We start from the raw sequence: 129,148 nt of genomic DNA, 5'->3' as shown, positions 1-129,148 counted from the left end.
GAAGAGTATAAAAAGAGAAAGTAGCATCCAGAAAAAAGAATAGTGAGTTTGGTGAACCAACAGAGATAAAACCCCTGATCATTTCTACCTGAACTGCAACAAACTCTCTCATTTGCTGCTTTCTGCAATTTTTCACTTAGAAAAAATGCCTGAAAAGCCTGGGTAGCTTTTGCAAAATGTGCTTTATGCTGTGTTTGTTTGCTTGTGTTCAAAATTGAAAGCCTCATTGCTCCTCCAGACATGAGGTTTATGGTGTGAGTCAAGAGTGGATGGAACAAACCCTGCTCTCATCATGTTGCTGCCGATCCAGCACGTGACCCAGAACACACACGGACATTGAACGGTGCTAGTTGCGGAATTCATCCTCCACACTCCTCCGGGCAAATCCATGTTTTGGCTATTTTAGTGAGGTGAGGGAAAACTTTTCCTGCCAGAATGAGTGTGGGCACATTTCCAACCAAGGTAACGCAGATGTAAATGCTAGTATGCTAAGTAATGCTGTATGGAAGATGAATAAAACAGTATTTCTATCACATAGGGAAATGGCCTGTACTTGCAAAAACTTTTCCATTAGACCAGCTTTACGTCACAGAGGAGAAGGTAGCAATAACTGGTAGCCTTCTTTAAAGTCTGGTTTTGAATCTCCATGTCATTGAACAAAAATAAGGAAAAATCAGCCCATTGAAGCCACATCTTCCATTTTAATAGCAACTTAGGTCTGAAAGAATGAAGACGTTTGAAAAATTTAAACTTTATCACATGACCACATGTAATGGGGAAAGAGGAAGAAGTCTCATGAATTTCAGTTTAGAGATGGATAAATTAAGGCGCAGGGAGGGCATTCAGGCCCAAAGTAGAATTGTGAATAAAACACAGAATGCCTGAATCGTAACCCTATGCTTTTCACTATTATTATTGGAACATTTGGTGGAACTATTTTTGGAGTCTTATCAGGAAAAACGATTCTTGCGTTTTAACTATAGGTTTGTCAGGGCCACAAAGTTTGTTTGACTTTTGGGCCATTAATTTTCAGATGAAAATGTATCTTGTATTTTTATTTTCTGATTTCTAAGTTCAAGTTTGGCATCTCTGCTGTCTTCTAACTAGGGATGAACATGTTGTACTATTTTTAATTGCACTCTGGATCCGTCCCTGGCTTGCTTCTAAAGATAAACGAAACCACATGTCAGTCCTTACATAAGTTGGTAAGGCCATTTCTGTTTTTTTGTTTCTTCCGCTTAGTATTAAGTTACATTTATAAGAACCTTCAGAAAACCTAGAAGCATTGTTTATTTTATATGCAACAGCAGAATCTGCCTATTGAGCAGTTTGTTTGCAGAATCAGTCTTAAGGTCAAAGTGGACAATTGTAAACTAACATGGTTGGAGGGGAAATGCCTTTTTTATCCTTGTCATTTAATAGTTAATAGACAATTTATATTCTTTATTCATTTGTATCTTCCTTGATTAGGCTGTGTTCTGTGTAGTCATATAGAGGTTGGTTTTGGTTTTTTTTGACATGATAAAGAATTTGCCATTCTTATGAGTTCTACAGGTTGTGTATAGATATCTGCTCTGTATAAAAGGAATTTCTTTCAATTTATATTTTTTTTGCATTCAAGCCAAGACTTTTAATTAAAGAATACAGAACTTCAACCAGCACTCACTTTTTAGACTTTAGCTCTTATTTCTGATGCTGATTTAGTATGTTGGCAAGTCTGACAGAGGAAAGGACTACGAAGTATTTTGAGGTTTTGATGCTGCAATAGATTTGTTGGGTGATTTGAGCACATCATTTGAGTCATTCCAAGACACATAGGAAAGAAGCAACATATGTGTTATAGATAGTTTGGTAAGGCTTTTGAAATTCTCTCCTGTGACATCTCATAAAAAAGGAAGGGCCACACTACCTAGCATAAACTACTGCAAAAGCTGTAGAAGACTGACATGGAACTCATGCTCAAACCATGATTTTGGATGGCTAATTGTTAAATTAGAGCATCTCATCTCAGAGGATCATTCTGGTTCTTATAACATGCAACACTTTAATTAATGACTCGGCTGATGGAATAGGGAGTGCACTTATCAGATTTGCAGGATGTGAAGGGCCATTTTTTTTTTCAGAACAAGATTTTTATCAGAACAAGAATCAATGGACATAGAAGAAAGTTTATGAGTGAAGTCACACACAAATTGGAGAAAGACTGGTTAAGCAGCATTCTGCTGCTGTATGAAAAAAAGCAAGGGATTTTTTGCTGAGATGTGATAAGCAGGTGTGTGGTATGTTAAACCAGTGCTGTTCAGACCTCAGCTGGAGTGCTGTGCCCAGTCTTGAGCACTGTTCTTTTTCAAAGATGAGGATCCACAGGAAGAAGTCTAAACAGAATAATAAAAACAACTGGAGGTCTAAAACCCATCACCGATAAGAAAAGATTAAAATAAGTGTATACTTATTCTTTTAGAAAATGGAGGGGATAGATGATGCCATCAAATACCCTAAAGATTGTTGCTTCCTGCATCCACTGAGATAAGCTCATTACCTCTTGTCCTACACTGCAGCAAAGGAGATTAGGTTAGACTTTGGAAAATATTTCTAACTCCAAGGCTAGTTTGGCACTGGAATGCACTGCTTAGGGAGGCTGTGCTGTCTTCCACCACTTGAAGTTTTGAGAAAGAGCTTCCAGAGTAGTTAGCACCAATCCTGCCTATTTGCTGTTATTTTGGTTTTTTTGGTGGGTAAAGCTGAAGAAAAATACAGACCTTACTGGATTTAATGTTGTATCAGTTGAAAAAGCACCAAAAAGATAAGAGTTTTAGGACTCCCGTAAGCTGGATGTTTATTTATGCCAATGAACCAATTAGATTTACTTTCCAAATGCTCAGCTAATCATTGAAGAAATAGGCCTGAGTAGGGAATTCTTGTCTATACTATGGTTCTCAAGACTGCTAGCACTGGTTCAGTTGAGCTAGTAGAAGAAAAAAAAAGTCCTCTAAAGTAGATAAGATTTACAGTCTCTGTACCTTTTTAGTACATAGCGGATCATTCTTTGTTTCTTTTCACTATGCTATGGGGTTGCAATGCATGTGTGACTTCTGTTAATAGATTTTTCCTTTGGTTTGCTTGAGTTCATTGTTTTATAACATCTTCACTGAAAGGGGGGTAATAATTACAGTTTATTCAATAGAAAAAAAAATAATGAGGAAGAAGCACAGGCAAGTAGAAAATGAGATTTCAAAGTTTATCTGCTTTATTTATCTGTGAAATTGTTGAGACATCCTCCCCTACCACACACTCAAACTTCTTCTATTAAAAGAACAACCATCTCATTCTTTTATTCCTCCAACCTGTAGGAGGAAAAATTTGATTAGCTGGCATTTGTGTTTGTACGTACAGATGAGAAACTTTAATTAAAGTCAGATCAAAGGAAAACGCTGCACTTGTCTTCTTTAAAGTCCTGCAGCCATTCTTGCTTTCAACAGAGAAGCCTGCCATGGTCTGGGGCTACCTTCTGCAAAACACCTTTGTCTTCGGTGCTTTTCTCTCCCTCAACTAGATTTCTTAGGTCCAGTGGATTGTCCTATTAGTGAAGGAAACAGCCGCATTTGAAGCCACAGTCTCTCAGAGGGATGGTTCAAACGCGATAGAAGACCTGGACAGACAGAGATGCATTGTCGGGGGGTTCTGTGCTGTGTGGGAGCTGATTGCAATGATGTTTAGCACATTTTGCACCAGTATGACTGGAGCGAAGCTGCGCAAGTGAGACTGTCAGTTGTGAGTATATAGATTGCTGTGCGCCGTGTCTTGTCTGCCAAGATACCTGTCCAGCTTTCTATCTAGCTGCAGGATGAGAATTTCTGATTTGGGGCATTTAACCTCACTGAGGAGTTCAAAAGGTACAGATGAAGTGATTTAACAAGCCAAGTGAATAGATTTGATGGGAGCAGCAAGCATTCATTACAAACAACACAGTTTCAGCAAAGCCCTTCCTCCAGATTCTGTACATTGTGCAGTTTAGTTGAATGGTCCTGTCAGATTACATCTATTTAATCAGAAACAGCACCCATGGCATACGTTATTCCACCAAAGCTGCAAACCATACATCACTTTCCACAGGCAACAGTGACTGTGCTTATTTAGAACAATAGTGATGCATAGTTTTGTTTCTAAAAGGACTTCCAGTATTCCTGGTTGCTAGGGATCCAAGGGCACTAAAAGGCCTTAATTGCCCTGATCAGCCTCATCTGGGACCCCTACTCAGCCATCTTCTTCCTATAGTGGTAAGGGTCTCTGGGGCTCCATTTAAACTGGGGCCCAGGCCACAAGGGTTTGCCTGTGCTGTGTCTTGGGTGAGCCTGTCTTGATTGCTCCCTCCATGGATGACACTCAGACCTATGTTATAGCTGTAGATCTATATATAAATCTCTAGTTCTGTCTCTTGCTTTTCCTGACAAGATTTCCTTGATGCATCCTGGACTTGGTGTGACATCTCACCTTGTGTGATGGTCACTAGGTGTATGACAAAGCCTCTTGCCATCACCCTGCTCTTGACTGTGCCCTCATTGGTGAGACTACCCTTGGCTCAATGCCTGGAGGAGTAGCCCTGCTCTGACGTGCAGCTCACGAAGCGAGCAAAGGTTGGATAAAGTAATCTTTAAAATATATATCTTTCCCTCCCCCAAAAAGCTTACTTTTCTTATTTATGTCTCTGGATTAAATCCAAATTGTTTCAACTTTTAATTTTAACCATGTAAGTTATATTTTCTGCGGTTTGGTGCTGCCTGACTTTAAAAGTACTACATACAGCAAAATACAGGAGTACTTTAAGAAAATAAATCTGTTGGTGACTAATTTTAGCACAGTCAAATGTCTTTGGAACTGTATTGCTTTTATTTCTTGAAATGCAAGATGTCTAATCTGGTTAAGACAGCAGACTGTCATGCCAAGTACAGTCATTGTACAGGATTAAGAACTATAGGATTACAGATCCTAATTATAGACTCTTGTCAGTTTACTATGTCTTAATACATTGTTTTCAACTTCTGATTCCACTTGTCATGTCTCTTTTGCAATCGTGTTTTAATGAACTTCCTGATGTGTCTTCTAATTTGGCAAACCTGTATTCTGATAACGCTGCCTGAGTTCCATTGCATGTCAATAGTAGCAAATTAAATAATTTTAAAGGTCAGAGCTCTTAAAACTGAACATCTTTGTTCTATGAGGCTTTTCACAACAAACTCTAAATTATACTGGTATTTGAATGCTCCACTTCTTGTACTGATTGATTTCTTGGCTTTCAGATTGCTTCCAGAAAAGCTGTGGATGATGATTTTATGTAGATATTGTTGCTGCTTGAGCCCCTCTGTAGTCAGCGTAGATTTACATCCTGAAAAGGAATTTAGAAGATATTACTATAGGTAATATCTTTACTTTACAATGAATGGCATTGATACATTTATCCTTTGACATCCTCTTTGTCATACTTATTTGCCCTCAATGAACTCCTTGCTTGGTGTATGCTACCTAGGGTGAAGGTTCCACAGAGAACATTATTTGTCTGTGGCTATGTCCTGAAGGACTGGCCAAACAGGATTCTTTCCCATTCAGTGGAAAGCTGTCAAGATAATTAAGGTTTCAATTATTGACTGGAATGTGGCCTAGATTCCTTAACTGATGACTGGGACAAGATCTTGTTTACATTAGTTTTTTGCTAAAGTTCCTCACCGGTACAGCATGTGGTTCAGTTCAACTGCACTAACAATGATGAAAATACATCATCCAGCCAATACTGCTGTCATTTCAAGCATATTTTTTGGCAACTTAACTGGACCAGTGGTAAAATGGAGTCTTGTTTATAGTAGCTTTCCAACATTTTGCCTACTGCTTTTAAAGACATAGAAAACATTACACACCAGGACTTCAAATGGAAAAAAAAAAAGTGAAGGTTGCATGTAAACCTCTGAAAAGCTTTAAATTGCCTGAACTACCCTGGTTGTGTCACGGTGGTAGTAGTGATGGCTTAAGGACATAGACAAGCCGAGATGAGAAGTAGTAGTAGTATCTCTTTATCGGACAAACTAGCAGAACTGGAAAACCACACCTTTTTAGCAGGTGAGCCCTATTTTAGCTCTATATGTGGCCTTATTTCTCAAGTCTTATGCATATCATGTAAGCTAGGTCTTTAATTATTACATACACCTGGTGGGCTCAGCACCTGATTTGGAGTAGTGCATGCCCTGTGTGTGAAAATCACTGCGTAATGACCTGGTGTAAGTTCATTTTCTCATTCTTAATTGTGTAATCCTGTGCCTTTGTTACTGTACACCATTAAATATAGAATTATTAACTTCCTGGTGTTTTTCAGGGTAGCAAAGCATTCAGACTTTAATAGCCCTGTCCTCGTGTGCCCTTGAACAGAAGGTTTTAACCCTCTCTTCCAGGTGATGAGCGGAGGCACAGCAATGTGGGCTGATCTCTCCTGAAGCCATGAGTGTTCGCATCCTCCCCTTCTCACAAAACGTGGCGCCTGACAGAACTTGTGCCCGACACCGTGTCAGGCGTGAGCCTGCGGTACTTTTCCAGCCAGGCCTGAAGGAAACGATCGGACAGCATTTTGTACTCGGAGTGTTCACCATGAGCCCACCTGCTGCTGCCTGTAGTGGAGGGATGGAGGCTGCTCCTGACCCACCACCCTGGCGGTGCAGCACGTCTGCCTTCCTTCAGCCTCAGGCCTCTTCTTGCCAGACCTTTTGGGCCCTGAAACCTGGCTGCCTGCTGACATTGTGCTGACTATTGGCAGCGTGGAGGAAAAGTCTTCCTGAGATCTTCCCTCATCCCCCTGTAGCGGGCATGGGTGAGGCCCCACCTCGAGTGCTGTGTCCAGTTTTGGGCCCCTCGCTACAGGAAAGACATCGAGGTGCTGGAGCAGGTCCAGAGAAGGGCAACGAAGCTGGTGAGGGGTCTGGAGCACAAGCGTTATGAGGAGAGGCTGAGGGAGCTGGGTTGTTCAGCCTGGAGAAAAGGAGGCTGAGGAGAGACCTTATCGCTCTCTACAACTGTGAGAACGTGAAAGCAGGTTGTAGTGAGCTGGGGGTCTGTCTCTTCTCCCAAGCTACCAGTGATAGGGCGAGACAGCCCCAAGTTGCGCTGGGGCGATTTAGGTTGAATATTAGGAAAAATTTCATCACCAAAAGGGTTGTCAAGCATCGGCACAGGCTGACCGGGGAAGTGGTGGAATCACTATCTCTGGAGGTATTTGATCTTTTGATGGGTAGACGTGGTGCTGAGGGACATGTTTTACTGCTGGCTTTTGTCAGTGTCAGGTTGATGGTTGGACTCTATGATGTTAAAGGTCCCTTCCAAGCTAGACAGCTCTATGATTCTAAGTATTTTGCCTTCGAGGGCACGGGCGCAGCCGGGTCACCACCGCGGACAGGAGGCCACCATGGCAGCCCCGCCCCCTGGCTCCCCCCCGCCCCGGGCCCTGTCCGCCAGAGGCGCACAGCCCCGCCGGCCCGCGGTGCGGGGGGCGTTCCTCAGACCCCCGCTAGGGGGCGGCGGGGGTCGCGCACACCTGCCCCCCACCCCTCCCGCGGGCTGTGCGTCGACGGAGCGCATGCGCGGCGGCCGCCCGGCGCCCCGCCCCCCCTCACTCCCCCCCCCGCAGGTTGGCTGAGGGGACGCGGTGCGGTAGCGGTGGCGGCCGCTCTCGCTGTGCTCGGCAGGTACGTGGCGGCGGGGTTGCGCGGCCGCGGTACCGCTGACCGGAGGGAGGAGAAGGGAAGGGAAGGAAGGGGTAGCCGTACCTGCCCGGCGCCGCGCTCTCGGGAGCCTGTGCCCGGGCGGGCGGAGCCGGCGCCTCCTGGGAGGGCTGCCCCTTGCTGGGGCGCGGTGACTGGGCTTCCCCGCGCCGGACCCGCCGCCGGCCCGCTGTGGGGGGGTCCCATCTCATCCCCGGAGGAGCGCGGGGGTAGGTGGCGGCCCGGGCTGCGCCGCTGTGGCCGTCTGCGGCGGGAAGGCGCCGTTGGCCCGGGCGCCCCCGGTTCGCTCCGTCGGGGTGTGCGTGGGTGCGGGGTGGCGGAGCAGCCGGCGGCAGGGATGGCCCCAAAGCCAGCGGCGGTCGAAGGCAAAACTGGGCAAAAGTAGTTGTGGGGAATGAGCCCGGAAAGCGTCGGGTGCACCTGCCGCGGGGAGAGGGCGGACAAAGAGCCGGCAGCTCGGGGCAGCCGTCCTTCCCCTCAGGGCTGTCGGCGCGGCGGCCCTTCCCAGGCGTCGTAGGGCTGGGGGGGACCGGCGTCGGGGCAGGAATGAGTGAAAGGAGCTGGGTTGCGAGAAGAGGCTGGGCTGAAGTCTTCTCCCCGGACAGACCCGTGGGGCGGTGGGGGGAGCGCCGAGGGAGGCGGCGGGGGAGGGCAGGGCCGCTGGGTGGGTTCACGGGCATCGCCCCCCACCGCCTGGGCCCGGGTCGGGGGTGCCGGGGGGTGCCCTGGGGACCGGGAGGGAGTTCCGCTTCCTTGGGACCCTTTGTGGAGCTGCGCTCGCCTGTAGCGTTTCTGGTCGCTTTGAGGTCTTGGAGCAATATTGAGGTTAATACTCGGTCGCCCGTAAGTACTCCTGTAAGCTGTAGTAGTTAAGTAGCAGGGATTTCAGTTAACCCTAATTTTGCAATGCAGTTACGTTAGACGGTAAGGTGCAGAAAGGAAATCCTGGTTGCAAGTTGATTGCAAGTGATGAACTGTGCAGAAATTTGTGCTGCCTAAGTGCTGATGCTCCACTAGTTAGTTTCTTGAGAGTCGCAGGGCTCTTGGAAGCAGGAGAACACCGAATGGCCAAATCCTTAATGATGCCCTCAGTGCTCCTCTTGCTGACAAAAGCATCAGTGTTTTCATCGGCTTGAGAGTGCTGTCTGTTTTGTTTGCAGATAGTGTACTAAGGTTTACATTTCTTGATTTGTTCACCATGTTCACTTGTAAGTCTTCTTAGGAAGTATCAAAAACAGTGATAGCTAAAATAATTAATCTTCCACAGACTTGCCGTAACTGTGAAATTATCAGCTTCTCTTTTGAAGCAGATGTAAGGTTATTCAGTCTAGAAGCATGTATTGGCAGCTACCATCTGTTCAAATATTTGTATTCCTCAATAAAATATAGGGCAAAACCTGAGGTCTTGTCGCTTTAATATTTTTATTGTTGTTTTTATTATAGATCTGTTTAATGAGTTCTAGGGAGGGTTAAAGTCAGGCCTTCTGTGCTCGTGTCTTGGCAGTCATTCTTCTGCTGTGCTTGGTTAACGTTACCTAGTGAGCAAAGGAGGATAAATAATTTATGATTCTCATTATGCTTTTAATAAATAACAAATGGGAGTGCACCTCACAGCTCGACTGAAATATCAGTCTTGTGACACTACATTTAAACGGGGAATTTTTTTCTGTAGGAAAACAGTCGCAATAAGCCTTTTGATTATAGACTGCAGCTATCTTCATAGCTTTTATTGACTTGATTTAAAATTCATGTAAAATGCCAAATGAGCTGGTCTCTCACTGTTCCATTTACGTTTATGGATTTTCCCAGAAAAGAAATGTGTACTTTAGATTTTTATGCTTAAAACCCTTTTTAATACGGCATTTAAAATCTTGTCTTACTGTAACGTGACTAACACTTTTATTCAACACTTCGATTATGCTTAATAGTATGCTAACTTTTTTTTTTTCAGGAATTAAGAAAATGTTTCGTTAAATGCATTTGCACATATATTTAGGAAGATTTACATATTATGAAAATTGTGATAATTTTTACTTAAGTTTACTAATTGAATATTTGAGTATTAACTGAAAATGAGAGGGTCTTTAAGTTCAAGTCTTGGCAAGAATGACATTGCAATCATAGTCACTGCGATCAGGCTTAAACCTGAGATGGGTTTGTGAAGTTGTTTCCAAGATAAGCCAGAACAGTGCTCTGTCTTGAAAAGAACAGTGTCTGCAAAGATAATCATATTTGCAGTTAAATTAACTTGGTTTAGAGAGTCTTTGTGAACCAAACAGCATTGTTTGGATGTTTGTTTACAATAAAAGTTTGCAGTATTCTACTTTGTAAAGCACTGATTTTTCTCTCTAGTAAGAGGTGTACTATCTAGGAGACTACACCATGTTTATATATAAGTTTCACAGGCATTTCCTAAATATAGGTTGTTGAACCTTGTGCGCTACTTTTTTCTGTGAGAGAGACACTTACTGTCTGCACCTGTATTTTTCTAGTTGAAGTTATCCTTATAATAAAATTTTCAAAAGAGACTTTTTTTTAAATTATCAGTTCAGCAAAACAAACATTTTTTTTTAAACTTTATAAAATCTTGCTATTGAATTCACTACATGTGAAATAGTGCTTTGGATGCCTAACATGAGAGTGAAGAACAGAAAAAGACCCCCATCGTAGCATTAAATGACAACACTAGTGGGAATGCAATAGGAAAGTCTCATGTTGAACCAAGCATGGTTTTGTTAGCTCTTAAATTCTATAGACTTGTGTAACTTACAATTAACCTTCTATTTACCTTCTTACCTAATTTGCTATATGTTGGTAAATATGTAGTGCAAGGTCACTCACAAAGAAAAGTAGAATATGGAGTATTTCAGTGCTTTTTTTTCTCTCATCTCTTACTGCCTCCAAAAAAAAAAAAAAATTACTGCGCATTTGGGCTCCTGAAGTAGTAATTTCTATCATAATTGCAAAGGTGGGATTTGGTTTTTGCAAACCTTAAGGGAATTTCTGTGCCAAATCTTGATGTCAGTTCATTGCACAAAGACAACTCAATAACAGTGTTAAAAGTTGCTCTGCTTTACATTTAAGCTTAGGAAAAAAGAATATCCACCAAACTTCTTTGTCTTGTGCCAACATCTGATGAATATCTCATACTGGATAAATGTCATTGAGTTTTGAACTTTAATGTCCGTATGCCTTATAACAATTTTACTTTTTAAACTCCTTGCTTGTATTTGATAGGTATAGGTATGGAGTAGCAGTACTTAATTGAACTTTTTCTTTATGAGGTATTTATTAGTTCACTGCTCTAATTCCCTGCTGAGTTCTTTAGAGCTTAAAGCATATTACATTCCAGACTGTATAATGCCAAATACTTCAATTTTTTTTTTTTAACCCACTGAGAAGAATGCAAGCCCTGTGGTAGGCTAATGCCAGTCCTTTTGAGGAACTACTACAAAAAAATCCACTTTCCTATCCCCTCACAAATTAAATGAAACTGACGTTGAAGTCTAATAAATTAAGTCCTTGAGACTTTATTATATTTTGAAGGCCTGCTGTGTGAAGATTAAAACACTGTAGCTAATAAGTACCTTTTTTTCGGTAAATGCTAACCAGCATTTGCTTTCACCAACATGTTTAGAAACAGTAACTTCTTTTTCCTTATGTGACTTTTTTTTTTTTTTTTTTAACTTGATCACGTAACTGTTCTGTTGTGCTGGTGCTCTTTACTATTAAAGCTAAAAGTGAAGTTTTTTTTGATCTGTGAATTATTTGGTGCTGGCATTGCTTTTAAATGGGCTATAACAATTAGGAGACTGTTCAAAGTTGTCCTCTTCAGCCTGTCTTGTGTGTAAAAGCGATCTGTGAAAAACTCCAGAGTTTGTAGTAGGCAGTTTTCAAAGATACCTTTTTCTTCTTTTTTTGAAGAAAACAAACCACAGTAAGTTACTGCTTTTCAGGGAGCTTTTTAGTATGTAGTTATTGACTGCTTTGATTCAGACAACTAGCTGAGCTAGATTAATTTAGAGTAATAACAGGAAAATTGATTTGACTGCTGTTGGAAATGTTCACCATTAGAAGCTATAGAAAAGTGTTAAACTGTTGTGAAACTAATTTCTTTGTAGCATGTTTCTGTTTAGTGTTAGATAAAATAACAGATTTGAACTTCTTTTGTCATGAAGTTATGTGGGTCAGCGGTGCAAGTGTGGCAGTGGAGGTTAATAAAAAGCTGCAACGTTTTGACAGCTTCCACCAAATTTGCATTATTTCCAGATGAAAGAATAAGGAAATGAATTTATTTTGTTGTTTCATCCTGATTTATTCCTGTACTTAAATTTTGTACATCATCCAAATTGCATACTATCAACTAAGATAAAAATAATCACGTATTTTGTAGGCACTAACGCTACTGCAAGGTTTCACCATATATTAATGTGGTAGAAAAAGTATTACGAAAATTCGTGATTTTGTTTAATAAATGTGCTGCCCTGAAATGTTAGAATATCAGCTTTTGTTCACAGTATCAGAATTACAACTAAAGAGTGCTGTGTCAACACTGGTTTTTTACACACTGTCAGCTTGGCTCCCAGTAAAGCTCTCCGCTTACCATGTGCTTCATGTTCCTTCACAGCAAGGCTGTTCATTGCTGCTTAGTCAATAATAAACCCCCCTCCCAAGCCTTAACCAAGCTTGTATTCCTCAGTGACACTGACATTTAATGTGGGGTTTTTTTCCCCCTCCTTTTCTTTACCATTACTTTGAAGAGTTATTTCCCAAAAGAGAGCTTTTATTTTTAGGACTGCCTAGCTTTTTGCACGTCCGTTTGGTTTCACTAGCGCATAACGTGTTCATCTGACGCCTTGATACCAAGGTCATGGTGCTGGTGAGTCTTGAAACTGAGATACTTAATATGGGCTTCTTTGTCTTGTATGGGTGGTGTGCCCAGCTTCTGCCTGCTCACTGCTAAGTGAGAAGTAACCCTGGGAAAGAAAAAAGTTGTGAATGGGAAGTGTTTTACACAGATGGTGTGCTTACGAGTGCCCATTTAACAGGCTATGGGAAAAGTTTAGCTGAGGAACTTCTATTTTCAGCTCTTCCAGGAATAACTTGTACAACTTTTTTACTTACTGCATTAGAAAAAACTTTTTTGTTTGATCACTGAGAAGACATGCATGGTTTTATTTACTCATAAATCTCTCTTGTGTGTTTAGGCTGAGATTGATATTTAACATATAAGGAGAGGGATAGTCTTGTACATTAAATTTCATAATATTTTTGGGTGGTTTTTTTGTCTATTAAAAACTCTGCAGGATATAGGCAAGTTAGGTGGAAAAGCTGTGGGACGGGAGTTGTGGAATATTTCTTGTAGGAGCATGTAGATAGGATAGATTTACTTAAATTTTTTTTTGGTGATGGTCCAGAGGAGGAATTAGAAAAACATTTGAACATTTTGAAGATAATAAGCAGGCTTCTAATCATTTTTCTCCGTGAGCCAGTGTGACTCTGCGCTTCATAACGTAGCTGAATTTGAGTAAATTATCTTAAAGATACAAAATGGCACATCTTTGAGCCTGTTGCTTGCTTGAGGTACTTAAAGGATTTGCTCCAAAGGGATAGCCCTAGGATTTGTACAGAAATAGTAAGATACATTAAAAAGTGACAAATAAGTTTTTCCTGGGCCTTTTTTTCTTGTAAATGACTAAATAGAATTTTTTAAAAAATCTGTTTGGGGGAAAAAAGCTTTCATAGAAAATTTCAATCCAATGGAATATGCAACTGAAAACAAGCAGTGGTACTGGGGATGTGAAGTGCTATGGTACCACTATTGAACATCAAGTTAGCTTGTGAGTTTTCAGTGGGACTATGAACATGTCTTTCAAACTTGAAATGGAGACTAGTCAACAGAAGGGAAGGTGTGGCAGCAAAGTTGTTCGTGTTTTGCTCTTGGCTACGTTCCCAGTCTTTGCTTTTGTTGGGTGGGTTTTGGTGCACTTTCCTAGGTGCTGCAGGCATAGAAAAGGCAAGGCATTCCAGCAGCCTCTCTGCATCCCTGTTCAGAAGCCTGCATCTTTTGTTAATTGTGAAGACTGGAATTCAAAGAATTGGGAATGTAAAGATGCATCTTGGTGGTGTTGCCAGTATAGTAATATTGGTTGTCGCTGGCTTGATGGTCAAAAAAAGAGGAGGTGTTGGGACCAATGAAGGTGAATGTGTTTCTGTAGATGTGAGCCTGACTTTGAGACTGGGAGATGGACGTTTTTCAGCTGTGGTGATGAACTTCAAAGCCTGTTTCTGAAATTTTATTTTTTCAAGATGGCAGTATTTTAGCTTATTAAATGTAAAATGGATGTGTAATAGTTGCACTGTAGAGGTGAAAACACTTTTCAAGTTTAACCTTGAAAAAATGTCCTGTAGCTCTGGCAGTTCTTCTGTTTTAATTTGTTGACTCAACAGGCTTTATTGTCCTGTAGAGCACGTAATTAGAATGCTTATAATAGTTAAGAAAAACTATAGGGAAAACAAAGAAGAATATTTTCGAACTCACTTAAACTCAAAAATAAGCTGTTCATCTCTGTGTTAATGTAGAAGAGCTCCAAAGCACAAAACTGTGACCGTGTTTTTCTGTGTAAATCTTGTTTGTGCAACTGCTGCTGATAGTTCAAAGTAAAACAAATTTCTGCATAAAACAGGATAAAAATCCGAAATTGCACATTTTTATTCACGTAAGGTCTTTTTTGTTCCTTAAGTCTGGACAGTTTCTTAGGGGTGGTTGTTTTTTTTTTTTTTTGTGGGAGCAATTAACAGCAACAGAGAAAAATTAAGAACATGTTATTGCTGTCTGAACAAATTAATTTCTTCCACATGTACCTGATAATGGGGTAAAACAGTGTGTTTAAGACAGATGTATACACGCTCAGTGCAATACTTGAGACGCAAACCAGTTTTGAACAGTGTTCTTTGAGTTTAAAATGACCAAAAAGTGTTGGTGTAACTAAAACCATTACTTCATATGCGAGTCTGGGGATTGCATTTTTGGTATTTTCAGTGTGTTTTATGAAGTAGCTAATGAACTGGATATATTTCTAAGTAGCATCATCTCTTCATGGTTATGGCTGTCGTCTTTCTAGATTTTCTCTCTGCCATATCTTTTCTGTTGTAAGATTCCAAGCAATCTATTATTTCATTTAGATGCAAAAGTTCTTTTTTTGCGTGTTAAGTACCTTTGTGAAACCTTATTTCTCTCTCTTCTTTATTTATATAACATGGAAAATGTTTTTTTGGAGTGAATAATCACTGCTAAGTAATTCCTTCACAAATTTCTTCATCCTGCTTCTAATTTATAGTTTTGAATCATGCAAAGATTTTTGTGATCTCTGATAAGAAAGTGCTGGAAAATAGGAGCTTTCTACTGGGGCTGTAAAATTCATGTGTTGTACTTGTTTTCTGTGAATGTTATGAAAAACATATGGAATTAAAAAAAAATAAATTAAAAAAAATGCTGGCAGTTAAATTGCAATTTCAGAGTACAGTTTTACCTATAGTTTTGGTATGATACTTATTGATAATTGTCACCATCACTTCATCATATGATGTATTAAATACACATCATCATACTGATGAGAATTTTTATCAGCTAGTTCTATCATTCCAGTGAATTGTTAAAAGATTGGATGTATAATTTAACCAAAACTGCTATGGACTGTAATTTATTTAAAGGTTCACTGATTTCTGTCTCTAGATTAGTTGCTTTGATAAAGGTGGAAGGTTTAAATTTTAAAGGTGGTGTGGTTTTTTTCCTTACTGGTTCTCAGGTCTCCTCCTCTTTCATGAATGTCATATATTTGTGTTCTGATACAAAACAGCTCTAGACTATATTAAAGATGACTTTGTTTTATGATATAGAGCATGTTTTTGATTTCATCGCCCGATTTAGATGCGGAGTCCACTATTAGATCGTGTTGACTTAACAGTCCAAAGTCCATTTTTGGTGGTTGAAGTTGATACTTTTGCAAGATCAGTCAATAGTTTTCATTATATCATGAAGTATTCGGAAAGTTTGTCTGGGTGTTTTTTTTAATTCAAATAGTTGTCAGATACAATTAAATATTTCCATTTTTGTGTTCTGATAATGTGATAATTTAATTCAGGGTTTCATATGATGAGGCTTTTATTATGGCCAGTGACCCCTTGGAAGGCTTTCATGAAGTGAACCTCGCTTCGCCTACTACACCAGATCTTCTTGGAGTAAATGAGCCAGGAACTCAGGAGCAAACTACCTCACCCAGTGTTATCTACCGACCACATCCTTCTGTTGTGTCCTCCACACCAATACAACCCAACGCATTAAATGTTTCTGACCTTCCCACACAACCTGTTTATTCATCTCCCAGACAACTGAATTGTGGAGAAGCATCAGGTGTCAGGTAAGTTCTGTGTGTCTTTCTATTTAAATTGCTGATGTCTGTTGCATATAAACTGCTTGCTTTAGTAAAGATATGATTTTAATATTATTTAAAGTGTTGTAATATTAAATTGTGTCCATAATGGTACATTCAACACTACTACTGCCATTTCTAAAGTATTTTTTTCCTCAATATATTATATAAGTAAACACTATATTGCTCTCTTTACAGCATCAATGTTACCGACGCAGTACTTTGTTCTACCTCTGGACCCCAGGGTGGGTCATTCCATCACAATAATTCCAGAAAGGAGAGCAATAACGCAGAGAGAGAGTTTTTGCAGGGTGCTACAGTAGCAGATGTTGCTGAAGGAAATGAAGATATTTTTGGGTTGAGTACAGACAGTTTATCTCACTTACGGAGCCCATCTGTACTGGAAGTAAGGGAAAAGGGCTATGAGAGATTGAAAGAAGAACTTGCAAAAGCTCAGAGGGTAAGGCTTGTTGTCTTTTCTTCTCCTGCTTTTTCTCTCTTCAGAGTGGTTCTAATATTGCAGAATGATAGATGGGCCAGAAGGTTCAGGCTGAGTCTACTCATTTCATACAGAATTATGATGTAATTATTTTATGTAACGTTACTCTGAATGCGTACGGTGCTAATGTCTTAGAATTATTCCTTGATAGTATGTTTTTTTTCCTCTAGTGTCTCTGCTATTTAAGCATGGGAAGTTTTGGCTGGTTAAACAAGCTTTTTCTTTGAAATGTAGATCCTTCATTCTGACATTTGAGAATAAGATTAATTTTCTGTCATTCTATTGTTACTGTATAAGTATTTATAGATGCTGATTGTATACCTCTTGAGTCTTCTTTCTCCTAGAGTATAGAAGTGTAGCATGTGTCATGGAATACAGAAGTGCTTTAAAACAGGGGTGCTTGTGATGGTTAATAGGGGATGCCTGTGTAGGAAAGAAGAAATAAAGATGTCACTGGTGTTCTATAAAGTACTGTTACACCACACTTCAAATTGAATATGGATACCTTTGAAGACACAGTGGCTCAATTCGTTAATATTTGTAAAGCGCTTTGTCTTGTTTGGATGGATGGTGCTATATAAATGCAAAGCCATTATTTATCATTTTAACATCCCTCTGTGCTTAAACTTTCAAGTAGGTTTCGTGCTATTTGTATCTATGCCCTTTCCTCTCCCCTACATGATTCCATTCTTGTTTAAATTTAAGCTCATCTTATCTTGTGTTTGGACTGGTTTTCCTCTGTTTGTTACCTCATCTTGTTGATTGTAGTCATAATTTCTGTCATAGTTGTATTTGCCCTTGTTAATGTGAATCTTAAGTATGGATTCTGACATCACTTCTTTTGTTGATTGTTTTATTGCTGAGTAGTTGCTTCCTTTGCTAATGTGTTCATTTGCTTAGCATTTTGACCACTGAAAGGAAACATTAACCTGAGCTAAGTTTGAGGACCTTGCATGTGAATATGTAATCCTAGCAGTTAAGCTTGGAACCTTAGAAAGTAAGAACAAATTAAAGTTTAAACTTTAGAAAAGCTCTTCCAGCTCCAGACACTATACCAAAGTCCAGGTAATGTACTTGAAAATCACAACTCAGATCTGCTACTGTTACCCTGGAATTATCTGAAAATCTTATTCTAGTTTGTTTCTTAAAGATTTAAAAGTTTCCTATTTAATTCCAAAATTTAAGGTCATTTTTAAAGAAATGGCATTAAGGCTGCTAGAACATACTAACTGCATGTTATGTATTTGCAAGCCCTTTGGGTCGTCTTAACAAAAGCGATGCAGCGCTAACCTAGAGACTGTTGATGTCAAAGTTCTTGCTAATTCTCAACCCATTCGGTTGATTCTTGCCAGTGTTATAATGGATGGATAACTTATTTTGCCTGCCTGTCTTCCCGAACTTGCATTGTTTCAGAACTGCTCAGTAACACAGCAGTCATAGCAGGAATCTTTACAAACTCTACAACAATAAACTCTATTCCTTCCATAATATCTACTTTCTTCCACTTCCTGTATGAGAACTAGATTTTTCTATCCATAAATCATCTCTGGTTGCTTTCTTCCAAAAGTCAAGGCTTCTTCACGTAGGGCTGTGTCCACTCTGCAATATTCAGTATGCACTTTCATTTCCAAGCATATTCACTTCAGTCTATGAGTACTCAGTTTAAAAATCTGTAGTGATATAATTAATAGGTAGTGCCTGTGTATAGCTGGTTGCTTTTTGCGTATTGGTTTAAAATTCTGTGTAAGTCTCTGGGCTGTTTATTAGGAACTGTGAGAAAAATGAGAATTACGATTTGCACTTGAATTTTTTCAGCTCACTGAGCCTGGAAGCCTTACAGGCTACAGGCCTTCAGGAGTGAACACAGTAAACACAAACTTGCTGTCTTGCATTTTTCATTTGTTCCAAATTTTTTACCCAAGCTGTATGCTATTGTAATATGCCTTAAAGATTGATTTGAATTTGTTGCAGTTATGATCAAAAAGGGAACTAAAAAGGAAATAGGAATTTTGAACCTTAGGAATCCCCTATCATTTTTTTTTTTTCATGTCTCTGCTTGGAGTGTGACTTCTTTCTTAATATGCTCTCAGTTTTTTGTATTAGAGAATATATGTATGGCACGTAATTGTAAGACACTTATGTATGGTTTGGAAGGAGTTATTAAGATTTATTCTTTTTTTTTAGTCTTCTTTGTATATGCCTTGTATTTCTTAAGACTATAAGCTTCACTTCTAAAAATGAAAAACATTGGCAAAATTGTTAAAAAAGTCTTTCAAAAATTTGTTTCTTGATGAGAGGAAATACTTTCTACTTCAATCTAAGCTGCTGGTTGCAGCACCAAATCATGTCATAAGATGGGGAAAAGGTTGAGTCAGAGGTAGCAGCAGGGCAGCATTCTATACTAATGGAGTATATAAGATTTGTCATACTTTTACTTCCTTAAAATGCCTCTTTAATTAAAATTACATAGATTTTTCACTATTTGTTGAGACCAGGTAATTTTTGCTGCTTATTTCACTGAAGACTCAATTTCTGACTGTATTTTGTGAAGTGGAGCTGAGGAGCCCTTGCTTTAGATGTCCTGAATCTTTCTCCTTGCTTTGCTACCCTTTTAAAGCAGCGTCAGGAAAATGGAGAAGGTCTTAAAAGGCATAGTGATTCAATACCTGGGACTCTATCTCCTCATGTCTCTATGAATCTGCATTTTTTTTTCTGCCATGCTAGGATTGAGCTGTGTCACTGTGGTTACTGAAGATAGATCAACCTCATGCACCTGAGAGAATGGTGATGGTATTTTGATATATGATATTTCTGGATGTGCAAGTTTGGTGGAGTCCTTGCAAAGGAATACCTTTTGTTTGCTTTTCATCTTGATTAATCAGCATGTTGCTTATATTTTGGGTAGCTCACTTGTAGTTTCTGAGCTGTGGCAGTTCGTAGTCATGTTTTCCTTGAGTTTTGGGGTGATTTGGCCCTGAAGTTATTTCCTCATCAATCAGACTGTCAGTGTAATGATGTCATCCATGGCTGCAGAGGGAAACTTAGGTTTCAGTGTTGATATATTTTCTCTTGCAGTGTTGAAATAATCTCATGGTTTGCCCTCCTCTCTGATGAGGAAAGAGCAGTCTACCAGAGGTGTTGGTTGCAAATATTTGGTTTGAGAATCAATTCCATGCTTCCTACAGTCTTCAGAGTAAAATCTGTAGGTTTGCTGATAACAAGTAAAACCATGTTTGGCTTTTTGTAGTAGAAGTCACAATTACTGATATTTCCCAAGTAGAGTGAAATTGAGAGCTTTTTCCACATTGATACAATGGCTCTTTTGAAAGAGGTGACAGTATAGAATGTGGTGTTGAAAATTTCAACATAGTTTAAGAACTGGATCCTCAGATCTAGATTTTTCTTTCAAATGCTTCAATTTCTGTAGGCATTCTTTGCCTCAGAAATGGAGTGTTGCAGTTTGATCTCGTGTCTCTAGGTCTTGTGTGTTGATACAGGACTTGAAGTCAATTTTTTTTCCATTGTTCTGCCTGTATTGTCAAAGAATCTAACGTAACAGAGGCTATTACCATTATTAGAGTGTTTCGATGCAGGCTAACAGTGATGGTTAAATCTCTCTATTTTTCCACAGTAAAACATGACATTTTAAAACTCTATGTGAATTAATGAATAAATAGATTCATCATAACTATCCAGGTGTTCCAGTAGTACTGTACGGTATATTCAGCATTTTTAAATTTCTGTTCTCATTTGCTTATAAGTTAATGAACAATAGAAATGAGGATAATATACCATCTCAGAGTTCCACTGAAGAGTTCTGCTTTCAGGCTTATTTAAAATGAATTGCAGCTGAATTGTAAGGGCACTGGCTTGTGATTGTTAAAGATGGGGTGTTCTCTGAGAGTGTTCTAGCAGTTCCTTATGGTCTTTGAGTGATCAAAGTTTTCAGTTTCTACACCTCTGATGCTGTTGTAGGCATAGACATTTTCTTGCAAGTAGAAGACTACATGCAAGCACAACAGAAGCATCTTCACCCACGCCATAAGATGATAATTCAATAGTGTGTGAAATGCTTTTATCTCTGAAAAGATATTCTGATCCTTCTCTCGCGTTACATACCTTTGTAAATGCGATTGCAGTGGACTAATCTTTATGTAGCTTGTTTAACTTGAGTGCTAAGTGAAGACCAGTCAAGTAGGAACATATTCTAATACAAACATTTTTGACAATTTCAGAATTCAGCAATATCCCACGCTTCTGATTTTAGGTGGTATCTGCAGAAAATGTTTGCTCTTCCCTTTATCTTCTGCATCTAGTTCTGACTTCGTTAAATTACTGAACTAGATGCAGGATGATTTTCTTTCTAGAATTTAAAGTATGAATACTTTTGAAGCAGAAATTTGCATTCTTTATCTCACTGGTTCTTTCCAAAGTCCCACCTTGTTTGTTTGTGAAGATCAAAGTGAAATAATATGACTCTTTGATATAGGATTTTTACTGTCTTTTTTTAACTAAGGGAATTTTTTTTCCATGCATGTTGGTTTTTTTTTTTAATTATCTACTTAAGTAACTGTGTGTGCTTTATAATAGGCTCATCTTAATGTAGTTATTTTTTCAGAACATTAATGTGATAAGGACTGCAGCATGGATGGTTGGTTAGTCTAGCACGTGTAGTTGTCTTTTCTGCTTCTGTATTGTGTATGGCTGGGAAGCCTCTAGTAATGCCTTTTAAGACACAGGCAGCAGTAATGTTTCTAATAACTGCTAAGCTTTTTGCTTTGGGCATTCTTTATTTCTGCCCTGCTTAAAAACCCCAATCGATTCAACTTGCTTGGCAAAATAATGTGCTATATTATGCTCCTTCTGAGTCATGTCATGGAAGCTTGCCTAGTGTTTGACAAATCTAGCTAAGCAGCCATGTGTAGCAGACTGCCTGGTGCTGTCTCCTTTTTGTTTTCATTAAGTAGCTTTACTTGTCTGCCTAAATTTTAATCTAAACCCTGCTGATCTTTCCAGTTGCAGGCAAAACTGTAACCATCTCACTTAAAATAGTGTATTGATAGTGGTAGCCCAAAAGTGAACTTGGGATAGTTCCGTCTTCATTGTGCTGATCAGAATATTAATATAACCTCCTTTTAAGATATATTGATGTGTATGTAGCATTTTCCTTACAAATCAATGAAGTAAACTGAAGGACATGTATTTTGTATTCTCTGCAATATAGGAACGCATGAAACTTGAGCTTAAGTATTTTGCATCAAAATCTTCCATTTCCTTGTTAAGAACCATACTTTATATAGAAAATACTTTAAACTTACACAAAATTAATTAATAAAATGTTGTTTTCCCTTTAACTCTTTTTTTCTAGTATTTTTTTTCTCTTTGGCTTTTTGTATTTCTTTTTCCTTCATCTGTAGCTATCTACCTGCCTTTTTTGTTGTTGTTGTTTTGTTGAGATAGGTCACTGTGTAGAACAGTAGCTAGTAAGTAAGAGTTGAGTACCCTCAGAAATACCATGTTTGGAAAAAGACCAATCATTTAAATCGTACCTTTCAAAATAGTTAAAAGGTTGCATATGGAAAGCAAAAAATCAAAATGGCAAACAGACTGGATATTTGGATTTATTTTTAGTCTAAAGTTAAAACCAAATAAAATAAGCCTTTTATACTAAATGAGTCTGGAACAGTCCTTAAACACTTGTTGAATTTAGGACTGAAATCAGAGGACCCTTCATCTTAGAGAAAAATCTGTTACCAGTTTCACTGCTAACATTGAGAGCAAGACCTAATACCAGCATGCTAGGTGTAGTGTCCCACAGTGGTGTGTACAACTCTAGTCAATCATGAAGACTTTGGGAGAGATACTAACCACCTCCCAGAAGCACAAGGGAAATCTGCCTTTTTAGCCTTTTTATGACTCTGCAGTGACTGAACTCCCACAGTTTTCTGAGGGGAGCTGTTTTCTGTACTAGTTCCTGGAGTTTTTCAAAGCAAATCATTGCTAGATTGTATTTAGTGTTCCTTAACATGTCAGTGGCAGGCTTGGGTCCCGCGTTTCAGGAGGGATGGGTAGTGTAATAGCTTGGCAGGGGGGAAAGAAGAGGAGGAACTAAATGGGGATTGGAGGGGAGTTGAGGCCAAAAAAGAAAAAAAGCTTGAAAGGTCAGAGTAGAGCCTGCTGCTTTTCTTTCCCTTACTTTTTCTCTCCATCCTTCTCTTTCTCACAAGAGATTCCAGGGCTTAATGGTTGGGAGAGGAACCCTTTTTTCAAATTCCTTTTTGAACTTTAGGATTTCGCTGCAAATTACCCAGCTTTTCCCTCAGACTTGGGACAATACAGGCGAGATTGGGCATGTGTAACCCTTATACTGCCAAATCTTCCTGTAAAACTGGTACGGTCAGGCCTTCTTCACTAAAATGTTAGTGCTGTAGACAAATAACATTTTGAATTTTGTTAAGTTGCTGTAATTTAATGTATATATTTGTATAAACAAGAGCAAGGATATAATTACAGTATGATTTTGGAATTGTATTAGTTGTAAGGAGATATGCAGGAGACAGTATTTATAGTAAAATATGTTTTAAGATTCTTTTAGAATTGGAGATTGTCTTGAGACAAAGTTGGTTTTTTTATTAAAGCTTTACTTTCTTTAAGTATCTGCTAAGGAATGGACAAACAGAACTAGTATTCTATCTGTCCCAATAATTAACTTGATCTGTGTTTTAAGTGACTTAAGGTCTTTTTACTTCAGAGTATTTTGGAAATGCTGTTGTCTAGGTTAGAGATTTAGATTGGCCTGGTGTATTGCTGTATAGCAGGAGGAATAGCTATATATATGTACAGCTTTAATTTAATTGCTTCTAGTATTAAGATTAATATTTTGAAAGGCTTTGTTTGGCAAAGGTTTTCTGTTCCTCTGATATTTTTTTTCTTTTTCTCCCCCCTCTCTGTGGTATTAGCTTTAAATGGCCAAATTACTACTCTAAGTCAGAATAAATAACTTTCAATTTTCCATAGGAGCTGAAGTTAAAAGATGAAGAATGTGAAAGGCTTTCTAAAGTGCGAGATCAACTTGGACAGGAATTGGAAGAACTTACAGCTAGTCTGTTTGAGGTTTGTTGGAGTCTTCGATGTGATATACTTAAAGGAAGCAGAGCCAGATGTTTTATGTAGAATCAGTATATATTGTATGCTGACTTTTTCTGCAATAAGCTTATAAAGGGATTTGTGTCCTGAAGACGTGGGTGTCTTGTAGTAGAGGCTTAAGAGCAAGCAGTGGACTTATTTTTTCACTTAGATGAAAGAGACCTTGTTGAGCTTGTCAGTCTGCCTAGACATAAAATGAAGAAAATAAGGAAAATATATCAGAAAACTTAAAACTACTTAGGCTTATTTTTTGGCATAACTATTTTGAGACAGCTTCTCTGTCTGACAATAAGGCTATCTAGACGAGAGCTAAATTTGGGGTTGCCATGGTGACTAAATAAAAAAATAACTTATTTCCAGATCAATGGAGGTAGCAAGTATGTAACTTAACCATGCTTTCTGCTTTTGAATTTTGGATCTGGCAGCATGCTACTCCCACAAACTTGAAAAGAAACATTAATACTGGGTGATGCACCAGGGGAACCTAGTTACCAAGTGAGAAGCCTGAACTATAAGTGGGACATTTTCATTCAAAAAGGCGGTGGTAGTGCCAGCAAAGATTATGAGCTTGTATTACACACACACACAAAATCTTAATACCATACTTGAAGCAGGATCAGTTCTCATTTTGTCATAGGAATATATGTAGGAATGCCTAGAGGCTAAGTTGTGATACCCATAGCTGTCAGAATAAATGTTATAATTCAAAGATGACTTATATGTTTACCAAATTGTAAGTATTGGTTTTCAGCATATGCATAAAGATACAATGTCAGGTATGTTCTAGAAACAGTATTTAAACCTATGATAATGTATTGGTATAAAAGTGCTATTAAAACCTTGAAAATACAGACATTCAAAAATCAAATTACAAACTGCTCTGTGGGTTGGCAGTGTATTTTATTACATCATCCATGTAGGACAAAGTTACTTAAAATATTAAGTAGCTCCTGTGTATAGAGAATGAATGGGAGACTGGAAAAGTACATTCTAGCATAAATACTTGTATATGTTGGAAGGGAGGAAAATCTTAGGCAGGTATTTTAACTGTACAGGAATAAAAATAAAATTGTCAGTGAAATTTTAGGTTAATGACACTTCATAACTTAGAACAATGAATACATTTGTTAAAGCTATGTTTGAAATACACTGTATTAGTAATAATTGAGTTTTAATTATTCAGAACTTCCAACTGTAGTGAACATTTCACTTGAATTTTCTTTTGTGATTTTGTTAGGAGGCCCTAACAAAATACAGTGGTGAGGTTTCTTGATTTTTTTGGTCTGGGATCTACGGCCCTTGAATTCAAGTTCTATTCAGAATCCCATTAATTTTAATGACCATATAGGTGGATATGCTGAAGCTTATATTAATGCATCCCAACGGAGGTTTGAGACTTGTTTTGCACAACGGGGTGTATATATTCTATTATTACACTGTAATAGCACTGTAACATGCTTTGCTTTCAAAAGTGCATCACTAAGCAGAAACTGCATGGTCAATGTTAAATGTATTTGTACACATTGTATAAATGTGTATGTTCCCATTCTTGCATGTGTCTGTTTTTACTTAAGAGAATTTTACAAACCCATATTATACAGCTCTGTTGAATGCCAGCGGGAGCCAGATATTTTGGTATGATGATATATTTGGTATGAACCTTTTTTGTTTTATTTATATAGCGTCCAGATATGTGCTAGGCGCTTTACAGATATGAGAAGGATCCTATCCCAAGTAATTTAGTCCATGGCCCTGGTCTTTCAATCTTTGTTGCCTTCAGTGAGTACCAAGTAAGAAGAGTAATTTGATCACGGGCGCAAATTGCTGGATCAGAGCCTAAACAAATACATTATGCAGACAGAAGGCTTAGAGGTATGAGGTGAAAGGATGTTAAAAAAAATTCCTAGTCCTTTTACACTTTCTTCTTTACTGGCTTAGTTTTGTTTCTTTACTTGGATTGTTTTTTAGTGCTTTTTCTGTTCTACTTAAGAAACGTTTATTAGTCTATAAACTGTTGTTTAAGCTGTTGCTTTGTCTGTTTTATTGATGGAAATAATTTAGACTTCATAGTTGTTTGACCGGTTCCTTCATGCAGAAATTTACAGTGGAGTAAAACTGGTTACTCTGGCTAGAAGAAGGGAGAAGTTCTTTTGAATGTGCTCATGTTGATTTTGTTGCTACTGGTTGAGTTTCTTGGGAGTCAAGGAGCTTGACTTGTCAGCCACCATAGTGACTGGAGCCTGGTGTTCATGACAGGTATCGTTCCTGCTGGGAGGGGGGTGGGTGAAGTTGCTGGATTTCTGAATCTGGGCTCAGGACCAAGGAGAAGAAATTTGGTGGGCCAGTCATGAATCCAGATGAGATTTATAGATATTTTTTTGTATGTAACTATTTAATTTCAGACTGTTGCACAACTTACTATTCTCAAGTAGTCTCTGTAAAGCAAAAGGATGTCCTTAGGATTTTTTTTTTTACTGGATCTTGTAAATTTGTGTGAAGCATTTACACCGGCTAAACATTTTTTATAGGAAGCACACAAAATGGTTAAAGAAGCTAATGTCAAACAAGCTGCAGCAGAAAAACAATTAAAAGAAGCACAGGGAAAGGTGAGGTTTTTTCCGTCTTGCTTTGTCTTTTCATATGGTTATAAATCTAAAGTGTGAATCATAAAGATGTAAATAGAGCATTACCTGTATACATTAATAAAATATATAATCAGTTGTTTTGCGTTGCCTTGGCATATTCTTAGCTAGTGCCAATGGACACAGAGGTAGTGTTTCAGTGTTATAGCGTAGCTAGCAAGGTGCACAGGAAGCCAGTGTTACAGTTGTGTATGCAATTGCATAGACATCTGTGTGTTAGCACTGTTGGAAGATTAAGTCTTAAATTTGAACCAAGATAACTGAATTTTTTTTAAAATGATTTAACATATTCATAGCCTCAGATGATATTTTCATTTGCTAATGACTTTATTCCCTCCCTCTCCCCAAGATTGATGTCCTCCAGGCTGAAGTAGCAGCATTGAAAACACTGGTACTGTCTACTTCACCTACATCTCCCACTAAGGAGTTTCAGTCTACTGGAAAAACTCCTTTTAAGAAAGGCCATGCAAGAAACAAGAGTACGAGCAGTGCTATGGGTGGCAGTCATCAGGACCTTACTATGATGCAGCCAATTGTAAAAGACTGTAAAGAGGTAACTGTACAAGGATTGTCCTATTTTTGCTGAAAAGCTGGCTTTGTTTTGTTTTACTCACCGTAAATTGAGAATATATTAAATCTTTATGCAATACGGGCTGTTTTAGAGATATATTTCAGTAATGAAAGAAAATTTTTCTTACATACCAAGAGGTGGTGATTTTTCCAAGTGTGTTTTTTTTAGCTTTAAATCATTACAGGAAGGTGAGATAAGAATTGAAATATTGGAATTAATAATTTAAAGATGGGAATTCAAAGAAGAAAAATACAGTATAACTGAATGACAAGTCCTGGTGGCTTTTTGCAAAGTCCATCACAGCAAGTTCATAAACTTTCATAACTGTTTCATAAACTGTCATAGAAAAGAGGAAGAGCCATTTTATAGATCAATAATGGTTGAAAGAGGCCAGGGAAAAGACTGAGTCAGTGATTTATTAGAGAACAGGAGAGTTACCGCTGAAGTACCAGAGTGGCCTGTGATTTTTTTAATCTACTCATGTAATTGAAAATGGTAAAATAATGAGGCAACAGGTTGGTGCTCAAGATCTTGGAACGGTAGTAGCAAAAAGCAAAGAATTGAGAAGGATCTTACAATACTGAGTGGTTAGTAGAACAGAGATGAAATTCAAAATCTATAAATGAGAAATGAGGCATCTAGAAAATAATGCAACTCTAGCAGAAATGCAGTTGTGAACTTAGAAATATCTACATTGTGCTGGGAAAAAAAAGCGTACTTGTGGATAATTCTCTGAAAACACCGCCTCACTGCTCAGTGATCATCAAAGACCCACAGAGCCTTAGAAGCTGTTAGTAAAAGAATAAATAGCAAAACAAAAAGCATTACACTGCTGTATAAATATGTAGTAAATAGGTGTGTCTGTGCATGCAGCTATGATATTTTCATCTCTGAAAGGACATAATGAAAATATGAGGAAGCATGACACGGTCAAACCTATGGAAGTATTTCTGTATATAGAGAGACACTTGAGGTAGAACAAAAATCTATACAATCACAGGTGACACAGGGAAGATGAATGGTGAACAAATATTAATGATTTCTTGTAATAGGAAAACTGGAAGCTAAAAGGAGAATAATTTTCAGTCAATACATAATGAGACTTTACAACTCATTGTCACGAGGTAGCAAGATTAAAAATATAAATGTATTCAAAATATAGTCATGCAAAGCGACAACAGAAAAGGCTGTCAAGGTATATAGAAGTTAGAGGTGACATGGCTTAGGAAGCTTCTTTAACTACAGATTGCTAGAAGCTGGGAGGCGGTAAGATGAAGACATGTCACTGTATTTCCTCTCTTAGTGCTCTGCAGCCAGCTCTGTGACTGCTGGCCATTGTTAAACAGGTAACAGGCTAACTGGATCTTCAGTGTGATTTACAGTGGCCAATTTTATACTTTATTTTGCCAGTCATCATTAAGTTCATGCTATACACCTTTTTTCTGTAAATCTAGAAAATAAAGACTTTTTCCAGATCTGTTTTGTACTTAGGCTTAAAAGAAAAGCTTTACATACTGCCTGCCCACTTTCAGTGGTATCCAGGATGTTTTCTGTATTAAAACTGAATCCTTGTTGCCCTTCAGAAAAGGGGAGAAAAGGGGAGAGCTGGGATGGAATCCAATTACTTTGTAATCACACTTAAGTCATGACTCAATGAAATTAAGTGTCAGGCAAGAAATCTCTTTTGCCTCAATTTCTTGTGGAGGGAAAGTGGCAAATGTGAGGAACATGCTGCAGAAGGTCCAGTCTGCCTGACGTTTTTTTTGTTTAGGTCAGTCTCCTTTCTATTGGTTGCATAAGGAGACACTGCAACACTGATCAATGCTGCTCAAAACAGGTTTGCAGTGACAGCCCAGGGAATCTGAGCAGGAGTACTTAATGGAATGCAACATGGGGTGAAGAAAGCAAGACTGCCTCTGGCATGGTGGTTGGGACACTGTTTTAAGCAGGGGAGACATGCCTTCCCTGCTACTTTCAATATCCAGTGCTTTGTGGTTTTCTTTACTGCTTTTGTTTATTGTTGGTCTAAGATAAATGTTTTTGCATTTCTGGGAGCTGGGTCTGAAACCCTCATTCTGCTTCCTTCTTGCTAAATGTTCTTGCCCCTGAGCTAGGTTACCCTTTGCGTGTCATTCTTCTGATTTTCAGTGACTTGGCTTCAAAAGAGGGGCTAAGAGTACCCTTGCTCAGAGGTATGTAGTGGCCTTGTGGTGTGGGCAAGATAGCTTTGGACCCTTATGGAGTGTCTACCACCCTCAGCTTTGCATTTAGAGATGTTGGATGAAGCTGGGTATAATACATGTCAACTCTTAGGTTTCTTTGTGGAAAGTAGATCCTAATTTGCAGTGGACTCAGAAAACTGCCAACATTCCATAGAAATGCTTCCTAGCATGTGGGAGTAAGCTCTAGGATAAGTAGACATTTCTAATTAATTTAGTTATTGACTAGATTTAGCCAAGCTGAATAGCTGCCTAGTAGGCAGGCAGGTAGTATCCACTCAGAGTAAATGCTGATGAATGCATCAGTGTTGTTCAAAGAGCTGAAATGTTTCTCTGATATTGTCTTTTACTGTAAAATGAAAACATTAAAAATTTAACTGAAATTATTATTACAATTGTCTGTACATTTAATTGCAGGTAATAAAAGCTTTGATCTAGTGAAAGTGCAGGTAAAGGCAGGGAGGAGATACACATGTAACAACATACAGTGTAGATTGGAAAGGAAGAGCATCAGGCTATATTCACTGAGCAGTTTTTGCACAGCAGCTTCTTTATAAATTGCAGGTTTGAGGGAAATTGAGTTAAATTTAGAAAATAACCAAGTTAATAGAAAATGCATCTTGATTTTTAGAAGCATATAATACAAATCAAAAATGACTTTTTTCTGCTGATATCTCTTGATTGTATTCATTTTAAAGCCAGACCTGAGATGAGTTTTAAGGTATGGGAAATGTTCCTTTAGGGAGCAAGTTACACCTATTGAATTTCACTTGTACAATGAGGTTGGTGGCTTAGCAACCGCAACATCTATAGACTAGCTTAATTAAGATGGTTGTTCCTGATTGTACCTGAGTGTAAGGCAAGTAGCTCTAATGGAAAACAAATTTGCCAGTCTAATTTTTCTAGGCTCTTTTTCAAGAAAAAAGCCAAAAAATGAGAAAAGAACACCCCCAAAATATGTATGCAGAAGAATGGGAAGTGCTAGGATCTCAGGGAAGGGGTAATGCAGGGGGGAAAGAATAAAAGACTGAAAGAGGTTGTGTCAAAGCAGCGTACTGATCTTTTGAATAGGAATAAAAATAAATTATTTTAATTTTTAGCATACCTTATTTTCCCTCTTTCGTTCTCATTTGTATTATTTGTTTTTAATACTACAAAATTTAAAAATCAAATCCTAGCTTATCTTTGGCTTGCAGCGTGCATCCCTTCCTGTAGCTTTGGGTTTGCGTCTTAGGAGTATAGGTCTGTGATAGTACAAGAAAGGGATTTAACAACCAGTTGGAAGGGAAAGGTGTGGAAGTCTGTGTCAGCAGAATGTCAAAACCAGAGTGAGGATGATGCTGCATCTGGGGAGCAGGATGGTGTTACATATCCCATTGGAGACTGGCATTAGTCTTCTACGTTGGATTGCCCTTGTTCTCTTTAGATTTCTCTGCTTTTCAATAATCACAGAAATGGAGATGGACTAAATGCTATAATGAAAATACATCAAGAAGAAAATTAATTTTTGGCTTTTTTCTGCTGAACAATCAGTTAAATTTTTCAAACCTATTCTGGAAACTTAGCAAATCAGGGAGAGGTAATTTGTTTGTTCCTGCTGGTGTGGTGACCAGTGAATGCATTACGCCTGTGTCTTGAAAATGATATGTTTTGATTTGCTTATATTTACAGTCTTAAAAAAGTGGATTTAAGGTGGTGTTCATCGCTGGGGCACAATAGCTTTCTTTTACAATGCAACAGAAAGCATTTAGTTTTAGTGCTTGTCATTTACTCTGGATATTTGCAAATGATAAATGTTAATTGATAATTGCAGTACTATAATATGTGAATCTTTGTGTTCTAGGCTGACCTATCTTTGTACAATGAATTCAGATCTTGGAAGGATGAGCCTACTATGGACAGAACATGTCCTTTCTTGGACAAAATTTATCGGGAAGATATTTTTCCATGTTTAACCTTCTCAAAAAGTGAGGTAATGGAAATAGTCTAAATGTGGTCACTGACAAATGTTACATGAAGCCAATAAACTGTATTAAAAATGTTTTCATATGAAGTTTAACCATTTTTGTTTCATTAGAGTGTAACAGTTTACAGCGAAGTGCTGAAGTTTAGTCCGAAGTGTTGAAATGATAATTTTTTTTTCTTCACCATTATGCTGTTCCAGATATAGTCTTTTTAGGTCTACTTTGTCAGATGTTATTCCTCATGGTGGTTTTTTCCTGATATTTCAAAGATACTGTTTGGTAGAAATAGTGTCCTGTCACTGTCTTTTGTTTATATAGGGGGCAGTAGAGACCAATATATTCAATTTTGTGGACCAGTTTTCGCTCTGAGCAGGCTACAAGCACAGTCTGAGTGTTTTCTTGGAGAGAGGTTTGAGTTACAAGAATTAGATTTAGGGATTTGATGTGATTGTGCAGTTTGGGAATATAGTTTTAGATGAGATGAATTATGAGACTTTTTTTTTCTTTGTGTTACTCCTGCACACTCTCCCTTACAGAGGAAAGACCAGAGTTTTACCCGTCCTGGGAATACTGTGGATCCGATTCCAACTGCTTTGCTTTGTTTTTGTTCTTAAGCGGTATTTACAGGCCATAGTTGTGGTATTAGTCCCTACGGAAAAGGGACCATATTCTTAAATCTATATTAAAATAAGAATGACAAGCTTTAAAGCCCTCAGACTTAATATTTTTTCCCCCAATGAAATTAAACACCTCACGTGGAAAATGCTGTATTTTATTCATAATGTTTATCTGTTGTTTTCATTTGGTGTTATGGTCTTTTCCCGTGCTATTCATCTACTGTTACTTGCTTGCCATAAGCATGTGTGATCTTTTAGTTAATCATATACCAGTTCATTATGGTTGGTGTACAGCATCATAGGAACCTCTCCCACTAAAAAGTTTACTTGGTTACTATGGGAATTAAATTGGTTCTGTGATACGTGTAAGTAGGCCATCCTATTGTCTTTCCCAGCAACTTCATTTTGTGTTTTTCTGCTTCACTGGTGATATAATTACTGTAGATTTGTATTTCCTCTTAAGGAAAGAATGAAGCTTCTAGCACTTGTCAGTTATATCAGTTATTGTTTGGAGATGCTGGGTGTTGTGATTAACTTCTGTTTTCACTTGAATATCAATAGACTAATGTGCAGTTAAACCAAACAATAAAATACACATGTATTGTGTTTTTGAATAATTAGAAAGGCAGTTATTGGAATGGTTGAAGTATTACATTAACTCTTAATAGCCTCTTGTGTATATGTGTACTGTTTTGTTTTGCTTTTGGGAGATGGCAGAGAAAGAGTATTCCATATGAACTACCTTAATAGTAACATTCTGTTTTTAAAATATTCAAAGTGCAATAGAATAATGTCTTTGTTACTCAGTAGGAAGGAGGAACCTTGGCACAGAATTATTTCACTAATAACATAAATTGCACCTTCTTTTAAATCAAGTAATGGCTAGTACTTGTCCATGCTTAATCAGTAGTCTTGGGCAAGTGTTGGGCCCGATTGAGCAAAATGAGAGTATTTCTAGTGTCTTATGTGTATTTATAAAGAATTGACATTCAAAGCCTGAGGAAAGTTGCACATCGTATCATGAAGATGTTTTAACTAGACTACTGTTTGAAAGCTGCAGCTGGCTTTTCTATATATGTTGGCTTTTCTATATATGTTGGCTTTTCTATATATGTTGGCTTTTCTATATATGTTGGCTTTTCTATATATGTTGGCTTTTCTATATATTGTTCGCTCTTGCTTGTTTGGACACCTTACTAAAGCTATCTTTGGCTGAAAAACAGTGACATAATATTTACTTGGCTTTTGCAAGATAAGCAAGCATGCTGCATCATTTTTATTTCCATAGAACACTATAACATTAGAGCAGTTCTTTTAAATAAACAAAGTTTGTGCTGAATCCAGCCTCTGACAAGAACACTGCATGTACGAATGTATGTGCTCTTTGGGTTTATGAGGAATGACTGAAAATACAGTTAGTGTTTTAAACATGCTTGACTACGTTCCTGCCTGTAAAGGCAGTTATCTTGCCTCAGGGAGGGCAGGGTTATTTGGAGGGCAGGATTTAAACAGGAGCCTGGAAATGGGACTTCTTGCTCACAGTCAGAGCCAAAATCTCATTTGTAATTGAATTTCTCTTTGGCAAGTTGACTTTTTTTCGGTGTTCCTAATTTTACAGAAGAAGAAATATGTCACTGCTTTGAGGCAATGGATAATGCAGAGCTGTTTTTAACTGCTTTCTAAATTTCTCTTGCAGTTGGCCTCAGCTGTTCTGGAAGCTGTTGAAAACAACACTCTGAGCATTGAACCTGTTGGCTTGCAACCTGTTCGATTTGTGAAAGCTTCTGCAGTTGAATGTGGGGGACCAAAGTATGTTCAGCTAACAGACAGAGGGGGAATCTTGACTCATTTACGATAACTCTTGGATTGAGAAAACTGCTCTCAGCTGATCACCTCGGTCAAATCTGCTGCTTAAACTTTATTTCCTAAAATCTAGGACTTTAAGATTGCTTAAAAAAAGAAAATTGCTTTAAAAAAGAAAATTTAATGTGGAAAGTTAGCAACTAGTAAATTAAACTTTAAAAAAGACTTAATATTGAACAAACCTTCAAGACAAATACTCGTTTTGGAAGAGCTGTTTACTTTGCTTATGATGCATTGACTGCAAAAGAAACATTCACTTCCTTGGAGAAGACCATTCTGATACTTAAAACAGATAATTTTGAACTAAGGGCTGTCACCTGGAGAGTGTCATGAATGAAATAGCTATTGAAGTAGCACAGGCTGAATATCAGATACCTAGAATATTTGTAGCATAAGAACTGTAGGATGCATGTGACACACTGACAAAGGTAGCTGAAGGATTTAAGAGGAGATAAATAGATTTAATCCTTTGAATTTGAGCAGGAGGAGTGTAATGAAGCAGAAATGAAGGTGAGTTTGAACTTAGAGCAGGAAGCATGCTTGAATGACAGGAAGATTATCTTAGAAATTTTGGAATGGTCCTTGAGGAATCTGAAGCAAGACTTGTCAGGTACTGATATAGACATTGGAGTTAGGTGGGAGGGACTTGCCTGAGGCACTGGATTCATAGTGTGTGTCAGGGTTGAGCAAGCAGGGTCACTGTTAATCTGGAGCCTTCCGAATCTTGAGAAAGCCTTGACTTTGCTGTTGGACAACTTTTGGACAAGTTGACAATTCTCTCTGTAATATTTGTGTTGTCAGAGCTCAATTTTCTAATAGAAAATCTGACTCTTAAGATTTTTTTTTTTTCTTTCTCATTGCTATTGTTTTTTAGTTCTTTTTTCTCTGTTTTTGAGTGGAAGAGAAAATACACTTAAGGTATTTCATTTTTTTTTACGTCCTCTTGAAGGAAGTAGTATAAAATGAAAATTGTGTTTTATTACTTAGTTTTTGATCCTTTCTAGCCTAAAAAATTCAGACATTCATATATTCTTCAGCTTACTCCTGTTACCAGAAAACATGCTCTGTGAGCTGTAACCCCCTCATCAGAAGCACCCACCACCAATAATGGAGCTACTCAAGGGATGGTGATTTTAAGTTCAATATACACCACTGTGAGCTGTGTTCCATGAATGCAACAGAGAATCTGGACAGCCAGAAGCTACTGAAACAAGTCATGTGTCATTAAAGAGCAATTGGCAAATTGATTTAAAATCACTGCGGTTTAAGCAACTTTCCTATGTCTTGACATGATGAAATGCTTACTCAAAAACAGGAGACTCAGTTGCATCATTCAGAAGTTTAATGAGGTTTTAACCTATTTTATCCAGTGATAGATATATTTTTAACTGGAATTTATGTAGTCCTTAAATAGTTTGCTAGTTATAGATTAATGTTTTGAGATGTCTGTGCACAAATTGTAATTTCGTTACTTTAGTTTTATCAAAAGGATGGGTGTACTCCTTTTTCCCTTTTCCTGCTGTCATGTGCAACAAAAACTTTTGTGGTAGTGCTTGTAAATAAGTAATAGGCAAGGAATATGCAGTATTTAAGTGTAATTTGACAGCAAGTGTGTTTTGCTTTATATATGATTACTGGCACTGAATGAGAACAGGTGTTCCAGTTTTCACTGAATGAGAGTAGGCAGTTTGACATTTTTTATTTTTATACAGTGCAAAGCACTATTTTTATTGAAACCATGTTCTTAAATAGGTAACAAAATGTAGACAAACTGTAAATAATGATAAAAACTAGAGTAATGTTTTTAAAGGAATTATTTTATTGTACAATTGCCTGGGGGAAGGCGGAACAGTGGCATAAACTAGTGGGCAGTAGCCCAAGAGCAAAATAAGGAGCTGAAAGTGGAGAGCTGTGATAATAGTGAAGAAAAGTTCTTGATATACAGGAGTCATTGAATGGTGCCTGTGATGCTGTGTAGTAAGTGCTGCCCTAACGTGAGACAGCTGGGTTTCCCCACAGGATTCAAGTAATTGTCCCCATGGGGAACAAAGTGCTAAGCTGCATGTGTGCTGTACAGCACAGACCTGAGTCATTAGTAGTAACTGTCATGCCAGCATTTAACCTGGTGTGATGGAAGATAAAATATAGAAGGTAATTCTATAGCCAGAAGGAAAAAAGGGCTTTATTTTCTTAGCATTGAAAAGCTGTCTGTCTTCTCAGAAAAGCTTGACTGAAATTGCAATCAGCTTGCTTCAGCTCCTATAGCATTTCTTGGATCAATGGACTGCTGTCAGTCCTCATAAATTGCTATGGAAAATCATACACACTCTTCACTTTTCTCCTGTCCTATATGGTTCTGTGGACCAGCTGCAGGCTATTTAAAAGTGTTTCCGAGCCACTATTTAGAACCACAGAGGCTTAGTAATTCTTGTTTCACTTCTGAAAGGCTGCTGCTTCTTAGACTCCCTCATTTCAAGAGGTAGAAATGGAAGGGAGAAGAGCCAGCAGCTTTTAAAATCAATGAAACAGTGGATGCTATGACAACCTAGATCATCTGAGATGCTTCAATTTAGAAATTCCAAATAAATTCAATTCCCATTTTATTTACATTTATTAAGATTGTATTAATAGCAGTTTCTTTAAGATATTCAAACCTTTTTGTAAAGAATTTTTGAGGAACCTTTTTAAAATTCTTTGCCTTTTCCTGAATTGTTTTTTGGGAAGAATTTGTAGTGACTGCTAACTTGTCCTTGTTCCTGAATACAACATACTTGCAATACACCAGAAGTAGTAAACTTGATTATTTTATCATCACTTTTTATAATGGTAATCAAAAGAAATACTGCCAGACAGCCTGTTTTCCTTTGTCTCAAATTATTTTATACTGTTACTGTAAAATATGATTTCAATTTAGGCATAGATGCAAAGCTGATCTTAAAATGCATCTGAGAGAGGCTTCAGGGAATTGACTGCTATTCTGTAGGGCTGATATTTTTTTATGATGAAATGCAACATCAAGCAGAATTTTTAAAAAATCTGTTGAAATGTTGGCATCAACTAGTAATTTAGATTATGTTTATTTCACATATGAAGAGTCAAAGCAATCCCACTGTTCCACAGTTGTCAAGCCAGCTTGAATTAGTGAATATGGAAGTACATGACCAAAGCTGAAAAAAGCTTTAAAAATCAGAAATGCATCACGGTGCACTAGTAGTGAAACAAAATTAGTCCTTGTAGAACTAAAATAGTTGACAACATAATGTAATAATTACAACTTGTAAAATTGAAGGTAGAGACTTGGGTGTCTGTGCCGATATGCAGCAATTACATTAACACCTTAAAGACATGCAGATGTTTAGGCATTAATGTCAGATTTGTTTATTAAATTATGCAAACTTTGTATTTTGTAGGAAATGTGCTCTCAGTGGACAAAGTAAGTCATGCAAGCATAGAATCAAATTAGGAGATTCAAGCAGTTATTACTACATTTCTCCTTTCTGTCGTTACAGGGTAAGTAGATTTACTGTCATTTTGAGTAGTTTTTATTTAGTTATTCTTCCACACCATTATACAAAATTATTAAGTACCGTTATTTTCATATGGTTTCAGATCACTTCTGTGTGTAACTTCTTTACATATATTCGATATATCCAGCAAGGATTATTGAAACAGCAAGATGGTGAGTAAGAAATTACATTGACATATATAAATAGAAATTTACATAAGTGTGCATGCTTAAAACTTGCTATCTGTGCACAACCAGTGACCTGATGTCACAGAAAAGCTATCTGTTGGTAGTTGTCGTTGTTGCTATGAGAATTCTGTGCTATCCCTCCAATAAAGTTGTTGGGTTTTTTTTAACAGCAGCAACAAATTAAGCAGCAGTGATTTTTAGTCCATCTACCCCCTCCCACGTTATTCAATAAGAAATGTTATGAAAAATTCTGTAATGAGAGGAGTTAGTCACAGTTTTTTCCACAGAGTATTTACAAATAAAGGCTCTTTCACAGAATATTTAGATATTTGAGACAAAAAAAAAAACCCAACCCTTTTTTGCTTTTCTCTGGGCCACTTTTTCTTCTTTCACTAGGTATTTTGGTGTGTCTTTTCATTTCGCGCACTGAGAATTCAGACAGCCTTCCTTATGAGACACAGCCTTTGTTGTATCTCCTTTGCTTTCAGGAAGAACTGGCAAGGTTTACAATATTCTGGATTAAATTGTAAAAAATGAACAGGAAACTGTACTGTAATCATTCATCACCATAAAAGAAAATAATGATGATTTGATTGTATTTAAACTGTACATAATTGATGTAATTGTATTTCCTGTCCAGGTCAAAGAATATTGCCCAATAGCCTTCAGTCCAAGGGTTGTTGTTTTTTTTTTTTTTTTTGAAAGAAACCGTATCACTTAAGCTCCTGGATTTGCTAAGCACAGATAGCAGAAAAAGTGTCACTAGCCCCATGTCAATAGTTAATGAAAACAATTGCTGTAACTTTTTAAATTTATTTTTTTGTTCAGTTGCATTTTTGAAATGAGAATAACACAGCATTGCGCTGTTTATGGATGTCTGTGCTTTTCATTGTTTCAGTCTTTGAGTCTGTGTGGCTTAGCTTCATCCAGAATTTGGCTTGAATTTCCCCACTTTGATCTACCTCACCTATCGTCATCTCTCCTGATGCCCAATTTCAAGAGCTCAGTATTTCAGCTACACCCAAATCTTTTGTTTCCACTTCTAACCTGAAGTATTCCTGAGATGATGAGTAGAGAGGCTGTTCTTTACAGAATATAATGCTGTTCACTTTCCTTGTCAAAAGAGAATTGTTTTCGTGGAATTCACCAGAAATTCACCTATTTCATATGCTGAATTATGTTTAATAAAACCTTCAGATGGTGGTAATTTTTACTGAGGTACTACCATTGCAGAAGATCTTGAAAATTTGTTATTTAAGTTTTAATTTGGTTTATAGTTAAAAGGATTTACTTTCATCAAAAGGACCTGTATAGTATCAACTAAAAATTGCTTGCTTTGATATGAAGAAATTAAGTTAATATTTTTCCATCAAATAATGAAATATTTTCATAGTTATCAGAATTACTTATTCTTCACAAGAAGTTTTGGAAAAACTAGTTTGGTGTTTCAGCTCAATTGTCATCTTTAGCATTAAAACATGGAATTTGATTTGTAGCTTTATATAAGTATTTTATCAATGCCTTTAGAAGAATGTAGACACTCATGATAATTATCCGCATAATGCGTTACATGTATTTCTACTCAAGCACCATATAGTTTTTGAGACAGAGGTCACTTACAAAAGCAGTTTTTGAAATATGGTAGGGAGGACTTTGCACTTGTTGCTCAGGTTAATATTCTTTGTAGTCATTCTACAGCATGATCATGAGTGCAAGGGAATGATTTTTGTCTTGAATAATTATATATTCAATTTTGATTTGTATTGCCATGGCATCTAGAAGTTTAAGGTACTTGCGAAGTTCATCAAGTTTAGCAAAAGACAGACAAAATTAAAAAAAAAAAAAAGTATTTTTCCCCTCTAGTTTATGTTTCTGGCAGGGTACTGGTAGAAAAAAAGAGGGAGGAAGAAGGATTACAAATGGAAAAATTGAAACAAAATTACAGATTCCATGATGAAACAATTCTTATCCAAAAAGTTGTACTTTTTTCTACTTGCAGTCTTTTTATTTTACAGAAAATGAGTCAATGGGCAGGGCAATTAAGAAATGGCAGTTCACTGAAGCTGATAAGTACTGATGTATTTTTGTTCTCCAATTTAAAAAAAAAATCTCAAATTTGGGGATTTTTTTTTTTTTTAATAGGACCATGATAGAGAATTTTTAAAATAAATGCTTTACAAACCTTGTCACAACCAAGCACAAATAACCCTCACACATAAATTCTGGTTTTACTAGTTGTTTGCTACTTCTAAAGTTCCCCTAAACCGATGTACAGTGAGGCAACCTGTATGCATCAGTTGAAATAAAATATGAATCCTGTATTTCTGATGGTATTTCTGTCTTTTTTTAGTGGATCAGATGTTCTGGGAAGTTATGCAGCTGAGAAGAGAGATGTCACTAGCAAAACTTGGCTATTACAAGGAAGAGCTCTAAATCTTTTTACTCTCGCGCGTGCATGAACTTCATTGAATATACATAACTAAAATGGCTGAATCTTTTTTTGTCACTTGATATTTATTTCCACAAAGTGGGTCCAAGATCTTTCTCCTCCTGCAGATTGCACTAAGAAGTACTGTGATTGTTTTAAACTGACCTATGCTGTATATGCGTACATAGAATACTTAGTTGAACAAATGTGGTAAGCACTTGCAGGTGTATTAGTGATTGTAATTTACATTTAAAAACAAAAATTCTGATTAAAGTGTTAGTCTGAAGCAGTGTCTGCCTTTTGTTCTTTGTGGTGCAGAATGATGTGAACTGCCCTGATAAGTAAAACTGAGATGATTTTATGAAGAGGGAATAAATGCCTGACACGTTCTTCATAGTAGTGTTTAGGTACATGTATGTATCTTTGCATGCATATATGCCAATACAGTTAACAGATAATTAGGAGGTCTCGGAATTCTTTGAAGTGCTGCTTTCCTGTATGTTTCTATTATAAAACAATGTAAGAAGAGAAACATATGCAATGAAGAGTAGATATAGTGGGTATCTTCTCTCTAAAGTAGCGTGCTTCCAAGAAACAATAAAATTACTTTTACTCCTCTTTAGGTAGAAATCTATGCTGACCCCTGTCTGACTGATAAAAACTTTCTCTTCCCCCAGTATTCTTTTATTAGAGATCTTCAATTCCTTTTAAATGATTATTTCTTTTTCCTCCTGCTTTTGGGGGATTTCCAGTTTCCAGTGTTTTATACATCAGTTTCCCACAGGTGTCCTTGAAACTGGGAAATCTCCATTACGTGATTTCTTTAACATGCTGATGATGACTTCTGTATAATGTTAGCAGTTTGCTAACATTATACACAATTTGCTCCAAAGAGAACCTGAAAAAGGGTCATGGCTTCTTAAGGAAGATGCTTTTTCTTTTCAAGTGCTACTTTTGCACTTCAAGTTGAAGTGGCCCTTTTTGCTTGGGCATAGTCCAGGCTGAAAGCAGACAGCTGATGAGGTTGCAAGGAATGTGGTGTGGGTATGTGGTAGATTTGCTGCGTAAAAGCACTTGTGAAAAGACACTAGGTCTTGATCGTGACAGCCATTTAGCAATTGCAGATAAGATTAAAGCATTGGCAGGTAAACTGACAAACATTAGAAGTACAGGCAAGTTTACATAGTTGATTCTTAACAAGAAGCATCTTGATGGATACAGATATATTTTGTTTGATGCAGAAAAAAAAATAACACTGTTCAACACTGTCTTCCTGGTGTGTTCTGTTTCTACAGAAGTAAATAGAATGAGCGGTACAATTTAATACCATACTTGTGTTGCTTGTGTGTATGTGTGCCTGAAAACACTTTTCAAGTGTTGGCTTTCACCTGGCATATCAATGTTAAAATTACAACAATTAAATATTTTACTATTAATGGAGTATGTCCAGCCTGGGCTATTTCAGTACTGATGACATATTTTTATCAATCTCCTGTCACTGGGTACTAGTTCCTGCTTGTAGAAACCTGGAAGAATTCTACCTTCAATTGTTAAAAGGTTGTTTATTTTTCCAGTAATACTGAGGAAGTCTGGTTTTCTCAGTCTTTGAAAACAAACTGTGTTTGTTGGTATGATGTTTTATATTAAGCTCATAAATGCTTCCTAAATGATTGTTAATCCTTAGTTTACATAATGAAATCAAACCATTTCCAGGATTAGCTTAAAGTAGTTAAATGATAGCTGGTAGTTGCCGCTATTCTGACTTAAGCAACACTTGTAAAGGATTATTATTCAAGCAGAGAAAAGGATCCTTTCTAGACATGGCATTGTCAAGCCATAAATGGTGTCTAAAGTTTATTATGCCAAGGTGCTTTTCTCGTACTAGGGGCTACAAAGATGTACTCGGTGTGTGATGACTTTGACTCAGTTTTATCAACATCTTGTAAATACTGATCAGATTGCTTCTGTCTTCAAGCCTGTTCCCCAAGTCTTTTCTATATATTTTTTTTTAAATATAAGCTGCCTCTCATGAGAAACTTGTGTCACTGTGTCTGGGGCTTGTAAAAATTGCGTAACTCTTGTTTGTCTGGTGAATGTTCTTTTCTCAGAACATTTCTGAGTTCTTTCTGAACTAAGAAAATAGCCTCTTGACTTCACTGAAGCTTTTTTCACAACCAAATGCCTCTTAACAGATGCCTGCTGAAAACATCTGAATGTTTTTCTGCTCTTTGCCTGGGGGTGACAGAGCAGGGGCAATTTTCACTGTACAAAGATGAATTTAAAGAAAGTGAAATAGTTTGCTACTGGCCTTTATTCTGTGCAACCTTTGTTCAATGCAGCTCTTCCATATGCTTTTCAATGTTACTTTAGACAAACAGATTAATCTGTAATCCAGTTTTGTTAATAATAATAATAATACAGAAGTTCTGTTTCTTTCACAGCAGTTTGACTACAGTTTTTTTAGACCGGTTGGATTGTCTTGACATTCAGGGGCTTAAATGGGATAGTACATACAGTGAAACTGGTGATGGCTTTGTTCTTGCATTTTTGATTACTATTGCTTTCATCTGTAGTATTACTTACATCACCTGTGTGAAAGTACAGAGACAAGATAAGTAATTTTTATTGCTGCATTTTTGCGCATGTGTAATTATGGTTAGTACTGGGACCAAAGGTCCTTAAAACAAGAGCATTAGACATACTGAACGGAAGAGCGCACATCACCTTCATCTTGCCTCGAAAGCCTTGTCAGATTCTCCTTTGTGTGTAGCAGAGTTTAAGTGGAGCCCTGGCTCTAGTTACGAAGGAATGAAAACAGCTGGGACAAAGTCATTGAAACCTCTGACAAAAACATGATGCCTTCCTTGGCACGTTCATAGTCACCTGGAAGAGAGACAGTGCATTTTTTCTCAGTGGGATTCTTCAAGCAGTAGGAAAGCAAAACACTTCTACTGGCTTTTCATGGATGTGGTTGGAGAAAATGAGGCCTTGCAGCAGTTCTTTGAAGGTAAGATTCAAGTTTTAAGAGAGAGTCTTGACAATGTCTGGTGGCAGCAAAAATAGAGTAATTGTTTGGAGTTAGCTGAAGAAGAAAGGAAGAAGAAAAAGAGCTCCAAAACTCAAAGCTCTTACTTATACAAAGCTGTTGTGTAAGGAGATACCAGAATGAAACAGTACCAGTGGTAGAGATGACCTGCAGTGCCTTTCTCCTTGTACTTTGGCCAGAAGACCAAGGGAAGGGTGGACTCAGCCGGGCCTGCTGTGCTGCCTGGTAATTGCCAGGGAGAAAAACTGGGAAATGGCTGAGGCCTCCTGCGATCTGTCACTTGTGAGATCTTGCCTGTTTTCATGACATTAAAGAGCTCGCTCCCTGCTCTGTCAGAATGTCAGGTTAAAGAGAGGTTTCTTTCTGCTAATATTCTTCTGAAATGGCCTGATTATAATTGGTGAAATGGTAATTGTGGTAGTATTCTTGGGATCCTTCTGAGAAGTTAAACTCCAATATTTTTTTAAATTTTTTTTCCTCCTTTGGCTGGGGTCCTTCCCAAGACATTTCCCAAAGAGATTTTACATTCAAGTAAGGTCCTATTTATCTCCTGCCTTTTTCTTACCACAAAATTTACTTTCTGATAGATTCCATAATAAAACTGCATTTCTCAGGTCCTGCCATAATGTGAATCAAAAAGACGATTCAAAGGCTTATGTATTTTCTACTATTTTACTATATATTTTCTTTCCCTTCCTCTGATTTACACTTTGTATATTTTTTTTATATTAACCTTTCATTTCCAAGCTTCTCTTTCTGTATTTGTTTTCCATCTGTTACCTGTGCAGGTGTTCATGTGATACTGATCTCAGAGAACTTGGAAAACTACTTTTTCTGTTTTGGATAACATGGACAATTTTTGTTTCCCTGCATTTAATTTCTACTGTGCGCTTTGGAGTTTTAATTTCAAACACGGAAATCAAAGATCCTCCAGCATTGATTAAGAAAATGTATTTAAGCCAAGAAATTTAAATCAGTGAACCACAATGCAGGGCTACTAGCCAGCAGATGTGGTGTTTATAGGCTGTAGCAAATTCGTACCACATTTCCGAAGCCCACTTTAAGTCATGGAGATCAAAAGCGAACAAAGTTGCTTTGCTTTCAGCAGTGTAATGTTTGCTTTGATCAAGCTGGTTTTTCAAAGCGCTGTGCGGTATAGCTGTTAAATACTCCAGATAGTGTTGGACAGGAATTATGTAAAAAAAATACCAGGAAAATTTGTAGGAACTGACTTGGAAAACAGGACTCTAGGGAGTTGGGCTGGGTTCTGTTGGTTTTTATGACAATGATACTTTGATGACAGAAGGTGTCTAAGCTATTTTAGCTGTGTGAACTCTAACTAGAATTACTAATTGTAATTGTAGAATAACTAATTTCAATCTTTTTAGAATGTAGATTGATAGATCTGTCTGGGGCAGTGCAAGGAGGAGAAGCTCTGTCAATTGAATTTAATTGCAGGAAAAATAAACATCCTGGGAGGTTTCTTTGGTAATGTTGTGTGGTCCTGTGCTAGAATATGACAAAGGTCTGCAAACGCTGTGCAGGGATGCTGTTAGATGGCTGAATTCATTATCTGGGCACTGAGATTAGATAAGTGTCAAGGCTAGAAGAGCTAATCGTGCTTTCATTCAGCACACAAATTGCTGTTAAGCCACAGGTTAAGTCAGGAAAGGGAACAAGGCGATTTAAAGCAGGGTTTGCGTTATTTTCAAGCAGGGGTTGGCTTCGCTGAACGTAAGACTGAGTTTAAGTGATGGCCTTTCTCCTGTTTAGCACTACAGCTTGTGGGTTGACTTTTATAATGCCACCTCATGCGACAAGAGCAATAAGCTGCTTGTTTTAGCTTGGTGGTCTCCATGAGGAGGGGAGACCTTATCGCTCTGTACAAGTACCTGAAAGGAGGGTGTAGAGAGACGGGGGTCGGTCTCTTCTCCCAAGTTACAGATGATAGGACAAGGGGTAACGGCTTCAAGTTGCGCCAGGGGAAGTTCAGGTTGGATATTAGGAAACATTTCTTTACTGAAAGGGTTATCCAGCATTGGAATGGGCTGCCCAGGGAGGTGGTGGAGTCACCATCCCTGGAGGTATTTAAGAAACGTGTAGACATGGTTCTTCAGGGCATGCTCTAGTGCCCAAGATTACTGGTTTGTGGTGGGGTGCTGTGTGGGTGGGTGATGGTTTTTTTGGTTTGGAGGTTGTTGTTTGTGTGGGTGGGTGATGGTTTTTTGGTTGGAGGTTGTTGTGTGTTTAGGTGGTGGGAGTTGGTTTTGTTTTGTGGGTTTTGTTTTTTGGTTTTTTTTTTTTTTTGTGGTTGGACTCGATCTCTGAGTTCCCTTCCAACCACTACAATTCTGTGATTCTGTGATGATTTAGTCACAGCAGTGCTAGAACATTGTCCGTCAAGGCTTCAAAAAAGCTGAGTCCTGCAGTGTGAGGTGGAGAAGGCTGCCGCTGAGGAAGCCTCTATGCTTCGTCAGTGGTTCAGGTTTGGCTTTCAAACACGTCAGCTGGCAACTCAGCATGCTTACAGATCTGTTTTGTAAGCTTATACTTGAAATTAATAAGCAAAAAGGATCCCATTTCCCCCATTGCTTCAGTTCCTTACAGTGCATATCTGTTTTGACACTCATTAGTAAGATAAAGTCATGTTTGGAATATTGAGAGGGGACAATCTGAAATAGGTTTTTTTTAAGGACAATGAGATAATGGTGGTTTTCTTGTTGATCACTACTTTCAATAGTCAGTAGACCTCTTAGATTAGATATGACTTTGACTCGGATTTGACCTTGGCTTTTTCTTAAGAGTAAATGGCTTTTCTCTCGTGTGGCTGTTCTGGGAAGTTTATGTGTCTCATTTCACCTGTCCCACTAGAGATTTTATCTTTGAACAGTTTTTCCTATGATTTCTGCTGAAATTAATACTTTTTAATTAAAGCATTTGGGTTTTTTAATCAGTAACTTCCTATTTGTCAGGAGAAGGTCAGAGCTCCTGATTGGCTTTTGTGCTTGTTGGTGTGTAGCAGGGCTGGCTGTTCTTCTGACCTTATCAGTGGGTTGAGAAACTAAATGAAGGCTGACCTGGTGTTACACTGTTAAATTCAGTCTTCTCTTTTTTTGTTGTTGTTGGAAGGTACATTGAGGTGTGTGACATGTGGGTGTTTGGTCTCAGTGCTCTCTGGGATCTGAAGAAGGGTCTTAGTGGAAGCACCGCCTCTGTTACATTTGCATTCCTGGAATATAGTTTAGAGCTCTGCATAAATAAATTAAGCTGCAGAACAAAGATGCCATTAAACACAAAACACTTAAACCCCAAAGGTGCCTCATGCCGTTTTAAGGATGAGAGATTGAAATGGGAATAAAAGATGAAGTGAGAAATTTAAAATATTAAGGATATGATTTGTTTCTCTGGACAATGTTACTCTGGGGAAAAGCCATCTCTCCTGACAGAAGCTCCCTCCTTACCAGCTGGAAAGTTACAGGTTTTCCTGCCCTTGACTGTGGTATGTCCTGGGTGGCTGCAGTTCTGCCACTTGCAGCGGTTCTGTCCTTAACTCTTTGTTTGTTGCTGCCTCATGTGCCTGATGTTCCCATCTGTAGCTCTGTTGGTCCAGCAGCTCTTACCAGTAACTCCAGGTCTGTTCCAGTCAAAATGAACTGGACTATATTGAACAGTTTAAATAGACACCAGTACTCAGAGTCCTTTAATATGACAAAAGTTGATGAACTGTCAGCTCCCTCAGTGAGTGTGTCCCTCAGACTTAGTGTGAGTCCATGAAGTTCAGCTGGACTTTCCACTGAACCCATACAGTGGAGCTCATGAAGTGCTGAGGCCTGTTTTAGTGGTAAAGTATCTTCAGATGAAAATCAGTTAATAATTCTCAAAGCACAAACATCTCCCTCATGTTCAAGGGTCTGTAGCGAACATTACTAAATTGTCCTTTCAGCAAGGTGTTAAGGGGCTCCATGTTCTATGTGCTTTTATTACATCTCAAGCTGTTATTTAAGGATTGCTCCCTGTATAGAATAGCTGATGTTTTCACACAGATTTTACTTCAAATAGCTGGACTTGGCTGGGAACTGCTTGGCATCCTCTTTTACTGTCAAGAAATTACCAGTTTTTTGCTGATTTTTAGTCAATACTAGGAGTTTGAGAAAGTATTTAATTGGTTCTGGACTGAACTATGTTTGCAGAAAGAGCACCTTAATAGCCTGGTTATTTGGGCGCTCCTTTGGAAAAAAGGGGGTGGCTGTGGTTCAAGCCAAATTCACAATTGCTTGTGACTTTCCCTGAAATAGCTACTCTGTTAAAGACATAAATTGTACTGCAAGGAGGGTCTGGTTCTCTGTCCCCAATCCTTCAGTTTGCATTTAGATACTACTGAAAAGGAGGCAATTGATACCAATGCAGTTGTATGTAAGGCACTACATAGAAGTGCTGGAAGAATTACTCAAGGAAGGTAATTCAGGGATTGAGACTGTTGGCTACAGAAGTGTAAAGTGAAGCTCAGGAGCCAGGTGACTACTGAATCTGGACTGGAGGAAAACAGGGGATGTCTGCTGAAGAGAGAGATACGATGCAAGCAACTATCAGATTAGGAGGCTGGAGCTCAGACTACTCCTTGGGGACCTGGGGTCAAGAATAGAGACAGGCTAGGCGAGAATGGACAGAGGGAGCACAAGCTGATGGTAGAACTGACAGGTTTTAGACTTCAGATAGAAGGAGAGAACAACAGAGTATCAAGTTTATGGAGAAATGGAAAAAATACAGTCATATGCTGCTTATGACTGCAGTTCTGTGCATGAAACCCCGGTCACTGTCTTGACCTTTCATCTCTTATCAGTTTCTTGGGTAGCAGGCAATCCTTTGTGCAATGACACTCAAGTCAAATGTGTCACCTGGCACAGACTTCCTGGAGATGTCTGGGCACACTGCAGTGTGGAGTGTGGACCGGGAGCAGAGATCCCTGAGCACAAGCTGATAAAGGCTGCTGACTCTGCACATCCTCCAGCAGCTCTTTGCCAGGCACATGGTTCTGCACAGGAGGTTCTGTGTTCCCAGAGGCCTCCCAGCAGAGCTTGTCCCATCACAGAGAACATACAGTTCTCTGCTCTTGCAGCCACCTAATGTCCAGGGCAGCAACTGATTGGGTTGGGTTGGATTTGGCACAAACTTGAACATAAGAAGTTCCATCTAAACATAAGGAATTTCTTTACTTTGAGGTTGGCAAAGCACTGGAACAGGCTGCTCAGAGAGGTGGTGGAGTCTCCGTCTCTGGAGACATTCAAAACCCACCTGGATAAGTTCTCGTGTAACCTGCTCTAGGTGGACCTACTTGGGTTGGGTCTAGAGTTGGACTAGATGATCTCCAGAGGTCCCTTCCAATCCCATATAATTCTGTGATTCTGTGACTAGGTTTGCATACTGTCAGGGAGCTACAAGAACAGTAAGCAAACTCCTAATCAATAATTAGTGTACTTTATCATCCCAAAGCCCATATCTATTCAGTAGTTACTGTGATCAAGTGCCTGCGAAATGGAGGCTGCTATTTTAAATGCATTTGCATATGATACAACAGCTCCTCCTCTGCTGCCTCTACAAGCACATGATGCCACAGACTAGGGAAGTACATTCAGAAAGGAAGACAGAAAGTTAAGCTCTACAGGGCATCTAGATGTACTGGCCCCTCTGTGCACCTGGACTGAGGTTTCATTAGTGGTGGCTGATCTTCTTCCTGGATGTGCTTCCTTCTGCTCTCAGCACAGGATTATTTATCCCCCCCTTCTCCTCCTCCCCATTTAACTGTTTATGCAAAGCGGAGAGATTAAGAGGGGATGATACATATTGCTGCTGTTATCACTCAGCAACACAGCTGATCTCTGGACTGTGGGACGCCCATGTTACAGGCCCTGTCCCTGTTTGATTCAAAGCTGTCCTTCAAGAGAGCTCGTCTCTGGTCTTGGTCAAAATAAGGCATTCTTGGTTTTGTGAGACAGGAAAAATACTTTCTATCTGATCTGTAGCCTCACGTGAATAACAAAATTATATAATTCTGCATGAGGGCCAGGCAATTTGAACAGGAGGAGCAGATGGGTAAAGGAAGAGAAGGTGATTGAATCATTTTCCTGTGGACTACATTAGCAAAAGGAGAAGTGTTTGAGATTCATGGCGGGATATCCCAAATTCAGACATGAGTAACAAAAAGATGAGAATCCAGTGAATCAGGAAGGCTGCTAAGGAAAGCCAGGCTCTTTGGTACTCTCAAACTGGTTTGGCAAAGTGCTCTGCTGCTGCCCCAAGCCCTTCCATGTGACAGTTTTGCTGAGGCAAGTAAGTCTGCTGCACTGATTGAATCTGTCCTCCTCTGACGTTTGTCTACAGTGCCAACATATTGGGGTGCAGGGATCCAAGGATGCAAGAAGCACGTCTGCAAGTTGGTATCTCACAGTGAAAGGCAGCCAAAATGAAGGCTGCAGCAGCAATAAGCAAACGATGCCTAGGTTAGTCTGTGATCACAAAGCAAGGCAGGAGATGTTTATTAGCAATGTGAATTTATGTATTAAGACAGACGCACACGGGATCTCCTGTGCGAGGTGGTGGAAGTGAATTTTTTTTTAGATGCTGCTTGCAGCTAAGTAATGTCTAAACACTGGGTCAAGAAGGAACCGTGGCAGACGGAGACAACTGGAAGAGAACAGAAGAAATTTTATGGTGTATGGCTTCTTACCACACACACGTCTGATGTTGGTCCAGTGAGAAGACAGCAAAAGCACCGCTGGCAATTGCTGCTCCTGTACTCTGTGACAGTGATTAACTTTTTGTGTCCTCCCTCTCTGAGGGGAAGAGGTCGGTGTGGGCGGCGCTGGGGGCTGAGCCAGGCAGCTCGGGGTCTGTGGGCCAGCCCGCTTCATCTGGTGCAGCAGTGGGACAGAGCCGAACAGTGGAGACAGCAGTCACTTCAGTGTCCCCTTATCTTGTTTGCTTTCTGCCTGGCCACACCTGTGTTTATGGAAGGCTTGCTGGAGAGGTGGGGAGCCTATAAAGTCCTTCTCTTGTGTTTTGGTTGTTTGGTTTTGTGGTTGTTTTTTTGTTTTTTTTGTTTTTTTTGTTTTTTTTGTTTTTTTTGTTTTTTTTGTTTTTTTTGTTTTTTTTGTTTTTTTTGTTTTTTTTGTTTTTTTTGTTTTTTTTTAGAGAGTTCCGGCTGACTTTCTACAAAAGTTGTCATGAATTCCAGAGACCTTATAATCATAAAATCTGTTTATAGCCTTCAGTTACCAAGCAACAAAGGACAAAGTACTGAACCTTTCTATTCATTGATACGTTTAACATGTTAGTGGGCTGGTTTTTTTGGGAGAGAATAAAAGGAAGCCAACAAACATTTCTAAAGCTTTATTTAAGCTCAAGATGGTGGATTTTTAAACTACCTGTTTCAGAAACTCTCTTGCAGTGCTTGAGCAGAGAGTGGATTTGTGTGTGGTAATGTCTGAGCTTTGACCCAATCACCTGTTTTGATTCCAATGTACAAGAGTATGATGTTATCTCCAAACCCTGTTTCCAGTTGCAGGCTGGGGCCCTTCATCCCCTTGCTGTGGCAATTCAGTAAAGCCTTAAGGCCACGCGTGACCTGGGGTTTGCCTGGTTGTCGTGGTCAAACCAGGACACTGGGTGTCATCTTCATCTTCCTCTGCACCTCCCCTCTCACTCTGCATTTCCAATTATCCTTTCTCCCAGACTGACTAAACCTGTTACACATGAGACAAGGAGGGATTTGGTTTTCCTTCGCGCAGGAGAGCGGGCAGTGTTACTTCATCTGAAGTACTGATGATTCCCTCCAAATTCCACTCCCATAAATTCTGCCTTTTTGCCATTTTTAATTTTAGGGCAAGATGTCCATGGAGCCTTGGAGAATCCCATGGTGGATACAAGTATGCTGGAAGAATTCATCAGTAGTGACATAGAGTTTGGAACTTTGTAAGTATTACAGCAACACGTACCTCCTCTCCTTAGCAACACCTCTTAAATTATGTTCATTAGTGCCGTGATAAAACCCAAACACAGGAGTCAGACCTGAAATCTGAGTCTCAGGAGAACTGTGGTGCTGTCCATGTTTACTTACTTGAACTTACTTGAAGAAAACCTGGGAAAATGAATTACAGACAGTAATGGAAATACGATCGTCTTGTTGTTCAACAGAATGAATAATAATGAAGCCTGGGATAATTCACAGCTGTTACACTAATTGTGGCATTAAATGCAAAGCTGTTATTCTAACATTCCTCTAAGTGCAAGTTTAGTGTACAAAATAAGTGATATAAGTGAGACTAATGTATAATAAGTTGAGAGAATAATGTAAACCTCCCAGTTTGAGGGAAGCGGGGCTGCTGTTTTCATCCCAAGGCTTCATTCTGAGAGAAACTGTCCATTAATTTCTTCTGAGACTAATTACATATCCTATACAAAGGGTCCATAATGCAAAGGATCATGGTCAGGGGTGGAAAGTTACACAGCACAGATCTATCAAAGAGTTCAAGTTCCAAATCTTTCATTTATGCAACTGTCAGGTGACTTGTTCAATGCAAAATCTTATTGATGGGCTGACACTTGCACTTGCCAAGAAGCAGAGGAAGAGGGGATGTTTTAAAAATAATTAAAAGTGGGATTTTTCATTCTGGACACACTTAGCAACACACATATTTACTTAGAGTGGGCTAAATAGGTTTCTACCCGCTCTAAAATCTGAATAATGAATTGAATCTCTCTCTGCCCATGCTATGAAAGTAAAGAACAATGAAGAGGCGGTTGTATATAAATATACATAACCTTTATTTTTAGAGTGCCTAAACATATTGCAAGTTAAACAGATTATTGAACTCCTGTATGTCAACATTAAAATGTTATTTTTCTGCTTTTACACACAAAACATAGCAGAAATATAAATGTGGATAGATATGCTATTATGTAGCTTAGGTGTGTTAGATATTCTAGTTACAGTGCTACCAAGCATTCACATGCCAAGAAAGAAAGCTGGAGGCTCAACAGGATTTTCCACCGATATTACAGTAATACTTCATTAATTATGAGATTAAGAAGAACGTTTACTGAATCATTGGATCTCTAAAAGTAAAATTATGAAGTATTTGTCTGTATTGCAGACTATTTGTGCATAAACAGAATAGAATATCATAAAGGATATAATGCAAGGACCATTAAAGACCGTCTTGCATCAGACAGGCCATTGGTGTTACATTTATTCTCCTCTTACACCACGTGTGAAGCACCACGTGATCTCATCTTTTCCTACAGTAATAGCTTACTCTTGAGCAGTGGAAGGACAGCAACCCTTGCCATGCCCTTCCCAAGTAGGCATTTAATTGATATACTCTCTGTAATATAGAATCATTTAAACTACAGAATATTTTTTTCCTCAGAAAGCACAGTATCAGTTTCAGTAAAGTTTTAACTTGCAGAACTATCCCTACTACCTCTGTACTTTACTTTTCTTCTAGAAAATGTCTCCTTTTGTATTTTACTGAAAGACTCTAACTTATAGCAGAAATCAGGTACCCAAGGCAGAGTTTGAAGCTAGGAGCACTAATCAAATGTATAGACGGAAGTTTTAGACTTTTACGGATGTATCTTTTGAAATTTTACAAAGCACATTTGGCATTCAGTAGCTATGGTTCAAGTATCCCCCAGAAAAACACTCAGGGAACCATCTCCCTCCCCCCTCCCCCGCCTTTTCGAGGCTCAATTCAAACCGAGCGCTTCTACCGCCTTCCCGCTCCCCTTTGTCGCCGCCGCTCCTCACACACGCAGCCGGTGCCTCCCCTTGCCGCCGGTGCGGTGCGTAACGGCTTCTCCTTCCCTCTCCTCGCTCATCACTCGTTTCTCTGGGCTCCGGCGTGGGTCGCTGCCGGCCCGCAGTCCCCTCGGGGGTGTCCCCTCTCCGGTGTAGCGCACCCCCCTGCCATGGCCGCCTCAGCCCCGCGCCCGCTCCGCCCGCGCCGCCGCGGCCGCCGCTGATTGGCTGGTAGGGGTGTGGCGGGCGAGGGGCGGCCGCGAGCGGGTGATGGCGGCCGGGGCTGGTTGGTGACGGTTGAGGAGGGGGATGATGGCAGCCGCCCGGGAGCGCATCCTGCGGCCGCCGCTGCCCAAACCCTCCCTCGCCCGCCCTGAGGAGTTATTCTTTGTTCAGGTTTCGACGGTGCGTCGAGATTCCCCCTTCCCGGTGATAGGCACCATAAATAATCAGTCAGCAATGGTGTTTGGATTAAAACATGACCGAATGGGTTGTCTTCTGTGAGGAACTAGGGTTTGGGGTTGGTTTTTTTTTTTTTTTTGCTTGTTTTTAAAGCTTTTCTTTGAAGAGGCTGTTGGGATGGACCTGTTGGTACTCTTTATTTTCAGTTCTTCCATGATTTAGGCATAGAAGACAGTAACAATCGGTCCCCAGAACGTTGTTTCCAGCAGAACTGGAAGATTGTGTGGGACAAAAAAGAGGGAAGGGAGTTTGTCACCACACTCAATATTAAGCTTCTGGGTCTTTCTGGTCAGCTTGTAAAAGCTCTTAGTTTCAAACTGGGCAGATGGGCTTCCCCCCTGTGCAGCAGCCCCAGCTCCCTTCCACACTTGGGCTGCCCTTTGTGGGGAGCAAGGTGCTAAAATGGGACCTGCTAGCATCTGGTAGGGGCCATGAGTGCTTTGGCAAAACTAAGGTCTTAAAAAATTGGTCAGTGGATGAGGATGCTACAGATCTTTCACTTGTAGTCTATAGAGAATGGTTTTAAAGCCCTCGTGACCTCTGTGTATTCAGAGTCTCTGGTGTGCCTGGAGGCAACTGAAGAGCTGCTCAAGGGAAGGAAGGAGGGTTGAAGTCATGGAGGGGAACATGGGCAAGAGCCGGTAGGGATGGGGCCGCTCTGTATGGGAGAGCTGGAGGGTCATAGGAGATGGTCTGATGAAGTGGAAGTGACCTTGCTTCTGTGAGAAGGGGCAGCAATGACAGTGGGCAATGCTTCCTGAAGACCCTTGTCAATAGCCTGGTGGCCCCCCTCCAGCTGCTTTCAGCATTGCCTTGTGGGTGTCCTCCATGTCTCCACCTAGTATTTAAATCTCCTAGAAATTTAAATCTCTCTTTTTCATCCCTAGGCAAAGCCAGCTGCCAGACTCCCCACCAGACTCTGGATCGGAACGGTGTTCCCCACCACAGCTCCAGAGTAGGTCACATGAATCCTGCCTCTCCCAAGCTTGTAGGAAGGTCTCTAGTTTCTCCTCTTTCTCCTTACTTCCTTGTCTGTTTACTTCTTGCAGCCACATGGTGTGATGCTACATGGCCCAGTGGGCTGCAGCCTCCACTCCCATGCCCATCTGCTGTGGCACCCAGCAAGCTTCCCTGCAGGTTCATGGAGACTAACTCTGACCCCAGTGCTGGTGGGCATACCTGCAGCATCCCCCAAGGCAGCTGTCTGAAGACAGAAAATGCCACGACTCCTTGGAACCATTCTACATCCTCCAGCTGCTTGGGTTTTAATTATTCATGCTTTCAGTCAAATGCATCTCAGATTTCTGGGTAAATGATAACGCTTTTTTGCAAAGTATGAGATAGATGAAAAAAAAAAGGTAGCGCTGATAGAAGACATGATTTAAGACTGGTGTAAAATCCTCATGGGTGTAGGGTTTTCCACAGGATGGCAGTGTTTAGACATTTTTGGGACACTTGTGGTTGAGGTTTCTTTAAGCATCTTGATTGAAGTTCAGATTGGAAGTAGGAATGGATTTCAGTCTTTAAAAATGTTACCAGGCTAAGGAGGGACCAACAGGTGCTTCATAACTGGATTATAAAAATATTCAGGTGTTTTGCAATACCTTTTGTAGGGGTTTGTCCATAAGGACCTTGTAAGTGTTCTGACAAGTGGCATGAGAGGGGAAAAAAAAAAAGGTGTTATGTATGTAAGCAAGTGAAATGGTATTCATATAGCATCTGCCATATTCACCCACCAGCATGTTGTGGATGCTTAATTATTTAAAACACACTGGCTAGTGCAAACATTCAGCTGTGATACCCAGTAAGAATGAAGTGGCTGATGCACGCCAGAGGGGTACCTCCTTGGTTACGTGGAGAGAAATGTGAGTTCATCAGCCTTAGTCCTGGGCTTGCAGATGCTCCATCTCCTGTACAAAGCTCAGTTAGGTGTCAGATGTGATGTGAGGGAAGGAAGCTGGGCTTGGGTTTCTCGGTGGAGCTATCTGTGTCCTTTGTTTATTTTTCCAGTAGAAGGTGCCAGTTAGTCAAAATCATATTATTTTTTGAGTGAACACTTTGGTTACTGGAATTTAAGATACAAAATACTTCTTTACCAAATGTGGAACTTTGGAACAAACCCTGAAAAAGAATAACAACTAATGTGGTAGGCAGGCTATTCTACTTGTGGAGAAACCTTAGTTCGAGTACCTACTGGGCCTGACTGAGACCTGGAATTTGGCTTGGTTTTTCCCCCATCCAGAAGGAGGGACCATCTGTCAGGATATTCCAGTGTACATTTTATAATAACAGAACTCTGGAACAAGATTTTTTCCCTTTGCACAAAGGAGCATTTTTTGAAATCTCACTTCCTGGGAAAGGGGAAGACTGTTACCCAGCAGTTGCCCCTTGAGATATCTTAGTGCATTAGTTTAACGGCTACTAGCATTTCCTGTATAAGAAGGAAAATGAGCTCACACTCGGTGCAGTACAAGTATTGAAAATAAAGCTGTGATTTTTGTGCAAATTTCAGGAAACAGTAAAACCCTGCTGCTTATGCACAGTGTAAATTTTTAAAAAGAGATCAACTTCTCTATTCATATGAAATAAAAAAACCCCTCATTTATGTTTTGGAAGGAAAAATTGCATAATTCAGTTTTAAAAAGCCAACAACAGTCTCCTCTCCCAGCAAATCAGAATTTGGATGACAATACAGTTAGAATGAGATACCTTGGTGTTCTCTTATTATGCTTCTGTAATACCTGTATTTAAACGTATAAATTAGTAATGCAATGTGTGTTTTTAAAAAAGTGTTTCTGCAGCGTCAGGCAAAAAAAGGAAGCTCTCACAATTACTGGGAGATGCCACTGACTCTCCAGTCCAGTCTCAGGACTCCAGACAAGGTAAGCAACTGTGTGAAAATGAAATATAATGTTTCATGCCATACGCAAATAAATATTTTAAGAGCACAGCTCCTGCTGGCTCTGAAAGGGTAGTGGTATTAACAGTCTGTACTTCACTACCAGGTTTGGAGGAATTTAACTTTTCAGTGTTTTTGAAAACTGGGACCTATTTATATTTGGTGAAGTGTTAGAGGTTCATGTTTCCCGAGGACTCTCTGGACAAAATATTCTGCCCTTCTCCACGCGTGAGCCTGTAGTCCACAGATGATACCATACTCTGCTGGCTTTGCTTGGCACTAAACTGGCTGGGCAAAGAAATCATCTTGGGTCAGCTAAACAGGGAACTAATGTGGTGGATGAGCAAACAGATTGCAGTTTCCCATTATCATCTCAAATCCATGTATTTTCTACAAAGTGTATCTGTGCACAAGCTTGGTAAAAGCTCTTTGTGTTCTTCCCCACCTCTTCCCCAAATTAATTTGGTTTGATCAAGATAAAAATCCTAAGCTTATACCAACTGATACAAAAAAGCTTATCAGGCATGTACAGAAATGGATCAGTTTCTATGAAGTGTGAGGCTCTCTGTGAATGAACGGTTTATAATGAACAGTTTATCTGAGGAATTTCACCCTTGTCTGTTAGTGGAGAATCTGAGAGTTGCTTGTTATTTCTTCAGAGTAAGTTATTTTGCAGCATTAAATCAATCTTTTAGAACACTTTGAATGAGTAGCAACTGGATTTAGTAGGTTACTTTTCCTTTGGTTTTTTATTTATTTGATGAATGTTTCTTGATTGTGAATAGTCCTCCAAGTCTGCCACTGCTGGAAAGAGAGGATGAGCCGATGTTTCTGTATCTAAAATTGCTATTACTGTTTTTAATACATAAAGCTTTGAAATATGGTTTCCTTGGGAGTCACTGTTAATAAAATAGCAGCGACACACATGCTATTGGAAAAAGAACACAGTCATTGGTTAAAATGTCATGGGGATCATTTAGAAATGGGGTGTGGATATGTTTAGTGTGGATATTTTCTTATATTTTCACTTTGCTATATGTCAAGAAGTGGGGAATTGCAAACGAAGCTTGGGCCTGGCACGATTCTGTAGGCTTTGTCTTACTGTGCTGTCTCTGGCCATGGATCGATCTTAGGTTATACGCTCAAGGACATATTTTCTCCTGACCTTACTGTACTCCATTTGACTGTGTCTCTTATCACATTCTCTGCTGTTTTCATAAAATGTATAATATCTCAGAAAGCATTAACCAGTCAACCAGCTGAAGTGATGAATGTGCTTGCTGTGGGAAAACTGCACCTCCTTCTCTGGAACGAAGTACCTGTTGCAGCAAGTTGGAGTATATTCAATTTAAACCTGTAGTAGAAAGAATGGGAAACATCTGTAATTATTTTGCTTAATTGTTTCTTGCAGTGTTGCAGATTTACAGTAAAATGCATAGCTTTCCCTCCCCTTCCCTTTCCCCAAAGGAAACTATCCATCCTTTTGGAGAGAATAAAAATAGGAAGTGCTACTTGTATAACATTTTGCAAATCAGGAAAGCTGAAACATGTATTTTGTAGGACAAGGAAATATAACACAATCTTTTGGAATAACTGCAGAGGACAATCAAATTTAAATATATGTGCAATATATTTGTGCTTATATTTATGAATATATGTGTAAATATATTTATAAAAATGTTTATGCAGGATTTTTGGCTAGTCAAAAAAGTAGTAAGTGAATTTTCACTATCTCTTTACAGCAACTGTTAAGGACTATGCAGCTGAAATGCAAGAATATGACAGTGATGGACAGAATGCAGCTTTGGAAAAATGCTGTCAAGCTCTAACATGGCAACCGTATCAAACTTCTCAGTGGAACAGCTTATTTAACTCTAATTATGAAAAACTGTAAGCACTGATGTTTATGCTTGGAAAAAGTAGTTTCTTGGGGTTTTTTTGGTTTTGTTTTTGTTTTTTTCCTGGTATTGTAGTTTTGTAGGAATAAATTATATATATGGTATCCCTTGTTCTTAACAGGCATGATAGAATATGAATTTGCAGATGTATCAGATACACAGAACTTTAAACAGTGTTTGAAATTCATGCCAGGTTTTCTGTTTTCCTTTCAGGGATTTAGGGGCAAAAGAAAAATGTGTTTAACTTAAAGTATCTGTTAATTTTTGTTTCCTTTGTAAAGCACGTTGGGGGAAGTATTACTGAGTATATGGCACCTTTCTATCTAATGGCCTAAAATAGTGAAGAAAAATGGAAATCCAAATACATGTTCCATTGCCATTACTGTGGAAGGGGATTGAGATATTATTTGCAGAGGAAGTCAGTGTTCTTTTGAGTGAGATCAATGACAGTGTCTGTGTTTCAAGATGCACTGTAGTTATGGCACAGTGGATGGGTCTTCTGAGTAGTGATCCCATATTCTATTAGCCTCAAAAGAGTCATGTGCTTGCTGCTCAGTGTTTGGTGATTGGTCCTGTCCTTCAAAATTGCTCTGCCCACTTTAATTTCTTAGGTTACATTTTATTCATCCAGTGTTTTAACCTTTTGATTATTTCATTTTCACAACAAAATGCTGTTAGCTGAGGTAGATTCATTAGGAAAGGTTACTCTGCCATTAATTAAGGCTTGCATTGTGTCTGCTTGGCACTTTCTTAGCCCCTTGCCCCATTACTATTGTGATTGGTGGAACTCTTTTCTAAAGGTGGTGTCTGAAGACTCAAATTCTGAATAGAAAGAAGAATTCAAAGTGTGTTTCTAGTAGGGATGCTTGTGTGACAGGTATATCCCTTGGTCCCTAAAAGTTCTTTCAAGTTTTATTGTATACTGCTTGGTAAGCCTGACCGTTCTTTGTGCTATCAGATCGAAGTATGTATTTGGTTACATCTTGGTTACTGTAAATGACATACTCAGAAAATGGTAAACATGAAATTCCTTTTTGGGAGTCATTGTTCCAAACAATTCAACTTGGAGAAATGGAAATTGTATTTTTGCTTCTCAATTTGCTTGCCTCCGTGTAAGTAAATACTCTGAAATTGCTTTAAGAATAGCGGTTAATCAACTTGCTTCACACCTGAATCTGAAAAAAGACTCCTTTCCATACTATGAAATACATAAATTTCCTACATAAATAAAAAAAATTACAAGTGTAGGAAGAAGCTGAAGAACTTTTGGTTTTTTAATAATGATGGTTTGAGGAGATGGTACACATATAATTTAAAATTTGAATTAACTTGAGTTAGTAGTTTTGAAGTAGTTACAAAGTAGGTTTCTCTTCGTTCCCTGACCAAGGTAATTGGTGATTGTTTGAAAGGGGCCTTTTGTTCACAATTTATAAAAAGATAAAAAGTCTGTACATTTCTTGTAAAGTCTGTACATTTTGATTTTTCCAACTAATAATGTGCAAACAAATGAATGAGTTCTGAAAAGCCGTTCTTCAGTAATTGTGTTAATGAGAGGTTCTTAGTAGCATCAGACGAGATCATCATTATCAAACTTTCATTAGCAAGAAAAGCCGATGCCCATGTAAGAGATCCTTGCCTTGTAGCCCTATAATTTCAGAATTATCCATCACTTAAATCAGAGGACTGGAAACATTGTTGGGATGGTGAATTCACTGGCTCTTTCAGAGAGATCTTTTGATATCTTTCCTTGTTTGCTGTGAATCATAAGGAGGGAATACTCTTTCCCTTTGAGTGACAAATTAGCCCTTTGAATAAATAGAATAGGGTTTCCTTAGTTGGGGTAGGATGGACAACATTATAAAGGGAAGTTTTATAATCATCTGGCTGGAAGGTCAGTATTGATAGCTTTTCTTTTAGCCTGACTAAAGCCTTACTGGAATCCCAGGAGCTTCTGCAGAAGCACGTGGTGTGGGAATCCAGGAACAAAATGGGGAGTCTTGCTGGCTCATTAGCACGTTGTTGTCTGCAGTGCTTGTTCAGCTCTGTTGTTTATAGCAGTCTTGTAATGAATGCTTGAATACACTAAAAGGTTCAGTTGTGCTTTTAGGTGAACAGAGTTCCTTTATACTAGATTTGTAGGTAAGGATTATGTTAGCTTCTCCACCTCTGGTTTTCAAACATTTCCTGTGTCAGACTAGAGTTAGAGTACACTTTATATACTTTCTAATTTTTACACTTCCAAGAGGTTAGGAAGAAAATACTGGTAGAGGTGATTGTGAAGATGTGTTTTGGCTCCCATTTTGTCAGTAAAAATCAGACGGATTTTCAGACCACATAAAAAATAGGAATTCAAGATATTACTCAAATATGTCTATACTTAAAGTTCCTATTCTTTCTTCTTGTTTCTGTAGACCGCCTGTAGCATATCATATTGTCACAGATAAAGGATTTAATTTTTCAACAACAGATGATGCCTTTGTGTGCCAGAAGAAGAATCATTTCCAAATCACAGTCCATATTGGAATCACTGGACATCCAAAATATGTCAAAACTCAGCTGGGGGGGAAACCAATAGAAAAGTTTTACTTGAAAGCTTTTGGAATAAAGGCAAGTATTTCTCCTCTTTGTGATTATTACTTTTAATAAGTTAGTATGTGATTATCCATAGAATAAGGTAAATAATTGAAATGACCTCTTAGTCAATTTTGACCAAGAACTGACAAAAGAGAACTCTTAAGTTACTAGTGACTTCTGTGTGGAACTCTTCTGCAAAAAACCAGTGATGTTTAGTGGATGCTTGTGCTGATATGTGCTGAATGACATCATGTTTGTCTGTTTGCCAGTGGTTTTGTCACTGAATTCCCTCTCTTTGGCTGAAATTTTGTTCCCTCTGTGAGCAGTGCAGAGGCATCATCTGGTGTGTAGGTGGCCAGTCTATCCATTGGTCAATAAGATGTGTTGAAAAAAAAACAATTCACAAAGTAAAGAAAAAGAATCAAATGTGTTTTCCCCGAACAGTTCATATGTAGAAACCCAGCAAAATTTACCCATTTCTTCTTGCCAGGCTTTCCATTTTCATTCAGAACCAAATTCTTCCCAGCCGATACCGGTCCACAAGCTTGCATAAACACTAGTAAGAACTTTTTGAAAGCTTTTACAAGGTTTTTTACTTACTACCGAAATTCAGTGATTTAAAAAATCCATGTAGCTGTTTTACAAGACAGTTACTACCAGTTTTGCTTAATGCATTCTAACGCAGAAGAAATTAGTGAATGTTACTGTCATCTGTTCCCATCTGAAGCAAAGTGATGCTTGGTACCATTCCAGAAAGCTACAGAAATTTACATTACAATAACTTATGCATAGGTTCAGTTCTCATGTTTTATCTCATGATTTATGCTTTGGGGTAGAATGAGCCAATAACAGACTAGATTCAGAAATTACATCCACAGAATGATTTGAGGCTTCAGACTAGCTGGAACACAGCACTGTTAGGTGTCAATTGATCAGGAGTCAATTCCCATGTTACTTTCTAGACAGTTCCATGATAAATGAGAGAGATTTCACTGTTTCAGACACAATTTGCCTATTAATTTCTATTGAAAATATGTGTTTGAAAATGTAATATTCGTGTTATTTTTGAAAATTGTTTTTTCTTTATAGGTAGAAGCTCCAAATCAAACAATTGCTATTGAACAGTCTCAGTCAGATCGAAGCAAAAAAACTTTCCATCCTGTTAAGTAAGAATTTTGAGAAATTGATTCCATTTTATTTCAATACTTGGTTGGTTGGAAATGTAAAGTAGTTGTTTCATGGAAACTTATAGTAGCTCTAAGCCAGTCTTCCGATCTTTATCCAAATTAAATTCCGGGTGTGCACATAGAGTCACAGTAGTAACATATATCTGGTCTCCCTTCATTAAGGAGAATTTTCAGCAGCTTTACAAATATGTAAATGATTCTATGATTCTATGATTCTATGATTCTATGTTAAGTATGCCTATCCAAAATATTTATATTCAGCCAGCATCACTGTTGTATGGTGTTTAGAGCTGTACGGCAGATGCGTTTCCCATCTTAAGAAATGTCAGTAATGTTCCTGTTCTACATGGGCATGAGATCTGTTTGCTGTGCTTTTAAGGGTGGGGTGCCTCTGCTAGAAACATATGTGCAGCTTCCTCCTGGAACTCTCTGCCATTCTTCTGCATCTTAACTCCCTGGCAGAATCAATGTTTGTTCTTCTGGCATAAGTATCTTCTGTTGGAGGTGTTCTGTTCTCTATAAATAATTAAATAAGCCTTAAAACCAAAAAAGACAGCATCAAGTTTGACAGGACGGTGCTGGGATAAAGGCTGCAATATGTAATTTTCAAAAATGAACTTTTTGCTCAGGAGAAGAGCTCAGTTTTCACTTAATTACCGCTGTCATGGCATTTGTCTTCATTTTGCATACTGAAGAAGAGATTCTGGGTGTAAATTGGTTCATGGGTGATGATGGTGTAGTTTTCATTTATACCAGATGAGAACATGGTCAGTGGATTGTTGTTTTCTCCATGCAAACTCTTTATTCATATTATCACTTACAGGAGCAGTACCACTATGTATTTGAGACATAGGTCTATATTTTGTACTTCCAGACAAACAATTTAGGTGCAGGTGAAAAAATGGACAAGCAGTAAAATGTACTTATTTTAATGTGGAAAGTCAGATCCAATAATAAGCAATGTTACCCTTGGCAAGCAACAAATGTCCATCATATGGAACACATATGGTTTTATTACATTCAAGACTGTGAACAAACAGACCAAGAAACACAAGACTCCTATTACCAAGAACAGTTTCCTACTGCTGGTGCTTTATCCTGTTTGTTTCTCTCCTTGACATAGTCACTGTGTTTTTAATGTGTTTTTATAAATCAGGGTTACTGCATTTTTACTGGGGTTCCTCTGTTTTTTCATTTGTCAGTTTTTCTCAAAACTGTGTTAATGAGTTCGAGGAAATCTGGCTTGAGCCAGGTGTATCTCCAAATGGTTGATGCCCTGATCTTGTTTCCTTTTGTGTTTTAGAGTGGACCTGCCAGGAGACCAGATAACTAAAGTAACACTGGGAAGGTTGCATTTCAGTGAAACAACAGCAAATAATATGAGAAAAAAAGGGAAACCTAATCCTGACCAGAGGTATTGCTGTAGCTAGTTGGCCTGTGTGTGTGAAGTAGAAAAGAGGTCTGCTTTAGAATGGAGCTGATGTTTGTGAAGAATCTCAGCGTTGCCAAATCTTGTGATTTTTTTTTTTTTTTAAGTTTCAAATTCTGCGATACTTGGTATCTGCTTAAAGACCTCTCTTCTAGATCACAGAATGATGTGAGAATAAAAGAAAATACCTCATCCTCACGGTTAGAGATTGTTCCAGCAAGTCACAGCCAAAATGTTGACTGATGAAATCAGGCAGCCAAAAAAACAAAATCATGATGATTTTCTTCCGGGGAAGGGTCTTCATGTTTGAGTCTTCATTACTTAAACTTGTCAAATTACTGTAATTTTTGTTGATTTTCAGTGATTGTGGGGGCTTGAAAGAGCACATTACCTGAGGGTGAAGGAAATATTTTTTCTGTCATATTGTAACATAAATATGTTTTAAAAAATGTTCTGGCTGTTTTTTTATGTATCAGTAATAGCAGTTGCATGTAAAACATTTTATTTTTTTCTGTGAGAAGACATTACTTAAAATATTATTTTGATTAAATCAATTTTAAATTAGATACTTCATGCTGGTAGTTGGACTGTATGCTGTCTCTCAAGACCAATTCTACCTACTGTCTGCAAATGTCTCTGAGAAGGTCATTGTGAGGGTAAGTAGAAATTTATATTGCTTTCATGTGAAAAGTATTTACAAAACTGTTTAGATATACACAGGAGACTGGGGGGTGGGGGGGTGGGGGAGTGTGATTCGTGGGCATAAAAATTACCATTGAATTGAAAAGATTGAGGGAAAAAATAGTTACAGTGTATATTGTATGAGTATGTTGTTGTCGTTTAATTATCGTTATTTTAAAGTGTTAAAAGTAGAGCTATAGAAGAATTCAAAAGAAAGCTTGTTGTGAATTCCAGTACAAAATATATTGATTTTTCCAGATTGCTTTTTCCTTGAGGTGAAACAATTGCCTACGCTTGCCAGGAATTTGGTAAATGCTTTCATTGGCCAGATGCTTCATTTTCAGAGGAGGATGAGAATGAAAAAATTGCAAGGAAAGAAGGTCAGGCAGCTCTAGGAAGATTAAGACCCATAGCTGCCCCTTTCCAGAGTGTTTTCAGGGTGTCCCAGCTCTTAATTTGGTGGTTGTAAAGGATGGTGAGGGTCTCCGGAAGATTGCAGCCCAGCAGACTTTTTCATGTGGGCCAGTCAAGGAGCTGCTTCTTTGCATGGAGTCTTGGAGTATGGCAAGGACCAAGCTTAGCATTTTGTTTTCAAGATGGGTAAGACCAAGAGCTTGAGTGTAATAAGTGGGGATGGAAAGTGGCTTCCAAAGAAGGGTGAGGGCTGTCAAAAGCTTTTAGTCCTGCCATCATTTTTTGTAGGCCATTTCTTGGTTCTGTTTTGGCAGCACATCGTCTGCCTGGGCTTATGTTTACAGCCTGGTTTAGCATTAGGGTTTGGAGAGAGCGAAAGTGCAAAGCCCCAGTACGTGTGGTGTTGCACAGGGGCTTTCGGATGCTTTAAGTCCTGGCTCCTTTTTCATCTGGACCATAACATTGTGTCCTCTTGTGCCATAAACCCTCTTCCTGCAGTTATGGTTAGGTTTTTGGAGGGCAATATGGCTGAGAGCTCCTTTCTGGGTGGAGCTGTGAAAGGGCTTTAATAGGAATGGTTCACTCCTACTGAATAGGAGTTCAGTAGTTTTTGGCCCCGCTGAGAAGGTTTATCATCCTGGCTGTTGCTGTGGGTTCTTTTATTTCAGGACACTGAAGCATTGTGTTTGTATCATTCCTGTATATTTAGTTATTTTCCTTTTTTGTTTATTATTTTCCACAATACTGCTTTTGTCTGGATTTCTCTTTCTGCATCTAGCAGTGTTACAAATTTCATATATTTACTAATGTGGGAAATCTGAAATTTTAATGAAGACAGTTTTTTAATAGGAATCCAGGGAATGAGATTTTGCAAACCTGGCCGCTATTCCAGACAAAGAAAAAAGAAGGCAGAAAAGCAGAAGGATCATGAGGCTGTGATTTGAAGTGGTGAAAGCATCAACAGGAAAGCTGGAAAGAAAAAAAAAAAAAGTCATTTTCCAGATGTCTTGACAGGGCTTCGGTGCAGGGTACATTCAGCGAGCCATTAGCTACCTTAAAGTTGCAAAGCTGTGCAAATGCACTGTGAGAGGGAGCAACTCCTAGTCTGGCCCTTTATACACTTAAACATAACGTAACAAAACTACCAGCTGAGCAGTGGTTATCAGGCATATCAGATCATGCTCTAATTGTGGCAAACAGTGGTAAGTGCACAGCACCATGCCTTCTAGATGGCAAAGCGTTGTGAAAGCCTGGCTTCTTGAAATGAGTATGGACTTTTTATTGGGATCATACTTTTGTTCAGACTCAAATTTTAAAGCCTGAATTCAAAGTTTAAAAAAAACCAAAACCATCAAAATTAATTACTGAGTTTAACTTTTCTAATTGTACAAACTCCATTTTTTTTGGTGTTCTTTGAAAGACTCTGTTTCCTTGACATGAAATTTCTGAGTTGATTTTAAACATTACACGTGATTTTGTGAACCACGTGTATTTAATTTCTGTCTTGTTTGCTCTTTTCTGATTTCCAGCCTCAGCTAAATCTTGCTGGTAAATAAATGGTTATGTGGCGTAATGTCAAAGTTAAAATTTGGAAAGCTTTGAACATTGATAATTTAGATTAAGGTGATAATAAAGTAGAATCGAAGGGGAGCAGCTATGAGGCCATTGCTGTATAAGTAGAAACACTTGCTTAGAAGTGACTCTACTCTGTTTTTTTCTGTTGGTGTGTTAGAAAAGCTCTTGAATACAATTTAAATATTAAAGATTTGGCATTTCATTTTCCCTGCATTTCCAGTGGAAAAAGCAATAGTACATCTATGCTATACTATATCTTCAAACAATTTTTTTTTTTTCTTCCAGGCATCTAACCCAGGGCAGTTTGAGAATGACAGTGATGTACTGTGGCAGCGAGGACATGTTCCAGAGACGATAGTCTATCATGGTCGAGTAGGGATTAACACAGATGCACCAGACGAAGCGCTGGTTGTCTGCGGAAATGCAAAAGTTATGGGCAGAGTCATGCACCCGTCTGACAGCCGAGCAAAACAGAATATCCGGGAGGTGAGGGCTGTGGAGTATCTAGGGCATTTCTGTTTGCACCACGGCACATGTGTGGATCATTGTTCTGACATGTGAAGCAGCTTCTTTATCCTGGGCGTGCTGAAGTGCTGGCCTAAAGAAACAGGGTGTAGTGCTGTGCTCTGTAGAGCCACTGCCTATGGACTTTGGAAGAGGCTGCCCTTAGAAGCTGGGGATATCTGTGTAAATGGGAGTTGTCAGACTGAAGGGCAGCTGGCAGTACAAATACAAATAACACTGCTAATGGGGACCAGGAAGATTGTCCACATTTTTTGATGCAAAGATTGGCCAAGTGGCCATGTCAGGCTCGTTGCTATCTCACTGAACTCCTAGATGCCATAACCATTCTTAATGTTTCAACATATGAATCTTGGGATTTGTCCAACTAGGTCGATACAAATGAGCAGTTGAGAAGAATAACACAGATGAGGCTGGTGGAGTATGACTACAAGCCTGAATTTGCATCTGTTATGGGAATAAAAAACACCCATGAAACAGGTATTCAGTCAGCTCTGTTCCCATTTTTCATTAACTTCCACTGTTGTTCATTGTACCATAGTGCCTTTTAACACCCTGCTATTTCACTCTCATTTCCGAGGATACTACTATTGCACACTTCTTTGTGTTTCGCTTGTGATATAAAAATGCCAAAATTAACTATTTCTGGTAGTTTTCCAGCTTCTGTTTCAAATTTTAAAGATAGAATGTTATTTTTCCAGAGGTTTAATGAAAATGAAATATGTGAGCAAAAACAGTTTTGTTCTTATTTCAGAGAAATGTGAATTCTAAAGGTTGCTGATTGTTTTCTGTGGAATGGAGGAAAAAAAAAAAGTGAAATCCAAAATTCTCCTACCACAGAGAAATTCTAGATCATGTTTGCCCCTACCTGTAGCTTTTAGGATAGTCTCAACGCACACAACTGTGATCAACACTATGCCACTGTGTTTCCTGACTTAAGTTTATGTTCTCTTGTGAACAGGAATAATAGCCCAGGAAGTGAAGGAGCTTTTACCTCAAGCTGTTAGAGAAGTTGGAGATGTTTCTTGTAACGATGGAGAAAAAATAGAAAACTTCCTCATGGTTGACAAGGTATGGTCTTGAGAGAGAAAGTGGAGGTGTGTATTTAGACTGTTCCTTTTGTCTATGGAACTATAAACACACACTATGCTTTATACAAAGTTGTAGGCCTCTGTGTGTATATGTATATATTTTTTTTACGTATGTTTACATATATATTTATAAAAAGTTTGGCAAATCATTGAGAAAAACTGCACCACCAGGTGTTTGTAAATGACTGACTTTTCTAATGACAAAAAGTATTTACATTAAAATCTCACTATAATAAACATATAATGAAGGAGAAAAGGAAAAAACCTAACTTTACTGAATAAAGGTGGGTACCGATTTCATAGCATTGGTCCAACAAGTGGGACTCCAAAACATTCTTCTTTATTTAAGTGTTTAATTTAATTGAGTGTTCCAGAAGTGGATTTAGCAAGGATGGCATTCTACTTGTTAAATAAAAACTTCCTCACTTTAATCCTGGTATAATCACTTCATACCAAATACAAATGCTAACTCTCTGTGCTCTGTGGGAAGGTCTTTATTATATCTTCAAAATCATATACTATAAAATGTTTATGGCACACAAAGTAATTACCATACTTATAGGTTGGAAACGATGCCTTAGTCTATTGGCCTGTGCTCTCTTCCCCTGTGCTTCCTGTGGAAATAGGGCTGGGAGGGACTGGCAGTCCCAGAGTCCAGTCACAGGTGACTGCAGACAGCACTGTCCCACAACATTGCTCAGAGCAGCCTCTCTGTTGTGCGCTGGTTCACTGCAGGTCAGGGACCACTTCCCAGCTCTTTCCCACTTACAGCTGGTAATGGGAAGAAGGAAGTTTTACAGGTTGGGAACCTTGTCTTGTCAGGATGATGTCGTGAACACGATCCTGTGTTCATTATAATCATGCATTCTTTCATTATTCTATGGAAAACACAAGTTTACACCTCCAAAGTTAGAGAAAATGTCTATAAAAATTTCACTTGTCTTTTGATAGGCCACAAATAAGTTAAATTCATAGGTTAAATCTCCTAGGCTGTATTCCATAAAAAAAGAAGCATGAATTAGACACCTTGAATAAAGCTGTGGAATGAGCGCTTTCTAGAGATACTGTTGAAAATGAGACTTGTAGAAAATGTGCTGTGTTTGGTCAGGTTTCTGATCTGTAGCTGATTTCTAGATGCTCATAGAAGAGCGGTGGTGTTAGGGAGTGATACTAGGTTCCTTTTACCCTTTGGCCCTGCCTGTCACATTGTGTGGCAGCTGTGTTTGCATTTTTGAGCCCCCCCCAAACTTCTTTGGGGTAGTCAGATTTTTTTCTGACAAAACTGTTAGGTTGGACAATTGAGTGTTTGATTTAGTGGAAAAAAAATGCTACAAAATGTATCTAATGGAAATACTTCTGCTGAATTATCACACAAAGTGCTGTCTGTAAGAGTGCCTCCTCAGCGCTGCTCTTTGAGCCCATCGTGTTCCCTTTCTCCTCTGTAGCTTGGGTTTCTGGGCAGCACTTGCCAGAATGTGCTCCAGGGATGTGACCTAGCAGATGGAGAAAGCCTGCTGCACCCTGCGGGGTGATGTGGATGTGGCCCAAGCAGGAATAACTTTGTTACAGCAATGGCTTATTTACTGCTTAGCTTTTTCTTGGCTACTTGGCTAAGTCTGAGATCACTTCACAAGCACTTTGTTTTAGTACAGTGAGGTAAATTACTGCAGTGCAATCTGTGCTTCCTCCTCTTCCTCCAAACCCCTGTGGCAGTTTGGGAGTGTCATTCTGTGATCCTTGGGGAGACAGGGGCAGGAGACATCTATGCATAACAGTTTAAGATGTATATTGAATTCAGATCTTCGAGACAGCTAATGTCCCAGGTGGAATATCTGCTCTAAATACCTGGAGCTCCCAACTCCAGTGTAGCTTGGCACCTTGAGTAGCACATGGACAGTCCTTCATATCTTTCCTTCAGTTCAGCAGGTGATGAGGCCTTGAACTTTGTTATCTCACATTTGAAGTTTAGTTCCAGATAAGCAGGATATTGGTGGTACATTTTGCTAAGGGAGTCTGAAATCTATGCTCAGCTGCAGCACTACAAATCAAATAGCAGATGCCTGTTGTGACAGTGTTAAGGTTTAAAATTCAACACAGTATGAAGGTAAAATATAGTTTAAATTCTTGGTCTACAAAGCCCCTTGGCTTCTTCAAGTCCTCATTTTCAATTTACTGCAAGTTGAACATAAGCAATTTTTACAATCTAGCAAAAGGGTTTCATAGTCATGTGTGTCCCATTTACAGTGACATAACTTGTGTTTGCATTTTAAATATTCAGTGTATCCTCACATTGAATTCTGTACTCATTGCTGCTTGTTACATCTGATTGATGAATATACTGTATCTGCTTTTGTCATTGTTTTGCTTCGCAGGATCAGATCTTCATGGAGAATGTTGGTGCTGTAAAGCAGCTTTGTAAATTAACCAACAATCTTGAAGTCAGAATAGAAGAATTGGAACAGTGGAATAGGAAGCTGACCAGGCTGAAACGGATGAGCAGTTTAAAGTCAACAGACAGTGAAGAGAGCAAAGCCAGGTACCTCTGTCTGGAATGTTCTGTGATAGTTGTCACGGAAATTGGTAAAGTGGTCTTTGTGGTGGAAGTGAAAACGGATTTTGCTTGACAGTGGTTCAGCTCATTTCCAGTGTTTAAGTTGTGCAAAAATGCAAATTTGTCATTTTTTTGACTCGCTGACAAAATGAGTATTTGAAGTGTCTGTTATATTCCAGTCATTTTTGTAATTGCTTCAGCTGGATAAAGCAAAGGTAGATTATGTCCAGTTACAGCCCTGGTGGCTGGAAATTGCTGCTAAGAGAAATCTGCAGAGTTGCTTCTGCAAGAAAGAATCTTCATTAGTGTTTCAGTGGAAGTGATGAGCATTTCCTATTTCTTAACCATTTCCCCAAGTTTTCTTTGAAATCAAATGTAGCATTTAATAGCATTCACCTGAATGAGTTAAGTGGAGGCCTTTGTTCTTCAAAATGAATCTGATGAGACTTTTTCATTTCTCTGCAAAAGCAAGTGACATTAACACCCTATTGAAAATGTCTCTTTTTCATTTATTAGTTGATGAAGCATTTGAATATTAAAGAGATTTTGTCTCTTACAGCAGGTATAGTCGAGCTACTAGTCTTTTGCCATCAAATAAATCAGTCCCGCTAACATCCAGCAAGGTGAGTGAAATTAAATATATGAAATATGCCTATGAGAATTTTCTAAGTGTTGAAATATTAGTGACAGCTTTAGGTTTGCAGTTAGGATCTCCTGTTTTGTACTGGATAATGCTGTCTTTCAGGTGGCTAAGACCTGGATAGGATGTCATTGCTATTGCTGAGTGGCTTCATCTTGCCCATATCCTGGTGTAGAAAGAGGTGACCCCTTTTCACAGGGATTGAATGAGTTAGGGAATATATAATGACCTTTTTCAAGACAGTCTTCCTAGCCTGCTAAGTCCTGTTCTTTAAGATGAGCCAATACTCATTTGCCTACCTTGCTTTTGCCAGTGCCAAAGAGCAAGAGAAAAGAATAGGTCAGACATTCTTTATTCTGTAATGACAATCAAATGCTCCGTCATCTAAGATCATCCTACTTGTTTGCAAAGTGCCTTTCTTCTGTATTTACACAAGCTCTGGTTTAACATGGTCTGAGCAAATACTGAAAGCTGCTCATCTTTTAGTTCTGGCCACTGCTTCCTGAGTTATTAATTTTATTTTGAAATACTTCAAGAATATGAAAAATGGCAGGTAAAAAAGTGAAGGAGCTGTATTTTTACCCACCCTTTCTTCCTGTGTAATGTTTGTGTCCCCAGACTATCAACTGCACTTAGAGTTTAGGGATTAGCTGTTGACTTCTATATAAGGATGACTTGTATGGTTCCTCTGAAAGATACAAGGTTAACTTAAAGTCAGAATAGTGTAATGTTTCTTAATCTACTCGTAGTAGCTTAGTTATGTGCCACTTAGATTAACCAAACATATTTTTATTCCTAGGTTTGTTTGTCAAAGAGGAAAGAGTCTTCCCTCATGAAGATTTTCCGGGTGACTATAATAGCTTTGATTGCTATTATGGCACTATGGTAACAATTAATTATCAACAAGTTGCCTTGTTTCTCCCTTCCCTTTTCTACTTATCTCATCAGAAAGAAGATTGCATTTTTTTTCTTCTTACCATTCCTACTCAAAATGCAGTGTATTAAAATTAACAGTGAATATGCCTGGTAACACTGCAAAGTTGAAATTGTTTTAGAGCAGTGAAATACTCATGTGGTGCACACATCTCTGTCCATGTCACAATGTATGGTCCACCTTGAATGCATCTTGGTGGCTTTTGCTACAGATCCAAAACCGGACTCTTGAGATTTTGCATGTTTTATGGAATCGTTCTGTGCCTAAGTACAATTTTTGATGTACAGAGCGATTCTGTTGTGTGAAATGAATCTGGACTTGTTCCCAATGTGGTGGCCAGTCCTGTGACTCTGAAAGTTTAACTTGTGACATTGGACTTGTGGAAAGGAAATTGTGCTGTGCTTTTAAGATTGCCATTTTCTGTTTCCAGTCCAAAACCTTGTGCTTTACAATCTCTCTGTGAACTGAATACTTTGAACTGGTGGTGTGATTCTATTTACAAAGAAAAACAGGCCATATTTTGTGTTGAATTTGGCTGTATACAAGTACAGCCCTTTAAATTTAGTAGAAATTTTTTCCACTAATGGGGAAGTGATCAGGTAGTTAACTCTTGCATTACTAAATTTGGACAAGGTGCTGTCAAGGTATTATTCATATTAGAATATATAACAGATGGATGTAAATCTACAGAATAATTCTCTTTCCACAGTGCTTTGACAATATCAACCCTATATTTACTTAGTGTTCATGACAGACGTTTTGAAAAACATCCGATTTACAGGCAAGTAGTTGAATTAGTGTTAATGAATAGGAATTAGTAATAGATTGTGGACCAATCTGTTTTGGTCCACAGCTCTGATGTCCGTTTCTTAATGAACTGTTTTTCTTTTTCTTCATCAGCAGTACCTCAAGTTCTGTTACACTCTCTCCCTCTACCACTACAGCAGGTATGGTATCTCTGCTGATCTGCATACACATAACAGGCTTTCACTTTCTGTGCTATTATAAAATGCCAATAGACACACAACACTAGTGAGAATTACTTTTGTTTGTTTGTTTGTTTTCCCATTAGCATTGCAGGGGGAAAGCACAATTTCTCAGACCACGCAAACCATCAGCAGGATCCCTGAAGTGAATTTCTGTGGCATTTTGCCTTGTGACAAGGTCTATTGTTGTCCAATTCATCAACAAAAATTCAAATATCTAAGTTACGAGAAAACCAATGCAAAGGAGACAGGTAAGTTGAAACGTTAATTTCTATTATTTACCATTTGAATAAACACTATATGAAGAGTGTAGGAGAAGAGGCAAGAATCTTTAGAGGTAGTTAGCTTCCAACGAAAGAGCCCAGTCCAGAGGATTTAAGAAAAGCTGATATAACTAATTGTCACTGCAGTCCATATGCTTTAGAAAAATCTGGCCTGGTTTCCTTTAAGAGTTCTGGGTCCAAAGATGTTTTGTCAGGTGTCACTGTTCTTCCTGGCCATTCATGGTAAATGATTTCATGTGAACCAGAAAGTCACTAATCCCTTTAATTAACCTTTGGCTACAGTTGTCCAGGAGTTGATTGGGGGTAGTGGAGGGTGAATTAACAGATGTAAAAAAACCCAGACCACATAATGGTGTCACAGAGTGGTGATACTACGTCTTTTCTGCGGGCAGAGACCAAAATGTAATTGCTAGAGAACATAGAATTAAAACTTTGCTCACTCAGGCAGGGTTTTTGAGTAAAGAAATGTTATTTGAAGGCAGAGCTCTATGAAATAAATTACTTTTACTGGAATGAATTCTCTTTCAGATATTGTCTGCCAGATGTTTTGTATGTAATATATGAGTAGGTGTATTGTTTACAGCTTTTATAATATTTATAAGAACTATTTTATACATAAAGGTATGTACTAGTTGGAATTTGTATTCCCTTTCCCAGACCTTAACATTGTCAGGGTAGGAGCGAGTGTTAGTATTACTAAGCCCAGCATTCATACTCTTCCTTTCTTGGCTTTGGGAACAATTCTTGCAGTGACCTCAGCTGACAAATTGGGGTGAAATCAGGGACGGATGCAGTTCAGCCTCTGAAGTACAAATGTCTACCAGGGCAGGCACTGCCAGTTGCTGTGACACTTGTACCACGTGAACTGTTTCCATGGGATTCACCCACTGGCCATTCTTTATACTGCAAAGTGCTGTTTGCAGACAAGCTGCATGTGAGCCGTCCTTGTGATTCTTGTGATCAGTGCACAGTGAGCCCTGTGGCAGATACAGCTCAATACAGTGCTTTCAAGAGGTCGTACCTAAGTGATTTGTATTGCTCTGATGCCTGAAAGAGTTTTTATTAATTAAAAAGACATTAATCTCATTCACAAATGAGGGAACCGTAGATGGATGAAAATGAAATATGAAAACCTATCCCCAGCTGACTGCTTTTGCTATTAGGTGGAAAGAGAAGATAGAATAAACACAAAGCATTACCTTCTCAAGGTCTTATGCTCCAAATAGCATTAGGTGTGGATCCAAGAGTGAAAAATCAGCACAGTACACAAGCTACTGAAAGATTTCAGATCTGCACAAGTTTAATGAATGTATCCCCAGATGGAAGGTAACAATGTCAATATGAAATCCAAACAGAAGGAAAACCAACAAGCTGCTTAATGTAGCTGTAGCCAAGATAAATGGAAAGGAAAATGTTTTCTGAACAAAAAGCTAAGAGTTAAATATGGGGAATAATCAAGATAAACAGTGGATATTTTAGAATCAGCTGATTAGTCTGATTCATGAAATGAGAAAACTATTTAAAATTGCAGTTGAATTAAATGCTAATTTAGGAGTTCATATTTAACCTTTTACTGTTCTACCATGCTATACCTAAATTCTGTGGGTGCAGGCTGCTACTGAGTGCCTGCGCTGCAGCTCCTAGTCCCTCGCGTCTCAGGTTTGTTGAGGAGAAGGCTGTTTGGAGTGTGCAAGTAGAAACAAAAGCATTCATAAGCAAGGCAAAATTTATTAAACAAAAATTCAGCTCATCTTTAGTCTAGCTTAATGTGGCCTTTTCTCCTCATACTTTATTTGTCTTAAGAACTAAAGGGTTTAGGCTTTCGAACTTCTATTGATTTCAATGGAACTGAGGAGCATGAATACCCTTCAGCATGTGGGCCTTCTCTGCTCTCTGCTTCCATGCCATTAATGCTCGTTGCTCGCCCCTTCGTGTTAAGTGTCACTGGTAACCAGTGTCCTTACTTAGAGTGCTGTTTCTCACTGGTATCTCTCCTCTCACAATAAAAGCTTGGTGTTGGCTTCTGCTGGATTTTGGTCAACTTCATGCATTTGCATTTACTGCCATAACAAGATACCACCACCGCAAGAAACCATCAGCAGTTTTTTTTCTGTACTGCTTATAGGGTATTACAACTCAGTGAATTAAAACCAGAAAATGCTTAATGGAAAAAAAAAAAAAAGGATATCACATTTTTTGGATGAGTTTATCTGAATCTTGTCTGCAGATAATAGTTGCCCTCATTACATTCTGGTCATGCTCATACTTTTGGATTTGTTATTGAATTGGATCTTCACCCCCAACATGGGCCTTTAAGAAAGCCCTCGGAGTTACTATGTTGACAGAGTGGAAATTTACCACAATTTATTGAAGGCTGCTACAGTATTTTTTGATGGTTCCTGGTGTTCTCAATTGGCAACCTGAGCTCCAAATAAAAACAACTTCAGGGTCCTGCTTTCTACATTTCATTTGGATTGCATCAGCTTAAAGGACAATGAAATAGTAATTTTATGATGAGTAAAAAAAACAGGTAAAAATAATTTTCTATACTCGTTACTGACTCAGTTTAAATAGTTGAAATCTTAGTGAAGAAAACCTGTCTTCATCCTTGTTTTTACACAAATTTCTGATACCCATTTAATGCTTTCTTCTGTCATCTGTCAAAGAATCACAGAATCACCATATTAAATGCTTAGTAATTCAGAATATCTAGTAAATATTCCTGGCCACACTTGCCCAGCTGAGGTATTATATCTACAGGGGGAACATCTTTCAGTGAACAATCTCTTGCCTTTACCAGGGGGTATAGGTTTTCCTACAGAATAATTCTCTGTTAATGAAAATGCAAAAAGGCAGGGAGCATTTAATGCATTGCTAACATGTCTAGACTATTAAGAAAAAACAGAAGAAAGTGAAAGGAAGATGTGACAACTGGTTTGGAAATTAAAAGGAATAATGAGAGAATGAATAGCTCTTCTTTAGATCTGCCCCAAGACCTACTGTACATGTATAACTGATTGTATGTGTTCAGTAGCCATTTGTCTAGGTGTGTGGCAACAGATCACAATGTTAAGAAACACGACAGCAGATGACTACTAAATGCAAGTTACTATCTAAGTTGGCAGAACTGGCAAATCTGAATGATGAGCAAGTAAATAGAAAAAGGATTCAAGGAATAACTAGCAGCAGTATCACAGATTCATATCAAAACACAAAAATGATGGAAATCCCAGAGATGATTTTGTATGACATTGCTTCTGGGTCTTCAGATTCCAGTTGTTAGGGTTGTTCCATGTTCTCAGTCACCTGCTGGCATGTGGGAAAGTCTCAATTTTCATACTTCCCAATACTGAAATGAAACCCAAAATCTGGAATGAATAATTAAAAAATAAGGTCAATCCAGCTTTCTTGTTTCAGTCTCAGTGAAATGGTGCATTTTTGATCCATCCTTTTGTAAAATAAATTTTTATACAATGAAGTGATGATTTCTGTTCTAAACAGTCATTTTGAAATCAGAATGTTTCCTTTGGAAAATGTGGGAATGGAGCATTTCGGTATTCTAGAAATACATGATTCCTTTTTTTCTCCAGCTGAAATGATATTTGATGAAGCATGTTAATTTAGGCAAGATCAACATTTCGCAGTGCCTGTTTATTGGTAACAGGTCTCTGGACAGATTCTTGGCTGGCAATTAGTGTAAAAGCACAGGAACAGCTAAAAACCATTTCCCATGGACTTGAAGAGCCTTTTGCGTTCCCCAGGTTGTACAATGTGGTGATTATTCAAAAGATCTTTTAAAGTTTGCTTTTCTAGAGAAATGCTGGGAAAATGAATAGAGTTAAAAAAAATAAAAATTTTCAGCTTGTATTTCCCAGCCTACTTCAATGTTTGAAATTACAGAGGTGACATCAGGGAACATGGTGATCGTGTTGATAGAGCTGTGCATTAGTTTCTTTAATGTGATGACTTAATCTTCTCTCTGTGAAGTACTTTGTCTCACTTGGGTCAGTCCTCAGTGTCTTACATCTCACATTCAAAAAGCTAAGTTATTCCCCTGGCCTATGTTTGTGTGGCAGATGCCTACTTATTCATTTTCTCACTTATAAGAAAGATGTGGCTTTATGATCAGATTTGTGCTGAAGTGCCTGACTGGACGTTAACATTCGCTTTGGCTCTCTATTATATCAACTGGTGATATTCTGTGTGTGGGATGAAGTCTTTTCTATGACGCTATTTTTTGAAGTGTTCAGATATTCTATAGAATTTCAGAAGCTTGTTTCTTGTTATCTGCAAACTTCTTTTGACTACATCTATCTATCTATCTATCTATCTATCTATCTATCTATCTATCTCTATCTTCTTCTGAATAGAGGTGCCTTAAATTTTAAAGGTTTCTCTTGTGGTTATGCATGCCTTTACCCAAGAGATAATTAACAAAACGTCTTCTCATGTTGTATTCATATTTTGCTGTTACAACTGTGCAAGGCTAACTTGGGGACATTTGTATATATATCCTTTCACAGGAAACAAAAGCAACATGCTACCTGAAAGAAATCCGGTCAAAAAACCTAACAGAAAACCTGATCTTGGAAATGACTGTAAGTCTCATATTTTACTTTTTATTTTTAATGTTACAGTGTATAATTGCATAACTTGGATTGCAATTGCCTGGATGCAGTCCTGAGTAACATGCTCTGACAAGCTCTGGGTGGTCCTGCTTTGGCAAGGGAATTGGACTAGATGATCTCTATGGTCCCTTCCAACTCTAAAAATTCAGTGAAATTCAGTGAAACTTTGAAATGTTTAGGCTTGGAATAACTTTAGGCTTGGAATTCTGCTGCTGGAATTTAGAGAAATCTCATTTATAACTGGTCATTATAGAGAATTAGCACTTAGGAATCTATTAAATACCTGCGATTCACTGTAATTTTCTTGTCGTTTCAGTTTATTCTCACACATTCATTAGAGTTTTATAGACATTCTGGCTGCCCTCTCTAGGGAGTTCTCAGCCTTGGCTTCACGTGCAATAAAATGACAAGTGACATTTTCCTTGACGGGCTGAAATCTTGTATGGTTCTCAACACTGCTCACCCTTATACGGCAAAATGCTTAAGCATGTGAGCTTGGTATTTGTGTGCAGGAAGTGCACGGTACAGTGAAAGGAAGTGTTTGGGGTTTGGGCCAGTTGACCTAGAGGATTAACAACGTCAGCTGCTGAAAGGGGCCATGTCTGCCCTAGGATCCTGGCACTGCCTGCATCAGTGGAGGTGAAATGAAGTTCATCGATGCAGGACATTTGGCTTGATTTCAGTCTCCCCTTTTAGTGACTGTGCACTGCTGTCAGAGCCAGTCTGGGCTGAAAATATTGATTCTTCTCGACGAAAATGAGTATCTGCTGGTTACATATGTTATAATGGTATGCTCTGGCACTCATTCGGTATGAGCAGGGTTATGCCTTGTCTTTTCTGTTTATGTGGATGCTCTTGTTTTAAGGTTTAGGATTTTTATAAATGTTCAATTAAAGCTTAGGCAATATTTGGATGATAGAGCATCTGTACACTGGCATGCACTTAAAGCAGATTGCTACCCAGGGCCACGTGAGGAATAGAAGGCAGGTTCTGCTTGTTGCCTGGGTATGTCCCAGTGAGATGATTTGGTAAAAATCATTCCCCTTCTGATTTTTTTTTTTTTTTTACATGGCTACACACCTCAGAAAAGGGCCTCTGTGGCATTACTATGATATGTGTTGTAATGAGATGCTGTGTCAGAGGGAAATGTTCTTCTGTGCTAGTTCTTTGAGATGAACATGCTCAATTTCCCTCTGTCACTTAAGCATGTGGATATTTGCATGCTGAAAGAAATGCATCATAAAGTTTCTTTGCAAAGCAGGGAGCTGTTGCTGTAGAACAGAAGAACAGAAACTCAAAACCAGTGCTCACAGTGTGATGTGAAGAGCAGGCTTGGTCATCCTTATGCTTTCTGCATCACATTGCAAGACTGAAAATCAGCAGCTTGATGCACACTGGTTCTTGCTGCCTAGCTCTCTGCAGGGTTAATCTGCCTCGGGGAAGAGCCGCACCATCGTGGCTATACTCTTCATCTCACCATAACTGGCCACCTAGAGAACACCTGCATGGCACAGAGATGCTGGCCCAAGGTATCACAGGAAGTCTAGAGTGAATGGAGGAACCTAAGCCAGCCTGGTTAGGGACATAATCACTCTGGTAACCAGTTACTTTCCTCGTCTTTCCTGGTAATCAGTACAGTAGCTACGGTTTGAGGTTCCTTTTTTCCCCCCAGAAACTAGTTTTTCATTTACCAGCATTGTGCACTCCCGTGAAACATATTTTGCGTGTGTATATGTATAAATACAATGTATATACATCTGTTTATACGTAAGATGTTGAGCTAATTCTAAAACACAATTTTTTTTTAGAGTTTTTATTCCATTTTCCCATTCCTCAGACTGTAAACTTCCTCCAAGTTCAGGATGTAAGTGTTTAGAAGACATCGAGATGTAAACAGCTACTGCTGTTTTCAGTTGTACTTATTGCCACAGTTTACTTAGGATCAAAGTGCATATATCTTTTTGGTTAGCTGAACATATTTTATTCATATTTCCTGGTATTCTTATGCGCATAATATTGCAAAACTCTTAAGTTCTTGCAAGTTCAAGGCAGTGTTTTATGAAGAAATTGTATTCATTAGAGTTGGGTAGTTTTCCTGCACATAGGATTAGAAACAAGTTTTGTTGCATTCCAGATTATTTCCTCTCAGCAAAGATAATATTTTTCAAATTAATGGTTACTTGCACGACCATGGTTTCTGGAACACCACAATGGATGTTGGAATGTTGCATACTACTTGGACTACCATCAAAATAGCCTTCAGTGTCTGCCCAAAATGAAATGTTACAATATTACATGCCTGACCAGGACAGTTGTCCGTGTAAATCAAACAAGGATCTTATCTCCCCTCTAATGGCAGAATGAAGGTAATCAACCAAAGGCTTTTTACTGAGTGGTGATTGAGACCTGTAGCAACTCCTGTAGTGGCCAGCAAGGGAGTAGATGCCACTGTATTAACTACAATTTTATTATGCCTTTATCTAAGGTTTCTGAAATAATCAAGAAGAAAACATTATTCTTAATGTTTTTAGGGATTGATACAACACTCAGTTCCATACAGATTTTGGAAACTCAGCAAAGGATTGACAGTCGCTATTGTAGTAAAAATCTGCAGTGCAGGTAAGTAAATTGTTTTATTATGCTTTATTATAGTGGAATAGAATACCATTAATGTGGCATGGCTACTTGGCTGGCTCCTTCTCACAGTTGTTTCCTCTAGTGTGCAGGAGTTTTTTCTACCTTTTAATATTTTTTCTTTTTCAATTTAAATGCAATTTCCATGTTTTTGCAAAGATACTGCCTATCTCAAAATCTTATGTGCATTAATGCCACCTTTTTCAGGAATGGCAATTACAGCTATGTCCTTCCTGTTAACAAATACACACCTGTGGATGTAGAAGTCTCACTGGAAATAAAGTAAGTACTATTAAAGATGATACATACATAACAGTACAGTGACTCATTTTTTTTTATAGTAGTTCTTGCCTGGTTTCTATTGTGATACTAATTTGTCCCTGTTCAGAGGAGCGGGACAAATCTATGGACAACGAAGTTCTTAATGTAGACTTTTGGGTAGATCCTTTGCTGTAGCATAGGCCCAGTACCTCCATCAGCCCAATGACAATTTTGCCCGTTGATGCAGATATTAAAACCCAGTAGTCTTCAGGTTCCATTTAATAAGCATTTGAGCAGACATGTATGCATATATCAGCAGGGTTGTGGCTTGTAGACTAGGGATTTGAGCTTTTTGGTATAGAGAAATGTTATTAGGAACATATATATATATAACTCCAAGGAACACCATTTTTGGCATGTTGTGCCAAGCACCGTAAAAGGGGATTTTTGTGCAGGAACCTCTGGTAATGCATACAATTGTCACTTACAGTGGGAATAAACAGCAAACTTATTCCTCTCAGCAACCATTTTCTTCTCATATAAAAGTCTAGCTCCATTGTGTTCTCCCAGAAGTCACAAGTCCTTTCTTTTGGGTTCTTCTCTGAGAAAGGCCAGCGATAGCCAGAACAGCTGCCAGGTGCTCTGCTTGATGACACTTCATGACCCCTGTCTCTCCAAGAAAGAGCTCTGTGAAGTTAATGGTCTTTATGCCCAATCTTTTGACCTTGAATATTATCCTTGTAAACAAGCACCTTTTTCAGATGAGAGGAAATGTGAAGTGCCTGCTTGTTTTCTACAGCTATTGAAAATTTGTCTTTTAAGTGAATGCCATTATAAACTAATTATGCAGCCCTCCCATGATATTCATATACATGATATTCAATACATGATATTCAGCGTGTCACTGTAGCAGATGCTGAATTTATTTTGGGTATTGGTTTGTGGTTTGACAGGAAGGGGATTTTCAATATATACCTTTGCTATAAACTTTCACTAAACAAAGCTGCAAACTTTACAAAACCCAAAATGCTTAAGAAAACCCAAACATATTTGGATTATTGCTGTGTCCAAATATTGTAAGACTTTGTTACTACTTCAAAAATTTGGAAATTTTACACCTGCTGAATAAAATCAAATAAAATCAACATACACTACTGACAGCCATGTAGGACAGAAAAACTGCCATATATGAATTATATGCTTTAAAATTGATGTTTCTTAAACATCTCGTTATGGTTTGAAAGCACATTTTGCTGAGGATGCTTCATTGTTCCCCACAGCATAAACTGAAAATACTGGTGCCACGTTTTCCCCACCTTCTGCTTTCATTCTTTCTGCTAGCTATTGCCATATATTAATTCCTTTGGATCTCCAAGGCATTTTTGTTTGTTTATATCCTTCTAAGAAAAACCATCTGGTAAGCTAGGAAGTGCTGGAAACTCTCTCTAGGGGTAGTTTGGAGAAGAAATGACCACGGAGTCTTTGCTGTTGAAGAATTCTGAATGAAATGCTGTTTACCACTGCTTTCCCAGTCAAAGTGTGGGACATTTTTACTTCCTTTTAATGATATTGTTGCATGTGTAGAGTAGCAAAAGGGAGTTATTTATGTAGGTTCCTGTTTTAATTCTTATTATGGGTTTGTCCTCCATAAAATTGATGTTGTGTTTAGATGCCCAGGTGCCCTCTGGCACAGGTGTGTTATGGCTATGATGATGTAAGCCATGCAACTCAAGCATATCATGACCATTAATTTGTATAAAAAGTTATATACAATAGCTTCTGCTATGAATGCACTTGAGGTTTGAGGAAGTTTAGTGTACATTTCTACATTTATTTTAACAACTGTAAAGAACACCCAGGTTTCCAAATGCGAACCACCTTTCATTTGTGGGGAGGGAATAGGAGAAGATTACAGGTTGATGGCTTAGGTTTATCTCCTTCACATTGGCCAGTGAAATAAGCTCCTCTGCTATATTTCTCCACAATTTAGTTAATTGGATCTATTTGCCTTGAATGTATTTTGTATTTATATATGTGATTCCCCTATTTAAGAGCAATCTGATAGTCCCTTATTTTTCTCTGTTTCTTGAAGCACCACAGAACCATTGATTGTATTTCTCTGCAAAGTCACTTTTGGAAATTATTGCTCCTATTATTCTTCAGGCCAAAACAGTAGGAAGGATTTCCTAGAAACCACACAGGTAAGATTTTTGCAGCAATACGCTGGCTTGTGGGGATCATTTTTATATACTGCCCAGCACATGGCTCTTTTTTCATCTCTCAAATTAAAGGTACTGTGCAAAACTGAAAATAAAATTGAGCTTTATGTAGGAAAAAAAAAAACGTTTGTTTTTCTGATAGTTTTGGTGGTTGAAGCCACACAATGCTGAAATAGTTTGTGATTAGCTTTTACCTCCCTTTACTCTCCAGAATGGTGTTCCATTCTACTAGCTCTGTTTGCTTTACATGAAAGCATCATAGTCTCATAAGTAAGACGTCCCAATCCCTTGAACGATGCTCTTAATTCAGTCAACATTGTGTGGATGCATTCTGGAGTGTAGGGAGATACAGAAGGTGGAAAAAACTTGTTATAATACCTAGTTCTGCTGAACAGACTTATATACCGCTTTTTGTAAGGAATGAATGAAGAGATAAAAGAGGCCATGAAGATCTTAGCTCCAGAGCGTGGAAAGGAGGGGAACTCACCCCAGCTAGCCACATTGGCCTTGTTAATAGTATATTTATGGGCACTTGGAAAAAAGAAATAGTCCAGTAGAACCTGACATATAAAATTAATGGCTACCAATTTCTTATCTTGATTAAGGTAGTAGAAATGCAAATGGTACTTTGAGTCTGACAGTCATAGCTGACCATAATGACCATAATGAGATGCAACCTTTTTGTAGGAGTCATTTTTCTGCTGAATTTTATAAAAATCTATCTAGTGTCTCTCTACAAGGACAGTTTTGAATCTACTTCAGCCTAACTCAACACTATATATATATATACACACACAATGTCCAGAGATACTTGAGAAATATAAGTACTTCTCACCCAGGGCCTTGGGAGACAGTACTCAAAACTCTCATCTATTCTCCTGTTTCCATTATTGTCTTGTGGGGGTAGTGAATTCCAGTTTTTAAGTCTTGAATTCACCGGAAACAGCGGTAGTATTCCCTTTAATTTCTATGTGAACAGGAGTTTACGAATAAATCTCTCTAGGGAAAGTTCTTTGTTGTAAAAGCAAGAGTTGTTTACATGTCATTCTCTGGATTGTCTCAATGGGAATAAAGGCTGTTAAAACATGTTTGCTTTTCCCAGTAAAAAAAATATTTAAAGACCAGATCTTGCAAACTTTTGATCATCTCCAGTAAATTGATGAAGACCTTAAACTCCTTTCAAATTATCTGGAAATGTAAGACTCTTTCAAGGCCTCAATTTGTCCACATTGCCTGGCAATGTTTATTCTAGCTAAAACAGTAGGAACGGCAGAAGCAAGGATGGTAGCGTTTCTGAACAAATTGTAGGAGAAACCTGCCTGAAGTGGAAGTAATTTCAGAGTCTTCTTTAGATTTTTGATCTATGGTGCCATAATTGATACGTTCTTAATTGATTTTAAATTACTTTTATGCTGGTTTGTCAAATTAGGGATACCCCCACCCGTAAGCTGACTTTCTGATCAACTTTTCAAATGTCATTGCAAAAAGTTACAGGCTTCTCTGCAACTGCTGCAAAGATATCAGAAAGCCAAAATTGTCCAAGTTTTGACCTGTCTGCCGTAATTCCAACGGAATTGAAATGTCAGACCCAGAGAGTTTCGCAAGGCAGAAATATCCCTGAAGCTTGCTGCCAAAACTGGTCAAAGAGATTTCCTGTGTCAACCTGAAATCCACATCAAAAGACTAAAGCTAACTAGCCTCCAGCAGCAGTGAGCATTCAGGTTTGATGTGACTCAGAACAGAAATGCTGCCTAGTTGAAGAGGTTTCTTTCAAGAGGATTTTCCTCGGTATTGGGAGGCTTAGTCCCTGCCAAAGGGCAGGACAGCAATCATTTGGACTCAGCAGTCTCACATAAGTGATATCATGTGAACATATCCTCTCCATCAGAGAGAATGTGTCAGAAAGCGAAGGGAGGAGGGAAAGATGAAGGTGTTGAGGCACTAGGAATTGTTGAAATAAAAGTTACCATGGATCATTAGATTAAAAAGAGGTGAGGACTGAATTTTATTTTATTCAATGTAGCATAAACATTTCACATACAAAATATATTATTTCATTTGTACATGGCATGATCCTGCAATCAAAAATAGCATGAAATCTTGCCTGCATCTGGTTTTGAAATACCAAGCGAAGATGCTACTTATATCTTTAAAATATATAGAGAAACTTCCACTGCCTTCTGAGGACTAATAAAGTCGCTGTTTCAAAATCAGCAGAATTGCCATTTCCTACTACTACCCTTTAAAGCTCTTGGGCCACCTGGCACATCAGGAACAATCCCTGTTTATTGTGAGTTTTGCTTGGAAAACTAGAGAGGGAGTTCAGTTATTCGTAGCCAGCTAAGTGTTACTGGGAGCCAGATGTGTGTCAGTTCCTGGGCAGAGCTGCTCAGAGCAAACCCACGTTTGCAGGGCTTAAAGTCAGCACTTTGTCTTTAAATACTCTGACTATAGCTATCGAGTCTTGTTATCATAATTACTTTGCACTGCATTTGTCAATGAAATGTTTCCAGAGCCTATCCTTCTCTCCAATTTCATGTGAAATAAGGTTATCTAATCTCTCTCTCTCTCATTTATCATCTAGGGACGTCAGCATATCTGGCCTCTCCCTGTGGCTAAATTGTACGACAGCGCATACCATTTCCGTGTCGCTGTGCCGGTAAGCCTTTTCAAATGGCAACGCAGCAAAAGACAAATAGCATTCAAACTGAGAGAAGATCCTATATGAATCTCCTTTATTTTTCTTCTGCAGGGTTTTGCAGGCTGCTCGACAGATCCTTATTTTGCTGGAATGTTTTATACTGATTACTACTTCTATTTTTATCGGCAGTGTAACTAAAATGTTGCTGATCATTCTGTTCTTGGGGGAAAAGACAATGAAGCTCTTGGTATGAAAAAGAGACTTGTGAATCGCCCTGGATATTTTTTTAAGCCTCTTGCTGAGTTGTATGGCACTTCCTTTTTTGTTTCACTTTAAATTAAAAAAAAAAAAGGAGAAAAATAAAGTTTATGACAACAACCGTAGCTCTGCATTTCCAGGAACTGTTTCTAAGAGGACGTGAGGCAATGGAATATATGCTGTGTCAATAAATAATCCCATTGATCGTACTGAAATTATATGATGATAGAGCAGGCAAGAACAAGTGCGTAGGAGCTCTGCTGAGCTGGGATACACTCCAGTCCTCAGAAGATGGTAAGATAATAAAATCTTATTTGCAGTCAGGAGACCTGCTTCTGTCCTACAGGCATATACCTTCTTTTAGAATCTGCTGCCCTTTATTTATATATAAATCAGGGGGTTTTTGGTAACAAAACCAAGCTGAACAAAATCTTGAGAGAGAAACATGGCATTGTGCAAATGCCCTCTAAAATAAGAGCTGTTAAATTAGGGAACAACAGGTCAATTCGGTGGTCTGTATAAGTATTTCCATTTCAGAAAGCAGTACCATCATTACTGTTACAATTGTGTGATTTAATGACGCTGCTGCTGTTTCAGCTACTTTTTTTTTTTTAAACTGTATGGCAGGAATGAACTATTTACTCCTAAATTCAAGTAATTTTTTTCTTGGTGTTTGTGATTTATGCTGGTGGGATGAAAGAATATAAATATTTGAGAAGAATAATGTCTTGCCTGCACGGCTTTCTAAGATGCATATGGATACACACTTGCATGGGAGAAATCCTTCTGTTTGGATTTAGAAAATACATTTTTAAGGTAAAGCTATTTGAATGGAATTTCACATTAGTTACTCAGAAGGAAAACAAATGTGATAACCGAGTGCAGTATAAATAGTGTTGTGAAGTATGTTTAAAACAATCATTCATTTTCTGTAGAGAAGAGAAAGTAAGTATAATGGAGAGACTGTAGGCTTTTGAAGATTTATAATGTAAAAGTTACATTTCAACAACCTTCCTCTGAATGAAATTCTTTATTTAGCAGTAAAAGGGAAACATTAGGAAGAAAAATTAATCTCTGAAAAAGAGCTGACCACAGTCTTTGTAAGCACAAATGTGTCTTAATTGTATATTTATTGCCTGATGATGCAATGGGAGAGTTTAATTTGTTTCTGTGCTTTCATTTAACATTTCTTTTGTCACTATTTTGGGATGTCCTTTAAGGATGACCTTCTCACTGATTTTTTTTTTTTTTTAGGTGTATGTGTGTGCTTCACTTGGGGTTAACCTCAATGTCCGTGGTTCTTTTTGCCTTAAATGACTCACTATGTTGACCTTAAACATGTAAGGGTTTGGGTGTTGTTTGTTTGGGTTTTTTTTCTCTTGTAAAGTATTTATGGTGTAGACCACATGTTCTGTTATATTCCAGAGACTAACTGGACTTGGAACTCTGGATCCAAAAGCATGAGAATTTTGTGCCTTTAGCTTTTTATGGTCCATACTTGAGGGTAATTGCTAAGAAGTGTCACCCGGTCACAAATGATAATGCATGTGCATTTTGAAGAAAAATTGTACATTTCTAGACCCACCTAGACCCACTGTTCTGGGTTGAAATACTCTTCCCAGTGGCACAGAGCACTGCAGTAGGAGAGTATAAGCTCCCAGTGTTTCCTGCCATCAAAAAACTTCCTGTGATTAGAGTCTGGAGCTACTTTCCTTTGTGAAAAAGCTTGTGGTGATTTTGTTACACGTTACTTTGCCCATTCAAGAATTTTCAGCTAGTTCTTTACTCCTGTCATACATTTTTAGTAAGTTACTCTAGAAGATTTTGTTCAGATTTAAGATGACAAGTTGCTGTGCAAAGGCTGTGTTCTAACATGTCAAGGTGGTGAAAATCCACCTTGGCAAAAGCTAGGGAAGAACCCGCAGAAATACTTGGCATTGAAAAAACCGTGATAAATAGTCTTCAGGCTCCTGAGAAAATCTGTGAATGACAGTGAGCTGAAATACTTTTTAAAATGGGATGCCATATTAACAGTACTGATTTGATAATTTTAAATGGGGATTGGGTGACTTCTGTCCCTTCGTGGCACTAATTAGACTGTATTGGGATTGCCACTGAATGAGTTAGTGGATCCAGGGCCCAGGATAAAACACTAGTAGCGTAACAGAACCCTGAGCATCCCTGAGCAGGCCCTGTTTTTCCATCTAGAAGTTTAGTCTAGTTAAAAAAGAAAGACTTTGCTATTTGCCTGGGACATACACCAGGTCCAAAAGTGCAAGAGCAGATACCCGGTGCATGTGATTCAGCCTGTACTTGCATTATGGCTCTTTTGTCTGAGAGCCAGCCAGGTGCTTGGTCACCTGGAAATCCCAGAAAATGTGCTAATTCTTCTTCCCCCTGGCTAATGTTTTCAGAATACATTGAATTGCCAGGCCTGTGCTGGCTGGCTGTCCAGTGCACATAGAGCGGGTTCAGCAAGCCAAAGGAGTGTCAGCCTGTACTGGTTTTGGCTGGGAGAGGTAATTTTCTTCATCGCAGCCTGGATGGGGCTGTGTTTTGGATTTGTGCTGAAAGCTGTGTTCAAAACCCACTGATGTTCCAGTTACTGCAGAGTGGTGCTTACCCAGGGTCAAAGCCTTTTCTGCTTCTCTGCTTCACCACCCCGCAAGTGAGGGCTGGGGGTGCACAAGAAGTTGGGAGGGGACACAGCTGGGACAGCTGACTCCAACGTGGCAAAGGGATATCTCAGCCCACATGGTGTTGTGCTCAGCAATAAAAACTGGGGGAAGAAGAGAAAAGGGAGGAACATTCAGAGTTATGGTGTTGGTGGTCCCAAGTAACTGTTAATGTGTATTGGAGCCCTGCTTTCCTGGAGATGGCTGGACACCTGCCTGCTGGTGGGAAGCAGTGAATGAATTACTTGGTTTGTTTCACTTGCACTTGCAGTTTTTACTTTACCAGTTAAACTGTCTTTATCTCAATCTACGCGTTTTCTCATTTTGATTCTCTCCCCCATCCCACTGTGGGGAGAGTGAGTGAGTGGCTGGGTGTTATTTAGCTGCATGCTGGGGTGAAACCATGACACAGCCCCACCAGATGCATAGTGGGTGATGGACGTGCCCAGATCTCAGTCCATTTTGGTGTGGAAATGTGGAAGCTCTAGGAATGATTCTCATTCTTGTATCTGCTGAGCCTTCACTTTCCCATGTTGGGGGAGGTGGAACTCATCTTGACACCACTGAACTGGTGACATTCTCTACTTTGTGCAGTCCTTATCCCTTGTACAACGTTGAACTGGGATTGCCATAGAAGACTACCATGGTGAAAGCGTGGCTGGCAGCACTTTGCATCCTGAACAACTAAAGGAAGTATGAATTGACTTTTCCAAATGAAAAACATGGTTCTAAAACATTCAAGCGTCTCAGTTGGTTTTTTGCCGTTTCTGTGTGATCAGTGATAGAGTTGCAACAATTTTTACTAGTGGTCATTACAATGTAATTTGAAACAATTTTTGTAATACTGAATAACCTGTTATTGATGTTGTATGTACATTCTACCTGGAACAGGAAATTCCCTTTCCCTTATCCATTTTTAATGCAACGTGGATGAATTGTAGAGACCCCCAAACATCTCTCACTGCAGTAGTGAAGTTGGTTCCCTCTCACTCGAGTGGGGGCTGAGATAATGCAAACTTGCAGTCTGGGTGATCCACACAGCTGTAAATTGCAGGATAGAGCTCGAAGGTAGAGCTAGAACTGGGTGATGTGGTGCCGTCTGATCTGGGTTTCAAACCGTGCTGTTCATACCAAGAACATGATATGGCAATTCACATTTTTATTTGACTGTAACATGAATTACCCAGCCTTGCTTTCAGTAAGCTTGACCTGGCTGTGGCAGCGGTGTTTTAAGTGAGGACCTGAGATCACTTGGAAGCCATGAGAAGCTCCCAATCCCAGAGCTGAGTTTGGACCTTTGAACAGCACAGGTCTGAAGGGAGACCTGGAGGTGAACTTTTGCTTAAGTCCTGCTTATCTATATTTTTCTAGGATCGCAGCTTGCTTTCTAGAGTCAGAAAAGTACTTGCATTAAGAATCGCTAGGGGGTTAAATTCCGCTCACGGTGCAGAAGTTGCTCACTCAGGAGTTATTCACTTCTTAAATTACCATCCAGCTGCAAAATGAAAACCTGATTTACATCAGGTTTACTCTTTCTGTTGATCTGAGTGCTAGAGTATGTTTAAAATAAACCCATTCATTGTAGGTACGGAAACTAGTTTCAAGATACATAGAAATTTCATAATAATTTATAAACTAGTTGCAGTGCTTTAAGACTTTTAGATGATACGTTGCTTTATATGAAGACATGGGTTACATATATGACATTATAGTACACTTAAAAGCATTGAACACAACTGATGGAAAGTCATTATAGGACTCGTTTATTGATCTTACCTTCATCTTGGAATAATTCTACACGTCCCAGCTAAACTGTGCTGCAGAGAAATGATTTCCTGCAGATTTGTGTCCTGTATCGCTGACAGTCTGTTATTGCAAAAATCCCAGCTGCTCTGCTGGCTTCCACGGATCGCTCTTCGCATGATGTTTACTTCCTCCCACATTCCCTACCTGCTGGATGAGGCAAAAGGCAGGACCAGCTCTGATTTGGGCTGTTCTCATACTGACAGGGAAAGCTGGCTGCTCCCTGACACAGGGAATTCCTGCCTGCCTTTGGAAATATTGAATTGTTCCTCTCTGCTTCTTTGTGTGGGCACCAGTTTGGGTCTTTTTCTCTTCTTGGCTTCAGATTTTCTTGAATCCTGTAGAAACATAATATGGCTGAGCCTCTATCAAATGTGATTGTAATTGGTCAACACATTAAATATTATTAGTAAGCAGAGCAGGGAGGTTGATCGTACCAGCTTGGAAATGTGATGTTCTTTTTAAAGCCAGGATTTAGTTCATTCCAGACAAAAGAATCCTGAATGATGGCTCTCAGGTTTCTTAGGGGAGATGGTGCTTTTTGAAACAGATGTTTGGGAAGTTTTAGTTTGTAGATGCAGAGCTTTGGACAAGGTCTTTGACACAAGGAGGCTAGGATTCAGTCCCACTCCTCTGTAGACCTGGGGCCAGTGAGAAAGCCTTCATGCCTTAATTGCTCACTAATAACTTTGCTAACAGTATTTTCCTTTCATGTAGCGGAAGAGGAGCTGGAAGTGGGGCAGTGTTGCAAGGGTAAGTGTATTGAACACACCGAGATGCTCGTGTGGGTCAGGATTATACGTGTTTGGGACTAATCAAGCAGAGCTTGTTTTAGCAAAATAATGTGCTCAGCACTTTGAAAAACCAGGACCCAGTGAAGAGTGTATAGGTCTGGCCTTAGCTTTTCAGTTTGAATGCCTTGATCTTGGCACGTTAACTCAAAATCCTCGTCAGGGTATAGAAATATTTCTACGGAAAAGCCTGCACTTGCCTTTTTCTGGACAATAGTGATCAAGCAATTGGACAAAACAGTTTTCACTGTTACATTTCCACAGTCCCTCCCTTGCTCTTATTCACGCCTAGTATTTGTTAATTTTTTTTAATCTGATGTGGGTGTGTTTGCTCACTGTGGAATGAGTAATTTTAATTAACACCTGCAAACCACCAAGTAATACCTGGAGTGGCAGCCGCTGGCGATGTCCCACGCTCTCAGAATCGTTTTTGGCTGAAAGAACCATGCTTTCTAAGGAAAGGCCAAGGCGTAAGCATGTCCCCATCTTTGAATGTATCTTTTGTCCACTGACTTGCTGTCCCTCCTGCTACGGTCTGAGGAGCTTCGGGGAGCTCCTCAGGCTCTCCCCAGTGAGACCTGGGACATGGGACTTGTTGAGCACAACCGGAGCGCCAGCGAGGTTTGAGACACGTTGAGGCTCTTTAGTTGGTCCTAGTGCTTGTCCAGGTTCAGCGTAGGTTAAAAAGAGAAAAATTCATGCACTTGCAGCACTTTGGGCTGCGCTTTGATGTCCTCCTAAATATAGTCTCCTCTCCCCACTCCAGCTCCCCAAATAGCACGTTTCCTGTCAAAATAGCACATGAATGAACATTTTCAGCCCAAGCCCTATATTCAAAACCACAGGTTTCACACTGGCAATCCTGACCCAATTTTAACCCTGGTTGCTATGGCGCTCTGCAGGCCGGGCGGTCGGCGGGGCAGGGTGATGTGGCAATGGCACACAAGCCTTTTGTTGCTCCTTGGCCCGGGTCCAGACAGCTTGTCCCCCCCCTTCTCCCTCCACCCCGCAGCAGCTGGCAGCAGCCTACATCTGCCGGCCAGGAGCAGCAGCTTCTGCTGCCTCTCCAGGTCAGCCTCCTGGAGACCTTCTCCCGGGCACCCAGAGCTGTTCCCCTGCAGACCACAGCTCCCATCCTTTGGCTCCATGCCCCTCTACTGGAAAAGCCTCCATCACCCTTCTCCCAGGCTTCTCCCAGGCTCCCTCTCCTCTTCCCTCACCAGTTGCTTTCTGGCCACCCTGCGTCCTGCTGTACTCCCTCCAAAAAAGGAACTCCTTGCAATACTTCTGAAGGATGAGATTTAAAATAGGTCATCTTCTTCGTAATGGGTAAAAAGGAAAGGGACTTTTATGAATAGGATTTAAAACAAAACTCATTATTTTAAAGGCGGATGTTTTAATTTCTAGTTGATGTTAAATATATCACAGTTGCCTACACACAGTAATATAAGCACAGGATTTGCAAATTTGAGTTTAATGTTAATTTAGCTGGTAGAGATACTCTGCGGCATAATCAGTGCTTTGCATTTTTCATTCAGTCTTAATGTTACACTTTCCCTTCAACAACATAATCTAAACCACAGACCAGCTGGCTGTGTTGATTAAAATCCTCTTTCTGCTTTTTATTAATCTTCATGGTTCTGCCCTAGAATTATGAAGTGGTCATGGTCTATCAGGAAGGAAATCTGCTGGGCCAGAATGCAGTATTTACAAATTGAGATTTCTGCCTAAAGCATATTGCTGATTCCTAAAATAAGTTGTGTCCTGAATGCTTTGTTCTATCCACAGAGCCTTACATGGGTTTGGAACAAAGCTCTTCAGATTAAATTACTTACAAATAATTCATTTTGCATTTGACTGACACATTTCCTCACTGAAAACCTAGATTAAGAGAATGTTGTTAGGGGATAGGGGGTGACAGAGGACTTTTTGTTGTCAATAGGCCTAATCCTGCCCTTTGGAGGCATAGTGTCATGCAAGCTCTTCATGTGGACCCTCACTGCCTTTACCTTGATGGCAGAGGGAGAAGGGATGGGGTCAGGGTATTGCTGCAAGGGAGGGAGCACTGGTCCAGGAGTTAGAGGTTCCCTGGGTTGTACAGCAAAGGGATGGGAAATGTTCTCAAATGGAAGGTGGTGGAGCAGTGGGAAGGGTGCTCTGATTCTCAAAATTCATCCAAAGGCTGCTTGGGCACATCCTCCATTTTCCTTGCACTGCAAAGCTCCTTGCACAAAGGCTGTTTGTCCAGACTAGATGAGATTCACCCCGAACAAGTAATGTGCTCTGTGTGTTGTTGCTTTTTTTGGTAAATAACTATTTGATCATGACACTTAGATTTTTTTAAAACTCATTTGATGTGATGATTAGGCAATCACTTTAGCATGTGTTTTTTCAATTATCTCTCATTAACAAAATGAGGCAGTAACTAAGCATAATCTATCTTTTCCTGATTTCTCACAAGGTTAATTAAGACTGTAGATATTCTTGCTGAGGGGTTTGGATATCTTTGGATGGCTAACGGGTTATATCCTGTAATTATACTGCCTATACTTTGGCCGAGATCCTACCCTTAAGAACGGTACCCAGTGAAAACATTATGGAGGTAGAGAGATCTGCCTATAGGTCCTTGCTGCACTCTTCCTCCTGTATGGTGCTGTTGGGGACTGTCTCAGTCCGTACATTTGGGGCAGAGAGGGCACAAAATGATGATGGCTGCTTATAAATAATGCATGCTAATGTCACAGAATTTTGCTACAAGGAGTGAAGTTTGTTCTTAGGTTTTACTCTTTTGTTTCCATAGTTGCACTTCAGCACAAACACCCATTTTTACTATTCAAAAGGAATTGCCTTTCAAATTCTATATCATTGCTGTCCGATTTGAGCTCTAGCAAGGGGCTGTAAGACTTGCAGGTTAAAGAGTCATGGCCCCAAAGTTTTCTAGAAGCTTTTATTTCACTCTAAGGAATGATACACCTTACCTCAACGTGTCTCTCACCACTGCAGAGGTATCCAGCCTACAGCAGAGTAGGACAGAGATAGGCCATGAAGATGAGAAGTACCTGCAGCGTTAAAACCATGGCTTCCCATGACACTAAGAAGAAGGAAGCTTCCTGTGAGCCAGCTCTGCTCTGACGTGCACCATTGAACACGAGCTCTGACTATTTGGGAATTAGTCTTCTGTGACTGGAGCTGTTCTTTGTCCGTCTTCTTGCAGATGTCATAAGCCTTTGTAGGACATCCCTTCCTTGTGGGCATGTTTCTCAGTTTCTAGGCTGGTTTGAAGTCTGCTGCAACCTTATGATTTTGCTTTTTTAATCTTAAAAAAAGCAGTTCCTTTTTCTCACTTTGGAGGGTCTTGGTCGCAAAAATGTCAGTTTTGGCTTCCTCTGTTCCCAATTTACTTTTGTCAGATTTTCAGGCATTGATAATATTTTTTGAAGCTCTGATTTCTTCAGGCATGGAAACTTGCACTGGCAGCTTTGCTTGCTGTGGTAACTTCATTGCTTATAGTGTGCTGCTCAGCATTGCTTGGCTGGCTACTGAACACTATGGACACTATTTTAAAAAAAAGACAACCCCAAAAGGCTACTGTGTGGGACAGATTAGTTGCCTTGTTTTTCTCCTTATGAGTGTGCAGGTCTTACTTTCACTTCTCTTTTGCCTTTTCAGGCATTTTCTTTAACATAGTGCATATAGTGGCTGGGTTCAAGCCGCAGAACTGACTGGTAGCCACATTCAGTCAATGCTCTTCCCCTGTAGACCCCTGTGTTTCCATCTTGCTCCCCGCTATACAGCATCATGGCCAAAGCAGCTCAAATTGCCCTCTTGGCATTTGTCTTACCACTTTCCTTTGTGATCTACTTGCTCTAAGGTTCAGTCTTTTGCTTGTCCTCTTCGTAAATATCATGCCAGCATCAAAATTCATGCCCTTATCTTCCATGTTCAGCAGCTTGGGATTTCTCTGCTGGCTTTTGTGTTTCTCCCTCTTTTGGACCATCACTTTTGTCCCTGTGCTTTCTCACACAAATCCCTCTCCCAGTTCACTGTGTCCTACAAATACAAACCTAAATGATCAGAGGCTCAGCCACACCACCAAATATGGATTGCATGAGCTTTCATACTGTAGTGTTGTTTCTTCTGTGCTTGCGGATGGTCTTACTGACTTCAGCTAGTGGTTCACGTAGCACTGGTGGTCCTTACATCTGGACGAAGGAAGGAGGCCTCAGGGAGAGCACACCTCTGGGTGCTTTGTCCACACACCCCTCAGCATGGGGCAGAAGCTGAACACCTCACAAGCAGAAAATACAAAAATGAACAGAACCACTTAACAAAAAGAATACAAACTCTGTGTTTCTGGGTCACTTTCCTGTCCCTTAGGGATTTTTTTTTTGCATTAAGTTTTGTGGTTAAATGTAGTTTTCAAGACAACAAAGAGCAACCTGAAGGATCTCACTCAATCCGTCTGTCTTGGGGAGGTTCAGTTTCCTTGTTTCTGTTCAGACAGCTACCAAGAGCCATACCCTCTGTGTTTACTTATTTAAACTGAATTAGGTATCATGGTTACACAAATCAAAACAGAAACGGTTTGTGGATACAAGAAGCAGCTGATGTTCTGTTTATGGAGTAAAATATATAGAGAGAATTTTTGTTTCAATGCAGAAATAAGAAAAAAATCAGAACCTGTCAAAGTCAAGCATATTAAAGGAGATGGTAGCAAGAAGAAGACCCATATGCTGTACATAATATATGACTTTCTTCCTCTTCTGTGTCTGCCCTCCGAAAGATGAAAAATTACAAGGGCTGAAACTGAAAGCATCATTAAATGTTAATCTGCTGGGGCTTCCTTAGTGCTAGCGAGGTCAGGCTCTGCCGCAGAACATGGTGACAGATGGAGCGTCCTCTGTGAAATCGCTCTGCGTTGCCAAACGCCGTCGGTAGACGGGCTGTCTGTCGCCGTGCACGAGCTGCGGCCGCGCGCCCCGCCAGCTCCATGCCCAGGGCTGGGATTGCTCTGAGGGACCCGGCCCCCCGAGCAGGAAAATGCCGGTGTGGGCATGTTGTGCAGACAGCGAGTCAGGAAGGACGGGCTTGAGATTAGGGCCAGTAACGAGATTTCAGCCTCCCTGAGCGTGTCGTAACTTGCAGGCAGGAAAATGCGGCTTTTGCAAATGGTTGGTCCTGGCGTAGCGCTGAGATGGGGATCTCCAAACGGCTCTGAAGGGCACTGTCCCTGCTCAGCCTGGATCCTGTTTTTTCATTGCATTGTATGGAAAAGACTCAAGCCTTGGAGACTTAACAATGTTTGCAAAATTAAGTTGAAAGCTCCGGACTGAGAGCTTTAAGGGCTTTTCCCAGAAGCAAGGAAAGCTGTACTGCAGCTGAGACAGAAGGATAGCTTTTACTTTGTGTCTAGATATGCCTACCTTTGACCAGGTTCCCTACGTTGCTGTGCTTCTGGTATCATAACTCGCCAACTAATTCAGTGATGAAGCTGTTCACAGGAAAACAAACCAGTCGAGTTCCTCCCTAAAGCTTTGGCACAGCAAAAATGGTGATCCCTGAATCAATGCCTGCCCCAGCTCCATTTTGCCAAAGTCTTTTGCAGCGGAGGAGCTGAGGCTGTTTCCCAGGGCTGCCAGAGCCAGCGTTGCAGACACTGTGGCCTTAGGGCCTGTCTGCTCTTGTTGAGGAGGGAGATGACATGAGCATTAGTTCAATGTGACCTACCCCACTGACATTACACACACTTGGTCTGAAAGCCTCATCCTCTACCTCCTGTGTGGAAGAGAGCTCCTACTGCACTAGCACAGGAGGCAAAGAAAATCTAAAACGATAATGTCTTGTCTCTGGTGTCCTAAAGCTCTGGTGAACTGGTGGTGTCATTGCCTCGGTGCTACCAGTTGTATTATGAGGCAATTGCAAGCTTTCACTCCCTGTGGTTGTGAAGAGGTAAATACTCAGAACATGAAGGTAGCTCAGCCCTGAACAGAATAACATCTAGAGCAAAGCAGTATTGGTAGTGGTGTACCTTAGAATATCAATACATCGATGGCAGTTTGACTGACAGGCAGCTCAGATGTCCATGAAGTGGGGACAAGGTGACAAATTGTCAAGCTCAGCTAGGGACAGCAGAGGCTGAGACTTCATACCTGAGGTTACCCAAGAGGGCCCTAGCAGAGCAAGGAGCAGAAACTGCGTCTTCCAAATTGCAGAACAGTCTCCAAGCCAGCAGCTCGCCTTTACTCTCACAGATGTTTCTTAATTACTCTTCATAAACTCTACTGTGTGCCTGCCTTTCGGCTCGTGGCAAAGAGCCAGCTCACCTGGGCTCACAAGGAGTTTTGTAGTCTGATAATGTTTCACAAAACAGCAGGCATCATGCTGATGATGTGACAGACAGTTTCATGTTGGGTGAACTCTCACTGATTGTGGGATTAAATTTTAATTTCTCCAAAAAGGGCTAGTACAGAAATATGCTTATCTCAGAAGAAAAGTTCTTCCTTGGCTACGTGGAGTCATTGGAGAAGTGGCCACTTTTGCGTGAAGTATCTGGGAGCACAAGCTCTACACAGGATGCCAAGAGAGAGCCAAGGTTGCTCCCTTACCATTCATCTTGGATTTACAGCATTTCTGTGAATTGTGGAGTTACAAAATCCTGGCACCTATGTGTCTTGACTTTGCTTCCTCTTCCTACAGGTTTTATTCAGACGTGTGTCAATTTTCTTCTCCAGGTATATGCCCAACTGGATTTTGATAATGCCTCCAGAGGCTCTTGTGCAGTTCTCTCTTCAATTACTGCCTCCCCTCTGGGAAGATTTTACATTTCAAATTGTGCTGAAAAGCACCTGTTCTACATTTACCTTAACAGTGCTAGCAGAGCTCCCTCCCCGGGCTCTGGAGACTCCCAGGACACAGGGTCAGTGCTTTACACAGTTTTGGCGCAGCCAGGTCAGATTTTGTTTTTAAAATGCCTCAATCAACATATCCTGGAATATTAATCCTTTCTCTTCAATAGATGAGCCCCTGTTTTTGGCAACGAATGCAGGAAAATAGCCAGTATGGAGCAAGAACTGTGTGGATTTGCCTCTACTGAATGCTGCATCATGCTGAGCTGTTCTGGTCCAGATGGGGCTCCAGATGGGGGTCAGACATCTCTCTTTTCATGTCTCTGGAGCAAACATTCCTCTCTTTCCATGCTTCCATTTGCAGGGAGCCTGCTGCATGTCTGAGCAGGGAGATGGCCATTTGTGCAACAGAGCTGGTGCCACGTGTTGCAAACAGAACGTGCCGTGTGCTTCATCCTGGAGGCCCTGCTTTTTTACTTTCTTCTTTAATTGTTTCAGTGGACTTAACTAAGCCACTCAAACAGAAAGCCTGGGGTTCCACATGCAAGAAATGAGCAGCAGCCACCATGAGCAGATGATGCAGTTGGTTCCTGAAGCTCTGCAGTGGGCACCCCAAGACCGAGGTGCTGTCATTTGACTGTGTCCATTTGACTCATTAAGTTGCCTTCCTCCATTGCTTGCGGCTGCAGTGTAAGCCAGTGCACTGAGGGTTCATCTTCACAGTGCTTTTAAGGGAGATGTAGGCAAGCCAGCTAGAAGCCCACCCCAAAATATAAACTAAGTCTCCATGAGTATTGCTGATGACTCCTTGCGGAGGTGTGACTTGAGCACCCTCACAGCTTGCAAAAGCTCACTTGGCATTTGTGTCAAGTGTCAGGGAAAGAGGAACAGCCCTCTCGACTCCTCAGGAGATGTCTTCTGACATCTGCCGCAGGGTAATGGTGGTTCTTATCACAGTTTGCCTGCTTGAGGAGAAAATAATGGAGCTTAGTTACCTTAGGCGCAAGCTAGATGGTGCTAGAGCATACGAGTAAACTGATGTTCACCTATTAAATTAAAATATGATGGTCACAAGAAACCCTAATAAGGGAAAATCCTCAGAGTCAGAGGCTTTTTAACACCTGGGTTTGCTTTTTTTTTTCTTTTTTGCTTTTGTTCTGGCTGTGTAAAAGTAGTTTCTACTTCCCCAGTCCTCTCAAAATGTCCTGTCAAATATATTAACTTATGGAAACCTCTCTTTGGTACTCTTGTTTGGAACAGATTAATAAACTGGCCCTGCTCTGTGATTTGAGGTAAGTTTTTTCTCTCTCCTTCACTTCTCTGTTTGCATTACATCAGAAGAGCAGTCAGACATTCCCCAACGCCGAGGGGCAGCGCCACTCGATGTGGAGCTTATGAAGAAAGATGTGCATTGACGGAGTAAACGTTTGAAAGCATTTGTGGGACCGAAGGGTATAATTCCACTGAAAACCAGTGGGAGCTGTACTTTGGAGTATCCTGCACTGCAGAACTTCCCCTGGTGTGTGCACATAAAGCACCTTGCTCTTTAGAAACAGGTCGCTTTGCGACACATATGTATTCCTGAGTGTAGCGAAAGGAGTAAAACTGGAAAAGCTGAATATGTTCAATATGTTTAAACATGCCTGGAGGTTAATAATTTAATTGGCAGAGTGCCCTAGATTTCTGGCTAATGGGCCTGCTTTCATGAGCTCCTGCTGCGTCTGACACACTGGCCCGCTGCTGTTCAGACACAGTCGTACATCTGGTGATCTGAGCTGCTCTTCTCCTTCTCTTGCACCCTTCTGGTGAGTGTTGCTGAAATACTCAGCCGAAGATCTGCCCTTTCGTCTGAGGTTTGAGGACGTGCTGGAAGCTATCCTTTTCGTGGTGTGCGATGTGATCAGCGGGCACCGTGGAAAACTGCTGCCATGAGCGGAAGAAATGGTGCTTGCACAGCACCGGTGCTCCTCTGCGAGGCCTACAGGGCTGGAGCACCTTTCCTGTGAAGACAGACTGAGAGAGTGGGGGTTGTTCAGCCTGGAGAAGAGAAGGATCCAGGGAGACCTTATAGAGGCCTCCCAGGACCTAAAAGGGGCCTACAGGAGAGATGGGGAGGGACTCTATCAGGGAGCGTAGTGATAGGACAAGGGATAATGGTTTTACATTGAAAGAGGGGAGATTTAGATTAGACACTAGAAAGAAATTCTTTACTGTGAGGGTGGTGAGACATTGCAAGAAGTTGCCTAGAGAAGTTGTGGATCCCCCGTCCCTGGACATGTTCAAGGCCAGGCTGGATGGGGCTTTAAGCAACCTGGTCTAGTGGGAGGTGTCCCTGCCCATGGCAGGGGGGTTGGAATTCGATGATCTTTAAGGTCCCTTCCAACCCTAACCATTCTGTGATTCTATGAATATAGGTCAGTAAAACCTCCAGAGGGGTTGCCCAGCTGCAAAGGGCACATTTATGTGCATGGGATGCAGACAGCAGGCTCGAGCTCTCCATGCTGCTGCTGAGCAGCCTGACGTGTGCCTGGGCAGCGGCATGCCAACACACGCCGGGTGAGCCTGGTCCTCAGAAATGGCTATGGTGCTTTGGTCTGGAGCTGCCCACAGGCCCTGGAGTGGGGTATCTGTGGCACAGGGCTGTGGGGTGTGTGGACTACCTGGGACCTGTGGCTCACCGGGTAGTCCCCTTAGGGGTATGGTGCCCGGTTCTCAGAGCTGTGTTGGGCTTGGTCACTGTAAACATGAGCAAGGTGAGGCTTGGAGGCTGGAGCAGGTGTCACCTGTTTTCCAGCTGTATCGACTGATCTAACAAATGTGGGCTTGGGCCCACCAGCCCTTTTTTCAGGCCTGAAGCAGTAGCAGACATTTTTGCTCTTAAGCAAGCCAAAATTGGGCAGCTTCACTTGCATCAGCTGCTGGAATAGTTATACCTTTGGTCTATGAGGTCTCCCCGGTTTCTTGGTCCCTTCCTGCTTATGTCCATGTGCAGCATCTTGTAAAATTTCTCCATTTATTTGAGTGCCATGATAATACCAGTCTGTTTTTAAGGTCTTAGGAGAGTTAAAAGACTCAGTCTTTGGGTTTTTTTAATAATTTAATTAATTTTGTCACAAACTTGCCAGGAAATTTTTTTTCAACCAACAGCGGGCATAGGCTATGGAAAGGTCTTATTGAAGTATCAAGCCACTGGATGTTTTTTTCCTGGTTTCCCTGAGTTTGGAAGGTACACACAGCTCAGCTGGAAGTCTGACAGCCTTTTGAGAGCGTTGGAGGTTTTTGGGTTGAACCCGCTGCTGTTACAATCAGTGGGATAGCTGCTTGTTGGAGGAAGAGTTTTATATCCTCCTTTCTAATACTTATTATTTTATTTGTTATTCTGTCAAGGATGTGCTGTGGGGTCCTGACTGGGTGTTCTCATTATCAAAGAACTGAGATCACTGAACATCTCAAGCTGCTGCCTACAGCTTTCGTCATGGTCCAACAAGACCAACAAGAAGCACCTAGTTCCCAAACTTCTAGTGAATGCTTTTTTCCCTTTGACTCTCTCTACCAGCTGGCTTGCCCTTAAAATTTGCCTGTAGGAGAGGACTAGAGGCTTGCGTGTGAATAAAAAAGAAAGACTTAAGACTTCATGAGACATTTGCTGCCAATATGAATGCTGCCAAAGCTTGTTGTGCTATTACTGAAGAAAACATTTTTTTCAAAAGAGTTATTTTGGCTAGACTAGTTACTTTTCCTAGACATGAGGGCTCTTCCAGGGTTCCCAAGCACCCTCTTCACTAACTCAGTAATGTAAGTTTTCTGCAATCAATTTCCCCAGCCATAACCAGGTATTTGTTTCTTTGGATCCTTCATGCATTGGTTTTCACCGAAGTGATGAGTGTACTGCTCTCATACTGACTTCAGTTTCTCTCACTAAGGGAAAGAGAGGCATTAAAAACCAGCTCTCCACTCCATACATTGAGAAATTATGTTAGCATCGACAACAGGCTGGCTGATATTCATAATAATATTTTAACTTGACTGCAGTGTAAGTTTCGCCTCGTCTTTTGGCTGTCTGTAAGCTGGCAATAATTTCTAGTTTTGTGGTAGAAGAGTGGAGGTTGAGAAAAAACTCGTGAGTTTAAGGGAAGATGGGATTGTCTTCCTGCTACTTAGTCTACCGTGTTTGATGTGTTCAGCTAAGCTGGAAATCAACCAAGGATGTTCCAGCAGATGTCTGACTCGTCATTCAGCTCAGAACTGAAGATTCAAACAGTGCTGAGCCTGAAGTCAGCTAGTGGTAGCTCTTGACCCAAGTTCAGTGATCGCACCCCAGGGGTTATTGAGCATGCAGTGATTGTTGGGTAACGTCGTCCAAGCAGATGTTCAGCTGGCAAACTTGCCTTACTCTGCTGTTCTGTCCCCTGCAAAAACATGGAGAACACAGGATGCAGGGTATTCCTGGAGGGGAAATTGAGGCTGTGGGGAGAAGAGCTGGCTGATTGTGGCAGCCAAATGTTCCCACTTGGAATTCAACTTGTGCCCCTGTCCATCTCAGAGTGAAGCTGCAAAGTTGGATTCATTGGCAGCCCTTCTGAGTTTGCTGCCTGGTCTGGTTTACAAGATGAGCTCTGTAAAACCTATTCCATATGTTTATTTTACCAGAAATCTTATTGGTTTGTGATACCACAACTGAGTGTGTTTGTGGATATTTGATCTCTGCCAGGATAAGACAAAGATTTGCTTAACAAGTCATGCTAAGTCAAATGTTAGCTCTGCCTCATGGATTATATATGTGCTGACAAAAAATAATTTAGTGTTTTATTCCTGTTGTGACCAGTGCAAGATACTCCTTTGAGGATTCTAAGATTGTTCTTATCTAGTAATTAAATCTTAATCATGTTTTTGCCAAAAGCTGTATGTTTGGCTCCCACAGGGGAATATGTCTCAGTGTCCATCTGTCCCTCCTCCTCCCAGTTGGGTTTGCCTTGTCAGCCGTTCAGTTCCTGACTCTGCAAACTGATACCTAGATCTGCTGTGCATGAAAACCCCTGCTCTGCATCCTGCCAGGAGTCATTTCATTTTGTTCCCCTGGCGTCCAGAGGAGGTTTTCCTCCCCAGGAATGACACGCTCTCCCTGCCAGGAGTCACGGACGCACAGCGTGGCTGGCACATGGCCACTGAGCCATACCTGCCCGCTGCCAAGCGGGGACGCGCGGCTCAGATCAAAGGACTCAGGGCAGGAAGCCCCAGAGAGCTCCTGCTTCTCATCCATCCCGAGGGGTTTGCTGGCAGGGTCACCTTGGCTTCTCTCCTCCTAACAGCCTGCCTGGAAAATCATATGCATGTGACAGAGCAGGGAAACCTGCTAGATTTAGAAAAAGGATAGTATATAATGCAGTGTGCAGATGTGTTTTTGTATATTTGTATCTATAGTATTTTGTCAACACCAATGATTGTTGGTATTTGTCCTTTTGTGAAATCAATCCCTTATGTATCCTGTCCAGGATTCTGGCATCATGTTTATCTTGTCAGGAGTTGAGTCCTTTCTTTTTTGTCCTCAACCCCAAATCTGTTAATGTTACTCTGTAAGTAAAACATTGTCCTTATATACCTGCCCTTTTGGTGCTGGAGTGCCTTATTACAATTATTATTTTGTTTCTAAAAATGCTCATAAAAGCTATGTACTTTTCCAGGAAGGTGGCTTTCAACGCCATCACCATCATCAAAACAATGATGTGCAGTACTGGCAGTTTCAGGATGCCTTTCTTTGTACAAAAGAATAGTGTTCAAAAGTGTAAACTCATTAAGCACTACAACACCTTTTGTATAAGTAGTTAAGTTTATGGATGAATTAACTACCATAAAAAAACCCCAAACAGAACAAGTAACAAAATCCAATCACCTTTCCTGTCTCTTGCTCAGACTACTACATAAATCTGTCCCAATGGTAGATCTTCAAAATTAACCATGGATTTGCTTTTAGCTAAGGACAAACTATAGCAATCCAGTCTATTGGAATGGAGTTTTCTTTGGTTTTGGTTGTTGGTTTTTTTTGCTGTGGTTTGTTTTTTTTTTTTTGTTTCCTTCTGGAACTGTATTCTCTGCTATAGGGCTTTCCAATTTGACATACAAACCCCTGTTCCTCTTCTAGCCAAGGGCCAAACATGTATTATATTTATGTATGAATGCTTATTTCTGTAAGAATTAATCATTTTTACCTTTTAAAATGCACATAAACATTGGTAAATACGAAATGTTTAGAGCTTGTAGGGCCGAAAAATGTGATGATGATACTACTTTAGGTTTATCACAGCTTCGTCCTTTGCATGACTCAAGGACTTATTCTGCAATGAAAATTATATGCATATCCTTGGAGAAACGTCATCTTTTTCCTTTCTTTTTTGTTTTCTTTTGCAGACATAATCTACACCATGGTGATAAAAATTAAGCTTCAGTAGAGTTTTGCCAAGAAGAATATTAGGATGCTTTCCCATTCTTCTCTTGTTCATCTTGGAGGACTCAGGGGGGATTTGGTTTGGTTCTGGTTGCCACAGACGTGTGCATTGCAGATGCCAGAAAGACCTTTGGGAGGTTCAAACACTGTCCTGAAGGAGCTGCTGGTAGTGACAACTGCATGTGATTTTGAGAAGGAATTCACTAATTCCTTTTATGCTTCTGACATGAGTTTGTGAAAACAGACCAAAATGGTTGTTTGTGGGGCTTAGACCAGTGACCAGTGTGAAAGAATAAAGCTTTTTTTCTGAGTCAAGTTGCCTATAGCACGTGCCAGTGTTCAGAGCCATGACCCCATAGCCAGTATGAAGCATGTTGCAAGGAAAAGCTTCTGTGATCCATTCAGAAAGATCAAAGGCCTCCAAGTTGGCCTCTATGTTTCACAGTCAGCGATAATTGGTTTTACGTCGAGCTTCACTATGAAACTGGTTTTGGATTTTGTCCGTCTGAAGTAACATAGCAGTTAAGATTTACCTAGCTTACAGTGTTAAGAATTGTATTAGACGTAGTTTGCCTAATGACTAATCTGAACCATTTCCTTCAGCTGCTCTTCTGGGGCAAGTCTGCTGAAAGCGGAGATGCAGTCTTCACTTTCCCACAGGTAGGATCCATATCCTGCTCTTTAGCTTGGATAAACCTCCTTGCACTAAGTAGGGTATTCAACTTCTTTGTGTGTCTTTAGAAATGGAAATAACATGGCAATATTGAGACTTTCCTAGCTGTTTTTGGTGTTCACTCTGGATATCTGAGCAGCTTGCTCTCTTCCTCTCCCACCTGCAGACCATCAGAGCCTTCTTTAGTCCTTCTGCTCCACCTCTTCCTGGCTTCCCCTGCTCCCAAGATCTCCAGTGCCTCCCTCTCAGTACCTTTGTGGCCAATAGCAGAAGCCAGGTAAGCAGCAGCTGGTTTGACTTGGAGCATTTGCTCCACTTTTGTGCCCTCCGGGTTGTGCTTGGGTCAGCTGCCTCCCTTGCTTTGTCCCTGGGACAGCACTGCTGATCCTCCCTGTATTTATACACTGACTTTCATTTGAATGCCGAAGCTAAAAGTGCTTGTAGGAATGGACCCTAGGGCTGATCTGCACTTGGTCCATCTGGAGAATCAGTGCCATTTAAGAAAGTATGGTCATCTTCTGGTGGTTGAGGAGACAGAAATTGAAGGGTGGTTGATAAGATCCTCACTGGTTGATGCCAATACCCTGGCGAGCACTTTGGCAGCACAGCATAACTAACTATGTTCTTCATGGCTTCCTTTTGAGTCAGCCATGAATGTAAGGATAAAGCCAGGACTCAGTTTACCAGTAAGTCAATACAGCTGAAGATTTTTTTTGGTGAGGACTGGGAGCTGTATTCGAGTGTTAACAGAAGTGGTTTCAACACAAAAGGCACTCAGCCTCGTGGGTGCCTCCTGTGCACTTACGAAAAGTGGGCTTCTCCAGCTGAACGTGGAAGGGTTTTGAGGGGTAATGTAAGGAGTATGTGAGCTCCTAGTGAGGAGGATCAGTGGCAAAAGCTCTTTCAGTTGCCTTAAGTGGGGAAAAGATGCTTGTCTTGGTTCTGTGAACAGATACCTGCCTACCCCAGGCATGAACACCACAGAAAGCTGTCTCCCTGCTTCTGTATGTGCAGATGGACTGTTTCCACTGTCTCTAGTTTTCATCTGTATTGTACCTAGATGAGGATGAGGAGAAGGAAAAATCAAGGTTCACCATCTTGATTATGTTTTGGCATTGGGTTTCTCTCTTGAGAAAGCATTACTGATGTGATGGGGCAGGAGGAGCAGGAGGGGTGGGAGTTACCTGCTCCTGGCTGGTTTCCTGCCTCTTAGGATAAATCTTCAGCTTTCATTTTTTTCTGCAGCCTTCATCATGCTGACATTGATGTCAGTCTGCGCCAACTTGTTTTCTCACATCAAACACAAACAGCACTTGATGTGCATATTGTCTTTTTCACAGCCCATATGGTCTTCTCAGGTTCCTCAGGTGCTTGGCAGAAAGGGGTTATTCATCAGCAGCTTAATTCTCAGCTCCTCGGGGAGTCAGGGATGCTCCTCAAGGAGAGTGAGCAGCTAATCCCATGCATAGCACTAGCCTCCATCTAGGACAATCTGATGATCGTGGAATGTGGGAATAAGTTAAGAAAAAAATGAACCACCCTGAGGAAGGAATGATTCCTGAAGTTACTGTAATCATATGTCAGACACCTGTGTGCCCATGAGGGAATCCAGCTGGATCTTCTACAGTAGCTGAGGCCATAGACTTTTACCTCCTTAAACATGACATTGGAGCTAATTGTACAGAGGAAAGGGCAATAAAGTGCAAAAGCTTCAAAGGCTTCAGCTACTGTTACCTTCTGGTTGGGGTCAACCCCCTTAAAAGTGGGACTCTCTGGATAAATGAGTCTAGGAGGCACAGGAATTTCTGCCAGAAGAGAAAGGCTGGGCAATCACTCACATTAATTTGGGCTAAGTGAAGCATGAATGAGGCCTTTACCATTCATTCAATGTTAATCGTATTGTTAGCTAGAATAACAAAACTGACTCTGTAGAAATCCAGTCTAATTTCCTTTTGTTGTAAAGTTAATCCAACCATGTTGTTATTGCGCAGAAGTTTGGTCTTCCTAAAAGATCTTTGACATTGGCTTAACATCTCTTTCATAAGCTTAATTCTCCTGATTGAATACTGTTTTGGTATTTAGCAGGGATAACCACTCCATATATTTTGTGAAAATAAACTTGTAATCATCTGTATACCCTTGAAAAGGGAGACTATCAACCGTGCATCCAGGCAGAGTATGATAACTTTGAAATAATAAGGATGAATCGGATGAGAAATAATAATATAAATAGTGATATAGACATTGTCCAAAAGGTAAATTCACTTGAGACATATTAAGGTGTATCGTCTCTAAGAGACAGACATACCAATTTTGTGGGTGAGAGAAAATAAGACTGGGAAAGGACAACTTAATCACTGTTATTTAAGGCGTACTTTGACTCAATAAAGAATTAGATCAAGTACACAACCTAAGCCTTTGCTAATGATGGTTCTTCCTTAATATGTCCTTAAAATACAGAACTGCACTGAAGAGAAGGTTTGGGTCCATTAATCCAAACCTATCACAATCTCAGCCTCTGAAGCTGAGATAATCAAATGAGTTGAAAAAAAAAATATTAAATCCTATTTTCAGGTCTGCCTTTTGAGCATGCCTTGTGCCCTCCACTTAAAATATTGCCTCCAGGTATCCTCACATACTTTATACACAAAAGCATGAAAATATGTGTACACAGACACACAGCAAAGTTGCTGGCAGCCAATGCATTTAACTCGCAACCAAATGCGCTTGTGTGGTGCTTGTCCTTAGTGAACCTTCCTCTGGTATTTCTTTTGTGTTTCCAGCTCACATAACGTTGAGTTTTCACTGCAAAATCAATGGGGTCACATTGAGTTGGTTGCTTGGTTTAGTGTGGAGAATGGCATGGGTTTTCCTTTACATCCAAAGTCTTCTCCAAAATTGTCTGAATCTACCTTGATGTGCTTAAGGGGATGTAAGAGTGCGCTGCCCTGGGAGGGCTGGGTCTGCCCTTTCCACCTTCATGGTCCCGTCTCCTCCTTGCGCTGGTGTCAGCAGCTGCACTACCATGCCACTGCGTGATACATCAGGTTCAGCTTGAGGAACTCACCAAAACCTAATACAGCAAATGAATAAGCCAAGGTTAATGCCTGGTCAGACCCAAGAGCTGGTCTGACACACTGTCTGGCAGCAGTATCTCCAGCCCTGACTCAGAAGAAGCTGTGGCAACACATAGCCTGGGACCAGCTCATGCCTTTCAGCCACAACTTGATCTTGCACTGCCTTAAGTTGTCTGTAATGCCTTTCCTTAGCCCACAGGACTGAATTTATGGACAAAAAGGAAAATTTAGTACAAGGTTTTACTTCTTCCTTTAAAGATAGATCCCACTGTCTAAACTGAGGAAGCAAATAAAACGAAAAAAAAAAACCTTTAATTTTTAAAATTCCTTTCTCTTAAAGCTGGTTGCTTGACTTTTTGACAGGCTGACCTGTAATGCCTGAAGCCTTGAGCTCAGTAGGTTTATGGATGAAGTGCCCTCTTGGTGTTAGCTTCCAGTTAAGTGGCAGATCAGAGTAATGATTTTCATTTTCATATTTACAGCTGCTCTTTTAGTCTTGCTAATTATCTTAATTCAGTACACTTCAGCAGAGGTCCTAGCAGTGCTCTTCTCTCTGTGTGTTTTATGACCGGCCATCAGACAGAGCCAAGGTTGTATCTCAGGCTTTTGCACCTCTGAGACATGGATTCCCCTCCTTCTCAGGGACTCACATCTACTCTTTGGACGTTGCTCTGGCATGAGAGGAAGCAATTCATTGTTTGACTTTATCTTCTTGCAGACAGCAGGACCAGAACACCCCCAAATTAAAAAACTTGGATCTCTGTCAAAAGCGGCATGTGCCTGCAGGTGTCATGGGACTTCATGCCATGTGGCATTCCAAGCTTAAAGCTCTTCACCCCGGCACCTCCAAGTATGCATCATGTGTTGCTCCAGACATTGCTGGCTGTAAGAGCGTAAAATAGCCATGTAATGCTCAGCATTACTAGCACCGTTCTTTTTCCTCTTAATTAACCAAAGCCAGAGAAGGTTAGAAAATATGTTGTAAGCACACCTGTTGTAAGCTGCCATCCTGCGGTGTCACGGACAGGAGTGGGTTCCAAAACATCCTGATTGTAGTGGATTTCTGTGCATGACTGATGTTCCAGGTCTGCTCTGAAAGGAAGTGTTGCTTTTCTCCTAGGCAGAAAGTGGCACCAAGAAAGAACAAATTCCAGCACCTCTGAAAGCTGGGGAAGTTGGACTTCGTTTTAGCTCACGGCAACCCTGAAGACTCATTGCCAGGAGGTTCTGGCTGTTATCAGTGCAAAGTGGTTGTCTCTCTGCCTGCAGGTGCCTCGCTGGGGTTATATGGGGCCATAAATTGCTGCTGGGGTAGCGCTTTCCCTGGTCTTTGTTCTCTCGGCTTCATGTGTCAGAAAGCAATTAACAAACATCTGTGAGGGATTCTTGGTGATGGGTTGTCGTCATGTTTTATGGATATAGGAGCTGCCTTCCAGGATAAGGCCTGGTCCACCCCTAGGTCAATATCCTATGTCTGATACCGGCCAATGTTGCTGTGAAAAATGCCCATAAGCTCTATAATAACACATTGCCCATGCCTTCCCCTTGACCTTATGTCTGATGCCCAAGTAACAATAAAACTTTTATCTCTGTCTCCAGTGTGTTAAGGAAAATGAGAACATTTTTGCAGGCTACATTTTAGGGAAATTGTCCTGAGGACTCTCTAGCGCTCTCAAGTTTTCTGTCAGCTACAAAACTATGACATATTTATAAACAGGTTTCAGTTGTGCTGCTAACAGGCTGAGGCTGACAGCTAGCATTTTGTGGGAGAAGACTTTCAATTCTATAGTGCTTTTAAAAGATGTTGTCCCACGTACACCTGTTATGAGGCTTATTGCTTGGTATGTCGTCCTCAATACTCCTGGTGTCCTTCATGCATGTCTGAGGGGCAGTTTCTGACTGGGTCGACAGAGGGTCTCTGCATCCTCATCTTCAGATGTTCCTGGTGGGACTGCAGCCCTGGCTGCCATGAAGGGAAAAGGTGTGAATTGTGCCACGTAGGTAGTCTCCAGCCCAGCAGCTAAGTCATGACCCTTTATCCCCAACCACCTCAAATAGTCCATCAGCTGATTTAGCAGACAAATGTAAGTCTGAGGTGAGATGGCTGCCAGATCTTGTGTGCTGGGATTATGCCTGAGGTGCCACTTTTTTCATTATCCTTACCTGGCAGCACATTTGCCTGCTTGTGTTGCAGAGATGATTTTAATATACTATTTAAAAGTCCCAAAAGTGAGACAGTCTTAGCTGCCATACCCTTGCCATGGTTGTAATTTTTTATTCCTGCTCTCCTGTGGGACTTCAGATTTCTTTCTTTTTATTTTTCAGTTTTTAAGATGGAATCTGGTGGCTGGAATTGTTTGGTTTTGCTCCTCGGTGCACAGAGGAAGAGAGCCCATCAAGAATTAATTTTCTGCAGTGGCAGCTGGGGGAACGTTGTTCACCTTTGGTGAAATCATGGCCACATGAAGGCCAGAACAGATCACCAGCATCTCTTCATACTATACTGGAGCACTTTCATGAGACAGGGTTGCCCTCCTTTGTCCTTTGGGATGAATCTGACTTATTCTGACTCACTCTCATCTTACAAGAAGTTGAGGACAGAACCTGTCATCAAGAAATTTCGTTATGAAAATGTAGTTGGGGCTTTGGCTATTTTCTTTAACAGGGTCGTTAATAGATGGAATTGAGTGTCCTAAGTTCTTTTGGTTTTGATTGAATGGGACAATGGCATAAGGTTAATTAAGTGCCAATTGATTTTTGCAAACAATATTGGAGAACAGGAATTATGAAACAAAATAAGTTGCAAAGTTAGCAACCTTCAAATGTTTCTAATCAAGTGGCTTTTATTAATCTACAATTGTTGCATTGTAATTAAACATGTATTGTGATTGCTGAATTCTAATTAAATAACAATTGATTACTTAAAATAGAAGAGGGGGGAAAAAATCTGCTCCAATAGTATCTTACTTGAAGTGCAGATTTCTGCTGCCCTCCCTGCACCCCACCAGCCCTGGCCCCATCTGATATCAGTCATATTTTCTGTGGAGAGAAAAACCGCTTCTCAATGAGATGTAATTAAGCAGTAAATTAGTGTTTGTCACGCGAACGATGAAAATGCTGGAGTGCTTTGCCGTTGCTTGTGGTGAAAGCTGCTCCTGGCTGGTGGCCAAGGGTGCTTGCAGCTTGGCCAGCCCTTCCCAGGGTGGATGCTTGGGGTGTAGGTGAGAGATGGGGACCCCTCCCCGGCTGCACCCACCCCACTGGGACACCTTGCTCTCCTTCTAGGGCTGTGGCGAGGATGTGCTTTGGCGGCCAAGAGCGTGGCAAATCCAGGACTGATTTGGTGTGGATGGAGAAGCGGTGGAAGCTGGTGCTGTATCCTGCTGTTTCTTGGTATGTCTCTTTTGACACGTCTTCATTCATCAGGGAAATTAACAGTTAACTTCTAGGTTTTCTTCTTATTGGTCTATTATGGCAAGAATGTGAAAGTCATGTGGTGTCTGACACATTATAAACAGAAATAGAGAAATGGGTTATGTCAGTAAGGAAGATATCAGGTGATTTGGTGATGTCCAGCAGCAGGAGCTGGGAGAGGCAGAGCATGAGAGGACAGTGAATGGACTTTCCCATGGATGGGTTAGGAGTAAGGTTGCTGTTTCACCCTCTAAATTTTCACCCATAGCTGTTACAACCATGGGACACAGGGTCACAGATGTGATTCTGCATATTATTCAACCACCCGTCAAGGGGATCCCTTACAAAAGCTGGTATTGCAGAAGTGCTCTGCTGCTCCCTATTTTGGCAGTGAGACCAGGGACGAGCAAAGGAGAGATTTTTTCATGCTCTGAAAGCCACAGCCTTTCCAGAGAGACAGGAACATGCAGAGATGAGAGAGTTTGTAGGAGCTGATGCTGCACTTGTGTCTCCATAAGGCGTCCCTGAATAAAGAAATTCAGCTTCCAGCACTGTCAGTTCAGCACTTTGCCAACTTCAAACACTATGACAGGTGTTGTTTTGAATTAATGGTAAAGTAGTCATCATCAAAATTACACTTACAATATGATGAGCTTTAGTGTTTACCAGGAGTTATGCATCTTCAGTATGCTTATTGCTGTTTAATCTGCAAGGTTGGATCCCCTCAGCAGAAAAGTTGACATTGAACTGCTTTCTGGATTCTCTCAAGCACCGTAAGACACAATTATCTTTACTCAAGCTATCTGCAGATAAAGTAGAAAATTAATTACTCTCAGCTATTATCCTTTAAGTAGCTTTTTAAGAGAGAAGAAAACAAGTTGTAAGCCCTGCAAGGAAGGGTAATTGTCTCTTCTGGAGTGGGAGTATCTTACAGTCTTGTAAGAGCACTGAAATAGCTCCTGTAACCTAAAAATCCTGGTGAAGAAAAATTTTCTTCTTTGCCTCTAGTGACTTGAGGCCCAGCCTATACGTTGTTTAGTTGAACTTTGTTTTGGTGGTATTCAGGTAAAAAACACATTGCTCAGGGTGTTGTTTCCATCAGGTTTTGCACTCTGCCAGCCGGGCAGGATTTGTTTCTCCGTGAGGATGCTCCTTTGCCTCGCTGAGACTGTGTCACCCAAAGTCAACGCTTCAAGGCTGGAAGTGAGTCTGATCTGTATCCTTCAGCAGTCATTGTGTCCCGGCTTTTCCAAGGGGAAGGTCTCCTCGGGACATGGCTGTGTCCTTTCCTTGAGCCCAGAGGGAAGGATATCCACCTGATAGAGTAGCTCTGACGTCTTGAATGTCTTGTGGACATACCTTGGCTCAAATAAAGGAGGTAGATAGTAGGCAAAGCAAACAGTCTTTCTTGTGACCTTTTTCTCCTAATCAAGAGGGAAAAAAAATAATTGGTTTTGAAACTGGCACTGTTCAGTGGACCAGCACTTCTACCTTCCGTAGGTGAGCCACGAAGTTATTTGCTCTATGTATTAATTATCCAGAAAAGGGATGGAAAAAAATTAGATCCATAGTTTGCAAACGACATCAAATATTTAAGTTAGGAAAGAAAAAAGAAAATACACAAATGTGCAATTTATTATTCATTGGCAGTTGCTATTTCCCCTTACAGCAGGCAGATTGGGAAGAGCAATTAACTAACGGTCTTGCATTTTGGTGTGTGCAAGGGGAAGCACAAGCCATTCGGGTTAGAGCACACAGTGGAGGCAAAAAGTACTTCTGTCCCTCCTAGATGACAAATGAGAGCAAGCCCCAAGCGTGCCTTTGGCCAACAGACAAAATTCATGGCCACTTTGTGCCTCAGGGTGGCCTCGCCCTTGCCAGGGAACAGGACCCAGCCTGGCATGGCACCGAGCAGCTGTGTTACCACTGAGGTGATGAGGTCTGGGATCAGTGCTTGTGCTGGTGAGCTGGCCAAGACCTTCATGAGCTGCTGACAGGAGTGATTTGAACGATGGATTTACCTCAGGGGATGCTGGATTAGTTTGCAGGCAGGACAGAGGGAAAAAGCTGGATGTGACTGTTGACAGATCACAGAAAACCTCTAGCTGATGTACTTACTGATTTAGAAACAACCACCCAAGTGCCAGATTGAGTAAGGGACAAAGTGGAAAAAGAATCACATGGGATTATTATTTTTCCTTTCAAGGAATTTGCTGTCCACCTTACCAGGAAAGCAGCTCCCTGTTCTGTTTGCCTGATGTTTGGCGGAGCAGAGAGTGCTCTGAACTGGGCAATAAAAATTAATGAGAGCAGGAAAAGATCTCTGGGAAATATAACTGAAAAAAAATAGATTTTTTTTTTCATCTAGAGAGGAGATGAATGCAGAGACATGGTGGAAGGATGTACAACCACACAGTAATTGAGAGAAAGCAAATTGGCCCAACTGAATGTCCCTCTAGTACTAGCACAAGAGCAGATTTTATAAAATGAATGCATTAATGTACAATGAACGACTTAAAAGAAGGTATTAGCAATCTTACTGAAAGGAACAAACCCAGTGCATTTCAAAAGCTCTGCATATCTTAAATCATCCATTATACAGCCTTTGCAGTAATCATATGGCCATCACAGCTTTACCACAATGAACTACTTTTTTTTTGTTAGGAATACTGGTTTCAGTAAAGAGCAGGGTGGTTTTAAAATCAGAATAATCTTATTGTTCAACATCTCAAATACGTAATTGTGCATTTGTTTGATAACTAGTCGGGGTGAGCAGGCTGCAGATTATTTTGTCCCACCTTGTAAGTGAAAAGAACTGAAACATGGCAGAGAGATTTTATGTTGAGGTGCAGGTGAAATCCAACACCCATTTCTCAAGAAAGAAAGGGGCTTTGTGCGAGGGGCTGTAGGGCACCCCATCGATCTGCCCCCACAAATACAGTGCTTGTGTTTCTGTCGCTGATAAGCAGTGGCTACTTCTTCTTGATACTGCCAGGAGAAGTCATTTGGATCTTTGCAGTCACAGGGAGGAACTAAGTCTTGCTCCAGTCCCAAGGAGCACGCACTTTGGCATCATCAGAAGAATGGTTCAAAGCAAAGGTCCCCTTGGTTTTTGTCTCAGTTTTTGTCTCATTTTATTACAGGTCCCCTAGGTTATCATGTGGTTTCTGATGCCTCTCAGTGCCATTCAGCAAAAGTTATAGCAAGAAATGAAATAGAGACTCTCTATAGCTCTGAAGATGTTTGAAAACGCATCGAGCAGGAGTAAGTTGCAAAGTTTTTTTCTTTTTTTTTTTTTTTTTTTTTTTTTTTTTTTCTACATGACATGAATAAATGGGAGAGCACACAGTGCGGCACAGCTCCTACCTCCTGCTAAATGGAGAGGTCTGCAGAGTTGAGGGTCCCTAGGTTTCCAACTCAGCTTGTGTTTTTTGTGTAAAAGTAAGCAAAATACATCCATTTTTTTCTCTAGAATTGCTCTGCTGGTCAACTAAAAAGTGTTATTATTGTTGTTGTCGTAGTGTAATGAGATTTCCCTCCAAGATGTTTTTCAGAGTAGAACCAAACCAACTACAGTTTTTACATGGCTTCTTATTGTATTGAAATTGTACAGATGATGGAGATTAATTTGTTTTCTTTTAAAATTGGTTTCTGTTCCACTATTCTATATAAAACTGCTTATCAGGAGCAGTCATTTTTGAAGTGCCGCATGTCCTAATATTTCCAAGTTTGTTTGTTTGTTTTTTTCCTGAAATATGGCACCTGTTTTTCCTAGTAATTAGTGCAACAGTTCATGCCAAAGCTAACAAATTAAAGGCTTGGCTTTCAGCTTACGAAAGGACAAGATCATCTCTCTATTTTTATTCATCTAATAGCCAAAAGTACTCTTCTAGCTCCTGGTCTATGCTCAGAGAAGCACTCACAGAAGGCTAGTTAACCTGCAAATCTTAAACACTCAAGGAGGTGATCTGCCAGTTGTAGATGCTCTCTTTCCTCTTTGACAGAGGAAGAGTAAGACAAGAGCCATCCCAATTTACCAGCTTAGGCACGTACAAAGATCTTTAGACCATGAGGTTGTGTAATATTGCACTGGTCAGAGCATGCACTGAGAATGCTCAGAATAGTTCTGGTTTGGTACTTGAACTGTAACTCAAAATTTGTTTTAGGAAAAAAATCCCTCATAACAATGTTAAACAGAAAGTGCTGCCTTATTTAAATAATACTAAGTGCCCAAAGTATTTAAGTTGCATTAAAGTGTCTCATTTTCATAAGCAATTGTTTCTTTACTTCCTGCCTTTATTCCTATCATATATGGCATATGTACAATGAAAAAATTAAGATGATTCAACAAATATACTTGAATGGAGATCGAATATAGTTATGGATGGAAATGACAAATCAAAAGGTTAAACCCCAATTGCTTCAAGAAGTGCATTAAAATCCCTCCTGTAAAGCAGCAATACAGAGTATCTCTGGATGGGGCTCTACAGAAAGTAGGTTTTATGTGTTTTGGAAGTTTGGGGTTTTTTTTGCTCTTCTGCCTTGTCATCTGGTATCTGCTCTGGACTTCCACCCACCTTCTTTTTTTTTTTTTGGTGGAAATACAAAAAGATTATAACAACTTCAAAGTTTCATAGCACAGGAAAACCATTTCTTAGCTAGAGTTAATCTCAACCACAGCACCCTTGGAGGAATTTTCTTTAAAAAAAGCACATATCCATTTTATTAGCATTACTTTTTTTATCCAAATAGTCAGGGACCACATCAAGATACCCCACCAAAGCCATTAGAAAGATACTGGAAAGTTTTAATCTGTTTTCTCTTTTTTTTCTCTTTTTATTGTTTAGCAGCTGCCTCAGGTAAGACCCTCCCTTAGTTTTCTCCTAATTTGCAATCCTTAACATACAAAATCGACAGCCATGGCTGGCCTCACTGGGTCACAGCGAAACTCTTCTCTCAAACAGCTTTTTCTGGCAAGAAGCAAGTCATCCACACTTCAATAACACATCACAGGTCCAAGAGCAGTGTCATCGCAAAAGGGACATAGATTTTTTTTCCCCTGAAATTTCTGTCTTCATTTCTCAGTTTTAGATGTGTTCATCTGGAGGGCTTTAATTAAAGTATTAGTCAAAGCATTCCTATTCCTTACTTGGGCTCAAAAGTCCCTGGATGAGGGACTGCCCTGTCCAGTGGGCAGCAGGGACGTGTCCTGTCAGCCTGTTTTTTATTGTTATATCTGAGGCTGCGTGGATCACTTAGGAACACTATGAAACTGCCTGCATCCTGATCTGATTTAAATTATGTTGTCTAGAGAAACAACATTTAGATCAAACATCTTTAAAAAAAATAATCCCATATGCCACAAATTCCAAACAAAGCTGGATTTGCCTGGGACATAATGACACCAGCCTGTTGTGCTCTTCCACAACAGCCTGTAATTATTTCTCTCCTCAAACTGTGCATACATCGTTGAGGAGGCTGATACATAAATAAAAAGGCTGCATTAATTTCAAGCTACATTAGGAACTCAGGAGTAAAAATAACTGATGTCTGATAGACAGAAAAAAGCACCAGAATTAGAAGAAATCTGACTGAGAGGTTTCTAAGGGAGTTATAGAGCAGGGAGGGGAAAAATTAAATCATCAGAAAGCAAAAAAGTTTGTTATTGCTGTAGGATTAGGTGTGGCGTGTGGGCTCTGTGGGTTCCTGCAGGTCTTACGCTTGATCGTTTTGAAGCTGGGCAAAGGTGGCACTGCAAAGCTACGGCATAACCCCATGGTCTTCATCTTGTCTTCTTCAAGGCCATGAGGAAAATGTGATCACATGAAGCCCAGTGTGATTTTCTAAACCATGCCCTTTCTCCAGAAGGAGGACATGTCTTGGGAAAATGGCTAGATGGAGCTGACAGAGGCCGTTGAGGAGATGTGGGGTGCTCTGCTTTCCTTCTGCTATTCTGGAGTCTGCAGCTCAACCTCAAGGGCTTTGGTCTGCCCGAGTATCAGCTATGTGAAATAGCAGGTTAAATTGGGACTGGAATTTCACACGATGCTTGAATTTGACATGAAAAATCAAGGTGTCTTCCCATCCTTCCCACCTCACGTCTTGTCAGTTCATCTCTCACAGCTTAACAGGTATCCTCCACGTGCTCCCTGGAAACGCTGTTTTGGCTGCCAAAATAAGCTCTTTCAGGCTAAGGGACATTCTCTGTCATTTTTATCTTTTCACAGCTGTTATGTATAACCAGGAAGGAGGTGGCCACATTTTTCAAACTGGCATGTTAGAAGTTAAGCTTTTAAATCTATAATTAGGTACGTAAATCTGAGCTATTGAGTTCCCGGAAAAGCTGAGTGTTCACATATTCGGCTGCAATCCCAAGGGTGACCATTTCAGCTAGCAGATAACATACGCTCTATACAAAGTTTTTTTAAAAACACGCCAAATCAATTCTAATCTTAAAAGTTCAGAAATCAAGGCCCTTGTCAGAAGAAAGGAGCATAATGATGAGTAACCTGCCCGGTGCGCAGCCACATCCTTCCCAGAGAGCACACTGTTGCCTGAAGTAGGTATGCTCATCAATTGGGTCTTGCTGCTTTATTTTCCCTGAGCTTATATATCAAAATAACTTTTTTGGCAAGGAACCAAATGGCGACTCTCACCAGCACCACCATTTTTGAAATTTCTCTCCAGCTCTCTGGCAGGGGCTTTTCCTGAAGTCGAAGCCTGACAATCCCGACCCTGGAATGGGAGACGGTGCCTTTAGCCAGGAGAGAGGATGGGACTGGTGGCTGAGACAGGGGTCCCACAGGGTCTGCCGTGGCGGGAGGGGAGAAGGGAAGGGGCGACAGGGTTCAGGAGGTGAATGCCATAGCTGAGCAGGAAGAGCAGGGCCCAGCCTCTCTTCCCCTTCCCTCCTCATGCAGGGAGGAGCTTGCAGGGGAATGGAGCTCTGACCACCCCAGGGTCAGATGAAGGTATGAGCTTCAAGATACTCAGGATATTTTTTTTTCTTTCCTCCATATTTCAGGATTTGGGAAAAAGAAGTGACTGAAAATGAATGCAAATTTCTATTTAATTTTCAAAGGACCATGTTATTAATTGGTTTTGCATGCAACGTACTAATGCTTAATGGATCACCAACTAGGGACCAAAGTCTTTTTATGCAAGGTGTTTTACAGAAATCTGTTAAAACCCGAGTGCTGGCAGATTACGTTTTCCACTAGAGTTTAGGATTACATGGCTGCTACTTATGTTATGACTAGGGTTGTAGCCTAAATTCAATTAAGGGTATCCCATGGCAGGTTTTACTGGATTGTATATCCAAGTTAATCTGTATAGCTTGATTGAATGGCACCAGTGAGAAACGTGACTCACGCAACACAGGCTAACAACTTGCTCCCCTATAAATACTTGAGAATTGGCTTTTTCTTGACTGTTAGCAGGAACTGATTCAAGTAAGTTCTTCTTCCGGCAGAGGTTGCTGAAGGACACCAGAAGTTTTCCTCTGGAGTAATTGCATTTGTCTGCAGAAATACTGAAGTAACAAGTGATTGTTTGGGAAAATGTGTTAGATTTTTTTTCCCCCCTTTCTTTCTTTCTCTTCTCATCATTGTCTGTTGTTTGCTCTTTTACACATCAGTCTCTTTAAAGAGGAAGCCGTTCCAGCTGCGTCAAAATAATTTTCTTTTAAGGGTGCATGTTCTTCTTTTGTTGATCAAAAGCAATTAGAGAGAGAAGAGCTGACAGTTTCACTGAACTGTCAATGAAAATACCATAATGAACAGTTTATTTTGAAATAACCAATTCTCCCATTAAATGATCTGTAGCCCTGGGGGGAAGAACTGTGTGGGAACAAAAAGTACTGTTTGTTGCAGCATCACTGTGTTGATCTTTTGATATTTTCCAGGAACACAGTGGTATCAGTATTTTGAAAGGAACATTGGGAAGCGTAAAAGAGACTGCGATGTACCAGGATCTGACCTCATACTGGTGACCATGACAAGTTTCCTTCTTTCTTCAGGAGCATCTGGGTGTTTTGCCTCTGTCAGAGCTTTGCTATAAACACAGACCTCTGTGAACCCCTGTAAAAAAATGGGAGAAGCATGCCCAGTTCAGCGTACTGATTTTAAAGAACTTTATATGCTTAGTTGCTTCATAATCTCAACTGTACAGGTGATAATTGAACCTTTTCTTTTATTGATCATGAATGGTTTGAAGAGCTGTTCTTCTGGGAAGGGTTTTGTAGGGCACCATGTATCCATGACGTGGGCAGCTGGGTATGCATATACACATCTTTATCCTGTGTCATAGACAATTGCTTCCAAAGAGCATTAGCAGCTGAAAATGCAGCTCATCTTTGCACCAGGCCTGGCCCCTTGGAAAGACCCCAATGGCCCTTCATGGCCATGCTCTCAGGTAAACGCCTTTGCTGTGGGCTCTGCCTGCCCTGTGCAGAGGAGGAGAACTGTATGGATCAAGGAGCTGCTCATGGGGAGAAGTAGATGACAAAGCCAAATGCTCGGAAGACGTTAAACCCTTGGTGGACTATCGGGACAGTTTGTTCAACTGAGACAATGTGCTCAATGTGTTCCACATATACCTTGTTTAACATAAAATATATTAAAAAAGAATGTACCTGTCCCTATTTGACGCTATTAGGAATAAAACTTGTTTTGTGCCCTTAAATTCTCATTCTTCTTGACTGGCTTCCCCAGGACCACTCATGTGTAGGCTTTTCCTACTTTCTCCTTTCCTTTCCATAACCTCCCACATTTTATATATTTAGGGCTTCTTCCCCATTCCTAGGCAGGTTCCCCTCCCATCCTCTCTGCCCCATTTCCTCTCTGCTGTTATTCCTTCCCCAAAGCACTGGAACAGGTTGTGGGTTTTCCTTCTCTGGAGATATTAAAAACTCACCTGGATGCATTTCTGTCCAACCTGCTCTAAGTGAACCTGTTCTGGCAGGGGGGTTTGGACTAGATGATCTCCGAAGGTCCCGTTCTGTGATTCTGTGACAGCCTCTGCACAAACCGAGGCTGATCCTTGGGCTTGTAAAAGCAGGAGGAGCAGAGTCTCCTCTGCTCCTCATTGTCTGATCCCAACTGACTCGCTGTTGTGATGCTGCTTCACCTGTTTCCAAGCCAGAAGCCAGCACGGACAAGCGTCTCACAGAGATGACCTATGTCATTGCTTGACATCCACAGCAAAGTGAAGTGCTTGGTCTCCGTGGCACACTCAAGATGGCACCATCTTCACATCTGCTTATTTGGGCCATGCATTCTTTCCACAGGGTCACACAGGAGAAGTCGCACTGCTCAGCTTTACACATCTGATTTCACCACCTGCTCTCGCCACATTGTGCCTCTGAAGGCAAAGGAGAGGTATGTGTGCTGAAAACCCTGGAGGAGCGGTTGATCTGCCGCAGGTACGTGCAGAGATCAGTTAGCTGGCATAGTTGCTGAGTGAGAAGCTTGACAGTCTGAATCTCTTCCCTGGAAGGTCTGTTTTCTATGTCTGTTGGTATTCATTAGGTCAAATTTATGTCTTGTAGCATAAGTATCAGGAATTGCCTGGATGCTGCAATGACCGCTGGCATCCCTTACACAGGAAATCAAGCCAAACGGTTGATAATACCATTATAATCATTCTTCTTGATCCTTGCTGTCCTCTTGGCACTGCTTTTATAAAACTATGTCGCTGCTGCTGCAGCTCAGTCACTGATGATCTCATTCAGTCAGGCATCTGCTTGAACTACCAGAACTTCCAAAAATATGGAAGTAAAATTGCGTCCTGTGAGTAACTTGTGGTTCTAGGGTATGGTGACCAGCACTTGCTGCAATTCCCAGTAGGCTGCTTTAAAGCTATAATCATTTAGTCAATGTAATTAGTAAGAGTTCAGAAGTTAGCACTGAGTGCAGCAAAAAATGGATGGCCAAGTTGGTGTCTTGTCTCCCAGAGACCTGGAAAAGGGAACTCTAGTTATACCTATTTTTTTAGTACAATTTCTCTCACATATTCTTCAGGGTGTGCATTTTATGTTAATTCCTATGCTAATAAGAACCCATGAAAAACCTTGTCAGGAGGGCAAAATGGATTCCGAATTATTAGCTCTGCCTGGATATTACTTCTTTTCCCAATTATTGTTTCCAAATAAAATTTGTCAGTTTATGCCTCCTGACCTAGATGTAATTATAGCGTGGCTGTCAAGTAAGTGCTGGTTTAGTGCCAGCAACTAGGGAAGCCTCCTTTGTAGAGACATAAGGAGACTGTTACTTACAGTTTCTCTTGCAGGGCTTGGGTCCTATTTAAATAATGAGAAAATAGCTGTCTGTCTCCGGGAGAATTGTATAAATGGCTGCTTTTGAGTGAAACATTTGGTGCTGTTTTTATGCTTTTCATGTTGCAACAGCATGCTGCCTCAGTGCAGCCTGACATAACCACTGTTGTGTCCAAGCTGGAGATGAAAAACAGCAAACACAACAATTTTAAGTAGGCTGTTTGTTAGAATTTTATATGGAGTTTTCCAATGGGAACCGATGTTGCTGGGGTCCTGCTGACAAACATGAAAGTACTAATTATAGATGAAAAGTGCATCTCACTTTGATTTGAGCTCTGTAGGACTTTGTTATTTTTGTGTAACTCATGGAATGTCATTTCACACTAACATCAGAGATATGGATGGATCCTTTCCTTATTTTGAGGATGTTCATGAAGAGCAGTGGGTTGCACAAAGGCTTGGGTATGGTGGGCCAAACACCAATTATTTTTTTTGTTGCTGCTTTTCATTTGTGGTCCTTCATTTTGTGGCATGAACAGCCAGCATAGGAACATGGTATTTTGGCATCCTTTTACAAATTCTCAGCAAGTCCAAAGCTAAGCAAACATCACGAGCATATCCTAAAAAGGCAAATTGCCTCCAGAAAATGGCATCCACATAATGGAGTTTTTCTTCTTGGCCTAGGGGTTAACCGACCATCTGTGGACAGTTTGCAAAGCAGAGGTCTGACACAGAGAGGGTCAGTCCCTTTTCGGTGTATTTTGCCTCGTTGCAACATCCCTCGCAAAATGCAGCTTCTGCAAACTGACTTCTGTAAGAGGTTGGTGTCCGTACGAACAGGGGCAGCATTCACTGGGATGGGGTTCAGTGCTTCAGGGAGGGCTGCATGCGGCAGAGTGTGATGCTGCTTTATCTTAAAGCTAGAAAATGAATATATTGTCAGGTCATTTGGGTTGCATTTGGGACAAGGCATTCAGTGGGAGTGTGTGCCTCGGCACAGTATCCTCAGGCACTCTGGAGTGGACTGGTTTAGGAGTTATTGCCTCTCTCTGGGCAAGATGCCCTTGATACCTTGCCTCTGGCAGGAACAGGAGGGGTCTGCCCCCCTCCCCTGGAACTGGGAGAGCCTGTCCCTCATGGAGGGAAGCACCTCTTCTTCCTCCCCAGCTCCTGTGGGGCTCCTGATGCCATGGGAGCTTCTGGCTCTGCGAGAGGCAGGAGCGACCCCCTGCTGCTCTCCCTGAGATCAGAGCTTTGCCCCTGTGAGGAGCTACACAAGGCAAAATCTTCAGGCGCCTGCTGAGCCTGGAGCTGTGCCAAGCCTTATTTCTCCGTGCGGAGCAGAGTGAGAAAGATCAAAGCATTGTTGAGAGGTAGAAATAACAATTACTTATTAGAATTAACTTCTGCCTCAGAAATTGCCTCTTCCTCCTCTGATATAACTTCTCAGTTGCCTCTACCGTTACTTGGAGCAAGGAAAATCTCCAAGACCCAGCTTTGGATTTCATTAACGCTCCGGGAAAGCTGGGGCAAAGCCACCAGTTCCTGCAGGGTCACTCCAGCTGCGCACCTGAATCCGGTTTGACGACGGCAGGGCTGACGTGACAGCCAAGAATGTTCAGGAACAATTTAAAGCAGGAACGGAAATGTTTCCTCTTTAAAGAAAAGGAGGTGATATTGAGCCCTTTCCACATGCTAATATCTATTTCTGAAATGAAAGCCAGGCTGAGAGCAATAGATATATCTTGCACAGATTGCAAATCATCTCATCTCATGTCTGCTTGTTGAAGCCCTGGATTTCCTAAGCTCTCTTTCCAAACTTAGAAAACTTTTTCCTAAGTATTAAATCCAAGGCAAATCCATATGGTGGATTATAATAAATGCACTGATGTTAGAAACTGAGCTCTTGGAATAAATGATGTCATCATCTTAACCAAAAGCCTCTGGCCTTTCTAGAGGCTCTGCGCTGGAAGGCCTTCAGTTGCTGTCAATTCTACTTGCTTGTGGGAGCTGTAAGAATTTAACAGCAGCACCTATAGGGGCACCTCTCACTAACCGTGGTCTATCCTGTGACCCAAATCAGTGCTTATAAGCAGTGATGGAGGGCAAATTCCTGCTGTCGGCTGAGAAAAAAAAGATGACCTTTCTCCTGATAATTTCTCTGTGTGATTGCTGCTTTTTCCCCAGAGCTCAGTACCTGGGACTGTGAAGCTGGCTCTAAAAGCTAAACTCTTAACATGTGGTTAGTCATGTTGAGAGGGTGAGGAAGTGGAAGAAAGTCTTGGTGAGGAACAACATCCCTCCTACCTGATCACTTGCTGCTGGTGAAATCCTCCCACTGGTGCCTCAGAGCAGTAGTTCTCGGCCGTTATCCCGGCCACTGGGTCACAGCAGCAATCCTGAGTTCAGCACGTAGATAATACACCCCGGCCTTCCACTTTCCAGAAATCAGTGGTAACATTAACACACACTTTCTTTTTCTTAGTTGTCCCCATGGTTAAAAAAGCAGTGATCAAAAATCATAACTTTCCATGCAACTTTTATACCATCTGAATGGTTGGGCTCTCCACTGCCTTCTCCATGTGAAGGTGTGTGCAGTCACGGAAGTGATGCTGAGTTCAACACTGTGGGCACTGTTGGTGTGACACACTCTGGAGCGATCAGCACTATATACATAAGAAATAGCCTTTGGATGTTACCTGCATTGGTGCAACCTGACAGAAAGAAATAGTATTAACAACTGACAAAGCAACAGTGCTGGGTAAGGACAGAGTGACGGTGGGTGGTTGGATACCCTCCCAAGTGCTGTGGCATCTCCTCCTCACCTCTCCCAGGGATCCTTTCCTCTCCCAGAACACATCCTGCCCACGCTGGCTACCTCCGTGCTCTGGCCCAGCTGCACACCAGCATCTGTGTCCTCTGGACAGAGCCAGCAGATCCTGCTACTGAGGAAACCAGATGTGCTGCCTCCATCACCTCTGTGTGCAAGGGCCATGGCACACACACTGGTGGCACCACATCCAGGCAGAGATCTCCCATGATCTTCTGGGAGATCTTCTTCACGGGAGATCTTCTGATCTCCCATGCCAGGCAGAGAACATTGCCAGATCTCTCCCCTGACTGCACCAGGTGCATGGGGAAGGCTGTGATGGATGAACAATGGAGCAGGGACATGATAGATGCCCGTGCTTCCCATAGGTGCACTGCGCTGTACGTGGGACAGCCATGTGGAAAGCCTGTCTCCAGGGATGACCTCGTGCTGCAGCCACCCAGCCAAGCCCCTCGGCCGGGCAGCAAGTCCGAGCTGGGAACTCACAGCGCTGTGCTGCCAGAGACTGCTGCACAACATACCGTAGCCTGCAATAATTCAGCACCATCAACTGCTAGCAGCTCGTAAAGGACCGCGTAACCCCATAAAGCTGTTGGACTAATAACACAGGCGCTTGTGGCCTGTGAAAAACAAGCGGTGGTAAATAAGTAACCAAGGTGTTATTCTCCGGCCTGTCGTTACCCCAGTTTGTTTGTAAACGTGCAGGCATTAAGCCTGTTATTGATGACAATGGAGTCGACTGCATTTGAGAGGCTGGTCTTTAATATTCAGGTTTGTACCAAAACCCACAAATGCAGCAACCCCAATCTGCAATTAGCATGTTTTTCTGAACATCTACGTTTCCTCAGAGCAGTAGAAAACTAAGTGCCCATCATTGTGATTTTGGCATTCAGATTTGGATCAGTGCCTGGTGCTAAGGAAAGAAATTTTACAGCACCGCAGCACCACAGTTCCACCTTCAACATCAGGTTATTGAAATTACCCTGAAATAGAAAAGGTGCCTTTGCAAGGAAGGAGGCTGATTGCACTGCAAGAGCCTCTGCTTGCAGAGTGATAGAATATGTGTGAACTGGAGAGTCAGGCGTGTATAGTCTTAATACAGCAATAATAGAATAAAGAATATATTTGTCTACAGGCTATGGTTGTCTTGATAAACTCATCAGCTCTGATTAAACTACATATTTCCTGCTAGTGTCTGGTGAAGGATGTTCATATGTCAGAGATTCACTTGCCGCTAACATAATTGTTTTGTACCACTGGAATTTTATTTCACAGCAGGTATACCTACCTTGCCATCACAGGGACCTGATTGTGTGGAGGCAGCAGAGTGGCTTCAAGTGCTGAATCGGCATTTGTTAGCATACACGTAAATGTATTTTCTTTTCTCTGCCCTGAGCATGTGAAAGTGGTGCTGGGTGGCACGTGCTGAGCACACGAGCCTTGCCCACTCCCTCATTCAGTGTTTTTCTCTTCCCTGATAACTGGGATGTTTCTGCAGGACTCGTTCTTTGCAGCCACCACTGTGACCTCCAACTTGAATTAGAACTTGCTCCTCACCCACACAGTAATGCAAACTCTTGTGCTGTTAGCATATATTTTACATTATTTAGAAGTCAATTGACAGTGAGAATTTCTCTTTCTTCCTCTCTTTCCACCTTTCAGGGATCTGTCCTGAGTCTGGGTCTAGGCTATGTTTTAATGGCTTGGAAGATGGAAATGGGTGTATGTCCATGAAAAATGCAGAGAATATTAAGCAGCAAAGAGCCACAAGGAGGTTTGGACATCCAGCTGGTCTCAAAAGGTTGGAAATGTAGTTGGGAACAAGGAGGTATGATTCAAGGAGACAAAAGAGAGGTCTCACTCAGGTAGGAATAACTACATGCATTGATACTGGGTGAGGGATGGCAGCCAAGGCAGCTGTTCCCCAGAAGGGGCTGGAGGGTTGGTAATGGATCACAAATGGGCAGAATTAGATGTTTTGCAGCTAGGACAAAAAGCAATGGTGATATGAATATATGAGCAGCAGTATGGCCTCAGAGGTATCTGAAGTTGTTATTTTTCACAATTTTGCACCAAAAAGTCTCCGAACTGAATGTTGGGACCAGGTCTTGGCTTTCCTCTTAACAAAGATGCAAACCACTTAGAGCCTAGAAAAATGTGCAGAAATCTAGAAAACATTTCTTACAAGGGAAGGTTTACAGAGAGTGGTTGTTTTATCTAGAGAGGAAAGAACTGAGGAGAAACTGGGGAGTCGTGTGACATGTAAAAGACAGTTGGGAAGAGGAAGGAAATCTTGTTCCATCCTGACTCTGGATCAGAGAAGTGAGTGGCATACGTTTCTGCAGGGAAGATTTTAGCTTTGATATTAGAAAAATAATTTTGTGAAGTTGTAGCAGCAATGTAGCACATCTCAATGAAAGACCTTGTAGGGGAATGTGATTGTATTTAATATAAAATTGATTTTGCTCATTCACACATTTCACAACCACACCAAAAAAAGTGTATATCACAGGACCCTAGGGTAATCCAGGTTGGAAAGGACGTTGAGAGGTCTCTAATACAACTTCCGCATCAGTGCAATGCAGCAGGCAGGTCCACAGAGCCAGAGGTGGTGATTTCACGACTTTTCTGGGAACACTTTTTTCCTTGTTCAAGGCAGAAGCTCTGTGATTTCAGTTTATAACACTATTTTTCATCCTCCCACTCTGCACCTTTGTGAAGAGCTTGGCTTTGTCTCAGTAATCTTCTTTTAAATACTGGAAAGTGGTATCCAAGTATCCAGGTGGTCTGGTCAGGAACCTTGCATTTACAAGGAGCACAAGTGACATCATCTTGAGTCCTCATCACCTCTCATGAATTGTGGGTAGTGTGGTGACCCTGTGCTGGTTTTGGGAGTGCTTTTTGCAACCCTTGGGAGCAGACAGCAATTAGAATCTCCTGTTTCTCCAACCTGTCCCAGCTCTGCATGCAGGATTCACCCACTGTCCTCTGTCTTCTTATCTAGGCATGGTAAGGTTCCAACTCTGTTCTTTGTCTTTGCCTTTTTAACCTTCCCCCCATCACCTCTTAATGACTTTTTTTCAATCTGTTCATAGTCTATCCCCTGTTCTGGGTAGTTCCTTGTTTTCTTAGTCTGGGTGTCTGGAGATATGATGGGGTACTGATGACCTCCTAAGAAAGGTGCTATTAGCCCCTGCTATTCTTCTGCTGTTTCTGCTGGACCTTCCATGGTTGGACTTTCCCACCCATTCTCCATTCAGACTTAGTGTTTCTGTCACAAATGGGAATAAACTGCATTTATGGAATTTCTGCAGAGATCTCTGGAGATCTTTAAGAACCAGATGAATCAAGATGTCACAGAACTGGTTTAGGGTGTGCTGAATCCAGCCATCAGGGTGAAGGGTGGACTACATGATCCTTGACATCTCCTCCAGCCCTAGTTCTGTGATCCAAGCTTACATTGCTCTATCCAGATTTCTTCCTGAAAGCACAAAAAGCTCCAAAATCATGAGTTGAGAATAACCAAAACCTTCAAATTAGAATGCAATGAAGTACTTTTGTTAACAATGTAATGATTTCTAAGACAGCTTCGTGATATTTTTATGCCTAGCATGATTTTCTGAACCCTTAAAATTAGCAATTTTAGGTGTAGCATATGGCGTATAGGGTTCCACAGTAGTAGTAAATAAATACAGGCCTGCATTTGCATCTGGAGTCCTAGTAATCATGTCCATTCCACACCTGCACCCCTAAGGGCATGAAGGCAGTTCTCATTTATTCCGTTTTTTCTTAACATTTAACAGCAACAAAAGCTAATGCAGCTAAATATTACAGTGGGATCTGCAGCTGTAATTGAGGCTTTCAGGTGCTGTGGGTATACACATAGTTTAATTGGGTTATTACACCCTTTGGTGGGGAAGTGTTTGACAGACGGACACAGGTCTCAGCAAACCTAGTGGGAGCCTTCCCATAGTAATGCTCTCCTTCTCTCTGAACAAATCAGGGTGAAAACCTCAAGTCAGTGGTACTTTTGTCCTGGATGAAGCAGTCAGGTCCATGCAACCAGCTTTAATTTGCAGATATGATAGACAGATAACTTTCAAGCAGATTCATGCAGATCCAGCTTGTCTAGGCAGCTGTCAGTCATCAGGTCATCAAAATGACTGCTAACCTTGGATGAATTCACACCTTTGCTTACCACCTCACTAGAATAACTTGGGTATTGCAGGGGAAGCCCAGGTGATCTGTCTTAGCTTAGCACTTGGAGTCTTTTTATTGTAAGCGGAAAGAAAGAGGCCCAAGGAAATGCAAGGAGAGGTTTTATTTCTTACAGCCATCCAGTCTTCTTCCTTGGGCCACTGATTGCTCTTCTGCAGTGCAGTTTGCTTCCAAGGTCTGTTCCCCAGTGGGCATTTTAAGGCTTAACCTTTTATAGGGAAAGGTGGTTTTTTTATGCAGAAGGGCCAGGAAGTTTCCTGAAGTTACTCTGGGAATTAATCCAAAGAATAGGACAAGTCCTGGCTCATGGCCAGCACTCCCGTTGAGCCACCTGGGTTGGGGAGGTTCCCTCTTAGCAAAGGTTTTCTCCTCAAACTGTGCTTTGCCTGCACGTAGCTAAAAAAAGCTAAATTGGGAAGTTGTGCTCTAGGAAACTTGACTCTGCTCTAATTACATATTTAGCTACACCATTATTGAAATATTATAAATACCTTTAAAACGTGTAACAACAGACTGCACTTTATGTGCAGTTTAGTAGCTCCTATCTTGGCTCATGTTTGCCTCTGTGAGCACACAAAACATTTCTGAAACATGGAGAGGGAGCCTGTCCCATACAGGCACAGCAAGAAGTGAGGTCCTCTCTTTTAAATTGTTGTTGGTGCACA

General features: G+C 40.3%; 2 protein-coding genes across 3 annotated transcripts; both read left to right on the top strand.

Moving 5' to 3' along the window:
* Positions 1 to 7,642: 7,642 nt before the first annotated feature.
* Positions 7,643 to 40,121, top strand: RAB3IP (RAB3A interacting protein). Of its 2 annotated transcripts, XM_014964152.1 has the most exons (11): positions 7,643 to 7,721; positions 15,902 to 16,177; positions 16,388 to 16,649; positions 23,706 to 23,801; positions 26,363 to 26,440; positions 26,826 to 27,029; positions 31,110 to 31,238; positions 33,544 to 33,656; positions 37,121 to 37,220; positions 37,320 to 37,389; positions 39,755 to 40,121. In XM_014964152.1, the coding sequence occupies exons 2-11, from the start codon at positions 15,927 to 15,929 to the stop codon at positions 39,835 to 39,837; spliced, it is 1,386 nt and encodes a 461-aa protein (XP_014819638.1). In that variant the 5' UTR covers positions 7,643 to 7,721; positions 15,902 to 15,926; the 3' UTR covers positions 39,838 to 40,121. The 2 variants fall into 2 exon arrangements, with proteins under 2 accessions (XP_014819638.1, XP_014819639.1); XM_014964153.1 differs by lacking the exon at positions 23,706 to 23,801 and having other exon boundaries at positions 39,755 to 40,120.
* A 2,672-nt stretch (positions 40,122 to 42,793) lies between these two features.
* Positions 42,794 to 85,407, top strand: MYRFL (myelin regulatory factor-like). The gene is made up of 25 exons (XM_014963536.1): positions 42,794 to 42,839; positions 50,756 to 50,846; positions 54,024 to 54,091; positions 54,186 to 54,444; positions 55,927 to 56,018; positions 57,778 to 57,925; positions 60,345 to 60,540; positions 61,597 to 61,673; positions 62,998 to 63,108; positions 63,689 to 63,779; positions 66,079 to 66,279; positions 66,687 to 66,795; positions 67,277 to 67,386; positions 69,779 to 69,942; positions 70,517 to 70,580; positions 71,397 to 71,482; positions 72,241 to 72,312; positions 72,432 to 72,478; positions 72,604 to 72,768; positions 77,325 to 77,399; positions 79,961 to 80,048; positions 80,271 to 80,345; positions 82,417 to 82,525; positions 85,128 to 85,202; positions 85,296 to 85,407. The coding sequence occupies exons 1-25, from the start codon at positions 42,794 to 42,796 to the stop codon at positions 85,380 to 85,382; spliced, it is 2,706 nt and encodes a 901-aa protein (XP_014819022.1). The 3' UTR covers positions 85,383 to 85,407.
* Positions 85,408 to 129,148: the final 43,741 nt, after the last annotated feature.

The sequence above is a fragment of the Calidris pugnax genome, unplaced genomic scaffold (assembly GCF_001431845.1).
Source record: "Calidris pugnax isolate Ruff unplaced genomic scaffold, ASM143184v1 scaffold44, whole genome shotgun sequence".
NCBI lineage: Eukaryota > Metazoa > Chordata > Aves > Charadriiformes > Scolopacidae > Calidris > Calidris pugnax.
The sequence above is the reverse complement of the archived record's forward strand: the minus strand, read 5'-3'. Positions and strand labels throughout refer to the sequence as shown.

Excerpts from the sequence above, each read along its gene's own strand:
- RAB3IP (XM_014964152.1), top strand. The coding sequence starts at position 15,927 with ATGGCCAGTGACCCCTTGGAAGGCTTTCATGAAGTGAACCTCGCTTCG. Across the intron at positions 23,802-26,362 it reads TTACAGCTAGTCTGTTTGAG|GAAGCACACAAAATGGTTAA; the intron begins GTTTGTTGGAGT and ends CATTTTTTATAG. Across the intron at positions 27,030-31,109 it reads TTGTAAAAGACTGTAAAGAG|GCTGACCTATCTTTGTACAA; the intron begins GTAACTGTACAA and ends TTTGTGTTCTAG.
- MYRFL (XM_014963536.1), top strand. The coding sequence starts at position 42,794 with ATGGATGTGGTTGGAGAAAATGAGGCCTTGCAGCAGTTCTTTGAAG. Across the intron at positions 54,092-54,185 it reads TTCCCCACCACAGCTCCAGA|CCACATGGTGTGATGCTACA; the intron begins GTAGGTCACATG and ends TACTTCTTGCAG. Across the intron at positions 77,400-79,960 it reads ACCTGATCTTGGAAATGACT|GGATTGATACAACACTCAGT; the intron begins GTAAGTCTCATA and ends TAATGTTTTTAG.